Source organism: Hyperolius riggenbachi, chromosome 6 (genome assembly GCF_040937935.1).
Source record: "Hyperolius riggenbachi isolate aHypRig1 chromosome 6, aHypRig1.pri, whole genome shotgun sequence".
Lineage (NCBI taxonomy): Eukaryota > Metazoa > Chordata > Amphibia > Anura > Hyperoliidae > Hyperolius > Hyperolius riggenbachi.
Window position 1 is genome coordinate 198,546,077 of NC_090651.1, and position 144,179 is coordinate 198,690,255.

Here is a 144,179-nt window from a genome sequence, read left to right on the forward strand (position 1 = left end):
TGATCAGGGCTGGGGTCTGAGGGCATTCTGAGGGTGTGGGCGGGTGATTGAGTGCCCTAGGGGCAGATAGGGGTCTAATCTGATAGGTAGCAGTGACAGGGGGTGATTGATGGGTAATTAGTGGGTGTTTAGGGTAGAGAATAGATGGAAACACTGCGCTTGGGTGGTGATCTGATGTCGGATCTGCGGGCGATCTATTGGTGTGGGTGGGTGATCAGTTTGCCCGCAAGGGGCAGGTTAGGGGCCGATTGATGGGTGGCAGTGACAGCGGGTGATTGATGGGTGGCAGTGACAGGGGGTGATTGATGGGTGGCAGTGACAGGGGGTGATTGATGGGTGATTGATAGGTGATTGACAGGTAATCAGTGGGTTATTACAGGGGAGAACAGATGTAAATATTGCACTGGCGAATTGATAAGGGGGGGTCTGAGAGCAATCTGAGCGTGTAGGCGGGCGATTGGGTGCCCGCAAGGGGCAGATTAGGGTCTGATCTGATGGGTAACAGTGACAGGTGGTGATAGGGGGTGATTGATGGGTGATTGATGGGTAATTAGTGGGTGTTTAGAGGAGAGAATAGATGGAAACACTGCGCTTGGGTGGTGATCTGATGTCGGATCTGCGGGCGATCTATTGGTGTGGGTGGGTGATCAGTTTGCCCGCAAGGGGCAGGTTAGGGGCTGATTGTTGGGTGGCAGTGACAGGGGGTGATTGATGGGTGATAAGTGATTGGCAGGTGATTGACAGGTGATCAGTGGGTTATTACAGGGAAGGACAGATGTAAATATTGCACTGGCGAATTGATAAGGGGGGGTCTGAGGGCAATCTGAGCGTGTAGGCGGGTGATTGGGTGCCCGCAAGGGGCAGATTAGGGTCTGATCTGATAGGTAACAGTGACAGGTGGTGATAGGGAGTGATTGATGGGTGATTGATGGGTAATTAGTGGGTGTTTAGAGGAGAGAATAGATGTAAACGCTGCGCTTGGGTGGTGATCTGATGTCGGATCTGCGGGCGATCTATTGGTGTGGGTGGGTGATCAGATTGCCCGCAAGGGGCAGGTTAGGGGCTGATTGTTGGGTGGCAGTGACAGCGGGTGATTGATGGGTGGCAGTGACAGGGGGTGATTGATGGGTGGCAGTGACAGGGGGTGATTGATGGGTGATTGATAGGTGATTGACAGGTAATCAGTGGGTTATTACAGGGGAGAACAGATGTAAATATTGCACTGGCGAATTGATAAGGGGGGGTCTGAGAGCAATCTGAGCGTGTAGGCGGGCGATTGGGTGCCCGCAAGGGGCAGATTAGGGTCTGATCTGATGGGTAACAGTGACAGGTGGTGATAGGGGGTGATTGATGGGTGATTGATGGGTAATTAGTGGGTGTTTAGAGGAGAGAATAGATGGAAACACTGCGCTTGGGTGGTGATCTGATGTCGGATCTGCGGGCGATCTATTGGTGTGGGTGGGTGATCAGATTGCCCGCAAGGGGCAGGTTAGGGGCTGATTGTTGGGTGGCAGTGACAGGGGGTGATTGATGGGTGATAGGTGATTGGCAGGTGATTGACAGGTGATCAGTGGGTTATTACAGGGAAGAACAGATGTAATTAATGCACTGGTGAATTGATAAGGGGGGGTCAGAGGGCAATCTGAGCGTGTGGGCGGGTGATTGGGTGCCCGCAAGGGGCAGATTAGGGTCTGATCTGATAGGTAAAAGTGACAGGTGGTGATAGGGGGTGATTGATGGGTGATTGATGGGTAATTAGTGGGTGTTTAGAGGAGAGAATAGATGTAAACAATGGATTTGGGAGGTGATCTGATGTTGGATCTGCGGGCGATCTATTGGTGTGGGGGGGTGATCAGATTGCCCGCAAGGGGCAGGTTAGGGGCTGATTGATGGGTGGCAGTGACAGGGGGTGATTGACGGGTGATTGACGGGTGATTGACGGGTGATTGATGGGTGATTGACAGGTGATGGACAGGTGATTGACAGGTGATCAGGGGGGATAGATGCATACAGTACATGGGGGGAGGGTCTGGGGGGGGGGTCTGGGGAGAATCTGAGGGGTGGGGGGGTGATCAGGAGGGAGCGGGGGGCAGGGGGGGGGAATAAAAAAAAAATAGCGTTGACAGATAGTGACAGGGAGTGATTGATGGGTGATTAGGGGGGTGATTGGGTGCAAACAGGGGTCTGGGGGGTGGGCAGGGGGGGGTCTGATGGGTGCTGTGGGCGATCTGGGGCAGGGGGGGGGGGAAATCAGTGTGCTTGGTGCAGACTAGGGTGGCTGCAGCCTGCCCTGGTGGTCCCTCGGACATTGGGACCACCAGGGCAGGAGGCAGCCTGTATAATACACTTTGTAAACATTACAAAGTGTATTATACACTTTGTATGCGGCGATCGTCGGGTTAACATCCCGCCGGCGCTTCCGTATGGCCGGCGGGATGTTGCGGCGGGTGAGCGGCGCCAGGCGGAGGCGGAGTACGCGTCACGGATGACGCGATCGCTCCGCCCATGCCCATACAAGGACCGCCGCCAATTGTCAATACGGCGGTCCTTGCGGCGTCCACTTCCCGGCCGCCAATTGTATATACGGCGGTCGGGAAGTGGTTAACAAACCCTGAAACTTTGGTGTTTCTAGGACTTACGGGGGCTTTTCTATTAACCACTAAAGTTGGCGGATTTTTACTGTAATATAAATGCAGAAAATAGGCAGATGCAGAAAAAAGTTTTCAAAAAGACCTTATAGTTTTTGGGAAAATCAAAGTCGGGCGGAATTTCCGCGATTTCCGGCGGAAATTCCGCGATTTCCGGCGGAAATCCGCCTAATGCACTTGCATTACCGATTTCCGCATTCCGATGCGGAAATGCAATTTCCGATCAGAATTTCGGAAATTGCATTTCCGCGGAATCCGAATGAGCATCCCTACTTTTCACAAAATCGTGCTCACAAATTGCTAGCCATTGCTATTGCGATTTTGGCGCGCACTAGCCCAGAGAGAGGAGGAGTGGAGGTGGAGAGAAATTGAGAATAGCCTGAAATGAAGCAGAGCACTCATCTGTATTGCAGTCTCACATCACACAGAGGCTACTTGCCTATAATATGACTCCTGTCCCTGCCAGTCTCTAACACAAGTCAGAAAGCAGCCCTCCTGGAGTGACTGTCAAAAACTTTTCAACTTGTATAACACCTTATCCACACATGCAGTCATTATAACAATGGGGAGAGACCAGACAGATGTTTGCCCACAGACCCTCCAGGCAAGCTCTGCATCATGCTGTGTATATTTATCAGCTTGCCTGCCCTCTAATTGCACTTTTCTCAGCTAGCCCATGGTTTCACATTGCCTTACAACAACAAACCTGAATACACCAGACCGGCCCTAAATCACTGAATGAAAGGTGGCCTGGGGGGAGATTGCCCCCCTTCCCCCCTGGCCAGTGTGGGCCTGCATGTCACTGCAGTTGAGCTGAACATGCAGGCATATGGGAACAGCCAGAAAGACCACCTGGGGGGCCCAGTAGAGGTAAGAGGCCCTGGGGCTTTTGCCCCTTTTGCCTCTATGGTAGCGTCGGCTCTGCAGATTTGTCAGGTTCAACTTGGTCTGATGCACACATAAAAATTCTCTGTGTAGTGTTTTCACTTCTATCCCCCCTTTGGAGACGGGTGGTGGATGGCTTGTTCTAGGAGGTGAGAGCCCTGGAGCGAGCTGTCAGGGGCCTGCCCCCCCCCCCCCCCCCTCCTTGGAGTGTTGTGTGCAAGCCAGTCCTGAGCTTCAAAGCTTGGGGTAGCCCTTGCTTCACTCCTTTCTCATGTGTTAGCTTACAAGTCGTGCTCAATGTAGCAGAATGCAATGGACGTTAAGGTAAGTGCCTGTTTTTAAATTTTGGGAGGTAGGTGCGGGCGGCTCTTCCCGGCGTTGGCCATGCTGGGAGGTCGCCTGCACCTCCCAGCCTCCCCCTCCGTGGTGCCGCTGTGTGGTTTCCAGGCAGTGAGAGGGCTTGGGGCCCCGCGGTTGTATGGGGGCATTGGGAAGCCTCCCCGTGGGGCTCCTGGACAGTGCTAATGTAACATGAACTAATTCCAGCAGGGCAACCGCTTTACTGTATTGGTTTTTGACCCTGCATAATTTGGCATGCAAAAGCAAATGCATATTTGCATGAGCAATGTCTCGTGAGAAGCGAAATTTGCAAAGCCAGATTTGTCAGGTTCAACTTGGTCTGATGCACACATAAAAATTCTCGGTGTAGTGTTTTCACTTCTATCCCCCCTTTGGAGGCGGGTGGTGGATGGCTTGTTCTAGGAGGTAAGAGCCCTTGAGCGAGCTGTCTGCGTCTGCCCTCCCCCCCCCCACCCCCCTGGGAGTGTTGTGTGAAATCCCACCCTGAGCTCCAAAGCTTGGGGTAGCCCATGCTTCACTCCTTTCTCATGTGTTAGCTCCTAAGTCAGGCTCATGTAGCAGAATGCAATGGATGTTAAGGTAAGTGCCTGTTTTTAAGTTTTGGGAGGCAGGTGTGGGTGGCTCTTCCCGGCGCTGGCCATGCTGGGGGGTCGCCTGCACCTCCCAGCCTCCCCCTCCGGGGTGCTGCTGTGTGGGTTCCAGGCAGTGAGATGGGGCATTGGGAAGCCTCACCGTGGCGCTCCTGAATAGTGCTAATGTAGCATGAACTAATTCCCGCAGGGCAACCGCTTTGCGGTATTGGTTTTTGACCCTGCATAATTTGGCATGCGAAAGCAAATGCATATTTGCATGAGCAATATCTCGTGAGAAGCCAATTAGGGCAAATTTGCAAAGCCAGATTTGTCAGGTTGAACCTGGTCTGATGAACACATAAAAATTCTCTGTGTAGTATTGGTAGTCAGGTGCTGCCCCCCTTAGTATAGGTATTCAGGTGCTGCCCTGTTAGTATAGGTATTCAGGCGCCCCCCCCCCCCCCTTAGTATAGGTAGTCAGGTGCTGCCCCCTCACCCTCAGTATAGATAATCAGATGGTGTGTGTGTCCCATTAGAATAGGTAGTCATGTGCCTTCCCCCCTCTCCCCCCGTCAGATGATGACCCATTCACTGCAGCATTGGATGACCCCCCCCCCCCCCTCCCCTCCAGCAGAACAGGAGCCGGTGCGTGCATCCTTGTTCGACCCCCCCACCCGAGAGCAGCGTTTAGAGAACAGCTGCAGGTTATTCTATTATATATACTGTATATGTAGATCTATCTATCTATCTATCTATATATATATTTTTCAATTTATAAGATTATTAATGTATACGTGATTTGAAGCCTATTTATTCTATTACAAGTATATAAATTATTCTATTCATGTTATTTATAGTGAAGTATTTTAAGGATTAAATATATTATTGTTTATATGTGTGTAAGGGTGTTTGTGCAGTGGGGATGGTTAGGGTTAGGCACCACCAGGGGGGTGGTTAGGGTTAGACACCACCAGGGGGGTGGTTAGGGTTAGGCACCACCAGGGGGGTGGTTATGGTTAGGCACCACCAGGGGGGTGGTTAGGGTTAGGCACCACCAGGGGTGTGGTTAGGGTTAGGCTCCACCAGGGGGGTCTAGGGGTTAGGGATAGATACAGGGAGGGTTCTCTGTGAGAGTAGGGTTAGGTATAGTTACAGTACAATATACACCACCAGGGGGTGGTTAGGGTTAGGCACCACCAGGGGGGTCTAGGGGTTAGGGATAGGTACAGGGAGGGTTCTGTGTGAGAGTAGGGTTAGGTATAGTTACATTACAATATACACCACCAGGGGGGTGGTTAGGGTTAGGCACCACCAGGGGGGTCTAGGGGTTAGGGATAGGTACAGGGAGGGTTCTGTGTGAGAGTACGATTAGGTATAGTTACAGCACAATATATGTAATATATACAATTAAATTATGTATATTTAAACAAAGAGGGGGTCTAGGGGTTAGGGATAGGGAGAGATCTGTGTGAGCCTACAGTTAGGTATAATTGCAGTAAAATATCTGTAAAATCTACCATTGTATTACTATGCTTAATACAAGTGTAAATATCGTTTTTTGGTATAGACGCTATTTGACGTTTTATTTCAGAATTCGTTTGTTGTTATAGACGGTATTTAGCCATTTAATTTCCGTTTAACCTATTTAGCACTACATTTTCGTTTACAAGCTATAAATTAAAATTATTGTTTTACATTACAACCTATAATTTCGGCTATATCCCCCGCCCTTTTTTCCAGGCGCCCTTTTTTGATACACTCCTCTGTTGGCGATTCCCATCATGTGACTCGAGTCGCATGTGAAAGACGCTGACTGGAGAGAGATGCACAGCAGCTGGTAGTTGATGGTGCGATAAAGGAAGCTTCAGCGCTGGAAGCGAAGGAGTGAGAGTGACTCTGCTCCTGCTCTAGGTGAGGGGAAGGGGAGGGGCAGGATGGCTGCTGCCCAATCACAGTGAGTCAATCATTCCAGCCTCCTGAGTCCCGCTTCCGCCTGTACTAGCCGCTCGCTCCCGCCTGCACCACTCTAAGCAGGTATAGTAAAGTGGTGTATTGCCGTAGAAAAGTGACACCAGAATCAGAATCAGAATCAGCTTTATTCGCCAAGTACGCGGAATGACGTACCCGGAATTGTTTTTGGTACACATGGCATGGCAGTCAAACATATACAAACATAGCAAACATATACAACATAGCATTGCATGGCAGTCGAACATATACAAACATAGCAAACATATACAACATAGCATTGCACTACATCAAAATAACATAACACACATGGAGAGCCTAGGGAACATGCATTCAGGGCAAGGGCCAGGGGGTGGCTGAACTGGTCATGAGGGGCTCGAGGTTGAGTTCAGAAGGTGTACCGCCTGAGGGAAGAAGGTATTCCAGCGTCTGGTGGTTCTGGAGGGGATGGCTCTGAAACGGCGGCCCAGTGGGAGAAGCTTGAAGAAGCGGTTGCCGGGGTGGGAGGGTTCCTGCGAGATCTTGATGGCCCTTGTCCTCATTCTGGTAGTGTGGAGAAGATCAAGGGGCGGCATGGGCACTCCGATGATCTTTTCTGCGGTGCTGATAACTCTATGCAGTTTGTACTTGTCCCTGGCAGATGCCCCTGCATGCCAGACGATGAGAGAGGAGCACAGGATGGATTCCACGGTAGCCGCGTGAAAGCTCTTAAGCAGTTCACGCGGGATGCCAAATTTTTTCAGCTGGCGCAGGAAAAATAGCCGCTGCTGTGCCTTCTTTTGGATTTTAGTGGAGTTCTCCCACCATCTTAGGTCATTAGTAATGGTTGTGCTGAGGAATCTAACGCACGGAACCCTGGAGACCTCGGTCTCCCCAATGTGAACTGGAAGGAGGGGGGGCGGACGCTTCCTATAGTCCACAATCAGTTCAACAGTATTTGCCGCATTGAGGACGAGATTGTTGTCTTTGCACCAGTTGCAGATCCTGTCTATCTCATAACGATAGGCATGCTCGCTATTCCTGCTGATGAGGCCGATGATTGTTGTGTCATCTGCGAATTTAATGATCTTGACAGAGTCATCAGTTGAGGTGCAGTTGTTGGTGTATAATGAGAACAGGAGCGGGGACAAAACACACCCCTGCGGTGCTCCTGTGTTAGTTGTTCGCTCGCTGGAGTAGCAATTGCCAAGCTTAACTTTCTGCGATCTGTTTGAAAGGAAGTCTCTAATCCACCTGCAGAGGTAGGGGGCTACTCTCAGCTGTGCAAGGTTGGCAAGCAGGATGTCTGGGCAGATGGTATTGAACGCAGAACTGAAGTCCAAGAACAGGAGCCTAGCATAAGAGTCAGGTCTATCGAGGTGCTCCGTGATGTATGCCAGACTGATGTTGATGGCGTCCTCTACCGACCTATTGGCCCTGTAGGCAAATTGATGTGGGTCCAGGTGGGCGTTCGTGGATAGCTTCAGCGAGGCAAGAATGAGCCGCTCAAAGATCTTCATGATGGTGGGGGTTAGGGCTACTGGTCTGAAATTGTTGTGATCTGTGTTCCCCGGTTTTTTGGGGACTGGGATGATCGTGGATCTCTTAAAGCAGGAGGGGACCTTGCCTTCCGTTAGAGACCTGTTGAAGATGGAGGTGAGGACAGGAGCTAGCTGGACTGCACACGTTCTCAGACAGATTGACGACACGCCATCCGGGCCTGAGGCTTTCCTGGGGTTGAGTTTGCGCAGGTGACGTAGCACCTCCGCTTCTTGGACTGCCTCTGAAGCTGCGAGACCACTGTCCTCTAAGTTAGGTGGAGGGGAGTTCGCCTCTCTAGCCATGGCCCCAGAGACTCCAGGCTGCTTGGGACTTTGCTCGAACCTGCAATAGAAGTCATTGAGTTCATCAGCCAGCTGGGTGCTAGGTGGCGTTTGCTGGGGGGGGCTTGAAGTTTGTAACTGCCCTCAGGCCTTTCCAGACCTCACGTGAGTTGTTGGACTGAAGGCTCAGACACAGCTTGTCCGAGTAGGCCCTCTTTGCATGCTTCAGTGCACGATTTAGGGCATTCCTGGCAGCTCTGAACTCTTCAAGGGAGCCAGACTTGTGCGCTACCTCCTTCAGTTTCCTGAGCCGGCGCAGCTTGCCGCTAAACCAAGGCTTGTTGTTGGGGTACACCTTGAAGGTCTTGGTTGGGATGCATGTGTCCTCACAGAAACTGATATAGGAGGTGATGTTCTCAGTCCATTCCTCCAGGGTGGGGGCCGCCAGGGCTGACCAGTCCGTGCAGTCAAAGCATGCCTGGAGCTCACGCTTAGCCTCCTCAGACCACCTTTTGGATGACCGGATGGCAGGCTTGACGGTGTCAAGGTGTCTCCTGTAGGTGGGGATCAGGTGGATTAGGCAATGGTCGGAGTTCCCCAGGGCAGCGCCTTGAGCAGCCTTGTACGCATTCTTGTGGACAGTGTAACAGTGGTCGAGGGTGCGGTCGTTCCTGGTGGGGCAGGTCACATGCTGCTTGTACTGAGGCAGTTCTAGGTTCAGTTTCGCATTGTTAAAGTCCCCCAGTATGATGAGGAGGGCCCCTGGGAGGAGGGTTTCGAACCTAGAGATGCAGTTGCTCAGGATATGTAGGGCCTGCTTGGTGTTTGCGTCAGGGGGGATGTAGACTCCGACGAGAACAAAGGATGTGATCTCTCTGGGCGAGTACTGTGGCCTGCAATTGATTGCTAGGATCTCGGCATCAGGGGAACAGTTAGTGCAGAGGATGGTGGTGTCGGTGCACCAGGCGGAGTTTATGTAGAAGCATATCCCTCCTCCTCGCTTTTTCCCGGAGAGGATGGGATCACGGTCGGCACGGTGGAGGTTGTAGCCTGGCACCTGTAGGTGGTTGTCGGGAATGCCATTGTTCAGCCAGGTCTCTGTGAAGCAGAGAACTGGGGTGTTCCTGCAGCTTGCTGGTTTGCTGTCGAGAAGTAGGAGCAGCTCGTCCACCTTGTTAGTGAGAGAACAGACGTTCCCTAGAAGAATGGCAGGGATGGGGGAGCGGAGACCCTTCTTCTTTAGACGCACAAGGGCACCTGCTCTACATCCCCTGTGGCGCAGTTTCTTCGGGGCGCTGTGGACGCTGACCATCAGGTGGTTGATGTGGGTGTTGACAATGTCCCGCAGTTGGTCGAATGGTTTGCTGCGCACTCTGGTCTCCCAATGAAGTAGGTCCTCCCTGGACAAGGTGAAAGGGTGTGGAGGTGCGGGGAAGTTTGCCTGCCCTCCTCCCCTGCCCGGGGGCAGTGGCATAGTACTGCAGGCCATGTTAGATCCCCTTAGCGGAGCTTGCTTCCCGGGGGCAGTGGTGTGGCACAACGAGTCCGTGGACGAACCCCTCGGTGCGGGAAGGGATGCATAAAGTCTGTGCCGGTAAGGGCTGTACCGAGTGGCACCGGGGTACTGTACCACTGGGGTGGGCGATGGCGAGTGCATCGTGGCACAGCAACCTGCTCCCTACAGAAGTTCCTGCTCAGAGCAGTAGCTGCAGACGCAGGGCAGACTCAATTCTAGGGCAGGTGCGTCAGAGGTGGATGCAGGGCAGATGCAGCAGAGGTGGTTGCAGGACAGCAGGGGCAGAAGGAGTTGTACTGCTGGCCCGACAGTGGGCAGTGGCTGGGGGCCCCAGGGAATGCTGACCGTGGGCAGTGGATGGGGAGCAGAGAGCAGGGGAAGCAGCTGTAGCTTACCGCAGGCATGGCTCCCACATCTCAAGGAGTGGAACGGAATGGAGGCTCCGGGATGTCACCATCATGCAGGACAGGTGGCTGGTGCTGGCTGTGTCGGCTGAAAGGGAGGCAAGGTGGCTGGCGGGTGGCAGACCATTTCCGACGCTAGTACTGCAGATGCGGAGACCCTCTGGCTGAGATGTAGGCCAGGAGCCACGTGGGTGGTCAGCGGCGGCAGCAGCGGAGACTCGTCCGGCAGGGATGGATGGTGCCGACAGCAGACCTCTCTCTCCGGTGGTGATGGAGTGCAGCAGGGGATTTCCGAGGAGCGGGACTCTGGAGCTGCGGCGGCAGCGGCGAAGGGGTGCTCTCCAAAGGTGATGGGGACCAGGGGCCACGTGGGTGGCCGAGCGGCAGCAGCCAAGTCACGTCCGACGGGGATGGAGCCAGTGTGTAGTGCCCTCTACCTCCCGCGGCGATGGAGTGTGCAGCGGGAGAGGTGGCCGAGCGATGAACACCGGAGCTGCAGCGGCGACGGGAAGCACAGGCCTCTCCAGAGGTGATGGGGGTCAGGGGTCGCCTGGCAGGCCGGGCGGCTATGGAGGATCAGAACCACCGGGACAGCAGGAGCAGCGGCGGTCCCCAGTAGTAGGTTGAGTCGGACTTCAGCGCAGCAGCCCTGGGAGTTTGCTGGGACAGCAGGAGCAGCGGCGGTGGCGGCGGCGATGCAGGCAGGCAGGCCGTGCAGCAGCACTGGGAAAATATTGCTGGTCGGGATCTTGCAGGCTGAGTGGGTGAGTGAAATACTTCAAATACTCCAATTACCTTGAAACACTAACTAAACACTAACTAAACACTGGCTAACTAAACTAAACACTCGCTCTAAAACACTAAACACTAAACTAAACTAAACAATTGCCGGAGCCGATGTGACCGAGGCTGCACACGTGGGCGCCATCATGAACAGACAGCAATTACAAGTTCTTTATGATCCCTCCAATCATCAGATACAAACAACAAGGTTAACAAGTTTATTGATACAAGATATAAAATACAAACTACAAAGTTATCTTAACTACTTTCGGACCGAGCGAGTGCGAATCTACGTCGGGCAGGGGGCGCTGCGGTCCTGACAGGACGTAAACTCTTTGTCCCATTGACCGCGCGCCCCTGCCCGTCTCCGCCGCTCGGTCCGCTCTGCCCCCGCCGCTCGTTGCTGCCCTGCCGCCTCTATGACGGCAGAGCACCGTGAGCCAGGCAGGAGCCGTTTTCATTGGCTCCTGGCCCTGTCATTCATGTAAGCCGCTCTCATTGGCTTACATGGAGTGACAGGGTCAGGAGCCAATGAAAGCGGCTCCTGACCGGCGCAGCGCTCTGCCGTCATAGCGATGGCAGAGAGAGCAGCCTGCGGCGGGGACAGAGCGGCGTGTTCGTCGGGAGCGGCGGATCATTGCGGCGATTCGTCGGAAAGCGGCGATTTACGGGACCAGCACCCTCTGGTCCTTAAGGGGGCAGAGGGTGCTGGTCCAGAAAGGGTTAAAGAAGGCAAAGATTAAGAGTACAATAAAAGACAATACATTATAAACACATCACATCACCTTGTGTTTCTAGGTGTCCGCTCAAGGTTGCAGCTAACTTCCACCCGTCCTACGTGAGTGACTCTTTCCCCCGCGACGGCTAAGAAGTTCCTTGGGCAGAGCAGGCAGTCAAGTCAATGCCGGATGGCCAGTCCAGCGAGAGTCCAGAGAAAATCTCATCCTCCTGAAATAGCAGCTGGGTTTTATAGTTTTTCCTCCCATAGACCATGCATGGGGCCCCATGCTAGCCTATGGAGTATGGAAAAACCCCTCTTAGGTAATCAACCACTCCAAACAACTGATAATGGCTGGAATCGGACCAGAAAGAGTCATCTCTCGGCCATCCTGGATTGACAAAGTTACAACCTGCTCATAAGTGATTCTTCTGTTATTAACACAATTAGATAGTCATACTTGAATATAATCACTTTCATTGTAACCTTACATGGCCTCTTTCAGACCATTCTACTCTCGACATTTAATCTACAATATCTCTATTTTCATACTTAAAAGCGTATTATCAGTTAAACAAGGGCAATACGCCCTAAGCTATATTAGCACTTATTCCACATTAGTAGTTATAATTGTAGTAAACAAGTATAATCTAGTAAACAAGTATTAAGGAAATCCTCCAGACCCAACCCAAATGAACCAATGTACAACTCCGAATGAAAAGATTCACATACAAGATGGCTCACTATAGCATCATTAATACAATATGGTGCATAAAATATATAGCACTACAAGGGGCCATGTGCGGACTTGCGGAGTGGCTCTCACTCACCCTGTCACCACTCTCAGTTTCAGGTAGATTCTTGCGCCCCTAAATCTGGAGGTCATCAGCCGCATCCCCGGTACTGTATACAGTTGCTCAGAGCTGCACGCAGAAAAGAATCAGCAATCATCGCTGCAGAGAGCCTGTGGTGAGTAATTCTCCCCTTCTCTATTTACAGCAGCGCCAGGGGCACGGAAGAGAAGGGGGCATCGAGTGAGGCATGGATCATCATGGAGGGCGGGGGGAATCAGGAATGAGTAAAAGGAGGTGAGTAATTTTCCCCTTCTCTATTTACAGCGGCTTGGCTGTGTGCTGCAGAGCATGTTGTCCCTCCTGTCCCCAGCATAGCAAGATAGGCATTGCTAGTTCTAGACCAAGCATCTGTGCAGAACATGGCCCCAAACGCAAGATAACTTATCCTCAGGTACACTTGTAAAGGCCCACTCGCAAAGATTGCTGAATTACCAGCACACTGCCTGGTGCAGCTGCTGAACAAGTGCCATTCAATTGCTTTGTAATCTAAGTGAATGGCAACACTTGCAATCACACGCCAGGTGGACAGACAATGCGATTACTGCGCTGTACATGTAACAGCATGTGGGAGCCCCTATAGCTGCCTGCCTAACTACTCTGGGGACACTTATTCCTGGAAAACCTACACTGCCGCACCTATAGCTGTCTAACTATTCTGGGCAGGCTCGGACTGAGCCACCGAACCACCGATGGTCCCATCGGTGGGCCCCGTCTGCCCCGCCTTCTGGGGGACCCAGAGCGAAGAGGGAGGGGGGCACAGCTTGGAAAGGGGGGAATTGGGCACAGAGCAGCGGGAAGGGGGGGAAGCGTCCCCCCCTCCCTCACCTAGGGGCCCCCCCTTCCACGCACCCCCCTCCTCCAGAAGTGCAGCCAGCAGCAGGCGGAGAATAGCTACAGAGCTTCAGATGATGCTAGCTCCGCTCCGCATGCCGCTGCTGCTGCCCTGCTGCTCACTGTCTGCTGTAGTGACGCTGTCCAATCACGCTCTCGAAGTACTTCCTGCGAGAGCGTGATTGGACAGCGTCACTACAGGAGACAGAGGCCAGCAGCGGCATCATCTGAAGCTCGGTAAGCTACTGGCTGCACTTCTGGAGGAGGGGGGTGCGCGGAAGGGGGGGGCCTAGGTGAGGGAGGGGTCGGAGGCTTCCCCGCTGATCTGTGCCCGCTGCCCCCCCTTCCAAGCTGGGGGGGGGGACTTGCATTGTGTGGGGGTATCTGCAGCCAACCTGATTACATTTTGTGGGGGTATCTGCAGCCAACCTGATTTCATTGTGTGGGGGTATCTGCAGCCAACCTGATTGCATTGTGTGGGGGTATCTGCAGCCAACCTGATTACATTTTGTGGGGGTATCTGCAGCCAACCTGTTTGCATTGTGTGGGGGTATCTGCAGCCAACCTGATTGCATTGTGTGGGGGTATCTGCCACCAACCTGATTGCATTGTGTGGGGGTATCTGCAGCCAACCTGATTACATTTTGTGGGGGTATCTGCAGCCAACCTGTTTGCATTTTGTGAGGGTATCTGCCACCAACCTGATTGCATTGTGTGGGGGTATCTGCAGCCAACCTGATTGCATTTTGTGGGGATATCTGCAGCCAACCTGTTTGCATTTTGTGGGGGTATCTGCAGCCAACCTGTTTGCATTTTGTGGGGGTATCTGCAGCCAACCTGATTGCATTGTGTGTGGGTATCTGCAGCCAACTTGATTGCATTTTGTGGGGGTATCTGCCGTCAACCTGATTGCATTTTGTGGGGGGTATCTGCCACCAACCTGATTGCATTTTGTGGGGGTATCTGCCACCAACCTGATTGCATTTTGTGGGGGTATCTTCTGCCATTTGACTACTTGATGAATTATGAGGCCTGTAACTACTTGAATATTTTATCTAAAATGTATCTGGTCAGACCTAATCTCTGTGAATAACACCGCTACTTATTTTGTGTTTTATATTTTTTTTTTTAAGTCTGCCCATGACTCATCATGACCACGCCGATGTTCCAGTGCGTGGTGACACCCATTCAGTTTCGCTGCTCTGCGCGCGCCGCATTTAGACATATCCCTATTGGAGACTGTCCTCAGAATTGCTCACAATCTATTCCCTACCATAAAGTCATGCAAAACTTCTAAAGTACATGTGTATGTGAGCCCAAAATGGGGGGGGAGGGGGGGAGGAGGAGGAGAGGGGGGCGGGTGGGCCCCAGGCTGAAACTTCCTTGGTGGGCCCTTGGTGTCCCAGTCCGACCCTGATTCTGGGGACATTTATACCTGGCTACCTATACTGTGGCACCTATAGTTGGCTAACCATTACTGGGGTAACCATGCCTGGCTAACCTATACTTACCATTGGTGTGCTGATCCCTCGTTGTGTACCTCTCATAGCTTCCCCAGTGTCTTCTTCCATGTCCCTCGGCGGATTTGATTTTCCCTCTGGGATTGCATATTCCCCCGGCGATTGAGGGCCACGCAGCATCATCAACATCTGGCGGGAAACTATTTTTTTTTTTTGTACTGAATTCAATACAATAATCTGTAGTGAATTCAATATTAAAAAAAAAAGTCTTGAAATGTTTTTTAAATTAATTGAACCACTTTTTGCACAGAAATCCTGGGGAAATTTAATGCCAGGGAGGCTACAGTGAACCTCCAGATTAAAAATCTACTCAGCTGAAAAGGCTTGGTGTTTCTATAAAGGGGCACTATGGCGAAAATGTTTAAATTTTTATATATTTGCAAACATACAAATAAGAAGTACGTATTTCCAGAGTAAAATGAGCCATAAATGACTTCTCTCCTATGTTGCTGACACTTACAATATGTAGTAGAAATCTGACAGAAGTGACAGGTTTTGGACTAGTCCATGTAACGATTGTGGAATTCTCTCCGTGGTCAGCGCACAGGACGCGCGCTGACACTGCGGAAATCCTCCACAAGCGTATAATTTGCGAGAACCCAGCAAAAGGTGCAATGCACCTGTAGAGGGAAATTCCTGTCGGCAGATGGAGCTGTGGAGTGTAGAGGAACAGATCCTCTGCCCTGCCACAGACGCCAGACAGGAATTGTACGAAGGGAAGAACGCAGGGCAAGATAGCCCTTAAAGAGAGAGAGTAAAGCAACAGAGTGTATGTGTGTCCACCAATCTAGTCGTCACCCAGCGACGATGAACACACAACCCTGAAGATCAGGTGAGAAGGCAATCGCAAGAGATGGCGATTGCTAACAGTGACACAAGACAAAATAAGCACAGAGGAGGAATGTATGTGTGTGCACCAATCTAGTCGCCAACCTGCGACGGTGGACACACAATAGAGGAAACCAAGTGAGAACGCAATCGCAAGAGAAGCGATTGCGAATGAGAATGAGCACAGGGACAGAATGTATGTGTGTGCACCAATCTAGTCGCCAACCCACGACGGTGCAACAGTGAACGCGTTTACAGCGCGATCTCCGCACGTTAAGCGCAACAGAGACAAGCACGCCTAACTAACCACCGACACACAAACACAAAACAGAACGCGAGCGCTTGCTTAACGGTTACCTCACCGAGCCTACAGCAAGCGTTCGTATCAGACAAGACAGACAGACGGACGGGAAGCAGGATAGGAAAGATCCACTGCTCTTTCCGCCAGAGCGAGTGCGATCCAAGTAAAGAACAGAGCTTAGCAGGATCCACTGCTCTTTCCGCCAGAGCGAGTGCAATCCAAGTTCAGGGACAGGATCACAGATCAGAAGGATCCACAGCCGCTACCGCTAGGGGCTAGTGCGATCCAAGCAGAACAGACAGATGAGATAGCCGGTAGCAACCGCTGCTCCAGCTATACTCCAAGAAAGCAGATCAGAAGGATCCACAGCCACTACCGCTAGAGGCTAGTGCGATCCAAGTAAGACAGATAAAACAGAAGGGGCTACCAGTAGCAACCGCTGCTCTGGTTAGCACCCACAGACAGACCGGACGATTTCCTATCGACCACCGTTGGCGACAGGACAATCACAGCAGCGAGGCAACATTGAAAAAACAGATAAGCAGGCTAACTGCACTAGAGAAGCTGCCTAGTGCAGTCCCCAGAAATACTCTAAGATAACTATAACAATCCAACAGGGAAGGCTGACACTCCAGGAGTGTGTTAACAAACCGTTATGACCAGCAAAGCCTTCTGGTCAGCAGAAGGCTTTTATACTGCCAGCCCTCAAAGGAGACAGCTGGGCAATTTGCATGTCTGCAAATCCCTCAGCAAAGCAACTCTGAAAGTTGCAAGATGAAGCCAGGTCTCTTTTCCAGAGACCTGCATCTCTCAGACATAAGGAATGGTCAAACAGCTGTCTGCCTGTGCAGCCAGCTGAGCGGATCATTACAGTCCATCTCTTAATGGGGATTCTCAGCAAGGCTTTTATTCTTTATAAAGATATTCCCTAAAAATTATTTAAACAATGATGCTGGCCAGCTTCCCTGCTCGCTAAACAGTTTTTTGGCAGTAGGACGGAGCAACTGCCATTCACTAAGTGCTTTTGAAAATAAATAAATCCCTGAGAATCCTCTATGAAGAGATGACCTACCGTATTTTTCGGACTATAAGACGCTCCGGACTATAAGACACACCTAGGTTTAGAGGACAAAACCTAAGTAAAAAAAATAAATAGAAATTATACCAAACCTAGTGTGTCCATGGTCAAGGAGCGTAACCCCCCCCCCCCCCCCCCCATTTATAGTTCCCCCTGTGCCGTCCTTGTGTCCCATTTCCTCCTGTACCCTGTGTTCCTGTGTCCTCTCTCTCCGTGTCCTTCTGCATCCTCTGTCCCCCTGTGTCCTCTATCCCCCCCCACTGTCACCCAATATCTGTGTCCTTGTCCCCCTGTTCTCCACCCTCCCGTCCCCTCCAATGTGATGTCCTGTCCTCCGACCTCCTATCCCCTCTAGTGTGCTTTTCTGTCCTACTTCCTCCTGTCCCCTCCAGTATGCTCTCCTGTCCCCTTCAGTTTGCTCTCCTGTCCTCTGCCCACCTGTCACCTTCAGCCAGCTGTCCCCATCCTCCCCAACTTTTGCTGACTTTCCCCTCCAGCATAGTGTAACAATCTCCACCCCCTGAAACTTCCAGCGTGCTCTCCCCGTATAGCCTCCCCTGGCTGCTGTGCCCGTCCAGCCTCTGCTGCCTTTCCTCTCCAGCATAGTGTAACGTTCCCTTTCACCTCCAAGTACTGTCCCCTCCAGCATAGTGTAACATTCTCCGCCCCCTCCAAGTACTGTCAATGTCCTCCGCTGTCTGTCCCACTGCCCTCCTATCTGTCCACTCCTGTGTGCTGTCTCTATCACCCTATCACCTCTGGCGTGCTGTCCCCATGCACATACCATACATATGTTGCCACTGGTGAAGTAAACTGGAAAGCACAGCTGCTTCTAGGAGTCAAACAGGAAGCGCTGCTCCAGCCTGCCAATCGTAGCTGCCCCTAGCTCCCTCTTACTGGGCGCAGTGTCTGTCATTGGGGCCAATCACAGCACTTCCTCAGTAGCAGATAGGAGGGCAGTGGGACAGACAGTGGAGGACATTGACAGTACTTGGATGGGGCGGAGAACTTCACACTATGCTGGAGGGGACAGTATTTGGAGGGGGTGAAGGATGTTACACTGTGCTGGAGGGGAAAGGAAGCAGAGGATGAACAGGGGAAGCATGACAGAGGGCAGAGAATGCGAAACAGCCAAAGTAGCATTTGGACTATAAGACGCACTTACTTCTCTCCTCCCCCCCCCCCCCCCAATTTTGGGGGAGGAAAAGTGTCTTATAGTCCGAAAAATACGGTAGTCCTTAACCTGTTGCTTCTAGTACCTACTGTAAGTGATAGCAACATAGGAGAAAATTGATTTATGACTCGTTTTACGCTGGAAAAAATTGACTTCTTATTTGTATATGTTTGCACATATTTTAAACGTTACAATTTTTTGCCATAGTGCCCCTTTAACAGTTTCACAGCATCAGAACTTTGTTTTTCATACCCAAGCCTAATTTTTAGCTGCTTAGAAGCTAAGCTCCGTCCCATCAAAGAAAACTGCCCCTGTATTTTTTCCCTGATGCTGTTCAAAGCATGATGGGATTTCTGATGTTGTTCTTGTTGCCTAGCAGCTGGGAGGGGTGATCAGGACACAGGACAGTTGGAACTGTGTCTCATGCTCCCTGTCACCTCCTTTCAACCAAAAAGATGGCTACCTCCATGAAATCACAAACATTTGCCTGTTCTTTTAAAACAGGGTGGGTAAGAGATTATAATGCCTATCTATTTTAACCACCTTGGTGGTAACCCCGAATGTAGTTCGGGGTAAGCCGCGCAGGAGGTTTTCTTCGGCCCTGCTGGGCCGATTTGTTTAATTTTTTTTGCTGCACACAGCTAGCACTTTGCTAGCTGCGTCAGCACACCGATCGCCTCCGCCCCGCGCTTGATTGCCGCTATCCGTCGCGCCGCGCCCCCCACCCCAGACCCCGTGCACTGCCTGGCCAAACAGTGCCAGGCAGCGCTGAGGGGTGGTTCGGGACTCCCAATGATGCCGCCCCGTTGCCATGGCGACGGGGGAAGCCCTCCAGGAAATCCCGTTCTTTGAATGGGATTTCCTGATCGGAGATCGTCGATGGCGATCGAAGAGGGCGGGGGGATGCCGATGAGCTGCGGCTATCATGTAGCGAGCCCTGGGCTCGCTACATGATATAATAAAAAAAAAAAAAAAAACTGCTGCGCTGCCTCCTGGCGGAATTTTTTATACCGCCAGGGGGGTTAATTAACATAACTAATGTAACTTAATGACAGTATGTTTGTTTAGGGCTTAGGCTGAAGTTCCTCTTTAACTACACTGCTGTCTGCCAGGTGTTAAGAGTGAGTTATGAACGCTGCCAGGTCATGTGTATCTGATTGTATTGTGGTGAAGGTTATATGTGAGATGCAGTAGCAAGAAAAAGTATGTGAACCTTTTGGAATTATATGGTTTTCTGCACAAATTGGTTATAAAATGTAATCTGGTCTTCATCTAAGTCACAACAATAGAGAATCAGTCTGCTTAAACTAATACCACTCAAATAATTAAATGTTTCCATGAATTTATTGAACACACCATGTAAACATTCACAGTGCAGGTGGAAAAAGTACAATAGGATGCGAAACTTTGAGCAACCTTGTTAATCGGCTTGATTTTCCTGTATAAATCATTGGTTGATACAATAAAGAATGTCAGTTAACCTATTTTGGTTCCTGGACGTAGAAACTACGTCCAGGAACCATGCGCGCTACCGCACGCTCCCGCGGCCGATCGCGCTCGTGCACGCGCACTCCCGGCCGCGGATTCGGTAGCCAGGGAATCAATGTATCGGGCTATGGTGCCCGATCACTGATTCCTCTCCCCCGCTGAAAAAGCGACAGCTTCTCTCAGAAGCTGCGCCTTTTCTGGCCGTTCCCTCCCCGATGCGTCACTCTAAGCGTGTGTTACGCTTAGAGTGACGTCATGTAAACAAACTCATGGCCGCCATCTTGCGGCCAAAAAGTAATACTACAACTGAAAATAAAAATAAATTAAAATGAACACACATTTACATTATAAATCTATTGTTTACCTCCCACCCTCCCAAAACTACCCAAATAAAATGTTTACTATAAAAAAAAACCAAAACCATTACAATAAAAAAAAAAAAAAAAAAACATGTAAATATTTACCTAAGGGTCTAAACTTTTTAAATATTAATGTAAAGATGAAATATTTCTATATTTTTTTTATTTTAAACTTGTTAATAGTGATAGATGCAAAATGGAAAAAATGCACCTTTATTTCCAAATAAAATATTGTCGCCATACATTGTGATAGGGACATAATTTTAACGGTGTAATAACCGGGACATATGGGCAAATACAATACGTGAGTTTTAATTATGGAGGCATGTATTATTTTAAAACTATAATGGCTGAAAACTGAGAAATAATGAATTTTTCCATTTTTTTCTTATTCTTCCTGTTAAAATGCGTTTACAGTAAAGTGGCTCTTAGCAAAATGTACGCCCCAAAGAAAGCCTAATTGGTGGCGGAAAAAACAAGATATAGATCAGTTCATTGTGATAAGTAGTGATAAAGTTATAGGCTAATGAATGGGAGGTGAACATTTCTCACGTGAAGACCACGGAACCTGAATGGGTTAAATATATCATATAGGAGACACACACCGTGATATTTGAGAAGTGAAATGAAGTTTATTGGATTTACAGAAAGTGCGCAGTAATTGTTTAAACAAAATTAGGCAGGTGCATAAATTTGGGCACCACAAAAAAGAAATGTAATCAATATTTAGTAGATCCTACTGTTGCAGAAATTACAGCCTCTAAACGCTTCCTGTAGTTTCCAATGAGTCTGGATTCTGGTTGAAGGTATTTTGGACCATTCCTCTTTACAAAACATCTCTAGTTCATTCAGATTTGATGGCTTCCGAGCATGGACAGCTCTCTTTAACTCACACCACAGATTTTCAATTATATTCAGGTCTGGGGACTGAGATGACCATTCCAGAACGTTGCACTTGTTCCTCTGCATGAATGCCTTAGTGGATTTTGAGCAGTGTTTAGGGTCTTTGTCTTGTTGAAAGATCCAGCCCTGGCGCAGCTTCAGCTTTGTCACTGATTCCTGGACATTGGTCTCCAGAATCTGCTGATATTGAGTGGAATCCATGCGTCTCTCAACTTTGACAAGATTCCCAGTCCCTGCTCTGGCTACACAGCCCCACAGCATTATGGAACCACCACCATATTTTACTGTAGGTAGCAGGTGTTTTTCTTGGAATCCTGTGTTCTTTTTCCTCCATGCATAACTCCCCTTGTTATGCCCAAATAACTAAATTTTAGCTTCATCAGTCCACAGCACCTTATTCCAAAATGAAGCTGGCTTGTCCAAATGTGCTTTAGCATACCTCAAGCGGCTCTGTTTGTACTGTGGGCTTCCTCTGCATCACTCTCACATACAGCATCTCCTTGTGTAAAGTGCGCCAAATGGTTGAATGATGCACAGTGACTCCATCTGCAGCAAGATGATGTGCTTTAGCATACCTCAAGCGGCTCTGTTTGTACTGTGGGCTTCCTCTGCATCACTCTCACATACAGCATCTCTAGCAAGATGATGTTGTAGGTCTTTGGTGCTGGTCTGTGGGTTGACGCTGACTGTTCTCACCATTCATCGCGTCTGTCTATCTGAGATTTTTCTCGGTCTGCCACTTTGAGCCTTAACTTGAACTGAGCCTGTGGTCTTGCATTTCCTCAATATGTTCCTAACTGTGGAAACAGCTAAAATCTCTGAAACGGCTTTCTGTATCCTTCCCCTAAACCATGATGGTGAACAATCTTTGTCTTCAGGTCATTTGAGCGTTATTTTGAGACCCACATGTTGCTACACTTCAGAGATGACTACACGAGGAGGGAAACTTACAACTGACCCCCTTAAATACTCTTTTTCATAATTGGATTCACCTGTGCATGTAGCTCAGGGGTCACTTAGCTTACCAAGCCAATTTGAGTTCCAATAATTAGTTCTAAAGGTTTTGAAATCAATAAAATAACAGTGCCCAAATTTATGCACCTGCCTAATTTTATTTAAACAATTATTGTGCACTTTCTGTAAATCCAATAAACTTACAATTTTACTTCTCAAAGATCACTGTGTGTCTCTCCTATATGATATAATTAACTGACATTTTTTATCGTAACAACCAACAATTTATACAGGAAAATCATAACTATTAACAAGGTTGCCCAAACTTTCGCATCCCACTGTAAGTGGACCCCTAGACTATTGACATCTCCAATAGCTAATTGGAGAGAGGTGTCAGCCATCTGGAGTCCAATTAATGAGATGATATTGGAGGTGTTGGTTACAGCTGCCCTGTCCTATAAAAACACACAAGTTTTGGGTTTGCTTTACCCAAGAAGCATTGCCTGATGTGAATGATGCCTCGCACAAAAGAGCTCTCAGAAGACCTATGATTAAGAATCGTTGATTTGCTAAAGCTGGAAAGGGTTATAAAAGTATCCCCAAAAGCCTTGCAGTTCATCAGTCCATGGTAAGACAAATTGTCTATTTGTCTGGAGAAAGTTCAGCACTGCTGCTACTCTCCATAGGAGTCCTGTAAAGATGACTGCATGAGCACAGCACAGAATGCTCAATGAGGTGAAGAAGAATCCTAGAGTGTCAGCTAAAGACTTACAGACGTTTCTGGCATATGCTAACATCCATTTTAGCAAATCTATGATACGTAAAACAGTAAACAAGAATGGAGTTCATGGGAGAATACCACAGAGGAAGCCACTGCTGTCCCAAAAAAACCCCATTGCTGCACGTTTAAAGTTTACAAAAGAGCACCTGGATGTTCTACAGCAGTACAGGAAAAATAATCTGCGGACAGATGAAAGTTAAGTTGAGTTGTTTGGAAGAAACACACAACACTATGTTTGGAGAAAAAGGGGCACAACACACCAACATAAAAACCTCATCCTAAATGTGAAGTATGGTGGTGGAGGCATCATGGTTTTGGGCTGCTTTGATGGATCAGGGCCTGGGCAGATTGCTATGATTCAAGGAAAAATGAATTCCAACGTTTATCAAGACATTTTGCAGGAGAACTTAAAGAGGAACTCCAGTGAAAATAATGTAGTAAAAAAAGTGCTTCATTTTTTACCATAATTATGTATAAATGATTTAGTCAGTGTTTGCTCATTGTAAAATCTTTCCTCTCCCAGATTCACATTCTGACATTTATTACATGGTGACATTGTTACTGTGGGCAGGTTATTTAGCTGTTTCTAGCTGCTCTGTCTGTTAGACAGCTAATAACAGCTATTTCCTGTCTCTGAACATTGTTACATTGTGGCAGTTTGCCAGCAGTACCGCGGTATTCAGAGCCTCTTGTGGGAGGGGTTTCAGCACAAAATCAGTCACACAGCGCCCCCTGATGGTCTGTTTGTGAAAATCATTGTCTTTCTCATGTAAAATGGGGTATCAGCTACTGATTGGGAAAAAGTTCAATTCTTGGTTGGAGTTTCTCTTTAAGGCCATCTGTCCACCAGCTGAATCTCAGCAGAAGATCGGTGTTGCAACAGGACAATGACCCAAAGCATAGGAGTAAATCAACAACAGAACAGCTTAAACAGAAGAAAATACGCCTTCTGGAGTGTCCCAGTCAGAGTCCTGACCTACACCCGATTGAGATACTGTGGCATGACCTCAAGAAAGCGATTTACACCACACATCCCAAGAATATTGGTGAACTGAAACAGTTCTGTAAAGAGGAATGTTCAAGAACTACTCCTGACCATTGTGTACGCCTGATCTGCAACTAAAGAAAACATTTGGTTGAAGTTATTGCTGCCAAAGGAGGTTCCACCAGTTGTTCAATCCAAGGGTTAACATACTTTTTCCACCTGCACTGTGAATGTTTACATGGTGTGTTCAATAAAAACATAGAAACATTTAATAATTTGTGTGATATTAGTTTAAGCAGACTGTGATTCTCTATTGTTGTTGATGAAGATCAGATCACATTTTATGGTCAATTTTTGCAGAAATCCATAAAGTTCCAAAGGATTCGCATTATTTTTCTTGCTTCTGTATGTGAGGGTGTAGGCTAGTGTTGTACCATGTTTTCTGGTTGAACTCGATGGACATATACAGTAGCCAGTGGCGTAGCTAAGGAGCTGGGGACCCCGATGCAAGTTTTACAATGGGGCCCCCCCAAGCACTCTATACATAACAATTGATACGGCGCACCAAAACCTGCCAACGGCAACTACAGGGTCAGAGGTGCAAGAAGGGGATGGGGAACAGCTTGTTAAGGATTACCACTATTCAAAGTATCTATAGAAGTGATTTTTATGAGCACAGGACCAATAGAAAGCTAAAACTGTAGTTGTGGGAGGGCCCTTCGGGGCCCCTCTGGCCCAAGGGCCCCGATGCGGTCGCTACCTCTGCAACCCCTATTGCTATGCCCCTGACAGTAGCTCTTTTTCAGCTCAAATAACTATGAAGGTTACAATGTTGCAAAATGTTTAGCCTTTACTTTTACCAGCAGATGGCAGCACAGAACCTGTTTATCAGTCTTGAAAAAATGGTTTCTATTGAAGTTGTTCGGATGAAAAGCGAAGGTTTAGCTCAATGAGATTAAATTATTCCAAGTTGATGCAGTTTTTATGAAAATGTATGCATGCAGCTTGAAAAATGTAAAGAAAATGCTGGGGAATTTGATTCATCCATTTTCAACATACATTTGTGTATGCATTTGCATAAATTCTGAATTATGTGCATCTTATTGATCTTCTCTAGTTCAACAGTTGCAAGATTTATCAAATGGCTGTTTATCATTTTATGCTGTCTACAAAGGTGCTGATTCAAACCACGTTTCTATTTCTGGATGTGATCGGTGAGTGAGTGCTGAATTACCGGCAGTACTGTACGGGTGCATCTTTGTCTTTTAAATTATGTGCTTATTTAAAAAAATGTTTTGATTAATAAAGATATTTTCTATTTTTTCAAAATCCTATTGTGGCAATTTTCTGCACATGCCCTCCAAACCCCCAGTTCCCTTGAATTTTACGTCACGTTTCTATTGCTTGGGCTCTTAACTGGTTTTGGAGAGAATACAACTTTAGATTCCATTCTGTTGTTTCAAAGAAACATGAAATGAGATGAACATGTAGGATGTACTTTTTATTCCTGTTTAAAAATGGTCAACAGCGTCTCAATTACAGTACATACGCCTGTAAACTTACAAAACATACGCCTGTAAACTTACAAAACGTTTATCAAGTCAAGCCAGACCATAGTATTTATCGGTTTCATGAATAGTTCTTTGAATGCAATATATTCTTCATGAAGACTGATTTTTACGGATTTGAAAAGTTGTTTTAATCAAGATTTGTATATGTGCCAATAAAGTTTTCTAATATTTTGTACTGCAAGATTACATTATAGTATTTTGTACAAGTCCTTTTCCTAAAGCAATACATCTCAATTACAGTAGCAAGAAAAAAGTATGTAAACCCTTTGGAATTATATGAATTTCTGCATAAATTGGTCATAAAATGTGATCTGATCATCTAAGTCACACCAATAGACAATCACTGTCTGCTTAACTACTTCAAGACCGCCCCACGCTATGTGGGCGTGGTCGCAGCGGCAGCCCCAGGACTGCCTAACGCCAATTGGCGTCAGGTCCTGGAGCCAGCTACTGAAGGAGATCGCGCGCAGGCTGCACGTGCATCTCCTTCTCGGGGGGGGGAGCGCCTCCCCCTCTTCAGTCTCCGAGCGACGCGGCTATTTACACAGTACAGCGATGCGATCAACAGCAGCACTGTACTGGGGACAGCCGTGTGACACGGCTGTCCCCCTGGGGGACAAGACAGCGATCGGCTCTCATAGGCAGAAGCTTATGACAGCCGATTGCCAGGATTGGCCGGCTGGGGGGAGGAAGGAGTTTGTTAAAAAAAAAAAGACACATATAAATATTTATTTAAAAAAAATAATAAACACTGTTGGTGGGGGTAAAGGGGGGGGGGCTGCGATCACTTGTGTGCTGTGTTGTGCAGCCCTGCAGCTTGGCCTTAAAGCTGCAGTGGTGCAGTGGCCATTTTAGTAAAAATGAGCCTGGTCTATAGGGGGGTTTACCACTGTGGTCCTCAAGTGGTTTAACTAATATCACACAAATAATTAAATATTTCCATGTTTTTATTTAACACAATTTCAGTTTCATGTGGTGTAAATCAAGACAGCACAAATGACTACTGTGCAGGAGCCATGTTATTAGCAGAACAACCAGTAACATAACAACAGCAATTACTGGAAACAGGAAACAGGACGCAAATCCCACAGTCATATCATAGAGTTGCACTTGCACTAACATAAAATACATAACAAGGAAACTTTCACAGTGCAGGTGGAAAAAGTATGTGAACCCACAGAGCCTACACTAATGACATGTCCAAGAGCTAATTGGAGTGAGGTGTCAGCCAGCTGGAGTCCAATTAATGATATGAGCTTGGAGGTGTTGGTTACAGTTGCCCTGCCCTATAAAAAACACACACAGGTTTTAGGTTTGCTTATCCCAAAAAGCATTGCCTGATGTGAATGATGCCTCACACAAAAGAGCTCTCAGAAGACCTACGATTAAGAATTGTTGACTTGCATAAAGCTGGAAAGGGTTATAAAAGTATCTCCAAAACTTGCCAATGGCAACTACAGTGTCAGAGGTGCAAGAGGGGAATGGGGAGCAGTTTGTCAATGTTATTCAAAGTATCTATAGAAGTGATTATTATGAGCACAGGACCAATAGAGAGCTAATACTGTGGTTGAGGGAGAGCCCCTCTGGCCCAAGGGCCCTGATGTGGTTGCAACCTCTGCACCCCCTATTGCTATGCCCCTGACCAGAAGGGCCTATTAATTCTAACCTTCAGTGATTTGTTTTTGCTGTGCAGGGACTAGGAATGAGGGAAGACTGTCCTGGTGTGAACAGGGGAGGCGGTCCCACCAAAGATAGTTAACTCACCTGTTTCACTGCCTCTCACTGATTGGTGCACACTGCTCTCTATCTTCCTGAAACTTCTGCCAACACAGCCAGATTTTATTTGGCTTTGAAGGTATGTCAGGAAGATGGATAACAGCGTGCAGTCTATTGTTAAGAGGCAGTGACATAGGTAAGTTGACCCTTCCATGCCAGGACAGTTAAGCTTTTTGTGAAATTGTTCTCACTCATCCTTAATAGAGATGTCACGAACATAGAATTTTCTGTTCGCAAACGGCAAACGCAAACTTCCGCTAAATGTTCACGAACAGGCGAATCTGGCGAACCGCCATGGACTTCAATGGGCAGGCAAATTTTAAAACTTACAAAGATACTTTCTGGTCATAAAAGTGATGAAAAAGTTGTTTCAAGGGGTCTAACACCTGGATAGGGTCATGTCAGAGGAGGATCCATGCCTAAAGTTTCACCAAAAATTACAGAGTTGACGCAGTCGGGTTTTAAACCCTAAAGGGCAGAAATCACATTATGCACAGCTCTGGGTATCAGTGGGCTGTGGAGTGTCTCACACAGAGAGATACAGTAGTACTATCAGAATGCTGTTTGGGGCAGCACAGTGGCGTAGTGGTTAGCGATCTCACCTTGCAATGCTGGGTCTCCAGTTCAAATCCCAGACAGGTCAACATTCTCTTTACAATATAAACAAATTGAACTTATTTTCAAGAAACATTGGGATGTTTTACAGGAAAGCCACATCCTAGGGGATGTCTTACCCCCAAGACCATCTTTTATTTATAGGAAAGCTCCTAATTTAAAAAATCAATTGGCCCCTAGTTGTATTTCACCGCCTATACAATCTCGATTTGTTGGTTGGCAATCAGGTTTTTTCCCATGTGAGGTATGTAGATGCTGTAGAGAGGCTAATGGAAATAAGCAAAATAAAATAGTGTCTGGGGTAAATGGACGCTCGTTTGATATAAAGAATTTTATCACCTGTTCAAGTTCCTTTGTGGTCTATGTGATCTGGTGCCCATGCGGCCTACAATATGTGGACCGCACCACGAGACCACTGAAGGAACGGATAGGTGAATACATAGTTAATATAAGGAAGGGGTTTGATTTACATATTGTAGTGTTTTATTACATTTTGAAAAGGAGCATCAGTGTGATCCAAAATATGTCATTTTGTGGTATAGATAAATTGATCCCAGCATGGAGAGGATGTAATAAGGTACGGGAGATTTCTAAGAAGGAGACACGCTGGATATATGATTTAGATTCATTGGGCTTGATTCACAAAGCGGTGCAAACTGTTAGCACGCTGTTGAAAAGCCCCTTATCACGCCTAAACTCAGTTTAGGCGTGATAAGTTTAGGCGTGATAACCATAGCACCAACTGGGTTAGCACCGCAGTGCACAGCTGATCAAAAGTTTTGCACTAGCAAAGTCTGGTGCGCGAAACGTCACATAGAGTTTAATGGCGCTGCTTTGCGTGCAGGACTTTGCTATTTAAACTTATCTAAACTTTTCACGCCTAAACTTATCACGCCTAAACTTATCATGCCTAAACTATTATCATGCCTAAACTGAGTTTAGGCGTGATAAGGAGCTTTTCACCAGCATGGTGCAATGGTTATCCCGCCTAAAGTCTTTTAGGCGTGATAACTGGGTTATCACCGCTTTGTGAATCGAGCCCATTGACCCCTAAAGGTCTTAATGTAGATCTAGACATACATTTTTTTTATTAGTAAAGGTTGAGATGACATTATTTGATTTAAAATGTTTTATTTAGTCTGGTGTATCTTTATATAGAAGGTGCCGATATCTTAGTGCAATTGTATGTGTAGGGGGGTTAGTTGGTTGTACGTATAGACTAGGTTTACTTCTGTATTAGTCTAGGTACCTTCTTTGTAAGGGTGACAGCTCTGAGAGATAGCCGTTGAAGGTTACCGGTTTTATATTGCCTTTAAGGGAATTTTTTAAAGTACTTTTTAATGTATTTTATTTAAATACAGTGCCGATAGGAGAGGGAGGGGCGAGGGTGTATTTTTTAGAAGCCAGTCTAACGTGCGCCGTAAGTCCCTGATGAGTCATTGAATGACGAAATGCATAGGGCGGAGCTACGGCGCACGTGACTGGTGAGACGAAAGACAGAACAAGATAGTGTGGATAACGCGGACCTCTGACGGCGTCTTGCAGAGCGGTTACCCGGGGACCACGTCTGTTTAAGATACGCTTGTTAACCACCTATACTTGTGAGTGCAATACTTTTTAACCTATTAAATTTGTATGGTTCTACACTATATCAGCGCTTTCTAGTTTCAGTGGTGTTCTAATCGGAGGATTCTAAGCCGAGTCTGCCTTATGAGTTTAACCCCCAATGCTGATATACCTACCTCCAGGATATAGGAGATTCTGAGGGTGAGTGCAGGCATGGGGGGGGGGGAGGGGGGTGTTCTGGAACTTGTGAGTTGGTTTGAGGTGACGGAGAGTGATACACGTGGCAGTGGTGTTGGAAGCAACAGCTGCGTTTGCAGTTTTGCGCTATGTTCTCTCTCTGTGTCTTTTTCATGCACCTGACGTGAGAGTTTTTGGCCACAAGGAGTGACGGCTTCAGTATATTTTGGCTTCCACTTTAGGAACTGTGGACTGTCTTTGTTTGTCCAATTGAGGTCATTTAGCACTTATGTGCCTTTAACTGTGAGCGTGGACTTTTGTAAATAGGTCAACATCTGCAAGGAGTTTGCATGTTCTCCCTGTGTCTGTGTGGGTTTCCCCCGGGCACTCCGGTTTCTTCCCACATCCCAAAAACATACAGATAAGTTAATTGGCTTCCCCCTAAATTGGCCTTAGACTACATACATACACTACACTGACACATACATAGGGCCTGATTCACAAAGTGGTGCAAAGTGTTTGCACGCCTGTGAAAAGCCCCTTATCACGTCTAAACTCAGTTTAGGCGTGATAAAATGAAACTCGCGCGAAATTCCCGCGCGCAAAGTTTTGCGCGCGCAATCACGCGGCACACGGTGCAAAGCGCGCGATGCGCCCATTAAACCCTATCGGCGCTGCACGTGGAATTACGCGATTGCGCGCGTAAAACTTTACACGCGGGACTTTGCGCGTGATAAAGAGCACAAATCGGTGCTAACTCAGCGGTGCAAAGCTTATCACGCCTAAAGTCTTTTAGGCGTGATAACTGAGTTATCACCGCTTTGTGAATCAGGCCCATAGACTTAAGACTATAGCAGGGATTAGATTGTGAGCCCCTCTGAGGGACAGTTGAGTGACAAGACAATATATACTCTGTGTAGCGCTGCGTAAGATATCGGGGCTATATAAATACTAAATAATAATTAAAAAAAAATTATATTACAGTGACATAATAATGCATTGGAGTGGTTCTGTGCCTGCAACTTACTGAGACAGCAGCAGTAGTGTGCACACAGCTCTGGGTGTCAGTGAGCTGTGGAGTATCTCACACACACACACACACAAAAAAACACAGGAGACTGATTTGCTAGCCCTCAAAAGGGCTGTTTGGAGTGCTTTCACAGCAAGTAAGGAACAAGAACACAGGCCTAGCTAATGCTTCCCCTACCTATCTGCAGCACGTCTAAATAACTATGTATGTAACTATGTAAGTCTGACCCTGCTCTCTAACACTCAGCAGCCAGCAGATAATTGATCCAATAGGCCACCGAAACTGCTTTTTGATAGGGGGGTGGGGGGTCCTGAAAGGGGTGCTAGCTGGTTGGCTGCCATGTGTCAGCTGATTTTGAGATAAGGGGTCAAAGTTTAGCTCTATGATGTATAGGGGACCAATCGAACACGCCAAGTGTTCGCAACCGATGTTCACAGTATACTGCTCGCCGGCGAACTTTTCGGGCCATCTCTAAGAGATGCAAGACCCAACACTCTGGATGAGCTTAAGGCCGCTATCGAAGCATCCTAGGCCTCCATAACACCTAATCAGTGCCACAGGCTAGTTGCCTGCATGCCACGCCGCATTGAAGCAGTCATTTCTGCAAAAGGATTCCCGACCAAGTATTGAGTGCATAACTGAACATAATTATTTGAAGGTTGACTTTTTTTGTTTTAAAAACACTTTTCTTTTATTGGTCGGATGAAATATGCTAATTTTTGAGATAGCAATTTGGGGTGTTCATGAGCTGTATGCCAAAATCATCAATATTAAAACAATAAAAGTCTTGAACTACTTCAGGTGTGTGTATTTGAATCTAAAATACATGAAAGTCTAATGTTTATCAGTACATTACAGAAAATAATGAACTTTATCACAATATGCTAATTTTTGGAGAAGATCCTGTATGTGGTAAATCCTTTGGAGTCAGAACGCTCCTCTCGGCTAGTTGGTTCATAAATTGTGGATCCACATATGGGCATCTATGCGCAAAGTGACAGCGACACCAAGTTTCTGACTCTGAGCGATTAACCCAATCACGGATCAGCCTTTGCGGTCCTTGACACCTAGTACTAACCCTTGCTGCCATAGGTACAATTTAACTAGCATCCAAATTATATTCCCAGCATCACTCCAGCTGCTAAATTTGAAAGTCGAAGTTTAGTTATGGTATAATAGAGCTCCCAACCTTGCCAAAGCTGCAATTTAATTACCAGCGCCAAATGTACCTTTCTGGCACCACTCCTGCTGCTAATTTTGAAAGCCTGAGTACTGCCATTGTATAGTGGAACTGCTGTGCTTGCCATAGCTGCAATTTAGCTGGTACCAAAATTACCATGCTATCATCTTCACAGCTGCAATTTCCATGGTAGGATCCAAATTATCAGGTGTGATCTGTGCCTAAATCAACTGATTAATTCCTGAATACATACTTGCCTAAATAGAATGGATGATACCTGTGAGGACATCTATAAGGGCCCTTTCACACTAGAGGGCTTTTTTGGCGTTTTAACGCCACGGCCATAGGTGGCGTTTTTCAAGGTAAAATGAAAGTCCATAGACTTTCATTTTACCTTTCACACTTAACGCTGCGTTTTGGAGCGTTGTGTTTTGTAGCTCCCAGGAGCTTTTTTAGGGCTGACCACGGCGTTTCTCATTACAATTGATAGTAATGTGTTGGCGTCAAAACGCCTTCAAAACACCTGCAGCCAAAACGCAGCATTTTAGCTTTTTACCGCTGCCTGTAATGGGAAAGAGCCCTAAGAAAACTGACTTTTCTACCATCTGCAGTCACTGATATCACTCTGTTATGACTTCCAGCTTTAAATTATTTGCAGATTTTGAGTTAAAGCAGAGCTTTATTACACATCACTAAGCAGTGATGCCATAGGATTTATCAAAATAAATGCACATGGAACAGCAGTGAGCCCAAAGCAGCCAATCAGAATGTCTGTTTCATTTAGCAGTTGAAAACTGGTTGCCCTTGGCAACTGTACCACTTTTGAACGTTATTAGCTTCAATGACCCAGTGTTCCGCCATAAAGGGCTTGTTCACACTAAGGGCGTTTGCGGGTGTTTTTTGAGCGCAGGCTAGTTCAGAAATCGCCCTAAAAGCGATTGTGCAATGATTCCCTATGAAAGTGTTCACATATGAGCGGTTCTATTCCGATCCGCTCACCAAAGCGCTGTTTGTACCATTTTAAGGGCGATTTGCCTCAATGGAAGGTATAGGGAAATCGCAAAGCGCTTGAAAAGCGCTTTGTATAGCGATTTCCAAAGCGCTTTGATGAATAAATACATGGGGCATGATTCACAAAGCCGTAATAATGCTTATCACAGTCGCGGTAGTGTTTTGCGCGTAAAATTTTTCGCATGCAGACCTGAGTTTGCATGTGAAATTGCGCCCGTTTGCGCACGAAAACAAACGAGCGTTATAGCGCTATCGCAACCGTGATAAGGGTTATCACAGCTCTGAGTGTGAATCAAGCCCATTGTATTTATTAATTTCCGGGTACAAGAGTTCACTTCCTGACTGACGTCAGGAAGTGAAAAAAAGTGCTTAAGTGCTTAGAAAGCGTACGGAAAGGCAATTTTAAAAATCGCAAAAAATCGCTCAGCGCTTGAAAAAGTGCTAGGTATGGTAATTCATAATGTGAACAAGGCCAAAGGCAACACTGTAATAAACATGTTTGTTATAACTCTGGAAATAACTGTTTGATAAAATGTTATGCTGCAGAGTTTTCAAGCTGAGAGGTTTTCACTGCTCTGCAGCCATCTCTTCTCTCTCTACCTCTGCAAGCAGGGTCTGAGTTGCCACAGCAACGGGTTACAATAAGTCAGTGCTGGAAAATGTCTGTTCTCGGCATCTCTCTTTAGCACTAATCATGATTAACATTATTTTGTATAAATACATCAGCACGAAGAAGAAACATCCAGCCCTCCCCTGTCTCACATTCTGTTCACAAGGAAAAGGAAAGATGAAGAAGAATCTGTCAACACATCCACCCACTCTGTGGAGCGAACCAAACGTGCCAGAACAAATACCCCTCTCGTCTACGCTGATATTTTACAAGGAAAGCGGGGCCTTCTGCAAGTCCGGAGAACACACACACACGTCACCATGTCTGTACCAGATACAATGGAAAAATATATGAATTGGAAACCTAAGCTGAGGCTTTATAAATGTCACAACTACACAATTTTCCTCTGTCTCAATTCAATAACAGCCCAAGTAATTACGTTTTTGTAGCAAATACGAGCGCTGATCCAATCTCAATCTTATGTATATATGCTCCACCAGCAGCTCAGGATCAACCACATCCACAATCGGTCTCAGAAGTAAAAAGTACATAATAATGATAATAATAATAAACCAAGCGCTGTGGATTTATGTACTTTTTAGCCCAAGTAATTAGGTAAGGAGATGTAATCACTGGGGTTTTATCATATGGATTGCTTTTATCATTGCAGGAAGTGTCCTAATTGAATGTTTCATGCAGAGTAAGAAAGACGCCCACCTTCTGCATGGGCTAAGCCTTCACTAGCATTGCCTATATAAAGCTATAATAACCTTGGGGTGAATTATCTGTTTCAAACTCTTGTTGACATACTGTATAGCTCCAACCAAAGCTTTTCTTTAAAATGAGTAAAGAGCTAGAATATCTGTTGATGGCTTGTACAGCATAAGCCCAGGGGAAAAGGGCCACATCCCTCAACCCATTTTCCCGTGGTCCTTTTTGGTTCTGATTAAATTAACTTTTGTCTTCTGAGTTTTCTCGCAGGCGTTTTGACACCTTATTGATTGAATATAATTTCTGCTACAGCAGGAAAACAAGCACTTAAAGTGAACCTTAACTCAAATAAAAAAAAAGAATTTCACTTACCTGGGGCCTCACCAGCCCCCGGCAGCCATCCTGTGCCTTCGAAGTCACTCCTCTGCTCCCCCCCGCCACCAGCTAGTTTAGTTTTTTGCCGACTCCGCCAGAGGCCTCGCCTTACTAGTTTCGTCAGTATGACTCATCAGAGCCTCTGATGAGTCATACTGACGAAACTAGTAAGGTGTGGCCTATGGCTGAAGTCGCACTGGGAGTCGCGATACAGGACACGGAGGGACTTTATGAGATTGCCGAGGATTTTTCGTTACATGCGCTAATGATGTCTACTTCTGTGAGTGCACTGTTATGTTTTTAACCCTTTAATAAATACAGTATCACACTATGTTAGCATTTGTTTTAGTTTTTTAAAAGGATCTTGCACCGTAGCTGGACAAGGAGATTCAAACCTAAAGTGCACATTGCTAGTCGGCTCAGGAGATCCTCGCTGTCATATGGTGAGTGGTTAACATTGTTACCACTGTTGTTGGTGGAGGGAACACAGAGTTGGTCACCTGGCATGGAGTTGGAGTGCAGTGTCACCATCACTTTTTCATATGAAGCAGGATTACACTATGTCCGCACACTCTGTTTAAGTTACAGATACCGGTTGTGGAGAACCTCTGGATGTTATGCACATGCTTACTGTGTCATCAGAAGAAAAAGATTGAGGCACTGTAACTTGCAAAAGGTACTTTTACTCACAGTATGCAGACAGCGGAATTGCGGTGGGGGTGACGGGGCCTGACAGCTGTTTCGCTTAGAATAAGCTTCCTCAGAGGCCAAAGGTATGTACAACAAGACCCGAGTGTGCCCAGCTTTAAATAGGTTTCACTTACCGCCATAGTTGCGGCTGACGCCGTCCGCCTTCGCACATGCTGTTTTAGCTGATCTGTCACTCAGTCAGCCACCGGATCTGGTGAGAGTACCTGGAGATACTGTGTTTTGTGGACTTTTAATGCTATTATTTTGATAAGCTAAAGACTCTGAGATTCTGGACTATTTGCCGTATATGTTGAGCACCTGCACAGATTCTTTTCCATTAATTAAATAACATTATGACAGCAGTACTAACAGTGTTTGTAATGAATAGCGTGTTACATGGAGTGTGCCTCTCACACTACCCCAGATATAAAAATCAGACACCTTTGGAGGCAGCAGGTTGCAGTTAGTGGTCGTGAAGCCACAGTTGGGCCATCACCACAACGTGGACAGCACAGTTTTCAACCTGGACACCATGATGGCAGCAGGCTAGCAAATGTGTGGTGGCGATCAGGCAGGCAGACACCTGTGGCAGCAGCAGGTTTCAGGCAGCTGCTGTAAAGCCACAGTTTTGCCCTAGCAACAACTCAGACAGCACAGTTTTTAACCTGGACACCCTCTATTGCAGCAGGTTAGCAAATGTGTGGTGACAGATCAGGTAGACATCTGTGGCAGCAGCAGATTCCAGGCAAAGGTTGTGAAGTTGTGGTTGGGCACTCACCACAACTTGGACAGCAGTTTTCAATCCGGATGCCTCTGATGACAGCAGGTTAGCATGTGTGGTAAGTAGGTGACAAATTAAGCAGGCAATGGCACACCTGTGGCAGCAGCATGTTCCAGGCATCCGTCGTGAAGCTGCACTTGGACCTTCGCCACATCACAGTTTTCAACACAGACACCTCTGATGGTAGCAAGTTAGCAAATGTGTGGTTGCAGAATAGGCTGTGGAATCTGGTGGTGGGACCACAGCATTAATTAAATGCATTATGACAGCAGCAGGAAGAGGGTTTGGTGGTAGCAGAATAGGTTGTGGAACCTGGTGGTGGAACCACAGCATTATTTAAATTATATTATGAGCGCAGCAGCAGGATGAGTTGGTGGTAGCAGAATAGGCTGTGGAACCTGGAGGTGGGACCACAGCATTAATTAAATAACATTATGACAGCAGCACTAACAATGTTTGTAATGAATAGTGTGTTACATGGAGTGTGCCTCTCACACTCCCTCAGAACCCCGGATGTAAAAATTTGACACCTGTGGAGGCAACAGGTTGCAGTCAATGGTCGTAAAGCCACAGTTGGGCCCTCACCACAACTTGAACAGCACAGTTTTCAACCCGGACACACGATGGCAGAAGGCTAGCTAATGTGTGGTGATGATCAGGCAGGCAGACACCTGTGGCACCAGCAGGTTCCAGGCAGCTGCTGTAAAGCCACAGTTTTGTCCTCGCCACAACTCATACAGCACAGTTTTCAATCTGGACATCCCTGATGGCAGGAGCCTAGCAAATGTGTGGTGATGGATCAGGCAGGCAGACATCTGTGGCAGCAGCAGGTTACAGGAAGCAGTCATGAAGCTTCAGTTGGCCCTTCACCTCAACTCAGACAATACAATTTTCAGCCTGAACATCCCTGATTGCAGCAGGTTAGCAAATGTGTGGTGACAGATCAGCAGGTTCAAGGTTTAAGGCAAAGGTCGTGAAGCCGCACTTGGGCACTCAACACAACTCGGACCGCAGTTTTCAACCTGGACACCCCCCATTGACAGCTGGTTAGCATGTATGGTAGGTAGTTTACAAATCAGGCAGACAATTACACACCTGTGGCAGCAGCATGTTCCAGGCATCAGTCGTGAAGCCGCAGTTGGGCCCTTGCCACAACACCACAGTTTTCAACCCAGACACCCCTTATGGCAGCAGGCTAGCAAATGTGTGGTAGCAGAATAGGCCATGGAACCTGGTGGTGGGACCAGGGGCATAACAATAGACCCTGCAAGAGATGCAGCCGCAGGAGGGCCCAGAAGCCACAGGGGTCCCAAAGGAGGAGAAGTTTATTCTCCCTGTCCTGAGACTCCTGCAAAGTTTTGTAGTCAAATATTTGTAGACAGTCCCTATTCAGTGTGCAGCAGGGCAGTGTTGCCAACCACCCATAAATTTATGGGCATACCGTAAATTTTGTTTGAAATTTAGCTGCCCATGAATTCCGTAAGGAATTCAGCAGCGTCCGTAAGGTCAGCCAATTGGCCCGCCCTGTGAGCAGGAGGGGAGCAGCGCAGAGAAGAGGGAGAGCTGTGGGTACAATGGGGAAGGAGGGACGTCTCCCTCCTCCTTCCCTCACCTTGGGGCTCCCCCTCCCTCACTCTCCCCTCCAGAACTAAGTGTTGTGCGTCGTTTGCCAGTGGGCGGAACTTACCTCCGTCTCGTTCCAAGCGCCAGAAGTTCTGGTGCCGCTGCTCTGATCTGGACCAGACCACACTAGTGGCAAATCCATTTGACCATCCTGCGCCCGCAACAGCTAAGTTCCGCCCACTGCCAGCCACCGCACAACACTTAGTTTTGGAGGGGACAGCGAGTGAGGGAGAGTCCCAAGGTGAGGGAAGGAGGGGGGAGATGGCCCCCTTCCCCACTGTGCCCACAGCTCTCCTCCTCTGCGTTGCTCCCCTCCTGCTTGGGGCACACCTGGCTACCTATTCTGGGGACATATACCCCTGCCTACATATACTGGGCACATATACCCCTGACTACATATACTGGGCACATATACCTCTGGCTATATATACTGGGCACATATACTCCTGCCTACATATACTGGGGACATATACCCCCGACTACATATACTGGGGACATATACACCTGCCTACATATACTGGGCACATATACCCCTGACTACATATACTGGGCACATATACCCCTGACTACATATACTGTGCACATTTACCCCTGGGTACATATACTGGGCACATATACCTCAGGCTACATATACTGGGCACATATACCCCTGGCTACCTGTTCTGGGGACATCTCTACCTCTGGCTACCTGTTCTGGGGACATCTCTACCTCTGGCTACCTGTTCTGGGGACATCTCTACCCCTGGCTACCTGTTCTGGGGACATCTATATTGCTGGCCACCTATTCTGGGGACACCTATAGACCTGGGGCTACCTATTTGTGGGGAACCACTGCTGTCAGATTAAGTGTATTCTGGGGAACTGCTGCCAGATCATGTGTATGTTGGGGGAATCGCTGCTGCCAGATTACATCTATTTTTAGGGAACCACTGCCATATTATCTGTATTTTGGAAGAACCTCTGCCAGATTACGTGGATTTTTGGTGAAATGCTGTAAGATTACATGTATTTTGGGGGAAGGGGGGGGGGGGGGGGGGCACTATAGCAGAGCTCAAACTTCCTCAGCAGACCTTTTACAGCACTACTAAAATCATGTATATTTGGCACCACCCATGACCACATTTGTTGCGTGACCGCGCCTATTTTTCGGATTTTCTCAGTAAAAACAATCTTTTGTCAGTAATTTTTTAGGTATTTGTCAGTAAAAAATAACGTGAAAGGTTGGCAACACTGCAGCAGGGTCTTGTGTACAGCGCCCAGCCCCCAACATCTCTACCCCTCCCCAAATGCTTTGTACTGTAGCTGTAGTGATGCTGGAGAAGTCTGCAGAGCCAGTTTTGCTCCATCAGAGGTGGAGAGATTGAATGTAATAAGCTGAGGCTGGGACCACACTCGTCTGTCGGTTTTCTATATGCATTTTCTGCACACCAGGGGCCTGATTCATAAAGCGGTGCTAACAGTTAGCACGCTGGTGAAAAGCCCTTTATCACGCCTAAACTCAGTTTAGGCATGATAAGTTTAGGTGTGATAAGTTTAGGTGTGATAAGTTTGGGCATGATAAGTTTAGGTGTGATAAGTTTAGGCGTGATAAGTTTAAGCACCAACTGGGTTAGCACCGCAGTGCACAGCTGATCAAAAGTTTTGCGCTAGCAAAGTCTGGTGCACTTTGCATAGAGTTTAATGGCGCTGCTTTACGTGCGGGACTTTGCGCACAATCTAAACTTATCTAAACTTATCATGCCTAAACTTATCATACCTAAACTTATCACACCTAAACTGGCTTTTCACCAGCGTGGTGCAATCAATCAGGTAGTGTAATTAGAGTACTGCTTCACACTGACACACCAAACTCACTGTGTAACGAACCGCACACAGCTGTTTGTGTAGTGACGGCCATGCTGGACTGGTGCGCACCATGTTGAGAGTGCAGGTGATGGCGACTTTTCAGCCCATATGGGCGCCGGGCTGAGGTAGCTCAATGACAGAACAGTGACTGTCCAGCTGACCGAATTTGGTCTGTCCACAATGAAGCAACGGCCTTATTATCTTGGGTGTGCCCCCCCCCCCAAGACATATAGCCATCGGTCATTGCTTCATTGTGATACGCAAGCCCCTTCACCGCGGCAAGGTAACGATCACGAAGCGAAATTGACACATGTACATGCTGTTTGTTTTGTTGTTGCAGCTGCAGTGCAGCCAGAAAAATTAGGCAGGCATGTACACAAACCAGAAAAATTATTATAGCGGCCGCTGCTAGCTGCAGCCTTAAAAATTCATGAATCCACCTGGAGTCCAGGACCCTGTTGGTGGTGGCGGAGAAGGCAGTCAAGCAGCCTGCAGGCAGAGATGCTGTGTGGGGACCGACTTGGTCATGGGGCAGGCAGTCACTCGGTGTGCAGGGAGAGATGCTGTGTGTGGGGACTAACTTAGTCTTTGGGTGGGCAGTAGCCTTCCAGGATCCCTGCCTTGTTCATTTTGATAAAGGTAATTTACTGAACACTTTTGTGACCTAGGCGACTTCTCTTCTCAGTGCCAATGCCTCCAGCTGTGCTGAAGGTCCTTTCTGACAGGACACTTGAGGCAGGGCAAGACAGAAATTGGATGGCAAATTGTGACAACTCTGGCCACAGGTCAAGCCTGCGCATCCAGTAGTCCAGGGGTTCATCGCTGCTCATAGTGTCTACATCCACACTTAAGGCCAGGTAGTCGGCTACCTGGTGGTTGAGGCATTGGTGGAGGGTGGATCCGGAAGGGCTAAGGCGAGACGTTGGACTAAAGAATGTCCACATGTCCGACATCACCATAAGATCGCTAGAGCGTCCTGTCCTTACCTGAGTGGACATGGGAGAAGGATTACTGGCAGTGGTACCTTTATTGCGTTGTGCTGTGACATCACCCTTAAATGCACTGTAAAGCATAGTTGCCAGCTTGTCCTGCAAGTGCTGCATCCTTTCTGCCTTCTGGTGATTTGAAAACATCTCCGCCACTTTGTGCTGAGGGTCTAGTAGCGTGACTACCCAGTACAGCACATTCCCCTTGAGTTTTTTTATACGGGGGCCTTCAACAGGCTGGACAGCATGAAAGCTGCCATCTGCACAAATTTTGATCCAGACGTACTATCCATCGGGAACAGTAAATTCGGGCGCCTGAGGCTAGTGGACAAATCGGGCGCCGCCATTCACTCCTATAATAAATATCGTTTAATGGGCGCCCGATAGGAAAAAAGGGCGCCGGAGAAAAATAACGTTTTAAAAGCGGCGCCCGGAGACTTAATGTTTTATTACTGTTTCTCATGATTACACATTATTTAATGATTTCTACATTTTTAAATTTTATTTTTAAACGAAAAACAGTACAATATTTTTTTTAACCACATAACGACCGCCCCCAGCCGATGGGCGGCGGCAAAGTCTGGGCCCAAACGACCGCAATACGCCCATCGGCGGGGGCGGCTGCGGGAGTGGCTATGCGGCGATCGCGTCATTCGTGACGCGATCAGCCGCCGGGGACTGGCTCCGCCCCCCGTTCGCCGTAACCCGCCGGCCGTTCGGAAGCGCCGGCGGGTTACTGGCATCCGGATCGCCGCTGCAACAGTGTATAATAGGCTTTGTAATGTATACAAAGCCTATTATACTGGCTGCCTCCTGCCCTGGTGGTCCCAGTGTCCGAGGGACCACCAGGGCAGGCTGCAGCCACCCTAGTCTGCACCAAACACACTGATTTCCCCCCCCCCTGCCCCCTGATCGCCCACAGCACCCCTCAGACCCCCCCCTGCCCACCCCCCAGACCACTGTTTGCACCCAGTCACCCTCCTAATCACCCATCAATCACTCCCTGTCACTATCTGTCAACGCTATTTTTTTTTTAAGTCCCTAATCTGCCCCCTACTCCCTCCTGATCACCCCCCCACCCCTCAGATTCTCCCCAGACCCCCCCCAGACCCCCCCCCCGTGTACTGTATGCATCTATCCCCCCTGATCACCTGTCAATCACCTGTCAATCACCTGTCAATCACCTGTCAATCACCCGTCAATCACCCCCTGTCACTGCCACCCATCAATCAGCCCCTGATCTGCCCCTTGCGGGCAATCTGATCACCCCCCCACACCAATAGATCGCCCGCAGATCCGACATCAGATCACCTCCCAAATCCATTGTTTACATCTATTCTCTCCTCTAAACACCCACTAATTACCCATCAATCACCCCCTATCACCACCTGTCACTGTTACCCATCAGATTAGACCCTAATCTGCCCCTTGCGGGCACCCAATCACCTGCCCACACGCTCAGATTGCCCTCAGACCCCCCCCTTATCAATTCGCCCGTGCAATATTTACATCTGTTCTCCCCTGTAATAACCCACTGATTACCTGTCAATCACCCATCAATCACCCCCTGTCACTGCCACCCATCAATCACCCCCTGTCACTGCCACCCATCAATCAGCCCCTAACCTGCCCCTTGCGGGCAATCTGATCACCCACCCACACCAATAGATCGCCCGCAGATCCGACATCAGATCACCTCCCAAATCCATTGTTTACATCTATTCTCTCCTCTAAACACCCACTAATTACCCATCAATCACCCCCTATCACCACCTGTCACTGTTACCCATCAGATTAGACCCTAATCTGCCCCTTGCGGGCACCCAATCACCTGCCCACACGCTCAGATTGCCCTCAGACCCCCCCCTTATCAATTCGCCCGTGCAATATTTACATCTGTTCTCCCCTGTAATAACCCACTGATTACCTGTCAATCACCCATCAATCACCCCCTGTCACTGCCACCCATCAATCACCCCCTGTCACTGCCACCCATCAATCAGCCCCTAACCTGCCCCTTGCGGGCAATCTGATCACCCACCCACACCAATAGATCGCCCGCAGATCCGACATCAGATCACCTCCCAAATCCATTGTTTACATCTACTCTCTCCTCTAAACACCCACTAATTACCCATCAATCACCCCCTATCACCACCTGTCACTGTTACCCATCAGATTAGACCCTAATCTGCCCCTTGCGGGCACCCAATCACCCGCCCACACCTCAGAACGCCCTCAGACCCCAGCCCTGATCACCTCGCCAGTGCATTGCTTGCATCTATTTCCCCCCTCTAATCACACCTTGAGACACCCATCAATCACCTCCTGTCACCCCCTAGCACACCTACCCATCAGATCAGGCCCTAATTTGCCCCGTGTGGGCTCCTGATCACTCGGCCAAACCCTCAGATCCCCCTCAGACCCCCTTCCGATCACCTCCCCAGTGCATTGATTGCATCTATTTTCCCCTCTAACCGCCCCCTGAGACACCCATCAATCACCTCCTGTCACCCCCCTAGCACTCCTATCCATCAGATCAGGCCCAATACATCCTGTCATCTAAGAGGCCACCCTGCTTATGACCGATTCCACAAAATTTGCCCCCTCATAGACCACCTGTCATCAAAATTTGCAGATGCTTATACCCCTGAACAGTCATTTTGAGAAATTTGGTTTCCAGACTACTCACAGTTTTGGGCCCGTAAAATGCCAGGGCAGTATAGGAACCCCACAAGTGACCCCATTTTAGAAAGAAGACACCCCAAGGTATTCTTTTAGGTGTATGATGAGTTCATAGAAGATTTTATTTTTTGTCACAAGTTAGCGGAAATTGATATGTATTGTTTTTTTTTTCACAAAGTGTCATTTTCCGCTAACTTGTGACAAAAAAAAAATCTTCTATGAACTCACCATACTCCTAACAGAATACCTTGGGGTGTCTTCTTTCTAAAATGGGGTCACTTGTGGGGTTCCTATACTGCCCTGGCATTTTAGGGGCCCTAAACCGTGAGGAGTAGTCTAGAATCCAAATGCCTCAAAATGACCTGTGAATAGGACGTTAGGCCCCTTAGCGCACCTAGGTTGCAAAAAAGTGTCACACATGTGGTATCGCCGTACTCAGAAGAAGTAGTATAATGTGTTTTGGGGTGTATTTTTATACATACCCATGCTGGGTGGGAGAAATCTCTCTGTAAATGGACAATTGTGTGTAAAAAAAATCAAATAATTGTCATTTACAGAGATATTTCTCCCACCCAGCATGGGTATGTGTAAAAATACACCCCAAAACACATTATACTACTTCTCCTGAGTACGGCGGTACCACATGTGTGGCACTTTTTTGCACCCTAAGTGCGCTAAGGGGCCCAAAGTCCAATGAGTACCTTTAGGATTTCACAGGTCATTTTGCCACATTTGGTTTCAAGACTACTCCTCACGGTTTAGGGCCCCTAAAATGCCAGGGCAGTATAGGAACCCCACAAATGACTCCATTTTAGAAAGAAGACACCCCAAGGTATTCCGTTAGGAGAATGGCGAGTTCATAGAAGATTTTATTTTTTGTCACAAGTTAGCGGAAAATGACACTTTGTGAAAAAAAACAATTACAATCAATTTCCGCTAACTTGTGACAAAAAAAAAAAATCTTCTATGAACTCACCATACATCTAACGGAATACCTTGGGGTGTCTTCTTTCTAAAATGGGGTAATTTGTGGGGTTCCTATACTGTCCTGGCATTTTAGGGGCCCTAAACCGTGAGGAGTAGTCTTGAAACGAAATTTCTCAAAATGACCTGTGAAATCCTAAAGGTACTCATTGGACTTTGGGCCCCTTAGCGCAGTTAGGGTGCAAAAAAGTGCCACACATGTGGTATCGCCGTACTCAGGAGAAGTAGTATAATGTGTTTTGGGGTGTATTTTTCCACATACCCATGCTGAGTGGGAGAAATATCTCTATAAATAGACAATTGTGTGTAAAAAAAATAAAAAAATTGTCATTTACGGAGATATTTCTCCCACCCAGCATGTGTATGTGTAAAAATACACCCCAAAACACATTATACTACTTTTCCTGAGTACGGCAATACCACATGTGTGGCACTTTTTTGCGGCCTAACTGCGCTAAGGGGCCCAAAGTCCAATGAGCATCTTTAGGCTTTACAGGGGTGCTTACAATTAGGCACCCCCCAAATGCCAGGACAGTAAACACACCCCACAAATGACCCCATTCTGGAAAGTAGACACTTCAAGGTATTCAGAGAGGAGCATAGTGAGTCCGTGGCAGATTTCATTTTTTTTTGTCGCAAGTTAGAAGAAATGGAAACTTTTTTTTTTTTTTTTTTTTGTCACAAACTGTCATTTTCCGCTAACTTGTGACAAAAAATAAAATCTTCTATGAACTCACCATGCCTCTCACTGAATACTTTGGGATGTCTTCTTTCCAAAATGGGGTCATTTGGGGGGTATTTGTACTATCCTGGAATTTTAGCCCCTCATGAAACATGACAGGTGCGCAGAAAAGTCAGAGATGCTTGAAAATGGGAAAATTCACTTTTGGCACCATAGTTTGTAAACGCTATAACTTTTACCCAATCCAATAAATATACACTGAATGTTTTTTTTTTTATCAAAGACATGTAGCAGAATAACTTTCGCGCTCAAATGTATAGGAAATTTTACTTTATTTGAAAAATGTCAGCACAGAAAGTTAAAAAAGTCATTTTTTTGACAAAATTCATGTCTTTTTTGATGAATATAATAAAAAGTAAAACTCGCAGCAGCAATCAAATAGCATCAAAAGAAAGCTGTATTAGTGACAAGAAAAGGAGGTAAAATTCATTTAGGTGGTAGGTTTTATGACCGAGCAATAAACCGTGAAAGCTGCAGTGGTCTGAATGGAGAAAAAGGCTCTGGTCCTTAAGGGGCGAAAAGACTGTGGTCCCGAAGTGGTTAAACATTATTTTTAAACGAAAAACAGTACATTTTTTTATAACATTATTTTTAAATGAAAAAACTAACAGGGGGGTCTTAGGTTTAGGCACCAACAGGGGGGTCTTAGGTTTAGGCACCAACAGGGGGGTCTTAGGTTTAGGCACCAACAGGGGGTCTTAGGTTTAGGCACCAAAAGGGAGGTCTTAGGTTTAGGCACCAACAGGGGGGGTCTTAGGTTTAGGCACCAACAGGGGGTCTTAGGTTTAGGCACCAACAGGGGGGGTCTTAGGTTTAGGCACCAACAGGGGGGTCTTAGGTTTAGGCACTAACAGGGGGGTCTTAGGTTTAGGCACCAACAGGGGGGTCTTAGGTTTAGGCACTAACAGGGGGGTCTAGGGGTTAGGGGTAGGTACAGGGAGGGTTACTTAGTATTTTTTTTTTTAAACGTTATTATACGTTTCACTATTTAAACGAAAGATTAACGTTTTTACAATTGCCGATTTAATGCACATTATTTAATGATTTATAACTTTAAAAAACATTAATTTTAAACGAAATACAGTACAATACATTTTTAAACGTTATCCATGCTTATCGTTAAAAACCCGGCGCCCTTTTTTCCCAGCGCCCCTTTTTAACGTACGCCGCCTATCCATCTCCTCCTGCTCTTCCTCAGTGATGTCAGCTAAGTTCTCCTCCTCCCCCCAGCCACGAACAATACCACGGAAAACTTGAGCAGCACAAGCTCCCTGCGACACCTGCTGTGGTTGTTCTTCCACCTCCTCCTCCCCCCCCAAAAAAACCCACCTTCCTCATCATCTGACTCCTCTTCCCCACACGACTCTTCCTCCTCCTCCTCCCCCCTCTGTGCTGCCGCAGGTGTTGAGGAATCATCTGCTGCTGCTTAGAATTTATCCCACAACTCTTCCTCCTGTTCCTGTTCACACTCCTCCACAGCTTGATCCACCACTCTACGCACAGCACACACACTGCGACTCACCAGGTTTGTCACCTCCTCAAATGGCCGCATGAGCCTGCAGGCATTTTGCATGAGTGTAAGTGCTTTGGCCAGAACATCCCCATCTCCCCAGAGCATGTCCTTTGACTTTAGTTGTAGAGATACTTTTTGATGGCTTTCTACTGTTGTAGCAGGCGGTTGAACATCAGGAGCGTTGAATTCCAGCGAGTCTGGCTATCGCAAATCAAGCATCTCACCAGCCATTTGTTTCTCCACTGAATATCGCCAAAGCATGCCATGGCCGTGTAAGACCGCCTGAAATGCCCACACACACCTTCCTGGACTTCTTCAGGATGTCCTGTAAGCCTGGGTACTTAGGCACATATCTCTGAATTATTAGATTCAGCATACGTGCCATGCAGGGTACATGTGTCAACTTTCCCAAATTCAAAGCAGAAATGAGATTGCTGCCGTTGTCATGCACCACGTTGCCGATCTCCAGTTGGTGCGGGGTCAGACACTGATCCACCTGTTTGTTCAGAGCAACCAGGAGAGCTGCTCCAGTGTGACTCTCCGCTTTGAGGCAAGACATGTCTAAGATGGCGTGACACCGTTGTACCTGGCATGCAGCATAGGCCCTGGGGAGCTGGGGCTGTGTAGCTGGAAGGAGATTGCAGCACCAGTAGAGTTGAACTGCCACTCAGCCAAGGAGGAGGAGGAGGACAACAGTGAAGAGGATGTAGCAGGAGGAGAGAAGGTGGCAGGAGGTCTGCCAGCAAGCCGTGGAGGTGTCACAACTAGGTCCGCTGCACAGCCACGTACTCCCTGCTTGCCAGCAGTCACCAGGTTGACCCAATGGGCTGTGTAAGTAATGTACCTGCCCTGACCGTGCTTGGCAGACCAGGCATCCGTGGTCAGATGGACCCTTTACCCAACACTGTGTGCCAGAGATAACACCACTTGCTTTTCAACTTCATGGTACAGTTTAGGTATCGCCTTTTTTGAGAAATAATTGCGGCCTGGTATCTTCCACTGCGGTGTCCCAATGGCCACAAATTTTCGGAAGGCCTCAGAGTCCACCAGCTGGTATGGTAACAGCTGGCGAGCTAACAGTTCCGCCAAACCAGCTGTCAGACATCGGGCAAGGGGGTGACTGGCAGACATGTGCTTCTTCTGCTCAAAGATTTCCCTCACAGACACCTGGCTGCTGCTGTGTGCAGAGGAGCAGGAACCGCTCAAGGTGAGAGGCGGAGTGGAGGAGGGTGGCTGTGATTGTGAAGGAGCAAGGGAGAAAGTGGCTGAAGATGATGCTCCTGAAGGAGGAAGAGGAGAAGGAGGGTGGCTTTGCTTTTGTGTGCTGCTTTTCCTCAGGTGGTCTTCCCATTGCAGTTTGTGCCTTTTCTCCATGTGCCTTCGTAAGGCATTTGTAAGGCTTTTGGCCTTCCCACGGCTCAATTTTTGTCGGCAGAGAGAACAGATGGCATTGCTCCGATCTATAGCAGACACACAAAAAAAATTCCACACCGCTGAGCCCAGGGGTGTGGGCACTATGGTTGCAGCTGACGTTGAAGGGCGTACAGAATGCCGCTGCAAGGCTGTTAACGAGCCAACCCCGCCATTGCCACATAACACCAACCCTGTGCTCACTCCACTGGCTACCGATAAAATGGAGAATTCTGTTTAAGATTGGCTTACTGACATTCAAATCCTTGCACAATCTGGGCCCTGGATACGGGATCCGTTGAAAAGGGCTCCTGAGCTGCCTGTATGAAAAGGGCTCCTCCATAGACATCAATGTTATTTCTGCAAATATGGGCTACAAGGTGGTGAAAAGGGCTCTCGAGTTTTGATATAGGCTAGAAGCGGGCGCCCTTTTGTAGCCCATATTTTTTTTTCCGGCTACAAGGTTTTCGGCTACAGTAGGGCACCCCTTTTTAGCCCATATTTTTTATTCGGCTACAAAAAGGCACCCCTTTGTAGCCCATATCTTTATTCGGCTACAAGGTTTTCGGCTACAGTAGGGCACCCCTTTGTAGCCCATATTTTTTATTCGGCTACAAGGTTTTCAGCTACAAAAGGGCACCCCTTTGTAGCCCATATTGTTATTCAGCTACAAGGTTTTCGGCTACAAGGTTTTCGGCTACAGTACGGCGCCCCTTTGTAGCCCATATTTTTTTATTCAGCTGCAAGGTTTTAGGCTACAAGGTTTTTGATTCTGCTACAAAAGGGCACCCTTTTATAGCCAAGATTTTTGATTTGAGGGTGCAGGGGAGGTTAGGATTAGGCATCACAAGCAGGGGGGGTCTTAGGGTTAGGCACCACCAGGGGAGTCTTAGGTTTAGGCTCCACCTCGGGGGGGGGGGGGTCTTAAGGTTAGGCACCACCTGGGGGGTCTTATGGTTAGGCACCACCTGGGGTCTTAGGGTTAGGCACCACCAGAGGAGTCTTAGGGTTAGGCACCACCAGGGGAGTCTTAGGGTTAGGCACCAAATGGGGGGATCTTAGGGTTAGGCACCACCTAGGGGGTTAGGGTTAGGCACCATCAGGGGAGGGTTCTGTGTGAGAGTAGGTAGCAGTTAGGTTATAATAATCACTTTTCTAGCTTATCTAGAGCCCTTTTATAGCCCAACAAATTTTGCCTATAACAGCATCCTTTTAAATAAACTAAAACTAGCATTTTCAGCTACACCAGGTGCCCTTTGTAGCTGGGCTGAACTTTGTAGCCAAAGTTGGCATCTATGGGCTACACCGTGTGCCCTTTGTAGCCGAAGTTGGCATATGGGCTACACCAGGTGCCCTTTGTAGCCGAAGTTGGCATATGGGTTACACCAGATGCCCTTTTTGTAGCCGAATTTGGTATATATGGGCTACACAAGGAGCCCTTTTTTCCAGGAGCCCTTTTCAAATAGACATACAGCACACAAGGAGATAACTGTGCACCTGTCTCTTTAAGACCCTTTATTCAGTAGACAGCATACAGCCACGAATACAACAGTTTGACAAGTAGTAAAGATGCATCAAACCTGGGTGGTGAAGGGTGTCTTGGTGAGCTGGGAAGGGTGACCAGGGGGTGAACAGGACGGCACTACAGCCGTTTCACGCCGGAACTGGCGCTTGCTTACGTGCAGTGTCCTTAGAGAGACAGCGCCGTGCGGCTCCCTTCATAGGACCTTCAGGCCGCGCCTCTGGCGCTGTCTCATTGGCTGGAGTGTGCAAGGAAAGGGTCAAATGTGAAGGGGCGGGGATCCGCTATCATGCGGCTAAAAATCCGCATGGCATATTAAATAACATTGCTGGGATGCGTGCTTGATGCGTACATAAATTTGGGAAAAGTGATTGATGCGTACAAAATTGTGGCATGAGTGCATTGCATACAAAAATGCAAAACATGAACTGTAAACCTTTGGAAACTTACAAAAGAGCCCATAAAGGGCTTGAAGTGATAGACATCTTTCATGACACATGTGACTTAGTGCATACATAGACATTGTGCATAATAAAGTGCACCCCTAAGCATCAGCATTATTGCATAACGTAGCTACTGTTAATACTTAATCCCGTTTAAAATCATGCTTTTATTCTCGCATATTAAAAAACAAAGAAGCCCCCTTGACACCGCCCTCAAACCTAACCCATTAAAAGAAAGGGGGAGGTTGGGGGTGACAGAGCGAGTCCAATAACCTATCAGGGTGCTATCACCCTATTGGACACCACCATATCACCTCCTGCCGGGGAGATGAAAATAACCCAAAACACTTAAGAAGGTTAATAAGATTCCTCGTTTTAATAAACGTAGGATCAACAGGTATAGAACATCCCTATTTACATACTGCTCATAGGGTCGACAGATCAAACAGAGAGCTAAAGAAGCGAAACAGGAGATCAGGAGCCTCACCGAGACAGTGCAAAATAGCAATCTTACACCGATAGAGGGATAGAGGAGCCCCAGAAAAAGAGAACGACCCCCAAAGGGGCGTCCGGAGAGTACCTTAAATTAGTGGGATAGGAAGAGGAAAAATGGCCCCCAAGGACCTAGATCTATACCGATAGAAAATACTGGGGTCTAAGGCTGGTTGTCAGATCCAACTTTATTCACAGCAGGCCATGTTGGCCATACTAGGCGTAGAGAATCGACTATAGCTGAAGTTTATTAACTCCGCTGTCCCTGTACCATAACGTCCAGAGTACCGTGGATCGAGCAAGGAGGTTCCGGTATAATACCCTATCCTCCAAATCGCCCCATCAAGGGATCACAGTCCCTACAAACAAAAAGAGGGACTGACAGTGTTTATTACACCATTGCTCGATGAGGAACAAGGAAAAAATTAGGCCGACTTGCCCAGCCGTAGAGACCCAGGTGGAAGGGAGGTCAAAGTAAAAGAAGATTGCCGCGCAGGCGGACAGTTCCTCAGTGGGGGAAGGGAAGTACATCAGACCAGGGGGGTCCAGTGGATGCAGTTCATAGGTATAGGAGGAAGGACGGTCACTAGGGGTCAAGGAAGCAGGACAGTTCCAATCTATCATTCAGGCCCAAGGGCCCCATAGCTTTGGCACGTAATATGACCCTGGACTCTCGTCTGGTCAGCTCCTGGTCACGGTTGCCCCCCCTCCGGGACGGGGCGACGTGGAGGAGCCCAGCGAATCTCAAACATCTCGCCCTGCCACCATGGACCTCTCTTACATGCTCAATCAATCTGGGACAACCACTGCCCGATTTGATAGATTTAAAATGCTCCCCTATCCTTTCCTTCAAGGGGCGGGTAGTTTTGCCAACATAGTAGAAAAGGCAGGGGCAAAAAAGGACGTAAGAAACAAACTTGGTTTGACACGTAATAAACACTCTCACTTCCCATTGAAGACTCCCCAAACAGTAGTTCGTGCCCTCCCACATGTTATTACAGAAACTGCAATTACCACATTTGTAGTTACCCTTTGGGCGTCTAGCTGTCAACCAATTGATGACTGGAGGAGAACAATATTCACTCCGAGTAAGGGTGTCTCCCAGCGTAGGGGCTCTCCTATAGGCAACCCTGGGGGGGTCGGGGAAGATCTTTTGGAGGGTAGGATCTCTGGCTATTATCCCCCAATTTTTCTTATTGACTTGGGTCAACTTTTTGGACATGGGTGTATAGTCAAAGGTAAAGGTGAAGGTGTTATTCTTTTTTCTTTTGTTGTTTTTGCGGCCGAAGTCCCTGGAGAGAAGAGAAGGTCTATCCACCTTCCTGGCCCTATCCTGAGCCTTTGCAAGGGAGCGCTTGTCATATTTCCTGGCTTCCAGCCGCACAGTGAGATCCTGCGCCTGTATCTCATACATGTCTGAGCTGGTGTTGTTCCGTCTCAGACGTAGATACTGGCCGTATGGCAGGGAGGTCTTCACATGTTTGGGATGGAAGCTGCTTCTATGCAACAAAGAATTAACAGCTGTGGCCTTCCTGAATCCCTCACAGACCAGACCAAAACCTTCTGGCTTGATCCTTAAATCCAAGAAATTAATGGATTCTTCACTTATTTCCGAAGTGAACCGCCTGTTCACCTGGTTGTCATTGAGGTAACTCATGAAGGCCATGAAATCCTCCCTACCTCCCTGCCACACGACCAGCACATCGTCCACATACCGGGCCCATTTTTTTATTTTATGCCTAAACGGATTCCTGGGGTTCAATACATAATCCTCCTCCCAAGCCCCCAAGAAAAGGCCTGCATAGGTACATGCCACAGAGGTCCCCATGGCCGTCCCGGACGTCTGGTGGTACCACCTTCCATCAAACATGAATGAATCAAACATGAATCAAACATGAATCAAACATGAATGCATTATGTTTCAAAATGAACTCGAGGAAGTCACAAAGAAAGTCCTTGTACCCCTTGTCTTTGTGGGTTCTGTCCAGAAATCTGCGGACTGCCCTGATCCCCCCCTCGTGGGGTATTCTACTGTAGAGACTCTCTACATCGATGGATGCTAAATGGCAACCCGGTTCCCACTCCACGCTTTCGACGAGATTAATCGTGTCTAGCGTGTCGGCCAAATAGGCTGGAACCTTCATTCATGTCACGCCCAAAGGGTAACTACAAATGTGGTAATTGCAGTTTCTGTAATAACATGTGGGAGGGCACGAACTACCGTTTGGGGAGTCTTCAATGGGAAGTGAGAGCGTTTATTACGTGTCAAACCAAGTTTGTTTCTTACGTCCTTTTTTGCCCCTGCCTTTTCTACTATGTTGGCAAAACTACCCGCCCCTTGAAGGAAAGGATAGGGGAGCATTTTAAATCTATCAAATCGGGCAGTTGTTGTCCCAGATTGATTGAGCATGTAAGAGAGGTCCATGGTGGCAGGGCGAGATGTTTGAGATTCGCTGGGCTCCTCCACGTCGCCCCGTCCCGGAGGGGGGGCAACCGTGACCAGGAGCTGACCAGACGAGAGTCCAGGGTCATATTACGTGCCAAAGCTATGGGGCCCTTGGGCCTGAATGATAGATTGGAACTGTCCTGCTTCCTTGACCCCTAGTGACCGTCCTTCCTCCTATACCTATGAACTGCATCCACTGGACCCCCCTGGTCTGATGTACTTCCCTTCCCCCACTGAGGAACTGTCCACCTGCGCGGCAATCTTCTTTTACTTTGACCTCCCTTCCACCTAGGTCTCTACGGCTGGGCAAGTCCGCCTAATTTTTTCCTTGTTCCTCATCCAGCAATGGTGTAATAAACACTGTCAGTCCCTCTTTTTGTTTGTAGGGACTGTGATCCCTTGATGGGGCGATTTGGAGGATAGGGTATTATACCGGAACCTCCTTGCTCGATCCACGGTACTCTGGACGTTATGGTACAGGGACAGCGGAGTTAATAAACTTCAGCTATAGTCGATTCTCTACGCCTAGTATGGCCAACATGGCCTGCTGTGAATAAAGTTGGATCTGACAACCAGCCTTAGACCCCAGTATTTTCTATCGGTATAGATCTAGGTCCTTGGGGGCCATTTTTCCTCTTCCTATCCCACTAATTTAAGGTACTCTCCGGACGCCCCTTTGGGGGTCGTTCTCTTTTTCTGGGGCTCCTCTATCCCTCTATCGGTGTAAGATTGCTATTTTGCACTGTCTCGGTGAGGCTCCTGATCTCCTGTTTCGCTTCTTTAGCTCTCTGTTTGATCTGTCGACCCTATGAGCAGTATGTAAATAGGGATGTTCTATACCTGTTGATCCTACGTTTATTAAAACGAGGAATCTTATTAACCTTCTTAAGTGTTTTGGGTTATTTTCATCTCCCCGGCAGGAGGTGATATGGTGGTGTCCAATAGGGTGATAGCACCCTGATAGGTTATTGGACTCGCTCTGTCACCCCCAACCTCCCCCTTTCTTTTAATGGGTTAGGTTTGAGGGCGGTGTCAAGGGGGCTTCTTTGTTTTTTAATATGCGAGAATAAAAGCATGATTTTAAACGGGATTAAGTATTAACAGTAGCTACGTTATGCAATAATGCTGATGCTTAGGGGTGCACTTTATTATGCACAATGTCTATGTATGCACTAAGTCACATGTGTCATGAAAGATGTCTATCACTTCAAGCCCTTTATGGGCTCTTTTGTAAGTTTCCAAAGGTTTACAGTTCATGTTTTGCATTTTTGTATGCAATGCACTCATGCCACAATTTTGTACGCATCAATCACTTTTCCCAAATTTATGTACGCATCAAGCACGCATCCCAGCAATGTTATTTAATATGCCATGCGGATTTTTAGCCGCATGATAGCGGATCCCCGCCCCTTCACATTTGACCCTTTCCTTGCACACTCCAGCCAATGAGACAGCGCCAGAGGCGCGGCCTGAAGGTCCTATGAAGGGAGCCGCACGGCGCTGTCTCTCTAAGGACACTGCACGTGAGCAAGCGCCAGTTCCGGCGTGAAACGGCTGTAGTGCCGTCCTGTTCACCCCCTGGTCACCCTTCCCAGCTCACCAAGACACCCTTCACCACCCAGGTTTGATGCATCTTTACTACTTGTCAAACTGTTGTATTCGTGGCTGTATGCTGTCTACTGAATAAAGGGTCTTAAAGAGACAGGTGCACAGTTATCTCCTTGTGTGCTGTATGTCCTTTAGTCGTGCTCTGCACTACTGTACTGTAATTGCTGCACGTCTCATGTTATGACCCCTTACAGCCTATGGAGGAGTGTGTGGATTAAGTGAAGCATTGTCATTACGTATACAAGCTCCTGCAGAGAGGCCAACCCTCAAGATAAACAGCCGGGTGCCGGGTGCAATTTCCTACTTCAGTGTACCCTTTTCAAATAGACGCCTGGATACCTGAAGGACTTGTTGCAACTGCATCACACCCCCCACAATCTTAGATCAAAAAGACGTAACACCTTGGTCACCCCCAGAGTCCACCTCAAAACCTTTGGAGACAGAGCCTTTTGTCATGCTGCCCCTACACTTTGGAACTCCCTGCCACACCCAATCAGGACAGCTCCATCCCTGGAAGCATTTAAGTCTAAACTGAAAACCTACCTCTTCAGTCTGGCATTCATGAACATCTGACGATCTCCTCTGTAACACAACTCAGCCTGCAACCCTGTATTAATCTGAGACACAACTATGCGCCTTGAGTCCTATGGGAGAAAAGCGCTTTACAAATGTTATTCTATTGTATTGTATTTTGGCTGGCTGTCCATAGGTGGCGATACATGGCGCCGGACACTGTCACCAGCTGTTTCTGATGATGAGCTCCCCCTGCTTATTTCAGCAACTCGTCTCCTCCTACTCCTCTCTGACTCCCCCTCTGAACTGTCCCCTTGGTCATCTTATCTATAAGGATCCCACGTGGCATCCATGGCAATATCATCATAATCATCCTCTCCAGCTTTGCTTGCCTCAGACACGTCATAAACTGCACCAACAGCAGGTACTTCATCATCCTCCTCCTCACACCTTACGTCCATAGTGTCCATAATTACGGAATTTCGTTACCGCGGAATACGAAATTTCCGTGATATCGGAAATCGCCTGTTCCGATCATCCCTAGTATCAAACACCTCCAAAACTGCACCAACAGCAGGTACTTCATCCTCCTCCTCCTCACACGTTACGTCCATAGTGTCGCCTAACTCAGACATATGAGATGGTGTAACTTGCTTATTGCCTTCATCTGGTTGTAACAATAATGGCTGTGCATCAGTGATTCCCCACCAAATAACTCCTGCGAAGTGGCAAATGCAGTGGATGTGGTGCTTGTAGTAGCGCTGGTGGTTGCGGAAGATGAGGCGCTCTGTGTTAAATAGTCAACCAGACCTGACAATCTTGGGAGTTGATGGGACGTGCCTTCTTCAGAGCACTATACTTTGGGCCAGGGCAGCACGAAATCACGTCAGCACGACCTCAAACAGACCTGCCTGGTGGCCTGGCTCTGGGTCTGCCTCTGGCTCTGCCTGTTGTTTTGTCCATATGAGGGGGGTGGGGGGTGAAGTGAAAGGTATGCACTGACTTGACTAATACAATGTGCAGTCACACAGGTGCAGTGAAAGGTATGCAGTGACTGGTATTAGAATACAGCTGCAGTTAACAAGTATGCATGGACTGGTATATTACACAGCGAGCGGTCACACAGGTACTGTGAACAATTATGCAATGACTAGTATTACAAATGTGCAGCTGTCACACACACAGGTACCGTGAACAGGGGCAGTGACTGGTGGTATATAACACTGCGTTCGCTCACTTAGGTAGGTGCACTGAACAGGTAGGTATGCAGGGATTGGTATTACAAATGTGCAGCTGTCACACAGACAGGTACCGTGAACAGGTGCAGTGACTGGTGGTATATAACACAGCGTGCGCTCACGTAGGTAGGTGCACTGAACAGGTAGGTATGCAGTGATTGGTATTTCAAATGTGCAGCTGTCACACAGACAGGTACCGTGAACAGGTGCAGTGACTGGTGGTATATAACACTGCATGCGCTCACGTAGGTAGGTGCACTGAACAGGTAGGTATGCAGTGATTGGTATTACAAATGTGGAGCTGTCACACACACAGGTACCGTGAACAGGTGCAGCGACTGACTGGTATATAACACTGCGTGCAATCACGTAGGTAGGTGCACTACTGAACAGGTATGCAAGGATTGGTATTACAAATGTGCAGCTGTAACACACACAAGTAGTCACTGAATGTGCTGGGCCTGGCAGTGGCACAGTAGGAATTACCAAGGGGCCAAGGTCCAGCAGCTGCGACTGACTGACAGGGCTGTATATGCAACACAAGTGTCTGTGGGACACACACACACACAAAAAAATAGATCACAAGAACAACATCAGCTCTCAAAAGAGCTGTTGAGGATGAGGAGTGTTTTTAAGCAATAAGTATCAGCAAGGAGCAAGCTAACAAGCCTAACACAAGAGCCTAACTAAGCTTTCCCTATGTCAGCAGGTTCTCTCCCTTCTCTAATTACTGCAGCCACACGAGTGAGTGAAAAGGCGGACGCTGCCTACGTTTTATAAGGGGGGGGGGGACGGGGGCTCCAGGAGGGAGTGTAGCCTGATTGGCTACCCTGTGTCTGCTGACTGTGATATAGAGGGTCAAATTTGACCCTAGTTATGTAGTATAGGGGGCGGGTCGAACTCATATATAGTTTGCGGTTCACCGCGAACGCGAACCACTGAAGGTGAGCGAATAAGTTTGCGGTCGAACCGTTCAGGCTATCTCTAGTTGTAAAGCCACAGTTAGGCCCTCACCACTACTCGGACAGCAAATGTGTGGTGCCCCTCTTGCTTCTTCCTCTGCCCCTGCCAGACGTAAATTATACAAAAACTTTTAAATCAACAAAAACTTTTAATCAACAGTAAATGTGTGTAAATGAAATGTCTGGTGATTTAAACAGTGCAAACTGAGTTTATGTTAGATAGAAGCCGTAAGATTGAAACAACAGTTTGGGGCGGAGTTAAGATGGCATCTTGACCAGTCACACCCTGTAGAGCTCTGTGTTGGCATCTGCTATTAATCCGGCTTTATTGTCCTAATTACCTCTCTTTCACGCTTCTACAGCGCCGCTGAAACCACCTATGTCCTCTTTGTGGCTGAGGAGGTCAGGTGCCTCGGCGCAACCTTCAGACGCTGACTCTTCTCTGAGTGGAGATAAGGCACGATCGACGGCCATCTTAAAGAGCAAAGCTAAGGCTCAGATGATGGCGGTAAAACAGCCTGATCCCTCGGCTCTGATGATGATTAAAGATATGGAGGTGTGGCTGATTGTCAAAGTTGATCTAATACAGTCGGATAAAGGCTTGCTGCGCCAAGACATGGATAAAGTCTGCACATGTATTACTGACCTGGAAGAACATGTGTGCGGTGCGGAAGATACACTGCCAAGGAATACAAGCATCGGATGTGCTGGTTAGGCTCTCCAAGTTGGAGGCGAGAGCTGAGGACTCTGAAAACCGATGTCGCCAGAATAATCTCCGCATCATTGGTCTCCCGGAGGAGAGACGTGCGTTTATTCTTCATCTCCTCTACTTCCATGATCGAGATGTCATTCTGAGTTCGGCTAGATGGACCATGGAGCTGCAATTTCAGGAAAATAATTTAATGATCTTTTCTGATTTTACCACGGAGATGCAGAGGATGAGGTGCTCTTTCAACACCGTAAGATCGAGGCTGCGTGCTAAGGCTATATCCTACTCCATGCTTTTTCCAGCAAGACTGTGGGTGGTTTATGATAACAAAATGCTGTTTTTCCCTCTCCAGCGCAAGCCATGGACCAGGCCTGTTTCTAGGGCCGTGCAGGGCGTGCCGCTGCCCGGGGCGCTGTTGGGAGGGGGGAGCCGGAGCTTCGCAGCGTGTGTATCATCGTATAGGCAGAGAGGAAGAGACCGGCGGCGAGAGACTGAGAGCGGCGCTTGGAACGCAGGGAGGTATGTTGTATACAGCGCTCCCTGCTGCGCTCGCTCTGCATCTGAGGGGGGAGCAAGGAGGGCGGCCCGGGAGAGGTCGGGCTGCCCTCCCGTGGCTCCGGCTCCCCCCTCCATTATGGGGGACAGCTACCTATCTAACCTACACTGGGGGGCACCTACCTAATCTAACCTACGCTGGGGGGCACCTACCTAATCTAACCTATGCTGGGGGGCACCTACCTAATCTAACCTATATTGGGGGACACCTACCTAATCTAACCTATACTGGGGGGCACCTACCTAATCTAACCTACGCTGGGGGGCACCTACCTAATCTAACCTATACTGGGGGGGCACCTACCTATCTAACCTATACTGGGGGGCACCTACCTAATCTAACCTATGCTGGGGGGCACCTACCTAATCTAACCTATACTGGGGGGCACCTACCTAATCTAACCTACGCTGGGGGGCACCTACCTAATCTAACCTACGCTGGGGGGCAGCTGCCTATCTAACCTATACTGGGGGGCACCTACCTAATCTAACTTACACTGGGGGGCAGCTACCTATCTAACCTACACTGAGGGGCAACTACCTATCTAACCTACACTGGGGGGCAGCTACCTAATCTAACCTATAATGGGGGGCAGCTACCTAATCTAACCTACACTGGGAGGCAGCTACCTATCTAACCTATACTGGGGGCACTTATCTAACCTGTATTGGGAGCACCTACATAGCTAGCCTATACAGGTGGCAACTATACTGGCTACCTATATTGCAGGCACCTACCTATCTAACCTATGCTGGGGGCAACTATTCTGGCTACCTATATTAGAGGCACCCACCTAGCTAACCTGTACTGGGGCACCTACCTATCTAACTTATACCGGGGGCGCCTGCCTATCTAACCTATACTGGGGGCAACTATACTGGCTACCTGTACTGGAGGCACCTACCTGGCTAACCTATAGCGGGGGCAACTATACTGGCTCACCTATGCCTGGCTACCTATACTGGGGTACCTATTCTTGGCTACCTATACTGGGGGGACGTATACTAAGTGCAACTAGACCTGGCTAACCTATACTGCGGGCATCCATACCTTGCTCGGGTGGGGCGCAATTTTTACACCCTCGCCCTGGGTGCATTTTAGCCTAGAAACTGCACTGCCATGGACTGGATTGATACCCTGGAACATAGTAGTGGCTGATAAGTATTGCTGTGCTATAGATGGCGGACATCTGTCCTAAACTTTCTCTTTTTTTCCCCTTAATTTACTGCGTTCTGGCCTATCTTCAATACCCTCCTGTACTGTGGCCTGGCCATGGATGAAGCTTATCCCTCCTACATTGCTGATTTGAGCCTAAAGTGAAGCTGATCTGATCTTGCATCTAGGCCTAATTTGGTACTGTGGCTATATTTTTCATAAGATGTTTTATTTCTGTGCTGGATCAAGCCGCGGGAGGGAGATCCTGTGTGCCACTAGTCCGCTAGTTATGTAATTTTATGATTTACAATCTACTAGACTCCTTCCATCTAATAACCTGTTTTGCCTTCTGGATATATAGTCCATCGTATAATCATAACTATGACTTTATGTTTTCAGCTAACGGCCTTTTGCTATGGTCACTGAACTATGGAAGATAGCCAGAGCTGGGACAAGGTCCTCCAGCACCCAAGGCTGAGACACCAAAGTGTGCCCCTTCATCCCTCCCACCCCAGCTGTCACACACTGATTGCTATTAGACTAAGAAGGATAGTGGGCCCACAACCTCCCCAACACCTTAATATCTAGTTATCTGGCTTGCAGTCACTGCTATGCACCGGCGTACCTACCGGGGATGCGACTAGGGTTGCCAGGTCGGCTGATGGAGAAAACCGGACAGGGGGTGGAGTTAGGGGCGGAGTCAGAAGCGCACTTTTATGTAGAGTGGGGCTAAGCAATGGGCTTTTTAAAAAATGTTTTTTACAGTATTTATATCGCACTGACATCTTCTGCAGCACATTACGGAGTACATAGCCATGTCACTAACTGTCCTCACCAGTACATGCACATAAGAGACCACTTTTCACCAGTAAATGCATATAATAAGAGACCGCTTTTCACCAGTAAATGCACAAGCATTACACGTAGCAACGTCGGGAAGCGCGGGCTCGGGGGCGGTACTTAAGCTGGCGTAACTTACGCCGCGTAAGCTGGCTGGCTGTGCCTTTGACTGACAGCCAGGCAGCGAATCAGCGGTCGCGCAGCGCTGGCGGACGGGTGGCGGGCCTGTTACCCAAAACGGGCTACACTGACTTCATAATCAAACTGTATTTCAATTGCTGTAATCGTGTTGAGAGACAGCAGTAACATAAGGTTTGACAAGCATGATGTGTGACAGCGTGCTGCTTCTATACAACACCCCCCGAGCTTTGTGTCCCCATCTCTCACTATCTTCCTACCTGGGTTAGTGCTGGCCCCTGTAGCAGATCCGAAGTTGAACGCCATACTGCTGGTGACGAGTCCTGCACAGTTTTGCCGAATTACAAACTGCAGGAAAACCCCGCTCCCACCATCAGGAGACAGCCTCACTACAGACACTGCGCATGCGCACACAAGTTAGCGCGGCATGTCGTACATCACCATGTCGCAACTTCGGAGCCGTACAGGCCGCCATGTTGGAGGCGGATCTCAGTATTGTGATGTGATGACAAACAGGGGCGGTGCCATATCCACAGTAGTGCTTCCCGAATCCCTATTGCTAATCGGGCAGAATGATCTCTGTGACGGTCACGGTGTGACCTGACCTCCGAAACGGCTGATGAACGGATGTTTCGGAGTTACTGGCGGCAAGTGGCAAAAGGCATAAAACCGGACATCTTAATTGTCCGGTTTAACATGCCTTTTTGGACAGGACACAGCGGCCAAAAACCGGACTGTCCGGTCTAAAACCGGACACCTGGCGACCCTAGATGCGACCCCCTCAGCCGCAGGGGGGCCCGGGGCTGCTCTGGGGCCCGCTCACTGTGCGTGGGGGGAGCGCTGCTCTGGACCCCCCAGCAAGGTGCTCAACTGGCCGCAGCGTCTAATAGATGCTGCGCCAGTTCATTCCTCGCTGCCCCGCTCCAGCAGCCTGCATAGTCTCCGGCAGGCAGAGCAGGGCTACGGCAAGATGGCCGCCAAAGAAGCCCTACACTGGAGACTATTTGTGTCTCTAGTACAGGGCTTCGGCAGCCATCTTGCCGTAGCCCTGCACTCTGCCTGTCAGCGCGGGAGATGTGCTGCAGGAGGACTCAGGGAGCTGCGAGCCAGATGCCGGGAGAGGAGACTTCTGACAGGTAAGTGAATTGTTTTTTTTTTCACAGGTGCATTTTTTTTCTAGTGTCTGCTGCCTACATTGTGATTTTCAGGTGTCTGCTGCCCACATTACGATTTTCAGGTGTCTGCTGCCCACATTACGATTTTCTGGTCACTGCTGCCCACATTGCGATTTTCTGGTGTCTGCTGCCCACATTACGATTTTCTGGTCACTGCTGCCCACATTGCGATTTTCTGGTCACTGCTGCCCACATTGCGATTTTCTGGTCACTGCTGCCCACATTGCGATTTTCTGGTCACTGCTGCCCACATTACGATTTTCTGGTCACTGCTGCCCACATTACGATTTTCTGGTGACTGCTGCCCACATTACGATTTTCTGGTCACTGCTGCCCACGTTACGATTTTCTGGTGTCTGCTGCCCACATTGCGATTTTCTGGTCACTGCTGCCCACATTGCGATTTTCTGGTGTCTGCTGCCCACATTGCGATTTTCTGGTGTCTGCTGCCCACATTGCGATTTTCTGGTGTCTGCTGCCCACATTGCGATTTTCTGGTGTCTGCTGCCCACATTACGATTTTCTGGTCACTGCTGCCCACATTGCGATTTTCTGGTGTCTGCTGCCCACATTACGATTTTCAGGTGCCTGCTGCCCACATTACGATTTTCTGGTGTCTGCTGCCCACATTGCGATTTTCAGGTGTCTGCTGCCCACATTATGATTTTCTGGTGTCTGCTGCCCACATTGCGATTTTCTGGTGTCTGCTGCCCATATTATGATTTTCTGGTGTCTGCTGCCCATATTATGATTTTCTGGTGTCTGCTGCCCACATTACGATTTTCTGGTGTCTGCTGCCCATATTATGATTTTCTTGTGTCTGCTGCCCACATTACGATTTTCAGGTGCCTGCTGCCCACATTACGATTTTCTGGTGTCTGCTGCCCACGTTGCGATTTTCAGGTGTCTGCTGCCCACATTATGATTTTCTGGTGTCTGCTGCCCACATTGCGATTTTCTGGTGTCTGCTGCCCACATTACGATTTTCTGGTGTCTGCTGCCCACATTGCGATTTTCAGGTGTCTGCTGCCCACATTACGATTTTCTGGTCACTGCTGCCCACATTACGATTTTCTGGTCACTGCTGCCCTCATTGCGATTTTCTGGTCACTGCTGCCCACATTACGATTTTCTGGTGTCTGCTGCCTACATTACGATTTTCAGGTGTCTGCTGCCCATATTATGATTTTCTGGTGTCTGCTGCCCACATTACGATTTTCAGGTGTCTGCTGCCCACATTACGATTTTCAGGTGTATGCTGCCCACATTGCGATTTTCAGGTGTCTGCTGCCCACATTGCGATTTTCTGGTGTCTGCTGCCCACATTACGATTTTCTGGTGTATGCTGCCCACATTACGATTTTCTGGTGACTGCTGCCCACATTGCGATTTTCTGGTGACTGCTGCCCACATTGCGATTTTCTGGTGTCTGCTGCCCACATTGCGATTTTCTGGTGTCTGCTGCCCACATTACGATTTTCTGGTCACTGCTGCCCACATTGCGATTTTCTGGTGTCTGCTGCCTACATTACGATTTTCAGGTGTCTGCTGCCCACATTACGATTTTCAGGTGCCTGCTGCCCATATTACGATTTTCTGGTGTCTGCTGCCCACATTGCGATTTTCAGGTGTCTGCTGCCCACATTATGATTTTCCGGTGTCTGCTGCCCACATTGCGATTTTCTGGTGTCTGCTGCCCATATTATGATTTTCTGGTGTCTGCTGCCCATATTATGATTTTCTGGTGTCTGCTGCCTACATTACGATTTTCTGGTGTCTGCTGCCCATATTATGATTTTCTGGTGTCTGCTGCCCACATTACGATTTTCAGGTGCCTGCTGCCCACATTACGATTTTCTGGTGTCTGCTGCCCACATTGCCATTTTCAGGTGTCTGCTGCCCACATATGATTTTCTGGTGTCTGCTGCCCACATTGCGATTTTCTGGTGTCTGCTGCCCACATTACGATTTTCTGGTGTCTGCTGCCCACATTGCGATTTTCAGGTGTCTGCTGCCCACATTACGATTTTCTGCTCACTGCTGCCAACATTACGATTTTCTGGTCACTGCTGCCCTCATTGCGATTTTCTGGTCACTGCTGCCCACATTACGATTTTCTGGTGTCTGCTGCCTACATTACGATTTTCAGGTGTCTGCTGCCCATATTATGATTTTCTGGTGTCTGCTGCCCACATTACGATATTCAGGTGTCTGCTGCCCACATTACGATTTTCAGGTGTCTGCTGCCCACATTGCGATTTTCAGGTGTCTGCTGCCCACATTGCGATTTTCTGGTGTCTGCTGCCCACATTGCGATTTTCTGGTGTCTGCTGCCCACATTACGATTTTCTGGTGTATGCTGCCCACATTAGGATTTTCTGGTGACTGCTGCCCACATTGCGATTTTCTGGTGACTGCTGCCCACATTGCAATTTTCTGGTGTCTGCTGCCCACATTGCGATTTTCTGGTGTCTGCTGCCCACATTACGATTTTCTGGTCACTGCTGCCCATATTGCGATTTTCTGGTGTCTGCTGCCTACATTACGATTTTCAGGTGTCTGCTGCCCACATTACGATTTTCAGGTGCCTGCTGCCCACATTACGATTTTCTGGTGTCTGCTGCCTACATTGCGATTTTCAGGTGTCTGCTGCCCACATTATGATTTTCTGGTGTCTGCTGCCCACATTGCGATTTTCTGGTGTCTGCTGCCCATATTATGATTTTCTGGTGTCTGCTGCCCATATTATGATTTTCTGGTGTCTGCTGCCCACATTACGATTTTCTGGTGTCTGCTGCCCATATTATGATTTTCTGGTGTCTGCTGCCCACATTACGATTTTCAGGTGCCTGCTGCCCACATTACGATTTTCTGGTGTCTGCTGCCCACATTGCCATTTTCAGGTGTCTGCTGCTCACATTATGATTTTCTGGTGTCTGCTGCCCACATTGCGATTTTCTGGTGTCTGCTGCCCACATTACGATTTTCTGGTGTCTGCTGCCCACATTGCGATTTTCAGGTGTCTGCTGCCCACATTACGATTTTCTGGTCACTGCTGCCCACATTACGATTTTCTGGTCACTGCTGCCCTCATTGCGATTTTCTGGTCACTGCTGCCCTCATTGCGATTTTCTGGTCACTGCTGCCCACATTACGATTTTCTGGTGTCTGCTGCCTACATTACGATTTTCAGGTGTCTGCTGCCCATATTATGATTTTCTGGTGTCTGCTGCCCACATTACGATTTTCAGGTGTGTGCTGCCCACAATACGATTTTCAGGTGTCTGCTGCCCACATTGCGATTTTCAGGTGTCTGCTGCCCACATTGCGATTTTCTGGTGTCTGCTGTCCACATTACGATTTTCTGGTGTATGCTGCCTACATTGCGATTTTCTGGTGACTGCTGCCCACATTGCGATTTTCTGGTGACTGCTGCCCACATTGCGATTTTCTGGTGACTGCTGCCCACATTGCGATTTTCTGGTGACTGCTGCCCACATTGCGATTTTCTGGTGACTGCTGCCCACATTGCGATTTTCTGGTGACTGCTGCCCACATTAGGATTTTCTGGTGTGTGCTGCCCACATTATGATATTCTGGTGACTGACTGCTGCCCACATTAGGATTTTCTGGTGACTGCTGCCCACATTACGATATTCTGGTGACTGCTGCCCACATTAGGATTTTCTGGTGACTGATGCCCACATTACGATTTTCTGGCCCACATTACGATTGTCTGGTAAAATGCTGCCCACTTTACAATTAATTTACAGTGAAACGCTGCCCCATTACGATTATTTGGCACCTATGGGGGGGCCCCATCCAAATATTCGCAGGGGGGCCCAGTGATTTCTAGTTACGCCCCTGCTGCTATGTATCCCCTTTTCTTATTTCTTTCTGCTTCACACACAATTAGGAATGACAGCTGAATGAATTGTGCGCCCCCCCTCCTACACTGCGCCCTGAGGCTGGAGCCTCTCCAGCCTATACCTCGGCCCGGCCCTGAAGATAGCTACTTTTAACTGATGTCGGTAGTTTTTTTTACCTTCAGCTATAGTTTCTCACTCTGCTATTGTTTCTAAGTTCATCAATGTGCCTGATGTAGCTTTGAAATACTGTCGAATTGCTCTTCTGACCTAGACTGTGTTAATACTGCGACTCAATTGCATTTTGTAATTTCATAAGATGCAGCTATGGGGCTGGTGTGTTGCCAGTTACTCTGGTACCTCCTTACAGTTCTAGTTGTGGGTTAAAATATCCCTTGTTGGGATATAAGGTGGTTTGGGGTGTCCTGTTATGTCTTGGTATGGGGGGGAAGGATTTCTCTGGGTCTGGCACTAGAGATGGCCCGAACGGTTCGCCGGCGAAGGGTTCCCGGCGCACTTCCAGGGTTCGCGATTGTGGAGGTCCGCAAACTTTTCCAGAAGTTCGGTTCAACTTTGACCCTCTACATCACAGTCAGCAGGCACATTGTAGCCAATTAGGCTACACTCCCTCCTGGAGCTCCCCCCCCCCTTATAAAAGGCAGGCAGCGTCAGGCATTGGACTCACTCATGTGCCTGCAGTAATTAGTGAAGGGATAGCTGTTGCAGACTCTCATAGGGAAAGCTTAGTTAGGTTCTTGTAGGCTTGTTAGCTTGCTCCTTGCTGATTCTTATTGCTAAAAAAGCACCCCACAACAGCTCTTTTGAGAGCTAATCTTGTTCTTGTGATGTTTTTGTGTGTGTGTGTGTGTGTGTGTGTGTGTGTGTGTGTGTGTGTGTGCGTGTGTGTGTCCCACTGACACTTCTGTTGCATAGACAGCCTTTGTAATTCCTACTGTGTGTGCCACTGCCAGGCCCAGCACATTCAGTGACTACCTGTGTGTGTGGCAGGTGCACATTACCCATCACTGCATATACCTACCTGTTGTTCACTGTGCACCCACCCATCTACGTGAGCGCACGCAGTGTCACTGTGCCTGTCCGGTACCTGTATGTGTGTGACAGGTGCACATTGTAATACCCATCACTGCATATACCCACTGCTACCTGTTGTTCACTTCAGTGCACCCACCCACCTACGTGAGTGCACGCAGTGTCACTGTGCCTGTCCGGTACCTGTCTGTGTGTGTGTGACAGGTGCACATTGTAATACCCATCACTGCATATACTTACTACTACCTGTTGTTCACTTCAGTGCACCCACCCACCTACGTGAACGCACGCAGTGTCACTGTGCCTGTCCGGTACCTGTCTGTGTGTGACAGGCGCACATTGTAATACCCATCACTACATATACCTACTACCTGTTGTTCACTTCAGTGCACCCACCCACCTACGTGAGCGCACGCAGTTTAATTGTGCCTGTCCAGTACCTGTCTGTGTGTGACAAGTGCACATTGTAATCAGAGGCGGCCTTAGAGTACGCGGGGCCTGGGGCGAGTGTCATATGCAGGGCCTAGAGACACAGATTAGGGGCTTGATTCACAAAGCGGTGCAAAGTGTTTGCACGCCAGTGAAAAGCCCTTTATCACACCTAAACTCAGTTTAGGCATGATAAGAAGAAACTCGCGCGAATTTTCCGCGCGCAAAGCTTTGCGCGCGCGCAGTGCCCCCGCTTCACGCGCAGCGTCCATAAAGCCCTATGGGACTTTGCGCAAAACTTTGCGCGCGGGAGCTTCGCACGAAGAGCAGCACAAATCGGTGATAACTAGGTGGTGCAAAGGTTATCACGCCTAAAGTCTTTTAGGCGTGATAACTGAGTTATCACCGCTTTGTGAATCAGGCTGCAGGTGTGTGTGTGTGTGTGTGTGTGTGTGTGTGTGTGTGTGTGTGTGTGTGTGTGTGTGTGTGTGTGTGTGTCACTCTCACATTGCAGCGCTTGGTCCCCAGTTCGAATCCCAGCCAGGTCAACGTTAGCAAGGAGTTTGTGTGTTCCGCCAGGTACTCCGGTTATGAATGACAGGATTAGATTGTGAGCCCCTCTGAGGACAGTCAGTGACATGACTATGTACTCTGTAATGTGCTGCAGGAGATGTCAGTGCTATATAAATACATAATAATAATATGGTAGGACATTAGACTATGACTATAGTAGGATTAGATTGTGAGCTCCTCTGAGGACAGTCAGTGACATGACTATGTACTCTGTAATGTGCTGCAGGAGATGTCAGTGCTATATAAATACATAATAATAATATGGTAGGACATTAGACTATGACTATAGTAGGATTAGATTGTGAGCTCCTCTGAGGGCAGTCAGTGACATGACTATGTACTCTGTAATGTGCTGCAGAAGATGTCAGTGCTATATAAATACATAATAACAATATGGTAGGACATCAGACTATGAGTACATACTGTGGGAACATACTGTTGGAAACGCACTTGGGTGGGAATACGGAGATGCACAGAATGCAAGAAAAACATATTAAACCATGCGTTTATGTGAATTTTCTTTAAAAAAACAAAAGAGAAAAATAAGAACATTTTTACAATTTGAATCGGACCATAGAGAAAACACAATAAAAGTGACATGATTGCCAGAAAATAAACCAGAATACTTGGGCAAAACAAGACCATCACTGCAGTCACTCACATGCTTGCCTCCTTCCTTCTTTCCCTGTGGAACCACTGCTCCCAGCAACTTCAGTCTGCACCACAGACAACTGCAGAACATCTCCACTTTCATCCCCTCTTCAGTGACACTCACTCTCCTCCCCCCCCTCTCACCAGTATGGGACTGGGTCCGCTCTCTGCTATGTATAGGCTGGCTGTTCTAGTCAGGGCTGGCTGATCAGCCTTCCTCATCTGCCCCGCGCTTCAAGCTGCACACATGGAATGTGTGTCAGCTCCTCATCCAGATCTCCAGCCTTGAGTCACGTCTCTCCCTCCAGCTCTTCCCGCCATCATGTCACACTCCAAAGAGACGTCAGGTCAGCGTAAGCACGCTTGACGCTGACATGTGTGATAGTTTACTGTGTGTGAGCCTGTGGGGAGGGAGGAGGAGTTGCTGAACAGCACTTGTAGCTGCTGGCTGCCAGTAATTAAAAGGGTGCTATAGCCTCCCGAAGCACCCCCTGGCCATGACTATACCAAGTGTGCAGCGCACCCGCCGTCCTGCTGCTCCATGACAAGAAACTGTCATGGAGAAATCGGAGGCTCCTGCAGATGGTGCGGGGCCCTCTTCAGGTGCGGGGCCTGGGGCGATTGCCCCACTTGCCCCCCCCCCCCAAAGGCCGGCTCTGATTGTAATACCCATCACTGCATACACCTACTACTACCTGTTGTTCACTTCAGTGCACCCACCCACCTACGTGAGCGCATGCAGTGTCACTATGCCTGTCCAGTACCTGTCTGTGTGTGACAGGTGCACATTGTAATACCCATCACTGCATATACCTACTACCTGTTGTTCACTTCAGTGCACCCACCCACCTACGTGAGCGCACGCAGTGTCACTGTGCCTGTCCGGTACCTGTCTGTGTGTGACAGATGCACATTGTAATACCCATCACTGCATATACCTACCTGTTGTGTTCAGTGCACCCATCTACCTACGTGAGTGCACACAGTGTGATATACCACTCCGTGCATACCTGTTAACTGCACCTGTGTGACTGCACATTGTGTTACTCAAGTCAGTGCACACCTTTCACTTCATCCCCCCGATATCGACAAAACAGACAAAACAGGTAGAGGCAGAGGAAGAGGCAGACCCAGAGGAAGGCCACCCGGCAGGTCTGTGCGAGGTCGTGCTGATGTGATTTCGTGCGGCCCTGGACCAAAGTACAGTGCTCAGAAGAAGGCACGTCCCATCAACTCCCAAGATTGTCAGGACGTGGTTGACTATTTAACACAGAACACTTCATCTTCCGCAGCCACCAGCGCTACTCCAAGTACCACATCTGCTACATTTGACAGTTCGCAGGAGTTATTTGGTGGGGAATCACTGATGCACAGCCATTATTGTTACAACCAGATGAAGGCAATAAGCAAGTTACACCATCTCATATGTCTGAGTTAGGCGACACTATGGACGTAATGTGTGCGGAGGGGGATGATGAAGTACCTGCTGTTGGTGCAGTTTTGGAGGTGTGAGGCAAACGAAGCTGGGCAGGATGATTATGATGATGACGATGATACGGATCCCACGTATGTTCCCAATAGAGGAGATGAACAGGGGGACAGTTCAGAGGGAGAGTCAGAGAGGAGTAGGAGGAGACAAGTTCCTGAAAGAAGCAGGGGGAGCTCGTTGTCAAACAGCTGGTGGCAGTGTCCGGCGCCATGTATCACCACCTATTGTACATAGGTGGTGATACATGGCGCCGGACACTGCCACCAGCTGTTTGACAACGAGCTCCCCCTGCTTCTTTCAGCCAACATGCCCTTCAACTTTAGCTGCTGATGCCACCATAGGGCCATCACCCCAGGGGGGCTCAGCAGTTTGGAAATTTTTTAATGTGTCTGCCTCAGATCGGAGCAATGCCATCTGTTTTCTCTGCCTCCAAAAATGGAGCCGTGGAAAGGCCAACACCCACATAGGGACAAGTGCCTTATGAAGGTACATGGATAAAAGGCACAAACTGCAATGGGAAGAGCTCCTGAGCAAAAGCAGCACACAAAAGAAAAGCCACCCTCCTTCTACTCTTCCTCCTTCAGGTGCATCATCTTCAGCCGCTTTCTCCCTTGCACCTTCACAGCCACCCTCCTCCACTCCGCCTCTCACCTTAAGCAGTTCCTGTTCCTCCGCCCACAGCAGCCAGGTGTCTGTGAAGGAAATCTTTGAGTGGAAGAAGCCAATTTCTGCCAGTCACTCCCTTGCCCGGTGTCTGACAGCTGGCTTGGCAGAACTGGTGGACTCTGAGGCCTTCCGTAAATTTGTGGCCATTGGGACATCGCAGTGGAAGATGCCATTATTTCTCAAAAAAGGTGATACCCAAACTGTACCGTGAAGTTGAGAGGCAAGTGGTCTCATCTCTGGCACACTGCGTTGGGTCAAGGGTCCACCTGACCACGGATGCCTGGTCTGCCAAGCACGGTCAGGGCAGGTACATTACTTACAAAGCCAGGGTTGGACTGGGATACTAAGGGCCCACCAAGGAAGTTTCAGCCTGGGGCCCACCCCCTCTCCTCCTCCTCCCCTCCCCCCATTTTGGGCTCACATACACATGTACTCTACAAATTTTGCATGACTTTATGGTAGGGAATAGATTGTGAGCACTTCTGAGGACAGTCTCCAATAGGAATATGTCCACATGCGGCGCACGCAGCGCACCACAGCAAAAATAAATGGGTGTCACCACGCACTGGAACATCGGCGTGGTCATGATGAGTCATGGGCAGACTTAAAAAAACAAAAAAAACAAAACACAAAATAAGTAGCGGTGTTATTCACTGAGATTAGGTCCGACCAGATACATTTTAAATAAAGTATTCGAGTAGTTACATGCCTCATGATAATTCATCAAGTAGTCAAATGGCAGCAGATTTTCTGACAAAATGCAATCAGATTGGCGGCAGATATCCCCCCACAAAATGCAATACGATTGGCGGCAGATTTCCCCACAAAATGCAATAAGATTGGCGGCAGATTTCCCCACGAAATGCAATAAGATTGGCGGCAGATTTCCCCACAAAATGCAATCAGGTTGGCGGCAGATACCCCCACAAAATGCAATCAGGTTGGTGGCAGATACCCCCACAAAAGCAATCAGGTTGGTGGCAGATACCCTCACAAAATGCAAGTTCCCCCCAGCTTGGAAGTGGGGGCAGCGGGCACAGGTCGGCGGGGAAACCTCCCCCCCCTCACCTAGAGCCCCCCAGTTAGGTAGACAGCCGCAGGTCTCAGCTCCCCATGCTGGAAGGGGGGGCAGCGGGCACAGAGTGGCGGGGAGGGGGGGAAGCCTCCCCCCTCCCTCACCTAGGGAGCGTCCAATCACGCGTCCAATCACGCTCTCACAGGAAGTACTGCGAGAGCGTGATTGGACAGTCAGTGCAGAAGCCCAGACCAGCCAGCGGCACGCAGAGCTATGGATTTGACTCTCGGTCGGTAAGCTATTCCCCGCTGCTGCTGCCGCTGCTGGCTGCAATTTTGGAGGGAGGGGGAGCGCAGAAGGGGGGGTCCCTAGGTGAGGGAGCGGGGGGGAGGCTGTGCACAATTTCCCCCCTTCCTGCGCTTAGCCCTCTCCTTTTCAGCATTGGGGCCCCCAGGAGGCGGGGCAGCCGGGGCCCACTGATGGGACTTCGGCAGCTCAGTACGAGCCTGCACGCAGAGCTATGGATTTGACTCTCAGTCTGTAAGCTATTCCCCACTGCTGCTGCCGCTGCTGGCTGCAATTTTGGAGGGAGGGGGAGTGCGGAAGGGGGGGCCCCGGCCTCCCCCCCCTCACCGCCACTTTGTGCACAATTTCTCCCCTTCCTGCACATAGCCCCCTCCTTTTCAGCATTGGGGCCACAAGGAGGCAAGGTAGCCGGGGCCCACCGATGGGACCATCGGCACTTCGGCAGCTCAGTACGAGCCTGTACACAGCCCATTGGGTCAACCTGGTCACCGATGGCAAGCAGGGAGTACGTGGCTGTGCAGCGGACCAACTTGTGACACCTCCACGGCTTGCAGGCAGGCCTCCTGCCGCCTCCTCTCCTCCTGCTACATCCTCTTTGCTGTCGTCATCCTCCTCTTCCTTGGCTGAGTGGCAGTTCAACTCTACTGGTGCTGCGATCTCCTCTCCAGCTACACAGACCCAGCTCCCCAGGGCCTATGCTGCATGCCAGGTACAACGGTGTCACGCCATCTTACACATGTCTTGCCTCAAAAGCGGAGAGTCACACTGGAGCAGCTCTCCTGGCTGCTCTTAACAAACAGGTGGATCAGTGGCTGACCCCGCACCAGCTGGAGATCTGCAACATAATGTGTGACAACAGCAGCAATCTCATTTCCGCTTTGAATTTGGGAAAGCTGACACATGTATCCTGCATGGCACATGTGCTGAATCTAGTCATTTAAAGATTTGTGTCAAAGTTCCCAGGCTTAGAGGACGTCCTGAAGCTGGCCAGGAAGTTGTGTGGGCATCTTAGGCGGTCTTACACGGCCATGGCACACTTTGCCGAGATTCAGCGGAGAAACAAGTAGCCGGTGAGACTCCTCATTTACGATAGCCCGACTCACTGGAATTCGACCCTCCTTATGTTTTCTCGTCTGCTAGAGCAGGAGAAAGCCGTCACCCGGTACCTCTACAATTTCAGTAGAAGGGCACAATCTGGGGAGATGGGGATGTTCTGGCCCAACAACTGGACACTCATGCAAAATGCATGCAGGCTCATGCGGCCGTTGGAGGAGGTGACCAACCTGGTGAGTCGCAGTGAAGGCACCATCAGAGACTTGATTGAGGAGATGGATAGTACATCTGGATCCAACTTTGTGCAGATGGCGTCTTTCATACTGTCCAGCCTGTCGCGGGACCCCCGTATAAAAAAACTCAAGGAGAATGAGCTGTACTGGGTGGCCACGCTACTAGACCCTCGGTACAGGCACAAAGTGGCGGACATGTTACCAACTCACCTGAAGGCAGAAAGGATGCTGCACATGCAGAACAAGCTGGCAACTATGCTTTACAATGCGTTTAAGGGTGATTACAGCACAACGCAATAAAGGTACCACTGCCAGCAATCCTTCTCCCATGTCCACGTAGGCAAGGACAGGACGCTCCAGTGATCTCATGGTGATGTCGGACATGCGGACATTCTTTAGTCCAAAACCTCGCCTTGACGCTTTCGGATCCACCCTCCACCAACGCCTGGACTGGCAGGTAGCCGACTACCTGGCCTTAAGTGTGGATGTAGACACTGTGAGCAGCGATGAACCCTTGGACTACTGGGTGCGCAGGCTTGACCTGTGGCCAGAGCTGTCCCAATTTGCCATCCAACTTCTGTCTTGCCCTGCCTCAAGCGTACTGTCAGAAAGGACCTTTAGCGCAGCTGGAGGCATTGTCACTGAGAAGAGAAGTCGCCTAAGTCACAAAAGTGTTCAGTACATCACCTTTATCAAAATGAACGTGGCATGGATACTGGAGGGCTACTGCCCATGTAGCAGGTAGAAAGAGGGAGGATCTATTTATTTTTATTTTTATATTATTACCTGGTCAGCAGCTTTAAATAGAGGCGCTGCTGACACAGGTTTGTTAAGTAAGGGCATTTTTCCCTTAGTTGTAATGTGTAATGTGTGGGTAGGCAGAGCTGATGGCTGAGGGAAGGTTGCTAAGCAACCAGACACACAAGCAGGGGAGCCGTTAGGGAAGATATAACAGCTTTCTGAGGGTTGAGTTGGCAGTTGGAGCAGACAGGAGAAGGGGAAAGATGCAGCAGGCACAGCTGAGTAGAAGCAGGCCAGACGATGCGACAGCTGACATTTTGGGAGAAAATTACTGAGCCATGATGATTCTTCAATCCTCCATAAGATAAGCCAGCCATCAGTCCTGTAAAGCTGACAAGGAGTGGGAAAGCCAGGAGAGAGATTTCAGACAGAGGAAAGAGAGCCAGACAGATGATAGCCAGTGATTCTTGACACTGAAGTGCTGGAAAAGAAATCGTTCAAGATGACTTGTATGAAATGTGATCAATGTGTTGATAAATCAGCATGCCACAAGAAAGATTTTTAAACATTTTTAATTACAGTAAATTTGGCTCTGGTAATATCCCCCACTTCTGAAGTGTAGTGTTAGGAGGCTGAGAATTCAGAATTATCCTCCCTACTGTGATGAATATAATCTCACTTGTATTTTATTTTGATTTTTATAAGTAGCCTGAATGGTTGCTGTAATGGGAAAACAGTTGTGTTATGGAAGACAGAAACTGCATATTACCCATATACTAGGCCTGAGACTAAGAGATAGTGAGATTGTGAGGAAAGTGAATCTGCTTAAGGAAATGAGCTACTGTCCTGTCCGCTAGAGGCCTATCTTAACCTCTTATAGCTTACTGACTTTACCAAACTAATAAATGCAAGAAAACATTTTGTTTTGGTTATTTTGTGTGTGGTGCACAAGATAGTGCGAAGTTATATTGGAAGAAATAATTACCTATGGGAAGAGTGGTCCGACTGGATTCCTGTGAAAGAAAGGAGAAATGATTAATATGTCCATTTACCAGTAGTGTTGAAAGAAGATTTAGAAGAAGTACCTGTTAATAGACTGTTTTTTTGGCAATAGACTGGTCCTGCAAAAGAACAGAAGAGATTACATACAGGAGCGGCAGAAGCTGAGATTTATAAAGAAACTGTTGTGTTTTTATTTTTCTGCTGTTTTTTGGGCAAGCATATTAAGTAGTTTTGCTCATAGGAACAAGTGACGGAGTTATTTTCTTCTTCTTATTTAATTCTAGTAACCTTATTAATTTACTAAGAATTTAGTAATTCACTAACCAATTTTATTTCTTTTATTATTTATTATTAACTTATTAACCAACCACTTTATTAACCTTTAACCATCTAACTTATACATTTATTAGTCTGGCTTTTCCTAAGAAATGGCTGAACTATTGAACAAGAAAAATAGCCAGAATAATTGATCAGACTGAGAACAAAAAAAAAACAAGAGTACTCTATTTACTATTGAGTTATGAAAGATTTTGCTGATCAGCAAACTTAGAGGTTAAAGTACTATATAATGGTTTTGTCAGGGAAGCATTAAACTGAAATTACTTTAGTACTCAGGGTTTAGGAAATCCAAATAAGGTCCATTTTTCATTAAAGTGGGTGGGAACGCTGAGAAAATACTTACCGGGTGGGAAGGTTATGTGTTATTGTTAACCAGTTGTTTTCCTCCTAGCTTCCGGAAGTGTTCTATAGAAAGAAGACCAGAAGATAATAAGAAGACTGTGATATTAGATTGTGTTGTTTGTAATTCTCATTGGTTACATGGAGTAGAAAGTGTATTTTTTATCTTTTATTTTTAATAAACTTTTTGAATCTTACAACCTGCATTGGTGTTTGTGGAGTTCTTCTTCAGTTGGCAGTTGAAACAGTTTACATAATTTTGGCGTAGTCGGCAGGATGGAGGCGGAGTTACAGTCAGAGGGCCAAGGCCCCACTCCAGGAACCAGTGCCGCTGCGGGGGAAAGATCCCACTTAACACCCTCTGCTTATCAAATGACACCTGTTGGTCTCCTGGCCACCTATTTACCTAAATTTAATGGCCATAATATGTTGCTAAGAGATTGGATTGAACGAATCCAGAGTGCTGTTAAGGCTTATAAAGTCCCTGTGGAAATTCAACGAGAAATAGCCATCCTAGCTTTGGAGGGAGATGCACGTAAGACTATCGTCACCTCTGAACTCCCTGAACCTGCTCCAATAGAGACAATTATTGAAATTTTGGAAGAAATATATGGAGATTCAGCTGAATTGGAGTCTACCATTGTTTCTCAAATTGAGATCCACGATGAAGTAAAGTGGCCTGAGTTTGATAGTAGACGTAAAGAAGAACAAGTGTTAATACCACAGGAAACTGTGGTTCAAATTTAAAATGGGGAAAATAGTTCTGAATTGAGTAAAACAGCTCTGACATTTAATAAAAAAGCATCTGAAAGTTTAGATTCACAGCCTCAACGATACAGGAGGAAAAAGAAAAGACAGTGTTTGATGGAAATGCTTCAGGCGATAAATGAGCAGTTACAGGAAGCTTATCTGAGGAAGCAATTGTCTGATGCTTCAGCAGATAAACCATCCTTCAAGATGGATATGGTTGTCTTATAGCGATGCTATATCGCTTTACCAAGGTTGCGGAATTGGTATGTCTCAGATGAATGAAATTGCGGAAGTATGGTGGACTCACCCAAGGAATGCATGGTGTTCTGCCCCAGGGATTTTGGCTGATGACTGTAGCTTTGTCTCCTGGCCAATGCCGATTTTGATTCTCCAGGGAGAATCCCAAATTTTGAACAAGAGGAGGTAAACGCTGCTTTGACTGGGGAGAATTCCATAGACATTGATGAGGTGGGGGTGGAGCATTTAGACTGTATTAGAAAATCTACTCGGACTAACCAAGGAAAATTACCTGATAGGTATGTGCACGAAGAATTCTTTTGGTATTGATGTATGATTTTAGTGTATAATTGTAGAGGACTACAATGTTCAAAGAAGGGGGGAATTGTAGCAGGTAGAAAGAGGGGGGATCTATTTATTTTTATTTTTATATTATTACCTGGTCAGCAGCTTTAAATAGAGGCGCTGCTGACACAGGTTTGTTAAGTAAGGGCATTTTTCCCTTAGTTGTAATGTGTAATGTGTGGGTAGGCAGAGCTGATGGCTGAGGGAAGGTTGCTAAGCACAGAAAAAAACAACAAAGTATCCTTGCGCTCCTCTTTCAAAGACTGCAGACACACTCTTTCACAAATGAATCTTCTTAGTGCCTCAGTTCAATGCCATGTGCAGCTCCAAACGACAGGGCAAGAGACAATTCTAAAAAGAGGAAATGGAGCGCACGATAGTGCATTACCCAAGGTAAACTTTATTTGCATAAGAATTTCGGTACTCACAAGATTGAAGATAAAATCAGCGCTTTGTCAGCAGTACAGCCACCGCTTAACCTGGCAGACGATTCAGCAGCACCGCACTGTGGCCAGCAGCGCGTTCTCCGGTTGAATTAGGAGCGCCGTCTCGCTGTGGGTCTGGGCGTGGCTGAGGTTCAGTGTGCGTATGGCGTCATGACGTGTTTCGGCGCTCCGCGCCTTCGTCAGATGACGTCCATACGCACCACACACTGTTTATGGGAGTCCTCTGAGCCGTTGTCATGGCTACAGGGCGCTTCCAGTGAAATCTGTTTCAATAACTATATTGAAAGCCAACAAATGGACGCCAGATAGCAATGTGCAGCCTGGCTTTAATCATAAAGGGGAACCCCGTGTAATTAAAACTTGGTGCTGGCGCACAGGGCGCCGCCGCTGAATGCAGCTGCAAACACAAGTCTGGATAACAATATTGCACAACAGTATATATATAAAAAAAGAGTATGATAAAACATATCTGTATATATATTCTATTAAAACCAAACACTAATTTGATAACAGCTTGAATAAAAACATAAAAACATAAAGACATAAACAACCAGCTCATAAACATTGAAATACATATAAGGTGCAGTATAACTGTATTCAAGCAATAGTAATTGAACCAATAAATCCCATAAAAATAGTGTCCAATTTTTTTTTTGCTTCCCATTAGGGCTGCATGTCAATACGCAAGGGTACTTCCGAGCTCAGCAAAGCATGGCAAGTGTCCATGAAAAGAGGTTTATATTATTTGCATCAAAAGGGCTATGTTTATATCCAAAAATTGGGAATCTCTGCTGGTCATTATCCTCCTGGGTAGGCAAACCGCAGGTGACAGGGTACCTAAACCTGAGTGGGGGGGGGAAAGGGAAAGAGGGGAGGGAAGGGTAGGAAGGTGGGGGAGGGGATGGGGAGGGACATACCAGAATGTTATGAAAACTAAGGAACTGGGTTCAGGTCGCAACCTGAAATATGGGACCTATTAAAAGCAGTGTCGTATAGATGGTCACTGAAATGACCATCCGTACCTATAGTAAATCTCTTACAGGTTCTATCTATTGTATCTACAACTAAAAAGCCTGCTAAGGGCCAATCCTTACTTCTCGAATACTCACCACCCTCATCTAGTGTGGATTTCTGCTAAAGGGAGTGCTGCAGAGAAAGGAAAAGGAAAAAGGATCACATGTTACTATGTAAAACACAAGGGAGTCACCATTAAAAATCAACATTGCATAAATATTTTTTTAAATTTTTTTTCACAAATATGTAGAGATCTCTAGACTTTCGTTGAGTCCATTTGGACTCAGTGTGTTCATCTTAAAGATCCAAAAAGTCTCCCGCTCACATAGCCTCCTGAATCTTTCACCATGATGCAAATATTTTGAAATCATTTCCAAACCCATGATTCTCAGTGTTTCTATTGAACTTTCATGGCATTCTTTGAAGTGACGGGGGACACTGTGTTTTTCTACTCCCTCCAAGATGTTACGCTTGTGTTCCCCAAATCTTTGCCTGAGTGGTCGAGTCGTTCGGCCAACATATGCCTTGGGACAACCACAAGTCAATAGATATACGACATGGTCACTTCCACATGTTATAAATTCTTTTATTTTAGAGACCCGTTGATTCGCATCCGATATCTCCTTGGTTTTGTGTCGCATGAAAGGGCAGCAGCCACATCTCCTCACATGGCATTTAAAGTTACCAACCACAGTGGGAAACATACTTTTAGGTTTTTCTACGATCTTTCTTATATTGCTTGGTGCTATAGTGTTCTTAATTGATCTAGCTTTCTTGAAGATAACTGCAGGGCGGTCTGGTATGACTTTTTTCAATAACGGGTCCTGTTGTAAAATGGGCCAATTCTGGGTTATAATAGACTTAATCTTGTTATGTACTGCGTTAAAGGGAGTGACAAAAGAAAGTTTGGGCTGGCTTGGATTGTCTATAGTTTGTTTCTTTGGATGAGTGTCCCTCTTCTTAAACTGCTCCTGGGTCGCTTGTATGTGTAAACGGTTATACCCTTTCTCCAGGAATTTTTTACCCAATACCTCACTTTGATTGAGATAATCTGCATCAGAGGTACAGTTCCGTCTTAATCTACAGAACTGACTTTTAGGGATATTTTGTATCCATTTAGCACTGTGGCAACTGGAGGAGTGTAGATAAGAATTGCCATCCGTAGGCTTGAAGTGTGTCTTTGAGCAGATTTGTCCATCTATATCAGAGTAGAGTTCCAGATCAAGAAAGACCAGGCTCTTATCTGAGATTACATGGGTAAATTTTAAGCCAAATGTGTTGGTGTTGCACATTCCTGTGAATTGCACGAAGGTGTCTTCATCCCCATCCCAAATTATTAAGATGTCATCAATATATCTAGTGTAAAATACAATATTTTTTACAAAAGGATTACCCGCCCATATGTGTTGAGTTTCCCAGTAGGACATGTAGAGGTTAGCGAAGCTGGGGGCAAACCCAGCTCCCATGGATGTCCCGCACGTCTGTAAATACAGTTTTTCCATGTAGCTGAAGTAATTGTGGGACAAGGCGTACTGCAATAAGTCCAAAATAAACTGACTCTGTGTGAAGGAGAGGGACCCGTCTTGAATAAGAAAGTATTGTACAGCCTCCACTCCTTTTTCACGCGGGATACTAGTATATAGTGAGGTGACATCTAGGGATGCCCATAGATAACCTTTATCCCATCTGTAGTTTTGAAGCATATCCATGACATGCAGTGAGTCCCGTGTGTAGGCTTGGGTTTGTAGAACAATGGGCTGAAGAAAATAGTCAACATAGGCGGAAATATTTGCTATCAGTCCCTCCATCCCTGCTACAATTGGTCTACCCGGAGGTTCCACAGGATCTTTGTGGATTTTCGGTATATGATAAAAATACGGGATGGAGGGGTGGCTAGGTACCAGAAATTTTTTCTCAGATTCATTTACGATACCATTACAAAAAGCCCTCTCTACCAGTTCTTGCAATTCTTGTTTGAAACTTGGTGTGGGATCTTTAGACAGTACTTGATATGTTGTTGGGTCAGTCAGTAGCCTTATGCCTTCATCTCGATATTTCACATAGTCCATAATCACAATCCCACCCCCCTTGTCTGCTTGTCTGATTACCACTTGTTTATTCTCTACAAATTGTTTGAGAGCTATCTTCTCGGTAGCATTCAGATTGTGGTGGGTTTTGAGTGTTCCTTCCTTACATATACTTTTAAACTAGTGGCTGGATAGTGTACTGGTTAAGGGCTCTGCCTTTGACGTGGGAGACCAGGGTTCAAATCCTGGCTAGGTCAAGAACCTATTCAGTAAGGAGTTCAAGGCAAGACTCCCTAACACTGCAGGGTGGCCTCTTGAGCGCGTCCCAGTGGCTGCAGCTCTTGAGCGCTTTGAGTCCGACAGGAGAAAAGCGCTATACAAATGTTCAGATTATTATTATTATTATTAAACTGGTCTAGTACTACCTGATAGAAGGTGTTTAGATACTGACCCCTTGAATGAATTGGGTAGAAGGTTGATTTTGGTCTAAAATTGGTGTGCAAAATATTGTCATCTGGAACAAATTGCAGCCAATCTTCCTCAATGTTTAATAGCTCCATGGGTGAGTCAGTTATAGTAAATTGTTTGTCATCATCATTCCCCACCGTGGTTGGTGTGATCAGAGCAGGGACAAGGTCCTCCAGCACCCAAGGCTGAGACACCAAAGTGCGCCCCTCCATCCCTCCCACTCCAGCTGTCACACACTGATTGCTATTAGACTAAGAGGCGCCACAGGGCCCACAACCTCCCCAACACCTTAATATCTAGTTATCTGGCTTGCAGTCACTGCCATGTATCCCCTTTTCTTATTTCTTTCTGCTTCATACACAATTAGGAATGACAGCTGAATGAATTGTGCGCCCCCTCCTACACTGCGCCCTGAGGCTGGAGCCTCTCCAGCCTATGCCTCGGCCCGGCCCTGGGTGTGATGGTATCTATGGTGGTGGTCGGTATTTCTATTTTCTCTTTTTTGGAGGCATAAAATCTTTTAATGGTTAGGGATCTGATAAATCTATGAAGGTCCTTGTATAGCTGAAATTCATTGGGTATTGCGGTGGGGGCGAAATTTAGTCCCTTGCTTAGTAGGGAGTTCTCGCTAGCCGTAAGATTATGAGATGACAAATTGAAGATTTTTATTGTGGACAGCTCGCTGTTGCATCTCCTGAGCCTCTCCTTTCTCGCTTGGATGGCTCGCCCTTCTCTGTTTCCCCTCCTGAATCTTCTAACCCTCTTTTTCTTATTCTTAGGGGCCCCAGAGTCGAGGTGGGCCCCATCTCTAAAAAATGATCTTGCCCTGGATCTCTAACTCCCCCCTCTGGACTTATGGCCCTTAGCAGGGACCCTATGGAATGCGAATGAGTGTCTGAAACCTGACGGTTATTCTCTTCCAGTCTTTTTTGGGGCTCTTCAGTTTGTTTAAGAGGGGTTTCAGCTTGCCTTAGCTTGTGGGCATCAGGTCTTTTAGGGATGGCCCCTTCTTTTTCTCCTCTCATTCTATCTTTAAATCTATTCAGATAACCTGACATGGAGTAGTGATCCTCTTTTGGGACGTGCGGAACCCCAACTGTTTTGGGGCGAAAGTTTTTCCTGGGGCTCCACTCTCTCTGCCTATTATCATGGTTTTTTTGTCTGGGTCTCGTCTCGGATTTTTTTTGGGTTCTTTGGTTATATTTATAGCCCCCAGATTGACCTGGATGATCGTATTTATATGGGCGTTAATGAGTTCTAAAGGGTTGTATTTCTTTGAGGGGTTTCCCCGGGAAAGCGTCCCTTTTTATTATGCCTAATCTATCTGGTTCTTTCTGATAACTAGAGTGTCCCCTCGGTCTCATAGGTTGATGTCTGACGATGTTGTCATTATCCGTTGTCTTATTGGTATTTAGTGGTGTAGGGACCAGGGGTGAAGGGGATTTTTTGTTATTATAACTACTATTTGTAAGGCTTGGTGGTGTATTCTCCACAGTCAGCATGCAACGCATGAGCTGGCGTGGAGGAGGTACACACACTAGCACCAGGAAACAGGCTATCCCTAGTATAGTGGAGGGGAGGACTGACTCCAATAGGAGATTGTGGCGCACAGAGCTGGTGCAGATCTGACAGCCACAAACAATGCTTTCGATATAACGTCTCAGCGCAAAGTAGCGCTGAGCGCACAAATCAGAACTGAGGAGATCAGGACAGGTAGACAGAATGAACGCTTGCTAGCTAGCGGCTACTTAGCGACAGCAAGCGTCCAAAACCAGACAGACTGGAATGAGGCAGCCAATGCGTTGCGGCGATGGCGTGCCTCACAAAGACAGGACAGGATAGTCAGAAAATAGCAGGATCGAGATAGATGAACGTAACACAGATAAATATACAATAAGTATGTTTTCCTAGCGTATTACAATTACAGCTATCAAAGAAACTATTTGTAACGTCTGACTAAAATATGTATATATCGGCAATGAACCGATATATGACATAAGCAGGAACGCTGACTAGGACTGGAGTAATACAGGGAACAGGACTCAGAAGGATTCGCTATCTCTTCGCAGAGATGAACGCAATCCACAAACGGTAACAGAACAAGATTCAGAAGGATTCATTATCTCTTCGCAGAGATGAACGCAATCCACAAACAGTAACAGAACAGGATTCAGAAGGATTCGTTATCTCTTCGCAGAGATGAACGCAATCCACAAACAGAACCAGAAGCAGGGTAACTACCTCAGCACGGGTGGTCACGGTACGCGCAACCTACCAAACGTGCTGGAAAGCTGACTAACTGCACACAGGATATAAACAGTTCGTGTACGTATACATCAGCGACACTGATGTATTAACGTAACACAAATACAAGGAAAATAATAAACGTGCTGGTATGCATATATATTGGCAATGAACCAATATATGATGCAAAGACCAGCAAAGTATCTTTATAACAAGAAACACGATCGGGAGCTAAAGCGACAGCCAGACAGGCTTAAGCTGAAGCTATGAAAACCCAAGGAAACCCTGCAGGAAGCAGATCTTTATACTGAGGTCATCCAATGGGAGCAGACATGCAGATTCCCACACAGGTGAATGATAATCAGTCACAAGCTGACAGCAGGGAAAGACAGACAAACAGGGGCGTAGCAATAGGGGTTGCAGAGGTTGCGACCGCATCGGGGCCCTTGGGCCAGAGGGGCCCCCGAAGGGCCCTCCCTCAACTACAGTATTAGCTCTCTCTTGGTCCTGTGCTCATAATAATCACTTCTATAGATACATGGAATGGTTGTAATCATTGACAAACTGTTCCCCATCCCCTTCTTGCACCTCTGACACTGTAGTTGCCATTGGCAGGTTTTGGTGCGCCGCATCAATTGTTAAGTATAGAGTACTTGGGGGGGCCCCATTGTAAAATTTGCACCGGGGCCCACAGCTCCTTAGCTACGCCACTGCAGACAAAGCTATGCAACTTGCATGGAAATAGATCAGAACTGCCTGAGCTGCAGCACTACTACTTCCAGTAATAGCTGCTGCAGCAGCGATCATTACACTATTCCTATTGTCCCACTTAAAGATGTTACCCAATGAGTAGTCTGTTTTATCTCCTTCAAATTTTTTCAATTTCTTAGAGATTAGTTCTGTCTCAATGATTTCAGTAGCAGAACCTATTTTTTCTTTCCATTTTGTGAACTCTTCCATATTACTAAATTTGCTCAAACTTGACTCTATTTCCGGAATCACTTTCCGTATTTTAGTCAGATTCCTTTCTCTCTGTACTACAACTATTTTCATCCATTTTTCTGTGCATTCAATGGCTGCCTCTTTCCAGATCAAATGGAGATCAGGATCCAGGAAATCACAGTCTTTTCTGTTTCTCATGCCTCTAGGGGCAATTTGGATAGAGATATATTCAGACAGAAAAGAGGAGTCAATCCATTGTGTGCTTTCATATTTCTTGGCATCCTCTAGTTGTCTGAATAAGGAAATCATTTCACACAGTCTAGCAGAATGATCAATATTGGTGATTGGTGTTGGTGCAGTATCTTTATAAGGATTGGTGACAATCCTCTCTGAGATCATTCTCATATTACTATGAATTTCTGCCTTAAGTTTCTCCCAGTTGGAGGTATCATTAGTATTACCCGGCATGATGGATGTATTCTGATTGTAGTCTGCTTCTCAGTGGTGCTGCAAGTTGCTGTCCCTATCTCAGCAGGGTGTATTCACAGAAAAAAACAACAAAGTATCCTTGCGCTCCTCTTTCAAAGACTGCAGACACACTCTTTCACAAATGAATCTTCTTAGTGCCTCAGTTCAATGCCATGTGCAGCTCCAAACGACAGGGCAAGAGACAATTCTAAAAAGAGGAAATGGAGCGCACGATAGTGCATTACCCAAGGTAAACTTTATTCGCATAAGAATTTCGGTACTCACAAGATTGAAGATAAAATCAGCGCTTTGTCAGCGGTACAGCCACCGCTTAACCTGGCAGACGATTCAGCAGCACTGCGCTGTGGCCAGCAGCGCGTTCTCCGGTTGAATTAGGAGCGCCGTCTCGCTGTGGGTCTGGGCGTGGCTGAGGTTCAGTGTGCGTATGGCGTCATGACGCGTTTCGGCGCTCCGCGCCTTCGTCAGATGACGTCCATACGCACCACACACTGTTTATGGGAGTCCTCTGAGCCGTTGTCATGGCTACAGGGCGCTTCCAGTGAAATCTGTTTCAATAACTTTATTGAAAGCCAACAAATGGACGCCAGATAGCAATGTGCAGCCTGGCTTTAATCATAAAGGGGAACCCCGTGTAATTAAAACTTGGTGCTGGCGCACAGGGCGCCGCCGCTGAATGCAGCTGCAAACACAAGTCTGGATAACAATATTGCACAACAGTATATATATAAAAAAAGGGTATGATAAAACATATCTGTATATATATTCTATTAAAACCAAACACTAATTTGATAACAGCTTGCATAAAAACATAAAAACATAAAGACATAAACAACCAGCTCATAAACATTGAAATACATATAAGGTGCAGTATAACTGTATTCAAGCAATAGTAATTGAACCAATAAATCCCATAAAAATAGTGTCCAATTTTTGCTTCCCATTAGGAATCATCTGACGAAGGCGCGGAGCGCCGAAACGCGTCATGACGCCATACACACACTGAACCTCAGCCACGCCCAGACCCACAGCGAGACGGCGCTCCTAATTCAACCGGAGAACGCGCTGCTGGCTACAGCGCGGTGCTGCTGAATCGTCTGCCAGGTTAAGCGGTGGCTGTACCGCTGACAAAGCGCTGATTTTATCTTCAATCTTGTGAGTACCGAAATTCTTATGCGAATAAAGTTTACCTTGGGTAATGCACTATCGTGCGCTCCATTTTCTCTTTTTAGAATTTTTAAGGTTGCTAAGCAACCAGACACACAAGCAGGGGAGCCGTTAGGGAAGATATAACAGCTTTCTGAGGGTTGAGTTGGCAGTTGGAGCAGACAGGAGAAGGGGAAAGATGCAGCAGGCACAGCTGAGTAGAAGCAGGCCAGACAATGCGACAGCTGACATTTTGGGAGAAAATTACTGAGCCATGATGATTCTTCAATCCTCCATAAGATAAGCCAGCCATCAGTCCTGTAAAGCTGACAAGGAGTGGGAAAGCCAGGAGAGAGATTTCAGACAGAGGAAAGAGAGCCAGACAGATGATAGCCAGTGATTCTTGACACTGAAGTGCTGGAAAAGAAATCGTTCAAGATGACACGTATGAAATGTGATCCATGTGTTGATAAATCAGCATGCCACAAGAAAGATTTTTAAACATTTTTAATTACAGTAAATTTTGCTCTGGTAATATCCCCCACTTCTGAAGTGTAGTGTTAGGAGGCTGAGAATTCAGAATTATCCTCCCTACTGTGATGAATATAATCTCACTTGTATTTTATTTTGATTTTTATAAGTAGCCTGAATGGTTGCTGTAATGGGAAAACAGTTGTGTTATGGAAGACAGAAACTGCATATTACCCATATACTAGGCCTGAGACTAAGAGATAGTGAGATTGTGAGGAAAGTGAATCTGCTTAACCACCCTGGCGTTCTATTAAGATCGCCAGGGTGGCTGCGGGAGGGTTTTTTTTTAAATTAAAAAAAAACTATTTCATGCAGCCAACTGAAAGTTGGCTGCATGAAAGCCCACTAGAGGGCGCTCCGGAGGCGTTCTTCTGATCGCCTCCGGCGGCCAAAAGTAACACGGAATGCCGCAATGAGCGGCCTTCCGTGTTTTGCTTACTTCGTCGCCATGGCGACGAGCGGAGTGACGTCATGGACGTCAGCTGCCTCCGATCCAGCCCTTAGCGCTGGCCGGAACTATTTGTTCCGGCTGCGCAGGGCTCAGGCGGCTGGGGGGACCCTCTTTCGCCGCTGCTCGCGGCGGATCGCCGCAGAGCGGCGGCGATCAGGCAGCACACGCGGCTGGCAAAGTGCCGGCTGCGAGTGCTGCACTTTATTTCATGAAAATCGGCCCAGCAGGGCCTGAGTGGCACCCTCTGGCGGTAATGGACGAGCTGAGCTCGTCCATACCGCTAAGGTGGTTAAGGAAATGAGCTACTGTCCTGTCCGCTAGAGGCCTATCTTAACCTCTTATAGCTTACTGACTTTACCAAACTAATAAATGCAAGAAACCATTTTGTTTTGGTTATTTTATGTGTGGTGCACAAGATAGTGCGAAGTTATATTGGAAGAAATACTTACCTATGGGAAGAGTGGTCCGACTGGATTCCTGTGAAAGAAAGGAGAAATGATTAATATGTCCATTTACCAGTAGTGTTGAAAGAAGATTTAGAAGAAGTACCTGTTAATAGACTGTTTTTTTGGCAATAGACTGGTCCTGCAAAAGAACAGAAGAGATTACATACAGGAGCGGCAGAAGCTGAGATTTATAAAGAAACTGTTGTGTTTTTATTTTTCTGCTGTTTTTTGGGCAAGCATATTGAGTAGTTTTGCTCATAGGAACAAGTGACGGAGTTATTTTCTTCTTCTTATTTAATTCTAGTAACCTTATTAATTTACTAAGAATTTAGTAATTCACTAACCAATTTTATTTCTTTTATTATTTATTATTAACTTATTAACCAACCAATTTTTTTCTTTTCTCTTGATTAGCTCAGAGCCTAGCCACAGTTTATGAAGGCCCAACCATATTGATAGGCTTCATCACCACGCTCTTGGTGTTGGGCATAAAGTCTCATCATATTTGCTAATCAGAATTTGCCAATCAAATTTAATTATTTCATAAAATTAAATAAAGAAGGGGAGAAAAGAAACAGACCAAAGATGAAGAAAAGTACCGCATCCTCCCGCGTACAAGACGCGCCCCCCCCCCCCCCCCCCTCAGCAACCACGGAAGCAAAACTGTGCACCCCACAGCTCAACATTTATCTACACACTGCCCTATGCTGGACACCACACACGCACACAGACACACGCACAGACACGCGCGCACACAGACACGCGCGCACACAGACACACGCGCACACCTTATTAATTTACTAAGAATTTAGTAATTCACTAACCAATTTTATTTCTTTTATTATTTATTATTAACTTATTAATCAACCAATTTATTAACCTTTAACCATCTAACTTATACATTTATTAGTCTGGCTTTTCCTAAGAAATGGCTGAACTATTGAACAAGAAAAATAGCCAGAATAATTGATGAGACTGAGAACAAAAAAAAAAAACAAGAGTACTCTATTTAATATTGAGTTATGAAAGATTTTGCAGATCAGCAAACTTAGAGGTTAAAGTACTATATAATGGTTTTGTCAGGGAAGCATTAAACTAAAATTACTTTAGTACTCAGGGTTTAGGAAATCCAAATAAGGTCCATTTTTCATTAAAGTGGGTGGGAACGCTGAGAAAATACACACCGGGTGGGATGGTTATGTGTTATTGTTAACCAGTTGTTTTCCTCCTAGCTTCCGGAAGTGTTCTATAGAAAGAAGACCAGAAGATAATAAGAAGACTGTGATATTAGATTGTGTTGTTTGTAATTCTCATTGGTTACATGGAGTAGAAAGTGTATTTTTTATCTTTTATTTTTAATAAACTTTTTGAATCTTACAACCTGCATTGGTGTTTGTGGAGTTCTCCTTCAGTTGGCAGTTGAAACAGGTTACACCCGCCCCAAGACTAAGTCAGTCCCCACACACAGGATCTTTGCCTGCACGCCATGTGACTGGCTACCTGCCCCAAGACTCAGTCGCTCCCCACACAGCACCTCTGCCTGCAGGTCGCTTGACTGCCGTCTCCGCCACCACCAACAGGGTCCAGGACTCCAGGTGGATTCCTGAATTTTTAAATCCACTGCTAGCAGCGGCCGCTATAATAATTTTTCTGGTGCGTGTACATGCCTGCCTAATTTTTCTGGCTGCACTGCAGCAGCAACAACAAAACAAAAGGCATGTACACGTGCCAATTCCCCTTCGTGATCATTACCTTGCCGCAGTGAAGGGGCTTGCGTATCACAATGAAGCAATGACCGCCGGCTATATGAGTGTCTCAGGGGGGAAGCACACCCAAGATAATAAGGTCGTTGCTTCATTGTGGACAGACCAAATTTGATCAGCTGGACAGTCACTGTTCTGTCATTCAGCTACCTCAGCCCGGCGACCATATTTGCTGGAAAGCCGCCATCACCTGCACTCTCGTCATGGTGCGCACCAGTCCAGCACGGCCGTCACTACACAAACAGCTGTTTGCAGTCACTGCATACCTTTCACTGCATCTGTGACTGCACATTGTATTATACCTGGCAGTCAGTGCATATCTTTCACTTGAATGGATGGCAGACTTGCCCTCCATAACAGATTCTCATTACAGGTAGTAAAGTCAATCAGTGTCATATACAGCAGGGCCTCGAAAATCCTCCTGTATTGTTATTTTTGGTCACTACCTCGGGACGTGCATGCCATGCCAGCTGCCTTCCTTGGATGTGTGGTAACCGTTCCTTCTCCTTTGTCCACAGCGTGCCTGCTGCCTTCCTTGGATGTGTGGTGGTGGTAGCCGTTTCTTAAGCTCCCACTCCGGACCGAAATCAAACCAGGATTCCTCGGCCATTACCCGTGGTCACCATGCTACTGAGAAAGTACCATCAAAAGTCTCACACAGTTGAATGAATGGCTGACTTGCCCTCTATAACAGATTCTCGTTAAAGGCAAGTGGTGTCATCTCTGACACACAGTGCTGGGTCAAGGGTCCATCTGACCATGCAAAGCACGGTCAGGGCAGGTACATTACTTATACAGCAAATGGGTCCTTACTTGGATGTGTGGTGGTGTTAGCCAGTTCTCAGGCTCCTACTCCGGACCGGAATCGAACCCTGATTCCCCGGCCATTAACCGTGGTCACTCACAATGGCAGACTTGCCCTCCATAACAGATTCTCGTTACAGGTACTGAACAGCCAGCAGAAAATGTAATTTAAAAAATAGATGTAAGCTTTAACAATGGTAGAGAAAGATCCATCGAAAGTTGATAAGGCAGTCAGACATTACCTGATATCACTGAGGAAGAGCAATCTCGCCATGGTGCGCACCAGTCCAGCACCGCCGTCACTACATAAACAGCTGTTTGCAGTGCATTACACAGTGAGTTTGGTGTGTCAGTGTGAAGCAGTTCTCTAATTACACTCCATGATTGATATATACACATGCAATATGTTTTAAAGCATTTTAGGCCTGCAATTTAGCATTCAATGTGATTTCTGCCCTTAAAACACCACTTTGCGTCAAATCCAGATTTTTCTCAGGGACTTTTGGCGTCTATCCCACTCCGCCATGCCCCCCTCCAGGTGTTAGACCCGTTGAAACATCTTTTCCATCGCTTTTGTGGCCAGCATAAGTGTTTCTAGTTTTCAAAGTTCGCCTCCCATTGAAGTCAATTGCGGTTCTCGAAAGTTCGCGCGAACCAAACTTTTGTGGAAGTTCGTGGACCCGGTTCGCGAACCGAAAATCAGAGGTTCGGGCCATCTCTATCTGGCACTAGTGGCTCTGTGCATCCATGGCATCAGGAGTCAAGTCCTGCGTGAACACAGGTAGATGACGTCCACCTACTTTTTTAGCAAGCATGTGGACTGGAGGAGAGGCAGTGCACTGAAGGAGGACCAATGAGCACAGCGGTGGGGAAGGGGGGACATCTCCCCCCCTTCCCTCTCCTTGTAGCCCCCCTTCCTCGCTCTCCCCTTCGGAATTTTTAAGTGTCGGCGGCTGATAGCGGGGGCAGGGTCTTACCGCTGTTATTCCAGCCACGGGAGGGAACTCTGCTCTGTGCGCCGCTAGACTGGTCTACTCAGGACCAGACTAGCGGCACACAGGATCTCCCTCCCGTGGCTGAAAGAACAGCGGTAAGTCCCCGCCCGCTGTCAACATTTACAAAGTAGGTTGAATGTTTTACTGTCTCCAATCAGTGGCAGCTTACTCAGTGTCCCAGAATTAGAAAAAGGTCAATAGTTCATGTATTTTATCTCTCCATGCCCTCAGAAGCTGTATTCTGCCAGGAAAACCTTTATGGCTTTAATTTGCTTATCAGCGGTGTGTACTATATTCCCGACAAGGTACTGACAAGGCAGAAGCTGTCACTTCCATGCCTAAAAATTACCTTTTCAGACCCATTCACACTATTCCCGCTAATCGCCAAAGTTCCAGTGCTTTTTAAAAGCGCTAGTGCTATTCTACCCTAAGACAGTGTTCTCACTGCCACAATTGGCGCCAATCACAGGCATTTTGCAATTAGCGCCAATTGCAAATGCGTTACCTACAGCATTTTTTGAGCGATTCTGGAGAGATTGCAGTACAGTGCTTATAAAGCGCTGACTGCAATAGCTCTGAAATTGCGGAACTGTCCAGTGATTTTTACCAATCTAATCGCGGTAAAATCACTCGGCTAAACACAAGCGCTAGTGTTTTGCGATTTCTAGTGTGAATGGGCTCTCACAGGCAGCAAAATAAATATGGTTATTAATATGTTTTGTACTGTTAATTTATATGTTTATCTCATCATGTCACATATCGCCTCGGTTATACTTTGAATAATTTTTCTGTACTCAGTCCAGGTTGACTTTAACCAGTTAATGTTTTAAAGGGACTATGAAGTCTCATTTTTTACCTGCTTTTTTCACATAATCCTCTTCAGTATGATTGCCTAAGTAGAATCGCCGCATCTCTACGGCAGATGGGTGATTTATTAGAGAGAGAGATAGCCCTGCAAAGCTCCCCGGCTCGCAGGGCTTTACCTCCTGCCTCCTCCACAGTCAATCTCTGCGGATCACCGCCGCCTCCCGCCCCTTTCAATCTTCTTTCACCGAGAGGGGCGGGGAGGAGGCAGAGATCCGTGGAGATTGATTGCGGAGAGGCAGCGCTACAGCTCAAAGCTCTGCCTCTCCAGGGCAGCACAATCTGCGACCTGCAAAGTCGTAGAACTTTGTTGTAACAATCGGTGTAACACAGAGAGGATCTGATTACCGGTGAACTGCAGTATCACCGAGAATGCAGATATATACCCGATTATTGATGATCTGCAGTATCACCAATAATCAGATATATCTCTAACCTCTGGACACCTGAGTAATATAAGTGTTTTGTGCAACCGTATACTTTGAAGAGAGCACCCGAGTAGAGGGTGCTAGGCAGTACGAGATACTGCTTAGAGAACAGGTTCCTTCCACTGGTCTGATGCTCCCCAAGGGGCGGAGCCAGGCTGAGAGTGGGAAGGATCAGAGAGTGAGTGACACCAAAGGTGAAGTGTCACTGACAGGACTGGAAACTATCTCCCAACAGGGAAGATAGTTCTCGAGGTCGGACAGGCCAGGTCGTTAACACACAGACAGATAAAAAACAGAAACAGGAGAGAGATGCAGAATCCTAAGACTAGCAGAGTTTGGCATCAGAGTATCAGATATAGCGAAGTACCTAATCAGAGATCAGAAGAGTGGTCAGGAAAGCAGAAGGTCATAACAAATAATCGACAATGCCTAGACTTGGGTGTGAGCTCCTAGATCATCAACACCCCGGAACTGGTCTAGAATATAACACAGATGTTAACAGGATTCCTAGACTAAGGTGTGAGCTTCTTGGTCATCAACACCTTGGAAACTGGTCTGACAAATAACTTAGATAGTAACACAGTTAATAACAGGATTCCTAGACTAAGGTGTGAGCTCCTTGGTCATCAACACCTTGGAAACTGGTCTAGCAAATAACACAGATACTGACAAAAGGTCTGAGTGCTACCACGTAGTGATCGCAACGGCAGACAACCAGCAAATGCCCAGCCACTAGTATATATAGTTCAGCGCTCTCCAGCGCCTCCCCCAAGTGCTGGACCAATGGCAACCATTTCTGGCGTCAGCTGACCAGCCTGGTCAGCTGATCCCCCACTGACTGACATAAAGCTCTTCCTCCCAGGGCGCGCGCGTCCACCTAAACCTATGTGGACTACAGCTCCCAGCCATACCAGAACTTTGTTGTGAAATGCCCGCTGCGCTGCACGCGGAATCCGCCGCCATGCCACCAGCGCATGCGGTGGTTCCTCCGCGTTCAGGCAGACACAAAGACGAGTGAGCAGTTGCATCAGCTGCCGCGCTGGACGGAGCCCGCCGCCCTGCTAGAGGTGCATGTGGCGGTGCTTCCGCGTTTTCTCACATTTGTAGGTCAATTTCACAGGAATAAATAATTCATCTGGTGCAGGGATACAGTGAATCTACTAAGGCAATCTTGCTGAACAGGATTATATGAAAAAAGCAGTTAAAAAAACGAGACTTCAGATTCTATTTAAGTACAGTATATCTATACCCCCGGAGACTTCACCTTAGCTCCAGGGGCGTAGATATATGGATCTCGCAGCTCTCGTTGCTGCTCGTGCTCCTGCTTGCTCGAGCACACGCTCCCACATGTGTACTTGTCGCTGCCTGTTAGCCCGGAGATCAATGCATGAGAACTCTCCAGCTCGCTCGTGCACGTGCTCCCACTATGTACTTGTCACTGCCTGTTAACCCAGAGATCAATCAATGGGGATGCAATTCCCATTCATTGATCTAAGTCCCCGTGTCAATGACCGGCGGTATCAATGCCTGCATCATTGTTATGTCAGAAGTAACACGTCCACGCATTACTTCTTGTTTAGCGTACTAATAGTATGCAACAGAAAGTAATGCGTGAGGACATCTTGTGGCCAAATAGTAAAATTACAGCTACATATATTTTTTTTAAAAAAAGCCCTACACATATTAAAATTAACCCCTTGCCTCTCATACGCTCTCATAGTTACCCACGTCAATTTTTTTAAATGCAAAATTTCTAATGACAAAGATACATAAATAGTTACATTAGGGACTGAGCTTTTTTTAATATGTTTGTCAAGAAGGTATATTACTATTATTTTTAAAAAATATGGGCTTATAAATAGTGATCGACACAAAACTGAAAAAATGCACCTTTATTTTCAAATAAAATATTGGCGCTATACATTGTGATATGGACACAATTTAAATGGTATAATAACTGGGACAAAAGGGGAAATAAAATACGTGAGTTTTAATTATGGTCGCATGTATTATTTTAAAACTATAATGGCCGAAACCTGAGAAATAATGATTTTTCTCATTTTTTTCTTATTATTCCTGTTAAAATACATTTAGGATAAAATAATTCTTAGCGAAATGCACCATTCAAACAACAACAACAACAACAACAACAAATAACATTTGTAGAGCGCTTTTCTCCCATAGGACTCAAAGCGCATAAGCATGGCTCAGACCATTGGTACAGAGGAAGAATTTTATAAGTCCGGAAATGCCAGGCTAAACAGGTGGCTTTTCAGTCTGGATTTGAATAGCTCCAGGGATGGTGCTGTCTTTACTGGGTGTGGCAGGGAGTTCCAAAGAGTAGGGGCAGCATGACAGAAGGCTCTATCTCCAGATTTTTTGAGGTGCACTCTGGGAGTGACCAAGTTTATAGAACTAGCTGATCTGAGGTTGTGAGAGGTGTGGTGCAGCTTCAGCAAGTCTTTCATGTATCCAGGGTCCAGATTGTGCAGGGATTTGAATGTCAGCAGTCCAATCTTGAAGAGTATTCTCCATTCTACTGGTAGCCAGTGCAGTGAGCGAAGGATCGGTGTAATGTGACAGTGGCGAGGCTGGTTTGTTAGCAATCTGGCAGCAGCATTCTGCACTAATTGCAGGCAACGCAGGTCCTTTTTGGGGAGACCAGCATAAAGGGCATTGCAGTAATCCAGCCGTGATGTGATGAAGGCGTGAACAAACCTAAATGGTGGTGAAAAAATAGGATGTAGATCATTTTGTTGTGATAAGTAGTGATAAAGTTATTGCTGAATGAAAGAGAGGAGTGCTGACAGGTTAAACTGCTCTAATCCATAAGAGGAAAAACCCCTCAGTGGTGAACACGGATGAGCTCTGGATGAAATCCGAATGGGTTTCATTTGGATTTCATCCAGATAATTACTGCACCTGACGGGCAGGTGAGGGATGGTTAACTTACCCAGGAGCCGTCTGCTTTAATGCGCACCTCACGCTTTGTTCCAATTTGCGGTCACGCGACTACCACGCTTCTTCAACCTGGTAATTATCTGGATGAAATCCAGTGGCGTAGCTATGGAGCTATGGGCTCCATTGCGAGGTTTACATTGCCCCCCCTTCCCCCAGCACTCTATATGTCACAGTTGATACGGCGCAACAAAACCTGCCAAGGTCATCCACAGTATTAGAGGTGCAAGAAGGGGATGGGGAACAGTTTGTTAATGATTGTTACTATTCAAAGCATCTATAAAAGTGATTATTACCAGCACAGGACCAATAAACAGATAATACTTTGTTTGAGGAAGGGCCCCATGTTGCCCCTCTGGCCCAAGGGCCCCGATGTGGTTGCTACCTCTGCAACCCCTATTGTTACGCCACTGATGAAATCCGATTGAAACACATTCAGATTTTTTTCCGTGGCTCATCGCTGGTGGTGAACTGGTTAAAATCCATAGAGCGATCTGCTGGTGGAATAATGAAAGTCCAGGGCAGTCCAAGTTAATACTGCCACTAGCAGGCAGGAGATGGCAATACATGATTCCTGACAGTGTTCTTTTCACTTTTAATTGAGAAAAGAATAAAACACATTTTAGGCCGGCTTCACACTGCAGAATGGCAGTGCGGCCACCACACCGCTAAAAACAGGCCTTCGGGGATTACCCCGTCAGTACGTGTTAATACCCATCTGGCATCCAGCCAAGCAGGAAGTGGCGCTCACTTCCTGTTTGGCAAATGATGATGTGCGCGCAAGCGTATTGCTAAAATACGCTTCCAAGCATGCGGGACGCTTTAAAAATAAATGCGTGTTACCATAGACTTACATGACTTCCAGTCCTACGCAGGTCGCCACAGGAGCTGCATGGTAACATACGGCAATGTGGGGAGTGTGCATACCGCAACGTGGGGAGTGTGAACTACCCCATAGACTTTCATTACGCTGCGGTGGAGTGCAGTAAATTTACCGCACCGCCCCAGTGTGAAAGGGCCCTGAATGGTAAAAATAAAGGAGAAACGTTTAATGGGGAAAGTTAATTAATAAATTAATTATGTACAGAGTGTGGTCTTAAATGTGACTGTGGATAAACAATATATTTTATTGTAATAGTTTTCCCTGCATGATTATGTTTCACCCTATTACATTTCCCCATTGGATACATGGTCCCCCTCTCTTATACAGATCTCCCTGGTAGTCTAGTTGTTCCCCCTTTTGTTCCCCTGGTGGTCTTGTGTCACCCTATATTTTCCTGCTGGTTTAGTGGTCCCCCACTTGATTTCTTGTTGGTTTAATTGTCCCCTAAATGCTTTCCTGGTGGTTTAATTGTCCCCCATACATTCCCCTGGTGTCTAGTGGTCCCCATACACTTCCATGGGGGTAGAGTGGTCCCCTATATATTCCCCTGGTGTCTAGTCATACTTTTCCTCCCCTCATCTCTCCATAGAACAGAGCACATTCCTCGCAAAAGGCCAAGCAATCGGTACGTTTGTACAGCCATCACACCAAAACTATCACTTGAATATATTTTTAACAAATGCTTTACAGTATATGACAGAAGTCTGTATGTTGCGTAACAATTGCAAAATGTTTATGCTGCTTATTTTCTTTGTAATTTTAACAAGCGGATGCTGCGCTTTAAAGGTGGCCACAAATGGTCCAATTTCTAGCAAAAAATAGAGCGATCAGAAATTCTTATCGGGAGAAAAATCGTTCACTACACCATCAACGAACCAAGCTTCCCATCTCACAACCAACAAGAAAATCCAAATTTTGGTTTGATACAAATCCAGTCGGACGACTTTTTTTTATAATCGTTCATAATTGTGCCCATCAACTGAGATTATTTTCAACCAATCTGATCAGAATTTCTGATCGCTTGAACGATTTTTCGCTAGAAATTGGACCGTAAGTGGCCACCTAAAGTCTTAGATTTTTTTTTACCAAGCTGTTATCTTCCTGCCGGCACCCCTGTTTTAGCAATGCATAAATTATAGTGATTTTTTCCCCCTAACTGCCCTGTGATTTCTATCACGTTCTGCATTTACTACCAGCTGGTTAAAAATGTTTTTTTGAGACGAAAAGGAAAAATATTAAAGTAAATCATTCTTGTGCTGGAAGGACAGCGAGCTCAGATGGTGAGGAGGCGTCTTCAAATAATATTCACCAACCAACACAAAAATTAGATGCAAAATTCTCCTTATCCGAGCAGAAAAGTGTGAGTTTGTGTGTGTGTGTGTGTGTGTGTGTGTGTATATATATATATATATATATATATATATATATATATATTTACACAAACACTCTTTAAAGTATTGCATCAAGTCAGAGAAACTTCTGGGATGTTGATCAGGTAGCAGAGAGGATTGGTAATCCGTTTCAGCTGCTTTGGTGTTACTAAAATTAACAACAGGTGCACTACATGACCAGGGTAGGGCTCTATTTGAGCCGACCTTATTAATTACCGTAACAGAAGCTATGACACCCAATTGGAGTTATAAGGCCACAGCTTTATTACAGTATTGACATTAAGCATTAAAGTGACTCCGAGCTCACCCAAAAAAATAAAGTTGTACTCACCAGGGGCTTTCTCCAGCCCAGTGCTGGTCTGGAGGTCCCACGCCGGCGTCCTGGCTCCTCTCCTTCTCCCCGCTCCGGAATGGCTGACAGGCCGCAGCCCGGGCGACACTCGGCAGAGTGTCGGGCTGCTCCTTCCGCATATGACGCGGATTACGTCACACGCCGGCCGCCTCGCGTCATCACGGCGGCCGGCGTGAAAGTACTGCGCATGCGCGATTAAAGCGCGCATGCGCAGTACTTTCATGCCGGCCGCCGTGATGACGCGAGGCGGCCGGCGTGTGACGTAATCCGCGTCATATGCGGAAGGAGCAGCCCGACACTCTGCCGAGTGTCGCCCGGGCTGCGGCCTGTCAGCCATTCCGGAGCGGGGAGAAGGAGAGGAGCCAGGACGCCGGCGTGGGACCTCCCGACCAGCACTGGGCTGGAGAAAGCCCCTGGTGAGTACAACTTTATTTTTTTGGGTGAGCTCGGAGTCACTTTAAATGAGCTGTGACAAGAAACACTGAAATAAAAAGGAGGGAGGAGGAAAACAAAAACATATCACAATCACAAACATATTTCTATTAACAGATGGCGGGGCACTTGAGCGCTCTGCAGGACCCTTGACAATGCCCTCCCGTGCCGGCCACCAGCCTTCGGCTTACATTATCACATTAAACAAATATTGCATTATCCATTATTGCCATTATCCATTATTATTATCATATATATTCCATTATGGGATCCTCATTCGGCGCATTAATTCGTTATGCCAGCTCGGTGGGGAATACTTTCTCGATGTCCAAAGATACGGCATTGTCAAGGACCCGCCACAGCATTCGTCCTTGCCCTCTCAAGGACGAATGCCCGCCCACACGCAGAGCGCTGCCTCGAGAGCCTCTCTCAGGCCATATAAAAGAGACAGTGAGATAACCTCCCGCAGCACCCCCCTCCCCCCCTCCACTTCAATTGGGGCCTACCAGCTCCCCCAACCTTAGAGCTCCATGGAAGGCTAATGCAAAAGCCAGTTGAAACAGACGAACTTTCGTGTTCACTGTGGCAATATACCTCCAGTGCGCCTGGTAGTTCAATCTGCCGTGCCAGCGTGATGGTCCAATTATTTATTTATTTATTTTTTTCATTCAATTCGCCATGACGCAGGATGCATAGCGTACCGCCGCTAAGTCTGGGTCGATCCCGTTGTTTACCGACGTGCCCCATGGGTGCGATAGGTGATGGGTAAAGCGATATTTACCTGCCTCTTTTTTGAGGCCCCCCCTAGGGGTGAGATGTGTAGATTGGGTATGTGTGGGTGCTGAAAAGGGGGGCCTGCCATCCTTTCCATTGCTAGCTCCTTGTCAAGTGTCTGTGCCACCACCTCTGGGAATTGGTGAGCAGACTGCTAATTTTTGCGTTTGCCGTTTGAGTAGGCCGATTTGCATGGCATTATAAACCCCTCCCGAAAGCCATATGCTAGAAGGTCGGCCTGCTCCCTATTGGGGTACCTATCTAGCCATGGGGCCATCGCCCTGACGTTAACTGGCGTGACCCCCTTTCCCAGTTCATTGCTCTGTTTTGGTTCCCTGTGTGTTCTTGTTTCTTTTGAAACAATTAGCCCCTGTATGCCCGCTGGCCCTGCAGGCCGCGCAACCGTGCTTATATCTGCATGTGGTTCCCTGCTTGCAGGTATCATTGTTGTAGTTCCAGCATAAACCTTTTTTCTCCTGGGCCAGCGAGGCATCTGCCCTGCCGTCCGCTGCTTGAAAGGGGGTGTTGTGGCCCCCCTTGTACCCGCTACCATACTCCGGCTTAGCTGGGCTACTCAGCGACATCCATAGCATGATGTCCCTGTGTTCCCACGTCAACGATGGCCTGACTGCCATTTTTTGCCGGAACTGTTCATCATCAGCCAGGCCTTCCCTCCATATTTGTGATATGCTTCCCTGATGCCGTCTAAATAACAGAACATTGCTGCGCACTGTTCTGGGGTCTTCTCACCCACTATGCTGGCAAATATGGAAAAAGCTCTCGACCAATTGGGAAATGTCCTAGGTATCAATCTATACATCCGCCTTTGGTCATCCTCTTCCTTGCGGTGCTCCTTGCCCGTTTCCCACTTTTCTAAGTTATAACTATCTAGCGGGAGTACTGTGAATATGTCGATGTACTGACCTTTCCAGATTTTTTCCTTCTTCTCCTCCGCTACATGAAATCCCAATGGACCTGCGAAACAGACGTAGGTGCTGCTCTTTGCCGAGTCGGCAACCCGGGGTGTGCGTTAGGATTTTTTGGGTGCTTCGGCTACTGGAGATGCGACGATCAATGATTGGTCGCTTCCAACCCGCAGAGCCGAGCCGCTCCCTTCCGTCTGTTTCGCGGGCCCTGTTTCCTCACCTCCGCCCCAGCCCCCTGCCTGCTGCGTTGTCTTACTTGCCCTAATGGCCTTCAGAATTTCCAGCAGTAAGGATCGCTGGTCGTCAGTCTGTGTAACATTTTTAGCAGCATTAATATCGGACACTTCATTAGTAACAATCCCATTTGTCTTACCTGCCCAGTGTTCCGTCACTGAAGGCGCCGCTGGTCCGCCTCTTCCTTGTGGCTCCCGAGCTATCTGCTCCCCGGAGCTGTGATGGGTGACCTGCTGAGGCAATAACCAAGAAGAGACTCCCTCCGCCCAGTTGTACTGCGCCCGGGCGACCTGCCCCTGCCGTCCATTGCTGCCCTTGGCCCGACATTCTGTCGGGTCCGTCCTTGTATCCCCTGCTGCGTACTGATGTTCCCACCCTTCCTCTTGCTGGTCCCAGTGCTGATCCAGCTCCCTCACTTGCTCCTCTTCCTCTTCGCGCCCCTCCCATTCATCCGCTGGACTCACCTCCATGTCGCTCTCCGCTTGTTGACTCCCGTACGCCCTTCTGCCTGCTTCCCGGTGCTCTCTGACCCCCTCGGACCCCTTGAGCCCCCTTGCAGCCCCCTGGCCCCTGTCCTGGTGTCCTGTGGCCCTCCTGCTCTCCCCCACCGCCCCTTTCTGTTTTCCCCCTGCCCTGCGGCCTTTCCCCCAAGCTGTCCTGTGCCTGTCAGCCTCCCTGGGGCCCCCTGCCTGCGGTCTACGCTTTCCCCCGCTGGTCCCCCGCTCATGCCTCTCATTCTGCAATTGCCCTTTAAGGCGGTAATTTTTTCTTGGGCCCATTGCCGCTGGGAGGTCTCCTTGTCGGCCATTTTTAAGTGGCCCACTGAGAGGGGGTCGCCTGCCGGTCAATTTGGGGGAGTCTGGGAAGTGGTGGTCGGGGGGGGGGGGGGGTAAGGGGCCCCACCGCTGTGTGTGGCTCCTTCCTGGCTGCACACGTTGGGGCTATGCTGTGCCCCGTGTTGGCGGCGGCCATTTTGGTGTGGTCCTACGGGGCTTGAACGGCGGCCATCTTGCCGTGGGCCTGTGGAGCCCGGGGGGCGGCTATTTTGTTGAAGCCCCCGCAGAAGCCGGGTGGAGGCCATGTTGGAAAGCCCCTGTGAGGGGAAGGGGGCGTGGGCATACGGGCTCCCGGGGACCGGACGTGCCTCTCTTCCCGGCCGAGGTACCCTCCGCTATGGGACTGTTACCCGACCGGCCTGGGGCCTTCCCCCAGCACCCTGCCACCACTCCTACCTGGCTAGTAGCTGGCTGGGGCCTGCCGCCTGCAGTGGCAATTCCGGACCCGTTGGGAGCAGTGAGGGAACCCAGGTCCTGGTCCTCATCCCCCCGTCTCCTGCTTCTAGCTGGGGAGCCTGCAGGGCTAAATCGGGCTGGTGGCCTCCTTCTCCTAGAGTTAGCCGGGCACTGGTCGCCTGCCAGGTGAGCAAGCTGCGCTTGGATCCACTCTGTCCCCTGCTCGCCCGGCATGGCCCACACCTGGTCCCACAGTTGCTGCATGGAGGCATCCATGTGTTCCGTGCAGCACTGTATATAGAGGGCCTCCTGCTTGTGATGGATGGATGGGAAGGAAGAGGTGCTTTGCAGCCCTGTATATTGGGCTTCCTGCCTGGGATGGATGGATGCATAGGGCCCAACCGTCCCGTTTTCGTCGGGACTGTCACGATTTTGGGGGGCTCTCCCGCTATCACGGTATGAGCCCCCCAAGTCCCGGGCAGCAGTGGGCAGTGAGGGTGGAAAAAAAATGATCGAGGCGCCAGCCGCGGGTAAATGGGATGCGGGACGCGTGCATCCCATTACTACCTCCCTCCCTTGGAATCTGCCCCCCCTGTGTCTCCCCCCTGTTTGCAGAGTGAGCAGCTAAGCGGAGCGGGCTGTCAGCTTACCGGTATCCATGGACGCATACCAATGTCCGGCTTCAATCTGCTTCCTGTGACGTCACAGGAAGCAGGAAGCCAGATGGTGGTACGCGTCCATGGATACCGGTAAGCTGACTGCCCGCTCCGCTTAGCTGCGCACTCTGCAAACAGGGGGGAGACACAGGGGGGGCAGATTCCAAGGGAGGGAGGGAGGTAGTAATGGGATGCACGTGTCCCGCATCCCACTTACCCGCGGCTGGCGCCTCGATCATTTTTTTCTTGCATTGGCACCCTCCTCCTCACCCACCCACCCACGGACACCCTCCTCCTCAACCACCCACCCACGGACACCCTCCTCCTCATCATATATAGGGGAGTTATGTATTAAAAAATTATTAGGGGATATTATTAATTTAAAAAAATATTCAATTTTTTTTTATGGTAGGTGTGACCCCGGGGGGGGGGGAGGGGTTAGGGGTGTGGCCTAAGTGTCCCGATTCCTAGATTTAAAATGTTGGGAGGTATGTGATGGATGGGAGGGAAGGGATGCTTTGCTTTGCAGCCCTGTGTATATTGGGCCTCCTGCCTGGGATTGATGGGTGGGAGGGGAGGGGTGCTTTGCAGCCCTGTATATTGGGCCTCCCATCTGAGATGGGTGGCAGGGAAGGGGTGCTTTGCAGCCCTGTATATTGGGCCTCTTGCCTGGGATGGCTGGGAGGGAAGAGGTGCTTTGCAGCCCTGTATATTGGGCCTCCCGCCTGGGATGGATGGATGGGAGGGAAGGGGTGCTTTTCAGCACTGTATCTTGGGCCTCCTGCCTGGGATGGATGGATGGGGGGAAGGGGTGCCTGGAGCTCGGCAAGCTAAGGGTAGCCCCGGGGGAGAGAGATGGTAACGGGTGCGTCCCTGCTTCTATAGGTGAGGGGAGGGAGGGATGTCTGGCTAGGCCCCAATGATAATTTTTTAGGCAGCACTTACCCCAGCCCTCTCTTCCAGCGAAGTTTGCTGTATCCACACAATCCCAAAAGGAAGGCTGCCTGGCCAGCCCCCTGGTCTTATAGTGTCGCACGCATGGTTTACGTTAGTTAAAGGTTAAGTGGAGGCCACTGGCATTTTTCCTTCCTCTTTTTTTTTTTTTTTTTTTTTTAATACTACTACTTACTGTTTGACTATGGGCACTGTCACTACTGGCTAAGAGGCTTTCCCCAAGCCTCCATGGCAGCACTACGGGTAATTGGCCCCACCCCTATTACCCCATAGGACCTCATATGTATAAATGTCTGACCCTCCCCCTTCCAGGTGTCTTTTTTTCCTGGTCCATCTCACCTCACAGGACTGGCAGGTTTGTGCCCTGCAGTAACTTTCTTTATTTTTAACCCTCTTACCGCCCACGCTAATTTTTTGTGGTATATTTATGTACAGCCTAACAATCTCCAATGGAGTTGTGGCCAAAGTACCTCCTCCCCTATTCTGCTGGTCTTAGGGGATCTTCCTCTATCTCTCTCGCTCTCCCTACCTTACACGAGTGCTAAAGGTGCTCAAAAGGTTGGCGGCAGACGGTGTGTCTGAGAAATTACCTGCTCTGGGCTAAAAGCTCGGCTGGGCTGCATCCTTTCCTCCCTGCTCGGCTTCCTTGCGCGCAGTCGGCGTGCGTTCCACCTATCCGAGTATAGCGCATAAGGCTCTGCCCCTTCCGACGGAGGTGGAACGCACATGCGTAAATATATGCAACGCTTTGTCCACATTGACGCGTCTGATTGGTGGTCAGGCGGACGCATGGTGATGACGCGTACGGAACTATTTAATCCGAGAGGAGCAGTACGCCATGGCTGGTGTTACATCCGTGCTCCTGCTCGGATTTCCCTGGCCCTGCGTTCCTATTCACAGGTCAGTTTCTGTATACAGGGGGCATACATGTAAATATTATATTCCGAAAGCGGGTGGGGGGGGGGGGGTAGAGCCACTGACACTACTTTCCTCTCTCTCTCTATCCTTCTAGCGTGCCACTGTCCCTTCTTGGTGGCCTCTTCATGGATGCACGCAAGTTCTTAAAAGACCAGCAACATGGCTCTAGGTAAGAGGGGGTAGATAGGTAAGTTTTACTTCAACCAGCAAGTAGTAGAGTGACTCATTTTATTTTTAATGTCACTCCAGCTCTCGAGGGCGAGACAAGAGAAGATCGTCTCATTCGTCTAGAAGACGCTCCAAGGAAAGACCGCCTTCAAAGGACAGATCGCACAAGAAGAAGTCGAAGCATAGCAAATCAAGCAAAAAACATATATCAAGATCCAAGTCTCCACAAGGCTACCGGGGAGAAAAAGCCTGCTGGGCCTGCGCACAGCCTGTGATGCCTAACAAGCTAGTGTGTGCCTCCTGTTTCCAGGAAATGGCTAGGGAAGACTCTGCAACCCCCGTGAACATCTCGGATATAGTCCAGAAAGCGGTGCAGGAATCATTGGAAAACTTTGTAGCTAGCATGGCCACCCAACCATCTCAGAGTTTGTCCGACAGCAAAGACAGACCATCTACTTCCGCTAGTATGGAAGAGGAATATGAAGTAGGATTTAACTTCGCCAATGTAGAACCTTTCGTAAAAGCGGTAAAGGAAGCTATCCAATGGGAAGAGCCGGAAGAAGACGAAAAGCACGGAGCAAAACCCAAGAAATGTTATTACAAGCACCTAACCAGGGATAAAACAACATTTCCAGTGATGGATGAAATTCAGGAAGTAATATTTGAAGAGTGGCAGAATCTAGATAAAAGGCTCCCTTTATCCAACAGGATGTCCAAATTATACTCATTGCCAGATACTACTACTAAGCCTTTAGACACGGCTCCGCCAGTAGATGCGTCGGTGATGCGCCTAGCAAAGCATGTTACGTTACCCATAGACGACGCAGTATCCTTTAAAGATTCCTTGGAACGAAAGCTGGACTTAGATCTGAAGAAAATCTACACCATATCAGGAGGAATTTGCTCAAACCTATTCTTCGTCCAGAAAAAGTCAGGCGAGTGGAGGCCGGTGTTAGATCTGAAGTACCTGAACTCATTCATAATGTTGGAAAAATTCAAGATGGAATCACTAAATACGATCATCTCAATAGTGGCCAAGGACGATTATTTACTTTCCATAGATCTGGAAGATGCATATTTGCACGTCCCTATACAAACATCATTTCAGAAGTATCTACGCTTCGCAGTGGAAGAAAAACATTTCCAGTTTGTGTGCCTTCCATTCGGCATAAATACGGCACCAAGAACATTTACAAAGGTTCTGGTGGAGATTATTGCGATACTGAGACAGCAAGGCATTCGGGCATTTCACTATCTCAACGACATCCTTGATCCTTCTATTGGGAGAGTCAAGGGAGCAGATACTGAGACACAGGGAAGTCTTGATCCACACATTGACGGAGTTTGGCTGGCGGATAAATTTCCACAAGAGCCAACTAGAACCCACAAAAGACTTAGTCTATTTAGGAGCGAGGTTTCGCACAGACCGAAACGAAGTGTGTCTACCGGAGGAAAAAATAGCAGTAATAAAGCAGAGAGCCCCATGGTTCCCTGGACACGCTGGCACATGCGGAGTCTGCAACAGGGGTTCCTGAGGCAGTGGGATAGCATAACACTGACTCAGACTATACTGATAACTCCCATCATGAAGAAGGATCTAAATTGGTGGCTGTCAGACACCAACCTGAAGAAATCTCTTCCTCTAACTCCTTTACACCAACTCCTGATAGCGACAGATGCCAGTACCTTGGGTTGGGGAGCGATGTGTGGAAGTCATATAGCCCAGTCGCAATGGCCTCCCTACTAGAGTTGGGCCGAACGGTTCGCCGGCGAACGGGGTTCGCGCGAACTTAGGTGGTTCGCGTGCGGGTACCGCACGCGAACCTTTTGCGGAAGAAGTTCGGTTCGCCCCATAATGCACCTGAGGGTCAACTTTGACCCTCTACATCACAGTCAGCAGGCCCAGTGTAGCCAATTAGGCTACACTAGCCCCTGGAGCCCCACCCCCCCTTATATAAGGCAGGCAGCGGCGGCCATTACGGCCACTCGTGTGCCTGCATTAGTCAGAGTAGGGCGAGCTGCTGCAGACTGTCTCTCAGGGAAAGATTAGTTAGGCTTAACTTCTTCCTGGCTGCATACCTGTTCTGTTCAGTGAGCCCTCAGCCCACTGCATACCTGTACTGTGATCCTGCCACTGCATAGCTGTTCAGTGATCCTGCCACAGCATACCTGTTCTGTTCAGTGAGCCCTCAGCCCACTGCATACCTGTACTGTGATCCTGCCACTGCATAGCTGTTCAGTGATCCTGCCACAGCATACCTGTTCTGTTCAGTGAGCCCTCAGCCCACTGCATACCTGTACTGTGATCCTGCCACTGCATACCTGTTCAGTGATCCTGCCACAGCATACCTGTTCTGTTCAGTGAGCTCTCAGCCCACTGCATACCTGTACTGTGATCCTGCCACTGCATACCTGTTCAGTGATCCTGCCACAGCATACCTGTTCTGTTCAGTGAGCCCTCAGCCCACTGCATACCTGTACTGTGATCCTGCCACTGCATACCTGTTCAGTGATCCTGCCACAGCATACCTGTTCTGTTCAGTGAGCCCTCAGCCCACTGCATACCTGTACTGTGATCCTGCCACTGCATAGCTGTTCAGTGATCCTGCCACAGCATACCTGTTCTGTTCAGTGAGCCCTCAGCCCACTGCATACCTGTACTGTGATCCTGCCACTGCATAGCTGTTCAGTGATCCTGCCACAGCATACCTGTTCTGTTCAGTGAGCCCCCAGCCCACTGCATACCTGTACTGTGATCCTGCCACTGCATACCTGTTCAGTGATCCTGCCACAGCATACCTGTTCTGTTCAGTGAGCCCTCAGCCCACTGCATACCTGTACTGTGATCCTGCCACTGCATACCTGTTCAGTGATCCTGCCACAGCATACCTGTTCTGTTCAGTGAGCCCTCAGCCCACTGCATACCTGTACTGTGATCCTGCCACTGCATAGCTGTTCAGTGATCCTGCCACAGCATACCTGTTCTGTTCAGTGAGCCCTCAGCCCACTGCATACCTGTACTGTGATCCTGCCACTGCATAGCTGTTCAGTGATCCTGCCACAGCATACCTGTTCTGTTCAGTGAGCCCTCAGCCCACTGCATACCTGTACTGTGATCCTGCCACTGCATACCTGTTCAGTGATCCTGCCACAGCATACCTGTTCTGTTCAGTGAGCTCTCAGCCCACTGCATACCTGTACTGTGATCCTGCCACTGCATAGCTGTTCAGTGATCCTGCCACAGCATACCTGTTCTGTTCAGTGAGCCCTCAGCCCACTGCATACCTGTACTGTGATCCTGCCACTGCATACCTGTTCAGTGATCCTGCCACAGCATACCTGTTCTGTTCAGTGAGCTCTCAGCCCACTGCATACCTGTACTGTGATCCTGCCACTGCATAGCTGTTCAGTGATCCTGCCACAGCATACCTGTTCTGTTCAGTGAGCCCTCAGCCCACTGCATACCTGTACTGTGATCCTGCCACTGCATAGCTGTTCAGTGATCCTGCCACAGCATACCTGTTCTGTTCAGTGAGCCCTCAGCCCACTGCATACCTGTACTGTGATCCTGCCACTGCATACCTGTTCAGTGATCCTGCCACTGTATACCTGTTCTGTGAACCCGCCACTGTATACCTGTTCTGTTCAGTGGACCCGCCACTGTATACCTGTTCTGTGAACCCGCCACTGTATACCTGTTCTGTTCAGTGGACCCGCCACTGTATACCTGTTCTGTGAACCCGCCACTGTATACCTGTTCTGTTCAGTGGACCTGCCACTGTATACCTGTTTAGTGAACACGCCACTGCATACCTGTTGTGTTCAGTGAACCTGCCACTGCATACCTGTTCTGTGAACCCGCCACTGTATACCTGTTCTGTTCAGTGGACCCGCCACTGTATACCTGTTCTGTGAACCCGCCACTGTATACCTGTTCTGTTCAGTGGACCTGCCACTGTATACCTGTTTAGTGAACACGCCACTGCATACCTGTTGTGTTCAGTGAACCTGCCACTGCATACCTGTTCTGTGAACCCGCCACTGTATACCTGTTCTGTTCAGTGGACCCGCCACTGTATACCTGTTCTGTGAACCCGCCACTGTATACCTGTTCTGTTCAGTGGACCCGCCACTGTATACCTGTTCTGTGAACCCGCCACTGTATACCTGTTCTGTTCAGTGGACCTGCCACTGTATACCTGTTTAGTGAACACGCCACTGCATACCTGTTGTGTTCAGTGAACCTGCCACTGCATACCTGTTCTGTGAACCCGCCACTGTATACCTGTTCTGTTCAGTGGACCCGCCACTGTATACCTGTTCTGTTCAGTGGACCTGCCACTGTATACCTGTTCTGTTCAGTGGACCTGCCACTGTATACCTGTTTAGTGAACACGCCACTGCATACCTGTTGTGTTCAGTGAACCCGCCACTGTATACCTGTACTGTTCAGTGAACCCACCGCATCAGTGCGCATACCTGTGCAGTTAAGTGAACCCACCTACCTACGTGAGTGCACGCAGTGTGATATACCACTCCGTGCATACCCGATATGGACAAAACAGGTAGAGGAAGAGGAAGAGGTAGTGGCAGAGGCAGAGGAAGGCCACCCGGCAGGTCTGCGCGAGGTCGTGTAAATGTAATTTCGTGTGGACCTGGCCCACAGTACAGTGCTCGGAAGAAGGCACGTCCCATCACCTCCCAAGATTGTCAGGACGTGGTTGAGTATTTAGCGACACAGAACACCTCATCTTGCTCAGCCACCAGCGCTACTACTAGCACCACTTCCGCTGCATTTGACACTTCGCAAGAATTATTTAGTGGTGGTGAAATCACTGATGCACAGCCATTGTTACAGCCAGATGAATTTTCACCAGCTCATATGTCTGCGTTACGCGACAACACTATGGATGTAACGTGTAAGGAGGATGAAGGACCTACACATTTGGATTTTTCTGAGGCAAGCGAAGCTGGGCAGGATGATTACGATGATGACGATGATAGGGATCCTCTGTATGTTCCCAATAGAGGAGATGAAGAGGGGGACAGTTCAGAGGGGGAGTCAGAGAGTAGTAGGAGGATAGAAGTTGCTGAAAGAAGCTGGGGCAGCTCTTCGTCAGAAACAGCTGGTGGCAGAGTCCGGCACCATGTATCGCCAGATTCGCCACCTATGTACAGCCAGCCAACTTGCCCTTCAGCATCAGCTGCTGAGGTCCCCATAGTGCCCACATCCCAGGGTGGCTCAGCGGTGTGGAAATTTTTTAATGTGTGTGCCTCAGATCGGACCAAAGCCATCTGTTCGCTCTGCCAACAAAAATTGAGCCGTGGAAAGGCCAACACTCACGTAGGGACAAGTGCCTTACGAAGGCACCTGCAGAAAAGGCACAAACAGCAATGGGATGGCCACCTGAGCAAAAGCAGCAGCAGCACACAAAAGCAAAGTCACCCTCCTTCTCCTCTTCCTCCTTCAGGTGCATCATCTGCTTATGCCGCTCTCTCCCTTGCACCTTCACAGGCACCCTCCTCCACTCCGCCTCTGCCCTTGAGCGGTTCCTGCTCCTCTGCCCACAGCAGCAGTCAGGTGTCCGTGAAGGAAATGTTTGAGCGGAAGAAGCCACTTTTGGCCAGTCACCCCCTTGCCCGGCGTCTGACAGCTGGCGTGGCGGAACTGTTAGCTCGCCAGCTGTTACCATACCGGCTGGTGGACTCTGAGGCCTTCCGTAAATTTGTGGCCATCGGAACACCGCAGTGGAAGATGCCAGGCCGCACTTATTTTTCCAGAAAGGCCATACCCCAACTGCACCGTGAAGTTGAGAGGCAAGTGGTGTCATCTCTTGCGAAGAGCGTTGGGTCAAGGGTACACCTGACCACGGATGCCTGGTCTGCCAAGCACGGGCAGGGCCGCTACATTACCTACACAGCCCATTGGGTGAACCTGGTGGTGAACGATGGCAAGCAGAAAGCGGCGGACCAAATTGTGACACCTCCACGGCTTGCAGGCAGGCCTCCTGCCACCTCCTCTCCTCCTGCTACATGCTCTTCGCTGTCCTCCTCCTCCTCCTTGGCTGAGTGGCAGTTCTCCTCTCCAGCTACACAGCCCCAGCTCCGCAGGGCCTATGCTGCATGCCAGGTACGACGGTGTCACGCCATCTTAGACATGGCTTGTCTCAAAGCGGAGAGTCACACTGGAGCAGCTCTCCTGGCTGCTCTTAAGAAACAGGTGGATGAGTGGCTGACCCCGCACCACCTGGAGATAGGCAACGTGGTGTGCGACAACGGCAGCAATCTGCTTGCCGCTTTGCATATGGGGAAGCTGACACACATACCCTGCATGGCACATGTCATGAATCTGGTGGTTCAAAGATTTGTGGCAAAGTACCCTGGCTTAGCGGATGTCCTGAAGCAGGCCAGGAAGTTCTGTGGGCATTTGAGGCGCTCTTACACAGCCATGGCACGATTTGCAGAAATTCAGCGTAAAAACAACATGCCGGTGAGACGCCTCATTTGCGATAGCCCCACTCGCTGGAACTCGACCCTCCTCATGTTCTCCCGCCTGCTAGAACAGAAGAAAGCCGTCACCCAGTACCTCTACAACTGGAGTAGAACGAAACAGTCTGGGAAGATGGGGATGTTCTGGCCCGACAACTGGACAATGATGAAAAATGCATGCAGGCTCATGCGGCCGTTTGAGGAGGTGACCAACCTGGTGAGCCGCAGTGAGGGCACCATCAGCGACTTAATTCCCTACGCGTACTTCTTGGAGCGTGCTGTGCGTAGAGTGGCGGATGAAGCTGCGAATGAGCGTGACCAGGAACCGTTACGGCAGGAACAGGCATGGGACCAATTTTCATCAGACCCAGCTGTTTCCTCAACACCTGCGGCAGCACAGAGGGGGGAGGAGGAGGAAGAAGAGAGGTCATGTGCAGAAGATGAGTCAGACTCAGAGGATGATGAGCAAGGTGTTTCTTTGGGGGAGGAGGAGGAGGAGGAGGGGACAGTGGCAGGAGAACAACCGCAGCAGGCGTCGCAGGGGGCTTGTGCTGCGCAACCTTCCCGTGGTATTGTTCGCGGCTGGGGGGAGGAGGTTGACTTACCTGACGTCACTGAGGAAGAGCAAGAGGAGATGGAGGGTACTGGATCCGACTTTGTGCAGATGTCGTCTTTTATGCTGTCCTGCCTGTTGAGGGACCCCCGTATAAAAAACCTCAAGGGGAATGAGCTGTACTGGGTGGCCACACTACTAGACCCTCGGTACAGGCACAAAGTGGCGGACCTGTTACCAACTCACCGGAAGGTGGAAAGGATGCAGCACATGCAGAACCAGCTGTCAACTATGCTTTACAATGCCTTTAAGGGTGATGTGACGGCACAACGCCAGCAAGGTACCACTGCCACTAATCCTCCTCCCGTGTCCACGCAGTCAAAGACAGGACGCTCCAGCGATCTCATGGTGATGTCGGACATGCGGACGTTCTTTAGTCCAACGCCTCGCCGTAGCCCTTCCGGATCCACCCTCCACCAACGCCTGGAACGGCAGGTAGCCGACTACCTGGCCTTAAGTGTGGATGTAGACACTGCTGTGAACAGCGATGAGGAACCCTTGAACTACTGGGTGCGCAGGCTTGACCTGTGGCCAGAGCTGTCCCAATTTGCCATCCAACTTCTCTCCTGCCCTGCCGCAAGCGTCCTCTCAGAAAGGACCTTCAGCGCAGCTGGAGGCATTGTCACAGAGAAGAGAAGTCGCCTAAGTCACAAAAGTGTTAAGTACCTCACCTTTATAAAAATGAATGAGGCATGGATCCCGGAGGGCTGCTGCCCGCCCCAAGACTAAGTCAGTCCCCGCACATACAGCATCTCTGCCTGCACGCCGTGTGACTGGCTGCCTGGCCTGCCCCAAGAAGACTAAGTCGCTCCCAGTCCCTCCACACAGCATGTCTGCCTGCAGGCCGCTTCACTACCTTCTCCGCCACCACCAACAGGGTCCGGGACTCCAGGCGGATTGCTGAATTTTTTAGGCCGCTGCTAGCAGCGGCCGCTGTAATAATTTTTCGGGTGCGTGTACATGACTGCCTAATTTTTCTGGCTGCACTGCGGGCAGCTGCAACAACAAAAGAAAAGGCATGAACATGCGCCCATTCCCCTTCGTGATCATTACCTTGCCGTGGTGAAGGGGCTTGCGTATCACAATGGAGCAATGACCGGCGCCTAGATGAGTGTCTCGGGGGGCACACCCACGATAATAAGGTCGTTGCCTCATTGTGGTCAGACCAAATTTGATCAGCTGGACAGTCACTGTTCTGTCATTCAGCTACATCAGCCAGGTGACTGACCATATGGGCTGTAAAGCCACCAAAACCTGCACTCTCGCCATGGTGCGCACCAGTCCAGCACGGCCGTCACTACACAAACAGCTGTTTGCGGTGCGTTACACGATGAGTTTGGTGCGTCAGTGTGAAGCAGTACCTTAATTACACTACCTGATTGATGTATACACATGCAAGATGTTTGAAAGCACTTTAGGCCTGTCATTTAACATTCAATGTGATTTCTGCCCTTAAAACGCTGCTTTGCGTCAAATCCAGATTTTTCCCGGGGACTTTTGGCATGTATCCCACTCCGCCATCCCCCCCTCCAGGTGTTAGACCCCTTGAAACATCTTTTCCATCACTTTTGTGGCCAGCATAATTAATTTTTTTTTTCAAAGTTCGCATCCCCATTGAAGTCTATTGCGGTTCGCGAACTTTAACGCGAACCGAACCTTTCGCGAAAGTTCGCGAACCCGGTTCGCGAACCGAAAATCGGAGGTTCGGCCCAACTCTACTCCCTACATGAAATGTTGGCCAGCGAACAGACTGGAGCTAAGAGCGGCTTACTGCGCTCTTCTTCACTTTCGCCACCTAGTGAAGGATCGCTCAGTGATTCTGAGAATGGACGATGTAACGGCAGTTGCCTACATACGCAACCAAGGTGGCACGCGGAGTCTTTCCTTACTAATGGAGACAGAGAGGATTTTCAGGTTTGCTCTTCACAACCTACAAGCCCTGCCAGCAGTCCACATTCCGGGTATTCACAACACAGTGCCGGACTTCCTGAGTCGAACCCTTATATCCAACAACGATTGGTCGTTGAATTACAAGATCTTCAGCATGATCTGTTCACAATGGGGCGAGCCAGAGGTGGCTCTCATGGCAACGGAACACAACAGGAAGTGTTCGAGGTACTTCAGCCACTATTTCAAGCAGAGAATGTGGACGCACTAACAGTACCGTGGAAGTTCCAGCTGGCCTACGTATATCCGCCGGTGCCTCTCATTCTGCGTCTCCTGCTGAGGCTCAGAACAGAAAAGGTTACCCTAATAGCAATTCTACCATGCTGGCCCAAGCGACCTTGGTACCCTATGGTTCTTCAGATGATGATCTGCCAACCGATAAAGTTACCGACAACCAAGAACCTTCTTTCACAAGGCCCGGTGTGTCATCCCAACCCGTCTCGGCTGAACTTGACGGCCTACAAGTTGAGAGGAGGAAACTAGAAAAACTAGGATGTGACGATTCAGTAATAGATACTCTACTGAGATCCAGGAGTTACTCTACCAATCAATCTTACCAGAGAATTTGGAAAGTGTTCTCGGACTATGCCAAAAGCCACAATTTTGATCCGTTACAGCCTTTAATACATCAGATCCTATCGTTCCTTCAGACGGGAGTGGAGAAGAAACTGTCTAGCTATTCGATCAAGGTCCAGATCTCGGCAATCTCGGCCTTTACAGGGCACAGGTGGGCACTACACCCTCTGATAAAGCAGTTCGTCTCGGCAGTCATAAAAATTCGGCCACCCATAAAACCCGTTTTCGCCCAATGGGATCTACCGCTGGTTCTTGGTGTCCTATCAAAAGCTCCTTTCTATCCTTCAGAAACCTGCTCATTAGAAAACCTTACGTTAAAAACGTTTTTTCTAGTTGCTATCGCATCCACAAGGAGGGTGTCTGAGATTCAGGCCCTAAGCTGCAAAGAGCCTCACATACAGTTCTTCCCAGATAAAGTAGTCCTACGCCCGGTGCAAGGCTTTTTACCAAAGGTTTCAACGTCCTATCACCTGAACCAAGAGTGGTGTCTACCAGTGTTCAGAGAGCAAGACAACGAAACCCTACATCCTTTGGATATAGCTAATTCCCTAAAAACATATATTCAGGCAACGGAGGCCTTCAGGAAGTCGGATAGACTTTTCATAAATCATTCTGGGTACAGGAAAGGACAGGCTGTTTCCTCTAGAACTATTTCAGCTTGGCTCATACGTATCATACGGAAAGCATATCTAGCCACGGACAGAGTTCCCCCTAGTGCAATAAAGGCCCACTCGACAAGTGTTGCATCGTCATGGGCAGCGCAGGCAAAAGTGGCACCAGAAAAAGTCTGTCAGGCAGCAAACTGGACTAAAATAGATACTTTCATTTCGCATTACCGTGTAGATACACATGCTTCTGCAACCGCAGAATTTGGCAAGGCAGTACTATCTTCTGCCTTCGAATCTAATTTAGACTAAAACATGAAATTAAAGTTACTTTGTGTGTTTCACCTGCAACAGTCTCCCTCCCTTTTCTGTTGAGTGTCTAGTTAATTCCCGTAGTGCTCCCATGGAGGCTTGGGGAAAGTAGAAACTTGTATACTTACCTAACGGTAATTTTCCTTTCCCCATGCATCCATGGCAGCATAGGGTTCCCACCCTGTTTCGGTGAGTTACTAGTTACAAAGACACCTGGAAGGGGGAGGGTCAGACCATATGAGGTCCTATGGGGTAATAGGGGTGGGACCAATTACCCGTAGTGCTGCCATGGATGCATAGGGAAAGGAAAATTACCGTTAGGTAAGTATACAATTTTCTACTACACCTAGCTCCTTTAGGCTGGGTTCACATATGACATAGATTTTATTGGGGTTGGGGTGACCAGTGCGCTCCTCGGATCACGAGCTAATGAAATGAACTTCTGTCCTAGTTGCCTGGTGCGCTGTAATCAGCAGGGGTGTAGGCCCTGAAATAGAATATATATAGAAAAGATAGTAGCGCTCAACAGGACTTGTGTGCAGGTCACCAATTACTGAGTTCAAAATCACAATATTCTATTGTGCTGGGTTCAAAATCACAATATTCTATTATGCACCAATGTGGTATTAAAAATCTGCCCACAAGTGAATACAGGATTAGATTGGAGATACAATAAATCAAAGTTAACGATTAGAGATCGAACACATGCTTTTGTTGACCTATTATCCCAAGGTAAAAAATACTCTCAAAAACCTCATACACCTTTAAAATTGCCTGTATGGGAGAAAAAGGTTAGCATCATTTTCCTATTGGTCCTCTCCTTAAATACAAAGTTCACAAGGGTGTCTTATGGCTAAAACACCTATAAAATGTGAATCCGCAAAAGTCCTAGTTATCAAGTCCCAAATATCAAAGTTGCTTATAATCGAACGAGATTTCTACAACAGCTTGCCCAATCCTCATATAGATAATAGCCGTGCTCACCAGATCCAGGTGCCAATCACAACAGTTGGCAATATTCGCATTTGGCCCAGCCTGTTTAAATGGATACAATCTTCCTATGTCCTCATCCGTATTCTCAATGGTATATGCAAAGAAAAAAAGATATACACGCACTATGGCATAGTATGTCTGAGACTTTTTCACCCAAACGTGCACCACACACAGAGAAAGGCTATCGTGACCCAGCACCTCAGATTCCTCCTCGTATGAGTTTCGTCAATGCCCCTGATGAGTCATCATTGACGAAACTAGTAGGGCGGAGCCCTAATACGGAAGGAGACGCTAGGCCACGAGGATTTTATATTATATGCGCATTTTTATCTGCAGAATTGTGAGTGTAATTTTTATCTTTCTTATCCGGAATAAAAACAATATTATGCTATGTTGGCCTCTCTTTGAGTCTAAGGCACTTTTACCACCTGCATGGATTCAAGACAAAGAGTGTAACACAAGCGAGCATGCTGATCGCACTGGGTCAGCCATAGCACAGGGTAAGAGGCTAGGACATTAAAAGTAGCCCTCATACGAGGAGGAATCTGAGGTGCTGGGTCACGATAGCCTTTCTCTGTGTGTGGTGCACGTTTGGGTGAAAAAGTCTCAGACATACTATGCCATAGTGCGTGTATATCTTTTTTTCTTTGCATATACCATTGAGAATACGGATGAGGACATAGGAAGATTGTATCCATTTAAACAGGCTGGGCCAAATGCGAATATTGCCAACTGTTGTGATTGGCACCTGGATCTGGTGAGCACGGCTATTATCTATATGAGGATTGGGCAAGCTGTTGTAGAAATCTCGTTCGATTATAAGCAACTTTGATATTTGGGACTTGATAACTAGGACTTTTGCGGATTCACATTTTATAGGTGTTTTAGCCATAAGACACCCTTGTGAACTTTGTATTTAAGGAGAGGACCAATAGGAAAATGATGCTAACCTTTTTCTCCCATACAGGCAATTTTAAAGGTGTATGAGGTTTTTGAGAGTATTTTTTACCTTGGGATAATAGGTCAACAAAAGCATGTGTTCGATCTCTAATCGTTAACTTTGATTTATTGTATCTCCAATCTAATCCTGTATTCACTTGTGGGCAGATTTTTAATACCACATTGGTGCATAATAGAATATTGTGATTTTGAACCCAGCACAATAGAATATTGTGATTTTGAACTCAGTAATTGGTGACCTGCACACAAGTCCTGTTGAGCGCTACTATCCTTTCACATATGACATGTTGTAAAACAGTAGTGTTTTCGGATGGTGAGTTTAGGATTTGCTATTGCGTTTTTGGTGCGATTGCGTTTTTTACCCAGATGCGATTTTGATGCGTTTTGCATGCGTTTTAATGCGTTTGCGATTCGTTAATACATATGCGTTTTGTATGCTTTTTTTTACATTTATGCAAATAACTAGGAAAACAACAGGAAGCAGAAACACATCACAGATCTTTACTTTTTAATAAAAAACACATTAAAAAACGCATGCAAAATGCAATGCATATGCGTTACCATAGACTTTCATTATGTGCGTTTTGGCAGCCAGCCTGCATATTATTACGGTGACCAGACGTCCCGCATTTGGTGGGACACGTCCCGCTTTTGGGGTCCCCTGTCCCTGGCAGCATTGTGTCCCGGGAAACGTCCCGCTTTTGCCCGCGGGACGTCCCAGCTGCAGGACTCTGGCCACCGTCAGACGGACTCTGGTAGGCGCGGTCACCCAGCTACATTTGCCTCGCCCCCAGCTTGCTCCATGCCCACCCTGGGCTCATGGGCTTCCCTTAGGTCCCGGTTGTTGGGGTCTCTGTGTTTTTGGTTAGAGGCTGCCCTTAGCGAATTACGTAGAGCCTTGCATTCACTGTCAAACCATTTTTGGCACTGTTTATTTGTGGATCTCTTGAAGTTGGTCTGCTTGAGGCCTGCTAGTACTGCCATGGTATGTAGGATGTTACTGAAGTCCTTCACTGTATGGCTGACACCTTGTTGGTTTGGTTCATATGGGTTGTTATAAAAGTTTGTCAGCAGTTCTTGGATTTTGGCAGTTTTGGTCATGTTGGTGTATTCGGTGGCAGACTGTTTGGGCCATTTGAAGGGTGGTGGTAGCTTGTAGAGACCGGTCTGGTGAGGCTGCTGTGTGGTTGGTTTGTCGGTGGATTTCAGGTACAGCAGGATTTGGCTGTGGTCTGACAGGTGTGTTTCAGGGGTGACTATGAGGGCATTGATGTTTATGGGATCTGTGTCTGTGACAGCATAATCTACCACACTGCTGCCTACGTGTGAGTTCATAGTGAATCTCCCAAGAGAGTCAGCCCTGGTTCGCCCATTCATTATGTATAGGCCGAGGCTCCGACACAAGTTCAACAGGGCTTTCCCGCTTTTGTTTACTGTCTTGTCATAGCTGTTTCTTGCTGTCTGCATTGGTTCCTGGTAATAGCTCTCTCCTCCAAGTATGTACTGTATGTGTTTCCCTCAGAGGTCAGATAGTCCTTCTCTGTGCCTGTTCTGGCGTTAAGGTCTCCATAGATGAGTACTCTGCCCTGAGACTGAAAGTGGCTGGCTTCTCTTTGTAGGATCTCATAGATGTCAGGCTTGTAGTAAGGGGACTCTGTTGGGGGGATGTATGCTGCACACAGGTACATGTCAGACTGAGAGGTGAGGATGGAGCTGTTTATTTTGATCCAGATGTGGCTGTCTCCTCGTTTGATTGCTTTGATGTGCTCTGTAAGCTCCTCCTTGTACCAGATTAGTATGCCTCCTGAACGACGCCACCCTCCCCCACCCAGTCCTTGTCACCCTTCTCCCCCAGTGCCACCCTTTCCCACCCAGTCGTTGTCACCCTTCTCCCCCAGTGTCACCCTCCCCCACCCAGTCCTTGTCACCCTCCTCACCTAGTGTCACCCTCCCCCACCCAGTCATTGTCACCCTTCTCCTCCAGTGTCACCCTCCCCCACCCAGTCCTTGTTACCCTCCTCACCTAGTGTCACCCTCCCCCACCCAATCCTTGTCACCCTGCTCACCTAGTGTCACCCTCCCCCACCCAGTTCTTGTCACCCTCCTCACCTAGTGTCACCCTCCCCCACCCAGTCATTGTCACCCTCACCCACACAGTCAGTGTCCTCCTAGCGTTTATTTTGTGCTGACATGTTGCCCACATTGCGTTTATTTTGTGCTGACATGTTGCCCACATTGCGTTTATTTTGTGCTGACATGTTTCTCCAATTGCGTTTATTTGGTGCTGACATGTTTGCCCGCATTGCGTTTATTTTGTACTGACATGTTTGCCCGCATTGCGTTTATTTTGTACTGACATGTTTGCCCACATTGGGTTTATTTTGTACTGACATGTTGCCCGCATTGCGTTTATTTTGTACTGACATGTTGCCCATTGCGTTTATTTTCTGGTGTCTGGGGTAACGGTTACTGCATTTATCATTTAATGGTCATAGATGGCTATGTTTGCTGCTTTGTGGTTACGGTATACTATTAGCATCACACAGTTTCTGCATACCCATGATGCAAAGTCTCGTTTGACCACATCATGGCGTAAACACTGCTTTCTTATGCCTCGCTGTTACATCATTACGTTAGCTCCGCCCATACAATGTCATGACCACGCCCATTTTTCGACGCGGCGCAACCCCCGCCCCCAGTCTTTGTCGCTGCTCAGTCCCCCCACTTTTCACCGCGCCGCCCCCCCCCCCCCCGTCCCAGGTTGGACACACAAAAATCTGGTCACTCTAATATTATAAAACACTACCAGCATCTGCAGAACGCTTACTGTAAATCGCAAGTTCAACGCTGGTACTTCTGCGTCCCATAGACTAACATTGCTGCATAAACCGCAGCGTTTCCCACTCCGCAAGCGTTTCTGCCATGTGTGCACCCGACCTTAGAGTTTGCACAGGTAGTCCAGCTCCTCCAGAATGACACGTGACTACAGTGCTGCCCATAATTATTCATACCCCTGGCAAATTTTGACTTAAAGTTACTTTTATTCAACCAGCAAGTGATTTTTTGACGGGAAATTACATAGGTGTCTCCCAAAAGATAATAAGACGATGTACAAGAGGCATTATTGTGGGGAAAAAAACCATTTCTCATCTTTTATTTACATTTGAGCAAAAATGTCCAGTCCAAAATTATTCATACCCTTCACAATAATCAATAGAAAACAGCTATTACAGCAATCAAACACTTCTTATAATTGCAGACCAGCTTTTTGCATGTCTCCATTCATCTTTGGCAATTAGCTCCAATCAGGACTCTGGCTTGGCCACTCCAAAATGTTAATGTTGTCTGCTAACCATTAGAGTTGGGCCGAACCTCCGATTTTCGGTTCGCGAACCGGGTTCGCGAACTTTCGCGAAAGGTTCGGTTCGCGTTAAAGTTCGCGAACCGCAATAGACTTCAATGGGGATGCGAACTTTGAAAAAAAAAATTAATTATGCTGGCCACAAAAGTGATGGAAAAGATGTTTCAAGGGGTCTAACACCTGGAGGGGGGGATGGCGGAGTGGGATACATGCCAAAAGTCCCCGGGAAAAATCTGGATTTGACGCAAAGCAGCGTTTTAAGGGCAGAAATCACATTGAATGTTAAATGACAGGCCTAAAGTGCTTTCAAACATCTTGCATGTGTATACATCAATCAGGTAGTGTAATTAAGGTACTGCTGCACACTGACGCACCAAACTCATCGTGTAACGCACCGCAAACAGCTGTTTGTGTAGTGACGGCCGTGCTGGACTGGTGCGCACCATGGCGAGAGTGCAGGTTTTGGTGGCTTTACAGCCCATATGGTCAGTCACCTGGCTGATGTAGCTGAATGACAGAACAGTGACTGTCCAGCTGATCAAATTTGGTCTGACCACAATGAGGCAACGACCTTATTATCGTGGGTGTGCCCCCCGAGACACTCATCTAGGCGCCGGTCATTGCTCCATTGTGATACGCAAGCCCCTTCACCACGGCAAGGTAATGATCACGAAGGGGAATGGGCGCATGTTCATGCCTTTTCTTTTGTTGTTGCAGCTGCCCGCAGTGCAGCCAGAAAAATTAGGCAGTCATGTACACGCACCCGAAAAATTATTACAGCGGCCGCTGCTAGCAGCGGCCTAAAAAATTCAGCAATCCGCCTGGAGTCCCGGACCCTGTTGGTGGTGGCGGAGAAGGTAGTGAAGCGGCCTGCAGGCAGACATGCTGTGTGGAGGGACTGGGAGCGACTTAGTCTTCTTGGGGCAGGCCAGGCAGCCAGTCACACGGCGTGCAGGCAGAGATGCTGTATGTGCGGGGACTGACTTAGTCTTGGGGCGGGCAGCAGCCCTCCGGGATCCATGCCTCATTCATTTTTATAAAGGTGAGGTACTTAACACTTTTGTGACTTAGGCGACTTCTCTTCTCTGTGACAATGCCTCCAGCTGCGCTGAAGGTCCTTTCTGAGAGGACGCTTGCGGCAGGGCAGGAGAGAAGTTGGATGGCAAATTGGGACAGCTCTGGCCACAGGTCAAGCCTGCGCACCCAGTAGTTCAAGGGTTCCTCATCGCTGTTCACAGCAGTGTCTACATCCACACTTAAGGCCAGGTAGTCGGCTACCTGCCGTTCCAGGCGTTGGTGGAGGGTGGATCCGGAAGGGCTACGGCGAGGCGTTGGACTAAAGAACGTCCGCATGTCCGACATCACCATGAGATCGCTGGAGCGTCCTGTCTTTGACTGCGTGGACACGGGAGGAGGATTAGTGGCAGTGGTACCTTGCTGGCGTTGTGCCGTCACATCACCCTTAAAGGCATTGTAAAGCATAGTTGACAGCTGGTTCTGCATGTGCTGCATCCTTTCCACCTTCCGGTGAGTTGGTAACAGGTCCGCCACTTTGTGCCTGTACCGAGGGTCTAGTAGTGTGGCCACCCAGTACAGCTCATTCCCCTTGAGGTTTTTTATACGGGGGTCCCTCAACAGGCAGGACAGCATAAAAGACGACATCTGCACAAAGTCGGATCCAGTACCCTCCATCTCCTCTTGCTCTTCCTCAGTGACGTCAGGTAAGTCAACCTCCTCCCCCCAGCCGCGAACAATACCACGGGAAGGTTGCGCAGCACAAGCCCCCTGCGACGCCTGCTGCGGTTGTTCTCCTGCCGCTGTCCCCTCCTCCTCCTCCTCCTCCCCCAAAGAAACACCTTGCTCATCATCCTCTGAGTCTGACTCATCTTCTGCACATGACCTCTCTTCTTCCTCCTCCTCCCCCCTCTGTGCTGCCGCAGGTGTTGAGGAAACAGCTGGGTCTGATGAAAATTGGTCCCATGCCTGTTCCTGCCGTAACGGTTCCTGGTCACGCTCATTCGCAGCTTCATCCGCCACTCTACGCACAGCACGCTCCAAGAAGTACGCGTAGGGAATTAAGTCGCTGATGGTGCCCTCACTGCGGCTCACCAGGTTGGTCACCTCCTCAAACGGCCGCATGAGCCTGCATGCATTTTTCATCATTGTCCAGTTGTCGGGCCAGAACATCCCCATCTTCCCAGACTGTTTCGTTCTACTCCAGTTGTAGAGGTACTGGGTGACGGCTTTCTTCTGTTCTAGCAGGCGGGAGAACATGAGGAGGGTCGAGTTCCAGCGAGTGGGGCTATCGCAAATGAGGCGTCTCACCGGCATGTTGTTTTTACGCTGAATTTCTGCAAATCGTGCCATGGCTGTGTAAGTGCGCCTCAAATGCCCACAGAACTTCCTGGCCTGCTTCAGGACATCCGCTAAGCCAGGGTACTTTGCCACAAATCTTTGAACCACCAGATTCATGACATGTGCCATGCAGGGTATGTGTGTCAGCTTCCCCATATGCAAAGCGGCAAGCAGATTGCTGCCGTTGTCGCACACCACGTTGCCTATCTCCAGGTGGTGCGGGGTCAGCCACTCATCCACCTGTTTCTTAAGAGCAGCCAGGAGAGCTGCTCCAGTGTGACTCTCCGCTTTGAGACAAGCCATGTCTAAGATGGCGTGACACCGTCGTACCTGGCATGCAGCATAGGCCCTGCGGAGCTGGGGCTGTGTAGCTGGAGAGGAGAACTGCCACTCAGCCAAGGAGGAGGAGGAGGACAGCGAAGAGCATGTAGCAGGAGGAGAGGAGGTGGCAGGAGGCCTGCCTGCAAGCCGTGGAGGTGTCACAATTTGGTCCGCCGCTTTCTGCTTGCCATCGTTCACCACCAGGTTCACCCAATGGGCTGTGTAGGTAATGTAGCGGCCCTGCCCGTGCTTGGCAGACCAGGCATCCGTGGTCAGGTGTACCCTTGACCCAACGCTCTTCGCAAGAGATGACACCACTTGCCTCTCAACTTCACGGTGCAGTTGGGGTATGGCCTTTCTGGAAAAATAAGTGCGGCCTGGCATCTTCCACTGCGGTGTTCCGATGGCCACAAATTTACGGAAGGCCTCAGAGTCCACCAGCCGGTATGGTAACAGCTGGCGAGCTAACAGTTCCGCCACGCCAGCTGTCAGACGCCGGGCAAGGGGGTGACTGGCCAAAAGTGGCTTCTTCCGCTCAAACATTTCCTTCACGGACACCTGACTGCTGCTGTGGGCAGAGGAGCAGGAACCGCTCAAGGGCAGAGGCGGAGTGGAGGAGGGTGCCTGTGAAGGTGCAAGGGAGAGAGCGGCATAAGCAGATGATGCACCTGAAGGAGGAAGAGGAGAAGGAGGGTGACTTTGCTTTTGTGTGCTGCTGCTGCTTTTGCTCAGGTGGCCATCCCATTGCTGTTTGTGCCTTTTCTGCAGGTGCCTTCGTAAGGCACTTGTCCCTACGTGAGTGTTGGCCTTTCCACGGCTCAATTTTTGTTGGCAGAGCGAACAGATGGCTTTGGTCCGATCTGAGGCACACACATTAAAAAATTTCCACACCGCTGAGCCACCCTGGGATGTGGGCACCTCAGCAGCTGATGCTGAAGGGCAAGTTGGCTGGCTGTACATAGGTGGCGAATCTGGCGATACATGGTGCCGGACTCTGCCACCAGCTGTTTCTGACGAAGAGCTGCCCCAGCTTCTTTCAGCAACTTCTATCCTCCTACTACTCTCTGACTCCCCCTCTGAACTGTCCCCCTCTTCATCTCCTCTATTGGGAACATACAGAGGATCCCTATCATCGTCATCATCGTAATCATCCTGCCCAGCTTCGCTTGCCTCAGAAAAATCCAAATGTGTAGGTCCTTCATCCTCCTTACACGTTACATCCATAGTGTTGTCGCGTAACGCAGACATATGAGCTGGTGAAAATTCATCTGGCTGTAACAATGGCTGTGCATCAGTGATTTCACCACCACTAAATAATTCTTGCGAAGTGTCAAATGCAGCGGAAGTGGTGCTAGTAGTAGCGCTGGTGGCTGAGCAAGATGAGGTGTTCTGTGTCGCTAAATACTCAACCACGTCCTGACAATCTTGGGAGGTGATGGGACGTGCCTTCTTCCGAGCACTGTACTGTGGGCCAGGTCCACACGAAATTACATTTACACGACCTCGCGCAGACCTGCCGGGTGGCCTTCCTCTGCCTCTGCCACTACCTCTTCCTCTTCCTCTACCTGTTTTGTCCATATCGGGTATGCACGGAGTGGTATATCACACTGCGTGCACTCACGTAGGTAGGTGGGTTCACTTAACTGCACAGGTATGCGCACTGATGCGGTGGGTTCACTGAACAGTACAGGTATACAGTGGCGGGTTCACTGAACACAACAGGTATGCAGTGGCGTGTTCACTAAACAGGTATACAGTGGCAGGTCCACTGAACAGAACAGGTATACAGTGGCAGGTCCACTGAACAGAACAGGTATACAGTGGCGGGTCCACTGAACAGAACAGGTATACAGTGGCGGGTTCACAGAACAGGTATGCAGTGGCAGGTTCACTGAACACAACAGGTATGCAGTGGCGTGTTCACTAAACAGGTATACAGTGGCAGGTCCACTGAACAGAACAGGTATACAGTGGCGGGTTCACAGAACAGGTATACAGTGGCGGGTCCACTGAACAGAACAGGTATACAGTGGCGGGTTCACAGAACAGGTATGCAGTGGCAGGTTCACTGAACACAACAGGTATGCAGTGGCGTGTTCACTAAACAGGTATACAGTGGCAGGTCCACTGAACAGAACAGGTATACAGTGGCGGGTTCACAGAACAGGTATACAGTGGCGGGTCCACTGAACAGAACAGGTATACAGTGGCGGGTTCACAGAACAGGTATACAGTGGCGGGTCCACTGAACAGAACAGGTATACAGTGGCGGGTTCACAGAACAGGTATACAGTGGCGGGTCCACTGAACAGAACAGGTATACAGTGGCGGGTTCACAGAACAGGTATACAGTGGCAGGATCACTGAACAGGTATGCAGTGGCAGGATCACAGTACAGGTATGCAGTGGGCTGAGGGCTCACTGAACAGAACAGGTATGCTGTGGCAGGATCACTGAACAGCTATGCAGTGGCAGGATCACAGTACAGGTATGCAGTGGGCTGAGGGCTCACTGAACAGAACAGGTATGCTGTGGCAGGATCACTGAACAGGTATGCAGTGGCAGGATCACAGTACAGGTATGCAGTGGGCTGGGGGCTCACTGAACAGAACAGGTATGCTGTGGCAGGATCACTGAACAGGTATGCAGTGGCAGGATCACAGTACAGGTATGCAGTGGGCTGAGGGCTCACTGAACAGAACAGGTATGCTGTGGCAGGATCACTGAACAGGTATGCAGTGGCAGGATCACAGTACAGGTATGCAGTGGGCTGAGGGCTCACTGAACAGAACAGGTATGCTGTGGCAGGATCACTGAACAGCTATGCAGTGGCAGGATCACAGTACAGGTATGCAGTGGGCTGAGGGCTCACTGAACAGAACAGGTATGCTGTGGCAGGATCACTGAACAGGTATGCAGTGGCAGGATCACAGTACAGGTATGCAGTGGGCTGAGGGCTCACTGAACAGAACAGGTATGCTGTGGCAGGATCACTGAACAGGTATGCAGTGGCAGGATCACAGTACAGGTATGCAGTGGGCTGGGGGCTCACTGAACAGAACAGGTATGCTGTGGCAGGATCACTGAACAGCTATGCAGTGGCAGGATCACAGTACAGGTATGCAGTGGGCTGAGGGCTCACTGAACAGAACAGGTATGCTGTGGCAGGATCACTGAACAGCTATGCAGTGGCAGGATCACAGTACAGGTATGCAGTGGGCTGAGGGCTCACTGAACAGAACAGGTATGCTGTGGCAGGATCACTGAACAGGTATGCAGTGGCAGGATCACAGTACAGGTATGCAGTGGGCTGAGGGCTCACTGAACAGAACAGGTATGCTGTGGCAGGATCACTGAACAGGTATGCAGTGGCAGTATCACAGTACAGGTATGCAGTGGGCTGAGGGCTCACTGAACAGAACAGGTATGCTGTGGCAGGATCACTGAACAGGTATGCAGTGGCAGGATCACAGTACAGGTATGCAGTGGGCTGAGGGCTCACTGAACAGAACAGGTATGCTGTGGCAGGATCACTGAACAGCTATGCAGTGGCAGGATCACAGTACAGGTATGCAGTGGGCTGAGGGCTCACTGAACAGAACAGGTATGCTGTGGCAGGATCACTGAACAGGTATGCAGTGGCAGGATCACAGTACAGGTATGCAGTGGGCTGAGGGCTCACTGAACAGAACAGGTATGCTGTGGCAGGATCACTGAACAGGTATGCAGTGGCAGGATCACAGTACAGGTATGCAGTGGGCTGAGGGCTCACTGAACAGAACAGGTATGCTGTGGCAGAATCACTGAACAGCTATGCAGTGGCAGGATCACAGTACAGGTATGCAGTGGGCTGAGGGCTCACTGAACAGAACAGGTATGCTGTGGCAGGATCACTGAACAGGTATGCAGTGGCAGGATCACAGTACAGGTATGCAGTGGGCTGAGGGCTCACTGAACAGAACAGGTATGCTGTGGCAGGATCACTGAACAGCTATGCAGTGGCAGGATCACAGTACAGGTATGCAGTGGGCTGAGGGCTCACTGAACAGAACAGGTATGCTGTGGCAGGATCACTGAACAGCTATGCAGTGGCAGGATCACAGTACAGGTATGCAGTGGGCTGAGGGCTCACTGAACAGAACAGGTATGCTGTGGCAGGATCACTGAACAGGTATGCAGTGGCAGGATCACAGTACAGGTATGCAGTGGGCTGAGGGCTCACTGAACAGAACAGGTATGCTGTGGCAGGATCACTGAACAGCTATGCAGTGGCAGGATCACAGTACAGGTATGCAGTGGGCTGAGGGCTCACTGAACAGAACAGGTATGCTGTGGCAGGATCACTGAACAGCTATGCAGTGGCAGGATCACAGTACAGGTATGCAGTGGGCTGAGGGCTCACTGAACAGAACAGGTATGCAGCCAGGAAGAAGTTAAGCCTAACTAATCTTTCCCTGAGAGACAGTCTGCAGCAGCTCGCCCTACTCTGACTAATGCAGGCACACGAGTGGCCGTAATGGCCGCCGCTGCCTGCCTTATATAAGGGGGGGTGGGGCTCCAGGGGCTAGTGTAGCCTAATTGGCTACACTGGGCCTGCTGACTGTGATGTAGAGGGTCAAAGTTGACCCTCAGGTGCATTATGGGGCGAACCGAACTTCTTCCGCAAAAGGTTCGCGTGCGGTACCCGCACGCGAACCACCTAAGTTCGCGCGAACCCCGTTCGCCGGCGAACCGTTCGGCCCAACTCTACTAACCATTTCTTCACCACTTTTGGGGCAGCACTGTACATGCCATTTTTAGATGTTTAGCAGCACAATCTCAAGGGCATGGAGGGGATTCCCGGAGACAGGTAGATACTTTATGAGAGCTGGACAGGGACATAGAATATTTTAACTACATAGAATATTTTTAACCAATCATTAGTGCTGGTATATACTCTTTTAGGAAAATAGGAGCAGGATAAGTACTACTAGATCCCTACATAAAAGATCCAGTAGGCCCAGGGCCGGATTTATACTTTTTACTGCCCTAGGCCAACTGTCAAACACCCCCCCCCCCTGCCCCCATTCCTGACTCAGGTGTGCCTGCACACACAATCATACCTCCAAACTTTTTCAGATGAGAAAAAGGGACACTAAAGCCACGCCCATGCCACAACCATGATCACGCCCCTGTCACACCCCTAGTCTTCAATACCAAAAAAATGTCATAAGAAAAATATGCTGATTTATAATTCAAACCACACTGGTCCTTTCTATCCTGGTTCATTTTCCTTCATATTAACATTTTAAAATTAGTAATATATTAATTTAAAGGATGAGAATAAAGTTTAGCGTCAATCTAACACTTTTCAGTACTGAAATACTATGGGCTCGATTCACAAAGCGGTGCTAACCCAGTTAGCATGCCTAAAAGACTTTAGGCATGATAACCATTGCACCATGCTGGTGAAAAGCCAGTTTAGGCGTGATAAGTTTAGGTGTGATAAATTTAGGTGTGATAAGTTTAGGCATGCTAAGTTTAGATAAGTTTAGATCGCTTGCAAAGTCCCGCACGCAAAGCAGCGCCATTAAACTTTATACAAAGTGCACCAGTCTTTGCTAGCGTAAAACTTTTGATCAGCTGTGCACTGCGGTGCTAACGCAGTTGGCGCTTAAACTTAGCATGCCTAAACTTATCACACCTAAACTTATCATGCCTAAACTTATCACACCTAAACTTATCACACCTAAACTTATCATGCCTAAACTGAGTTTAGGCATGATGAAGGGCTTTTCACCAGCGTGCTAACTGTTAGCACCGCTTTGTGAATCAAGCCCAATATATATATATATATATATATATATATATATATATATATATATATATATATATTTACATAGAAAGAGGGACAAAGTCCGGAAAGAGGGACAAATGAGGGGGAAAGAGGGACAGAGGAACAGGGCTCCCAAAGAGGGACAGTTGGGAGCTATGCAAATAATGCTATACCACCAGGACTGGAGAGCAGAGAAGGAGAGCATAAGAGGGGAGAGAAGAGAGAAGAAAAGACGGAGCACAAAATGGGGGATAGGGAAAGACAGGAAGAACAGGATGGGAGAGAGGGGAAAGGGAAAGACGGAGCACAGTATGAGGGAGAGGGAAAGACTTAGAGAACAGGACAGGAGAGAGTGAAAGACAGGGAGCACAGGATGGGGAAGAGTGAGAAGTCAGGGAGCACATGATGATGTAGAGGGGAAGACCCGGAGCACAGAATGGGGGAGAGGAGAAGATAGGGAGCACAGGATGGGGAAGATAGGGAGCACGGGATGGGAAAGCAGGGAAGATAGGGAGCACAGGATGGGAGAGAGGGGAAGACAGTGAGCACAGGATGGGAGAGAGGGAAGACAGGGAGCACAGGATGGGAGAGAGGGGAAGACAGGGAGCACAGGATGGGAGAGAGGGGAAGACAGGGAGCACAGGATGGGAGAGAGGGAAGACAGGGAGCACAGGATGGGAGAGAGGGAAGACAGGGAGCACAGGATGGGAGGGAGGGAAGACAGGGAGCACAGGATGGGAGAGAGGGAAGACAGGGAGCACAGGATGGGAGAGAGGGAAAACAGGGAGCACAGGATGGGAGAGAGGGAAAACAGGGAGCACAGGATGGGAGAGAGGGAAGACAGGGAGCACAGGATGGGAGAGAGGGAAGACATGGAGCACAGGACGGGAGAGAGGAAAGACATGGAGCACAGGATGGTAGAGAGGAAAGACAGGGAGCACAGGATGGGATAAAGGGAAGACATGGAGCACAGGATGGGATAAAGGGAAGATATGGAGCACAGGATGGGAGAGACAGAAGACGGGGAGCACAGGATGGGATAAAGGGAAAGACATGGAGCACAGGATGGGAGAGAGGGAAGACAGGATGGGAGAGAGTGAAGACAGGGAGCACAGGATGGGAAGAGATAAAGACAGGGAGCACAGGATCGGGGAGAGGGGATGACAGGTAGCACAGGATGGGGAGAGGGGGCAAGGAAGACAGGGAGCACAGGATGGGGAGAGGGGGCAGGGAAGACAGGGAGCACAAGATGGGGAGAGGGGGCAGGGAAGACAGGGAGCACAAGATAGGGGAGAGGGGAAGAAAGGAAGCGCAGGGTGGGGAGGGGAAGGATAGAGAACACAGTATGGTAGAGAGGGAAAGACAGGGAGCACAGGATGAAGAATAAAGGTAGCCATACACTGGTCGATTTGCCATCACATTCGACCAACAGACAGATCCCTATCTGATCGAATCTGATCAGAGAGGGATCGTATGGCTACCTTTACTGCAAACAGATTGTGAACCGATTTCAGCCTGAAACCGATCACAATCTGTTGTGGTGGTGGTGGTGGTGGTGCTGCTGCCGTTCCCCCCGCCCGCATACATTACCTGCTCCGCCGGCTTCGACTCCCGGGTCTCCGCTCTTCTTCTCCGCTCTGGTCTGCTCTGGTCTCCGGGTCCGGCATGCTTCCCTTCTTCCTGTCTGGGGGAAGTTTAAACAGTAGAGCGCCCTCTACTGTTTAAACTTCCTGCTGGGACAGGAAGAAGGGAAGCATGCCGGAGACCAGACCAGAGCCGATACGGAGAAGAGCGGAGACCCGGGAGTCGCGCCGGCGGAGCAGGTAATGTATGCGGCTCTATTGCGTCGGTCGTCGGGCACTCGAACGGCGCTAGCGATGCGCTCTTTACCCGCGGGCGATCGACGGTTATTTTCCGCACGGCGCGATCGACAGGATCGGACGGAATGGATCGAAATTCAGCGTGTAGTGTGAACGATTGGCAGCAGATTCGATCCCAGTGATCGAATCTGCTGTCGAAACGGCGGCAAATCGGGCCAGTGTATGGCCAGCTTAAAGCGAACCTTAAGTCAACTAAAAAAAATGAGATGAACTCACCTGGGGCTTCCCTCAGCCCCCAGCAGACGATCGGTGCCCTCGCAGCTCCGCTCCGATGTCCCAGGACCCGCCTGCGACGACTTCCGGTTTCGCCGTCACCGGCCGACAGGCATGGGAACGCGAGTAATTGTTCGCGTTCCCAGCCTGTATATCGCCCCCTATGCTGCTATTGCGGCCAGGAGGCCGCAATAGCAGCATAGGGGGCGATATACAGGCTGGGAACGCGAACAATCACTCGCGTTCTCATGCCTGTCGGCCGGTGATGGCCAAACCGGAAGTGCTCGCCGGCGGGTCCTGGGACATCGAAGCGGAGCTGCGAAGGCACCAATCGGCTGCTGGGGGCTGAGGGAAGCCCCAGGTGAGTTCATCTCATTTTTTTTAGTTGACTTAAGGTTCGCTTTAAGACAGGAGAAGAAAAATCAAGATAGGGAAGAGGGGATAGGGAAAAAGAGCCAAATAGAACACAGGACAGGAAACAGAGAAGTGGGAAAGAGAGTGAGAGTTTAATGGAGAGGGAAGTTAAAAAAGTGGAGGAGGAAAAGAGACATTTCACTTGTCACAGGAGAGTGCACTGGAGATACCTAGGGCCTGATTCACAAAGCGGTGCTAACAGTTAGCACCCTGGTGAAAAGCCCTTTATCATGCCTAAACTCAGTTTAGGCATGATAAGTTTAGGTGTGATAAGTTTAGGTGTGATAAGTTTAGGCATGATAAGTTTAGGTGTGATAAGTTTAGGCATGATAAGTTTAAGCGCCAACTGCATTAGAACCGCAGTGCACAGCTGATCAAAAGTTTTGCGCTAGCAAAGACTGGTGCACTTCGTATAAAGTTTAATGGCGCTGCTTTGCGTGCGGGACTTTGCAAGCAATCTAAACTTATCTAAACTTAGCATGCCTAAACTTATCACACCTAAACTTATCATGCCTAAACTTATCACACCTAAACTGGCTTTTCACCAGAGTGGTGCAATGGTTATCATGCCTAAAGTCTCTAACTGGGTTAGCACCGCTTTGTGAATCGAGCCCCTAGAGTCTGTAATAAAGCAGGCAATGGGCTCGATTCACAAAGCGGTGCTAACACAGTTAGAGACTTTAGGCATGATAACCATTGCACCACTCTGGTGAAAAGCCAGTTTAGGTGTGATAAGTTTAGACATGATAAGTTTAGGTGTGATAAGTTTAGGCATGCTAAGTTTAGATAAGTTTAGATCGCTTGCAAAGTCCCGCACGCAAAGCAGCGCCATTAAACTTTATACGAAGTGCACCAGTCTTTGCTAGCGTAAAACTTTTGATCAGCTGTGCACTGCGGTGCTAACGCAGTTGGTGCTTAAACTTATCACACCTAAACTTAGCACACCTAAACTTATCATGCCTAAACTGAGTTTAGGCATGATAAAGGGCTTTTCACCAGGGTGCTAACTGTTAGCACCGCTTTGTGAATCAGGCCCAATCTGTGGCAGAGCATTCCAGATCAGGAAAGTCAGCTTATCTAAACTGCAGCTATCTAAAAGCAATTATCATTGTTGGCTTAATTGTCTCAGGTCACTTCCCAGTGAGAGTAAAGGTAGCCATACACTGGTCGTTTTGCCATCAGATTCGACCAACAGATAGATCCCTCTCTGATCGAATCTGATCAGAGAGGGATCGTATGGCTACCTTTACTGCAAACAGATTGTGAACCAATTTCAGCCTGAAACCGTTCACAATCTGTTGTGGTGGTGGTGCTGCTGCCGCCGCTCCCCCCGCACGCCCGCCCACCCGCATACATTACCTACTCCGCCGGCACGACTCCAGTCCCCAGGTCTCCGCTGCTCCGTGTCCGCGCTGGTCTCCAGGTCCAGCATGCTTTGCTTCTTCCTGCCCGGCAGGAAGTTTAAACAGTAGAGCGCCCCCTACTGTTTAAACTTCCTGCCGGGCAGGAGGAACTGAAGCATGCCGGAAGCCAGCGCGGACACGGAGCAGCGGTGACCGGGGGTAGTCGCGCCAGCGGAGCAGGTAATGTATTGCCGCTCTATTGCGTCGGTCGTCGGGCAATCGAACGCCGCTAGCGACGCGCTCCCTACCCGCGGGCGATCGACGGTAATTTTCCGCACGGAGCGATCGACGGGATCAGACGAAATGGATCGAAATTCGGCGTGTAGCGCGAACGATTGGCAGCAGATTCGATCCCAGTGATCGAATATGCTGTCGAAACGGCGGCAAATCGGGCCAGTGTATGGCCAGCTTAAAGGTAGCCATACACTGGTCGATTTGCCATCAGATTCGACCAACAGATAGATCCCTCTCTGATCGAATCTGATCAGAGAGGGATCGTATGGCTACCTTTACTGCAAACAGATTGTGAACCGATTTCAGCCTGAAACCGTTCACAATCTGTTGTGGTGGTGGTGGTGCTGCCGCCGCTCCCCCCGCCCGCAAGCCCGCATACATTACCTGCTCCGCCGGCGCGACTCCAGTCCCCAGGTCTCCGCTGTCTTCTCCGCTCTGGTCTCCAGGTCCAGCATGCTTTACTTCTTCCTGCCTGGCAGGAAGTTTAAACAGTAGAGCGCCCTCTACTTTTTAAACTTCCTGCCGGGCAGGAGGAACTGAAGCATGCCGGAGACCAGCGCGGACACGGAGCAGCGGTGACCGGGGGTAGTCATGCCGGCGGAGCAGGTAATGTATGCGGCTCTATTGCGTCGGTCGTCGGGTACTCGAACGCCGCTAGCGACGCGCTCCCTTCCCGCAGGCGATCGACAGTAATTCTCCGCACGGAGAAATCGACGGGATCGGACGAAATGGATTGAAATTCGGCGTGTAGCGCGAACGATTGGCAGCAGATTCGATCCCAGTGATCGAATCTGCTGTAGAAACGGCGGCAAATCGGGCCAGTGTATGGCCAGCTTAAAAGTTCCATCCCCTGCACTCTCCCGACAGCAGTATTAGCGGCATTAAATCTCCCGGTAGTTACACGTCACACTCAAAGCAGCTGGGAAGTGAAGGGTGAGGGCGGAGTAGGACTCTGTAAGAGGTGCACTTTGGAGGAATGTGAGCTGCAGCCACCAACATGTGTACCTTTTGTGCTGGCTGGCTGGTTGCTTCTGGCCATAATCGCTGCCTGCTTACTTTCCCCAAGTGCCCCACCGGCACAGCCACGTGGTGTGAGTCACATGCCAGACCCGGCCGTCCAGCATGCGTGCCTGCATCCGCCCGCTGCTATCTGCAAACTGCAAGGGCGATTGCGGACGGACCGGGACTGGCTGCCTCAGAGCCTTATGAGTAGTCTGCGTGGAGGAGACATGAGAGTGCAGCAGGCGGCAATGGGACATGACTAAAGATAGCGCGGATGGTGCGGGCGCTTCAATTGTCTGCACACACTACAGACTTGATATCCTCACCCGCCCTAAACAAGTATGATTTATCTGGCGCCCTAGGCCTCTGCCTAGGTTGGCCTTGCCAGAAATCCGGCCCTGAGTAGGCCAATGGTGTGGAGGTCTCTGATCAATCTGTAACAGACCATCTGGTCTGACATCCTCTTGTAAACTCTATGTTCATTGCTTAGCACCATGAGATTTTATATTGCGCTTTTCTCCTGGCGGCCTCAAAGCGCCAGAGCTGCAGCCACTAGGACATGCTCTATAGGCAGTGGCAGTGTTAGGGAGTCTTGCCCAAGGTCTGAATAGGTGCTGGCTTAGTGAACAGGAAGAGCCAAGATGCGAGATTGGCATTTGCCATAGAGCACTAGAATTGGCAGCCCTGCCACTGGGACCCTGTGCTTTTCACAGATGAGAGCAGGCCCACCCTGATCACATATTATAGGTGTATGTAAAACTGTCTGTAGAAGAATGGTATTTTCCTGTAACATTAGCCTGACCGGTTTGGTGATGAGTCATTGATGGTCTAGGGTGGCGTATACATGGAGGGACACACACACAGGCTAGACAAAGGCATATACTGAGATTAAATCCCTGGACCCATTGTCAAATCTTACATTGGTTCCTCCTGGTGCACGACAATCAGGGCCGGCCTTAGGTTTCACAGCACCCTGAGCGTAACCAGATTTTGGTGCTCCCCCCATTCAACCTCTTCGCTCGCGCGTGCGCACACACACACACACACACACACACACACACACACACACACACACACACACACACACACACACACACACACATACACGCACGCACGCACCTTTTATCCTGAGAAATCACACAACTCACAGCAGGGGAAAGAAAGCGTCAAAAAACGCCCAACGCAAATGCAAATGTAAATAATGAATGCAACAAACGTTACCTCCAACACAGGGCCTGATTCACAAAGCGGTGCTAACAGTGAGCACCCTGGTGAAAAGCCCTTTATCACGCCTAAACTCAGTTTAGGCATGATAAGTTTAGGTGTGATAAGTTTAGGTGTGATAAGTTTCAGCATGATAAGTTTGGGTGTGATAAGTTTAGGCATGATAAGTTTAAGCACCAACTGCGTTAGCACCGCAGTGCACAGCTGATCAAAAGTTTTGCGCTAGCAAAGTCTGGTGCACTTTGCATAGAGTTTAATGGCGCTGCTTTGCGTGCGGGACTTTGCACGCTATCTAAACTTGTCTAAACTTATCACGCCTAAACTTATCACACCTGAACTTATCACACCTAAACTTATCATGCCTAAACTGGCTTTTCACCAGCGTGGTGCAATGGTTATCATGCCTAAAGTCTTTTAGGCGTGCTAACTGGGTTAGCACCGCTTTGTGAATCGAGCCCATAGAATGTAGGAAATGTTACCTCCAACACATGCAAAACCGCAAATGTTACCTCCAACACATAGGGCTCGATTCACAAAGCGGTGCAAAGTGTTAGCACCATGGTGAAAAGGCCCTTATCACGCCTAAAGTCACTTTAGGCATGATAAGAAGAAACTCGCGCGAAGCTCCCATTAAGCCCTATGGGACTTTGCGCGCGCTCTCACGCGCGTACGCGCGAACGCGCTTACGCGCGGTAACTTCGCGCGAAGAGCAGGAAAAATCGGTGATAACTCAGTGGTGAAAAGGTCATCACGCCTAAAGTCTTTTAGGCGTGATAACTGGGTTATCACCGCTTTGTGAATCGAGCCCATAGAATGCAGCAAATATTACCTCTGACACATAGGGCTCGATTCACAAAGCGGTGCTAACCCAGTTAGCATGCCTAAAAGACTTTAGGCATGATAACCATTGCACCATGCTGGTGAAAAGCCAGTTTAGGGCCTCGATTCACAAAGCGGTGCTAACAGTTAGCACCCTGGTGAAAAGCCCTTTATCATGCCTAAACTCAGTTTAGGCATGATAAGTTTAGGTGTGATAAGTTTAGGTGTGATAAGTTTAGGCATGATAAGTTTAGGTGTGATAAGTTTAGGCATGCTAAGTTTAAGCGCCAACTGCGTTAGCACCGCAGTGCACAGCTGATCAAAAGTTTTACGCTAGCAAAGACTGGTGCACTTTGTATAAAGTTTAATGGCGCTGCTTTGCGTGCGGGACTTTGCAAGCGATCTAAACTTATCTAAACTTAGCATGCCTAAACTTATCACACCTAAACTTATCACACCTAAACTTATCACGCCTAAACTGGCTTTTCACCAGCATGGTGCAATGGTTATCATGCCTAAAGTCTTTTAGGCATGCTAACTGGGTTAGCACCGCTTTGTGAATCGAGCCCCAGGTGTGATAAGTTTAGGTGTGATAAGTTTAGGTGTGATAAGTTTAGGCATGATAAGTTTAGGTGTGATAAGTTTAGGCATGATAAGTTTAAGCACCAACTGCGTTAGCACCGCAGTGCACAGCTGATCAAAAGTTTTACGCTAGCAAAGTCTGGTGCACTTCGTATAAAGTTTATTGGTGCTGCTTTGCGTGCGGGACTTTGCAAGCGATCTAAACTTATCTAAACTTAGCATGCCTAAACTTATCACACCTAAACTTAGCATGCCTAAACTTATCACACCTAAACTGGCTTTTCACCAGAGTGGTGCAATGGTTATCATGCCTAAAGTCTCTAACTGGGTTAGCACCGCTTTGTGAATCGAGCCCATAAAGTGCAGCCAAAGTTACCTCTGACACATGACATGCAGCAAACATCACCCCAACACACGAAATGCAGCAAAAACTACCTTCCACACGTTAAATTACTTCCGATACACGAAATGCAGCCAAAGTTACTTCTGACACATGAAAAGCAGCAAACATTTCCCCTACAGATAGTGCAAAGTGACTGGTAGGAGGTAGTGGATGAGTCACTGGTAGCGGCACATAGTAGGTGGCGGGTAGTGGGAGATAGTGGATTAAGGGTAGTGACAGGTAGTGGGTAACAGATAGTGGGAGGCTAGTAGCAGGAAGTTGGCGGTGAGAAGTAGTGACAGGTAATGGCAGATAGTGGGTGGTGGGTAGGGACAGGTAGAGGGCAGTGGCTGAATGGCAGTCAAGGTAGTGGGTGATGGCAGGATGGCAGTGCAGGTAGTGGCAGAAAGTGGTGGTGGGTACTGACAGGCAATTGATAGTAGCTGGATGGCAGTATATGTAGTGGCAGAGAGTGAGTGGCGGGTAGTGACAGGCAGAGGGTGGTGGCTGAATGACAGTACAGGTAGTGGTAGATAGTGGGTAGCAGGCAGCAACAGGTATTGGGTGGTGACTGGGTGACAAATAGTGTGGGTAGTGAAAGTAAGTGGATGGTGGCTGAGTAACAGTGCAGGTAGCGATGGTGACAGACAGTGCAAGTAGTGATGGGTAATGGGTGGTGGCTGGGTGACAAATGTGTGGGTAGTGGCTGGTGGCTCGGTGACAGATAAGTGCAGGTAGTGGGTGGTGGCTGGGTGACAACGCGAATAGTGACTGATAGTGGGTGGTAGCTGGGTGACAACGCGAATAGTGACTGATAGTGGGTGGTAGCTGGGTGACAGATAAGTGCAGGTAGTGGGTGGTGGCTAGATGACAGCCCAGGTAGTGGATGGTGGCTGGGTGACAGCGCGGGTAGCGACTGGTAGTGTGGGTGGGTGGGTGGCTGAGTGAGGGTGGTGGCTGGGTGACTGTTCTGGAAGCAACAGGTAGTGGATGGTGGCTGAGTGCCAGATAGTGGATGTTGGCTGGGTGACATTGGAGGAAGCGAAGAGTAGTGGAGGGTGGCTGCCAGGTACCAGATATTGGGGGTGGCTGGGTTACAGTGCGGGTAGTGCAGATAGTGGGTGGTGACTGGGTGACAGTGCAGGTGGTGACAGGGAGTGGGGGGTGACATATGACAGTGCAGGTAGTGACGGGTACCTAAGGGGTGGCTGGATGACATTGCAGGAAGCGACAAGTAGTGGGGGGGGGGGGGGGGGAGGCTGGGTGACAGTGCAGGTAGTGACGACTATTGAGGGGTGGCTGGATGACAGTGCAGGAAGCAACAGGTAGTACGTGCGGGGGGCTGGGTGAGTTCGGGTTGCGACAGGTTCTGGGGGTGACAGTGCGGGTAGCGACAGGTAGTGGGGTCTAGCTGGGTGACAGTGCAGGTAGTGACGGATACCTAAGGGGTGGCTGGATGACATTGCAGGAAGCGACAAGTAGTGTGGGGGGGGAGGCTGGGTGACAGTGCAGGTAGTGACGAGTACTGGGGGGTGGCTGGATGACAGTGCAGGAAGCAACAGGTAGTACGTGCGGGGGGCTGGGTGAGTGCGGGTTGCGACAGGTTCTGGGGGTGACAGTGCGGGTAGCGACAGGTAGTGGGGTCTAGCTGGATGACAGTGCAGGCAGTAGGGGTGGCTGGGTGACAAATAGTGCAGGTAGTGGGGGGTGGCTGGGTGACTCACAGTGCAGGCAGTGGGGGTGGCTGGGTGATTGACAGTGCAGGCAGTGGGGGTGGCTGGGTGACAAACAGTGCAGGCAGTGGAGGTAGCAGTGCAGGCAGTGGGGATGGCTGGGTGATAGATAATGCAGGCAGTGTGGGTGGCAGTGCATGCAGTGGGGGTCACTTGGTGACAGTGCTAGGAAGTGGCATAGTGGGAAACATCAGAGAATAGGTAACCTGGACTAGTGTTGGGCGAACAGTGTTCGCCACTGTTCGGGTTCTGCAGAACATCACCCTGTTCGGGTGATGTTCGAGTTCGGCCAAACACCTGGTGGTGTTCGGCCAAACTGTTCGCGTTCGCCCGAACGGCTCAATTCCTGGCCGAACCTGGCCGAACAGGGCCCCTGTTCGGCCGAACAGGGCCCTGTTCGGCCGAATACGGCCCCCCTATGGGGTCGCAGGCATAAGGGGGGAGCATGCCCCGATCGCGGGGGGGGGGGGGTCGAAAATTCCCCCCACCCCCTCCGCTAGCGCTCCCCCCTCTGCCCGCTTCCCCATACAAAAGTTTAAGGAAAGTACCGGTGGTAGTGGATGGCCTGGCAGTGGCACTGTGGAGTGAGGAGGAGGAGTCCGGAGAGTGACGCGTTGAGGGAGGCCGGGCAGCGGGCGTGAGGTCAGAGAAAGGGCGGAAGTACCACAAGGGTACTACCGCTGAACCGCCCGCTGCCCGGCCTCCCTCAACGCGTCACTCTCCGGACTCCTCCTCCTCACTCCACAGTGGGAGGGGGGGGGGGGGAGGGTTTCTCCTGAAGTCAACGACTAGTTCAACAGTCTTTGCCGTGTTGAGGACCAGGTTGTTGTCGCTGCACCAGTTGCATATTCTCTCGACTTCGCTGCAGTACTCGTGCTCCCCGTTGCTACCAATAAGGCCGATGATAGTGGTGTCGTCTGCAAACTTGATGACCTTCACAGAGTCAGCGGATGAGATGCAGTTGTTGGTATAGAGGGAGAACAGCAGAGGTGACAGAACACAGCCTTGTGGGGCCCCTGTATTGGTGGTCCGGACGCTGGAGTAGTAGTTGCCAAGCTTCACCTGTTGCGTTCTGTTAGTCAAGAAGTCTTTGATCCATGCTCGGAGAGAAGGATCAATTCAGAGCTGCGTCAGATTGGTGATCAGGATGTCTGGGCAGATTGGGCTTGATTCACAAAGCGGTGCTAACAGTTAGCACGCTGGTGAAAAGCCCTTTATCATGCCTAAACTCAGTTTAGGCATGATAAGTTTAGGTGTGATAAGTTTAGGTGTGATAAGTTTAGGCATGATAAGTTTAGGTGTGATAAGTTTAGGCATGCTAAGTTTAAGCGCCAACTGCGTTAGCACCGCAGTGCACAGCTGATCAAAAGTTTTACGCTAGCAAAGACTGGTGCACTTTGTATAAAGTTTAATGGCGCTGCTTTGCGTGCGGGACTTTGCAAGCGATCTAAACTTATCTAAACTTAGCATGCCTAAACTTATCACACCTAAACTTATCACACCTAAACTTATCACGCCTAAACTGGCTTTTCACCAGCATGGTGCAATGGTTATCATGCCTAAAGTCTTTTAGGCATGCTAACTGGGTTAGCACCGCTTTGTGAATCGAGCCCATTGTGTTGAACGCTGAGCTAAAGTCTAGGAACAGGATCCTAGCATAGGAGGCGGGGCTGTCCAGGTGCTTAGTGATGTAAGCCATGCTGACATTGATGGCATCCTCCACGGATCAGTTAGTCCTATATGCAAATTGGAGTGGGTCTAAAAGGGAGTCCGTGGACCTCTTCAGGTGGGCAAGGACCAGCCGCTCGAGGAGCTTCATGATATTTGAGGTTAGGGCCACTGGTCGGAAGTTATTTAGCTCAGTACTGCCTGTTTTCTTTGGGACCGGTACAATTATAGACCTCTTAAAACAGGAGGGGACTGTACCACCAGATAATGACTGCTTAAATAAGGAGGTGAGCACAGGGGCTAGCTGATCGGCACAGGTTCGCAAGCAGATAGACGGCACACCGTTAGGGCCGGAAGATTTCCTGGGGTTCAGCTTGTGGAGGTGCCGGAGTACCTCTGATTCCTGAACAGCACCCGGCGCCAGGGCGACGAGTTCACCCGAGGGGGGGGTCGGAGCTGATTGGCTCACGGGCTGGTTGGGAAGTTTCTCGAACCTGCAGTAGAACTCATTGAGCTCCTCCGCCAGTTGAGGGCTAGGGGTCACCGTTTGGGGTGCCGGTTTGAAGTTCGTGGCTGCTCTCAGGCCCTTCCATACCTCCCGTGTGTTGGTCGACTGGAGGCAGAGCCCCAGCTTTTCGGCATAGGCCCTTTTTGCCAAACGCAGTTCTCTTTTCAGGGCGTGTCTGGCTTCTCTGAATTCCTCTGGGGAGCCCGACCTGTGCGCTTCCTCTTTGCGTTTCCGAAGCCGGCGAAGCCTGTCGTTGAACCAAGGCTTGTTGTTGGGATAGACGGAATACACGCTTCTTCGCAGAAGCTAATGTAGGAGGTGACATTCTCGGCCCATTCATCAAGGGTGGGTGCCTCCAGAGTCGACCAGTGGTTTCAAAGCAAGCTTGGAGCTTCAGTTTGGCATCTGCTGTCCATTTCTTTGAGGTTTTGACGATGGGCTTTGAGGTCTCCAGGAGCCTTCTGTAGGTGGGGATCAGGTGTATTGTGTTGTGGTCAGAGTTCCCAAGGGGGGCTCCTTGGATGGCCTTATAAGCACACTTTTGGACCATATAGCAGTGGTCCAGCAGGATGTTACAGTTCCTGGTAGGACAGGTGATGTGCTGCCGGTAGCGGGGCAACACATGCCGAAGGTTCGCCTTATTGAAGTTGCCCAAGATGATGAACAGGGCCTCCGGATGGGCCGTTTCCCAGCACGAGTACTATTTTGATTTGCTGCAAAGAAATTTCAGCAAAATAGGCTAGCATGGTTAATTATTTTTTCACTTTGATTTTGGGGTGTCTTTGAATTCAGTCCTCTCTAGGTTTATCATTTTCATTAAAGTTGCTGCCTCTCTTGCCCTGGCTAGGTGTTTTTCTGCTTATAGGCTCTTGAGATGTAAACATCATAAACAATAATATAAATATCAGCCCATCATAAAAACTAATGTGTAAAAAGTTAGTGTAAAATGTAAAAAGAAAGGGAAGGAACAGTTTAAGCATGCCATCTGTCCCTTTTTTTTTTTTTCAAAACTTTTTATTAAGTGGAATTGCATACATTATATAATGCAAGTTATAATATGCTTTTACATATCACTTGTTTTCAATGTACATAGAGAAAAGAAAAGTAAAGAACATTGTTCGCTTGCTTAGATTTTAACAGCAAGCTAACAAAATCTACTAATAAAAAGAGAGAGCAAGAAACCTAGATAACGAAAGAAAATGGTGTGCCCATTTACAACAAATGGGCACACAATCTGTCCCTTTTTTGTTAGACTGCTTTCTCTGTTTTTGTTTTACAACCACTATGATTAGAGTAAATGGCACAGCTGTAAGCTGTAGTGAGAGGAATATGGAGGCTGCCATCTTTATCACCTTTCAAACCATGTCAGTTGCCTGGCTGCTATGCTGAGCTTTTGGATTTACTTGTAATTGTCATATGGGACCATGTGGCTGCACCTGCTAAATTAAGGTATTGGGTAGGGTTTGTTGTATGGAGGGTGTGAGGCTGAACACTTGCTGTACTGGAGCACATCTCAACAAGCATTTGTGGGGAGAGGGGAAGTTGCAATTTAATGATAAGCTATTGGATGACATATCTTAATAGTTTAAAGTATACCTGAGATGTAAAAATAAAAAGATTTGATACTTACCTGGGGCTTCCTCCAGCCCCATGAGCACCGCAGAAGAGCATGCACAGAAGAGCCGACTGGCACGACTGAGCCTGCTACCGGGATTGATTGCGGCTAAACGGAGACACTCGGGAGCAGGGCCGGATTACCGACCAGGCAACAAAAGCAGTTGCTTAGGCCCCCCCCCCATTCAGAGTCAAAGGGGCCCCATCAGCACATAAACCAGCCCTTGCCATCCTGTCAGCGGTGGCTGGATGGTATAATGGTTAAAGGGACTCTGAGCAGTGCAGTAACTATGGAAAGATGCATATCATTTTAAAGCTCTCTTTCTCCACTTTCCAATGATATATAAACTGCCGCCCTATGCCTTTTAGTTTTCGCTATTTTCGCGATCAAAATCGCGGCCACGGCAATTTCGATCACGAAAATAGCGAAAACTAAAAGGCGTAGGGTGGCAGTTTATCTATCACCACTTCTGGAATTTCAGACTTTAAAGTCTGAAAACCACTGCGCCTGCTTTGCCGTGTCCTCTCTTCCCCTGATGTCACCAGGAGCGCACAGCGCAGGCACAGACCATACTGGCAAAAAACAAAATCACTACCAGTATATGCTGTTCAACCACCTGATATTTATTAAGGATCAAAAAATTCTTTCACCTTGGCTAATCATAAAGGTCTATGAGTAAGTATTACATATTGCACACAATTATAATGCACAAATACTCGTTATGCGGGGTGTTCCCCAAATATGTCTCAACAGAGAGTCTCAGACGACCGTACACAGACCAGATTGTAACCAAATTAACCATGTCACTCCCGTGCATGGGGAGAGGCGGACACGGACACCTACAATGCCAAGAGATTAAAGCATCTAATATGCCAATTGCCTGTCCAAATTTGGCCGCATCACCCCATGCACCGACAGTACGGTGGTCCACAGCAATAAAAATGTGCCCCCCCACTGCCCCCCTATGCCCCCCCACAATCACAGCACCATGCCCTGCATACAAGTAATCTCATAGGGGTACTATGTTATATGGGTCGTCACCCACAAAAAAATGGCATAAAAAATGATGAGAACACAGTCTATAATGGCATATATGAAAAAAATCCGCAGAAGGTCCTGCATCCAAGATTCAATTGTGTAAAACAGAGTTCAACATCAAAAAAGATCATCATGAAAGATCGCTGCATTTTTCCAAAAGTCTTTCAGACCGTATAAGGCTGGTGCACCTAGCCGACTTGCTGCAATATAAATTTGTAGGCCCATACTGGCAAGATAGTTCACTATTCCAGCCAAGCCATATATCACACCATCAAAGTTTCAATGCATACAGTGCTCCACCATAGATGAATGTACATATGAACTCTGTGGATATTAGTGCCATATACACTGTCTCTCATAGTTACCACCTCCTCCCTTGATGCGAAGTGCAATGTCCGCATAGACTGTTTCAGCCTGCCCAGTTAACCGCAGTGTGCGTGATAGATATCTGCGGGAGTATCCGACTCAGGGCCTTAGACTTGTGTCATCACATCCAAGCGGGAATCCGGTCTTTGGAGGTATACGCCATAGCTTCGGGCACCGTGCTCCGATCCGGCGGGAGGGCAGAGGGGGGCGGAGAGACACATCTCAGCGCGTGACCATACTGGGCCTGCGCAGTACGCTCCTGGTGCCATCAGTGGGAGTGAGGAAACGGCAACGCAGCAGCAGTGGTTTTCAGACTTTAAAGTATGAAATTCCAGAAGTGAACCAGAGGCGGGGCCGGAGGATTGGGGAGTAGCTGCACATGCACAGGATGTCTGTGGGGGACCATTAGAAGCCCCGGGTAACTTCAACTCATTTTCCCCTGACCCCCCTACAGTGTCCCTTTAAAGGCACACCCACAGGCACTGCTTGGAGTCCCTTTAAGGGCTCTGCCTCTGACACAGGAGACCAGGGTTCGAATCTCGGCTATGCCTGTTCAGTAAGCCAGCACCTATTCAGTAGGAGACCTTAGGCAAGTCTCTCTAACACTGCTACTGCCTATAGGGCGCGTCCTAGTGGCTGCAGCTCTGGCGCTTTGAGTCCGCAAGGAGAAAAGCGCGATATAAATGTTATTTGTCTTGTCTTGTCAAATGATGCCATGCGCTGCTGATTGTCTTCAGAGCCAGGCTCTCCTCCTAGGTCCCCCTCCTGCTACTGTGCGCTCTGCCGCTGCCCACTCCTCCCTCCCTTCCCACAGAGAACCACAGCTGCAGCAAGAATGATAGCAGCAGATGGCAAACGCTCACTCACCTATCCATGATCCAAGCGATAGAGATCCTGTCATCTGAAACCCATCTGTCTTTTCTACAGTGCAGCCGCTCGCTCTGAACTTCCTGATTCTCACATCAGACAGGAAGTTGGAAGTAGTAATAGTAATAGTAACAGAGCGGCAGCACTCTAGAGGAGACAGATGGGCTCCGGATGACGGGACCTCTATTGCTTGGATCGCAATAGGTGAATGTGAGTCATCTGGTGCTGTCATTCTCCCCCGCTGCGGCTGCCTTCTCTGCTGGACTATCGTATTCACTGGGATGGAGGCTCCATGGTGGCTGTCTAGTTTGGGAGGAAATCGGTTGTTCGGTGGTGGGGGTGGTTATGTAATTCTGTCTGGGGAACGGCTTCCGGTTTGGTGGTGTCCAGAGCTTTCTGCTATTGCCAGGCTGGAGATGCAGGGGGAAAGTGCTGCTGCTGTGATATCTGGCGCCCTCTTCACAGGGGTGCCCAAGC